The sequence below is a fragment of the Tiliqua scincoides genome, chromosome 1, assembly GCF_035046505.1.
Source record: "Tiliqua scincoides isolate rTilSci1 chromosome 1, rTilSci1.hap2, whole genome shotgun sequence".
NCBI classification, from domain to species: Eukaryota; Metazoa; Chordata; class Lepidosauria; order Squamata; family Scincidae; genus Tiliqua; species Tiliqua scincoides.
The window spans coordinates 27,755,133-27,899,311 of record NC_089821.1 but is presented as its reverse complement, the minus strand read 5'-3'; the positions used below and the strand labels follow the sequence as shown (position 1 = coordinate 27,899,311).

The 144,179-nt window shown below is 42.8% G+C and overlaps 2 protein-coding genes across 2 annotated transcripts; both read left to right on the top strand.

The window, feature by feature from the left end:
• Positions 1-28,713: 28,713 nt before the first annotated feature.
• Positions 28,714-53,357, top strand: API5 (apoptosis inhibitor 5). The gene is made up of 14 exons (XM_066628592.1): positions 28,714-28,822; positions 31,499-31,660; positions 31,888-31,981; positions 34,816-34,881; positions 38,258-38,412; positions 40,509-40,715; positions 41,662-41,766; positions 43,132-43,221; positions 44,118-44,299; positions 45,481-45,574; positions 47,587-47,643; positions 48,452-48,528; positions 48,738-48,874; positions 50,944-53,357. The coding sequence occupies exons 1-14, from the start codon at positions 28,754-28,756 to the stop codon at positions 51,021-51,023; spliced, it is 1,575 nt and encodes a 524-aa protein (XP_066484689.1). The 5' UTR covers positions 28,714-28,753; the 3' UTR covers positions 51,024-53,357.
• Positions 53,358-57,594: 4,237 nt separating this feature from the next.
• On the top strand, positions 57,595-132,170 carry TTC17 (tetratricopeptide repeat domain 17). The gene is given in 26 exon segments (XM_066635195.1): positions 57,595-57,619; positions 57,622-57,818; positions 69,842-69,931; positions 72,057-72,226; positions 74,814-74,925; positions 76,195-76,326; positions 76,666-76,775; positions 79,651-79,795; positions 80,107-80,246; positions 80,436-80,596; positions 82,939-83,051; positions 83,762-83,905; positions 85,919-86,034; positions 86,484-86,658; positions 89,589-89,666; positions 90,865-91,089; positions 93,641-93,827; positions 104,885-105,055; positions 107,871-108,130; positions 109,813-109,978; positions 115,439-115,559; positions 120,442-120,601; positions 121,569-121,652; positions 126,630-126,749; positions 127,862-128,005; positions 131,087-132,170. Coding segments are annotated over 26 exon segments (3,678 nt in total). The 3' UTR covers positions 131,219-132,170.
• The last annotated feature ends 12,009 nt before the right edge of the window (positions 132,171-144,179 follow it).

The following is a 144,179-nucleotide window of genomic DNA, read 5'->3' as shown; positions in this document are numbered from 1 at the left end:
TGGCAGGACCTTCCTCCTACTTCTCTTGGCATTGGCTGCATACCAAGCATTTGGGCACAACTGCTACTGAGGTGGTACCAAGCCAACTTCACTGGTACTTTGAAATTCAAGGACAGTCTCAGATTCCCTTTCCCACAAGGGAAACAGTGTCCTCATTGCCCTTCAGTGACATGAATGATGCTTCACAGTCACTCCACATCAGAATGCCAAGTTCTCTTTGGCATGAAGACTAATCCCTGAATGCAATTCATTTTAGGGTACAGTTGTACGGAGATTTGTCATACAGATCTACCTTTTAAATATACCAGTTCCCTCAGGCACATGTCACTCACGCACACTTCACAATCATCCCTCAGTAATTTACATAACAGATTGGGGGAATCTCAGGAGATTAATGTCAATTTTGGCGATCACTGAAATAGTGCAACACAGAGAGGGGAAAGGATACAAAACTTCTGTGCCATGTGTTGCTTCCTTTTTTTTTTTGAGGTCCTTCTTCCCGTGCTTGCAATTTTGCATCAGTGCAGACATAGCTGATGAAAGGTACATGGCAGGTAGGCTTGGAAACTCTTATTTTCCAGCAACAACTCAGTACTGTACAATAGTGTTTCTCAAGATTTGTCTTCCACTGTACCACTTCACATAGTCCACCTATCTGAAGTACCACCAGAAGTAACTGGTGATGTCATCACTGCTGGTTGCTTCTGGTTTGGGAGGCCGAAAGGGATGCAACAAACACCAGCAAGAGGGTCAGGGTGTATAGGAGAGCTTTTCTGAGCACAGAAAGCCATGCTTTGGAGCTCTGCCGCAAAGCCGAGTCTCCTACCACCGTTCCTTGCTTTGCATTCCTGGTCTCGTGCTGGACAGCAGGGGTCCAGGCAGCTCAAATACTACTGCTGGTACCTGTACCACTGGTTAAGAAACAGTGCTGTATAATAGAGAATACCATCTCTACCTACTCTATGGCTCTCATTTTGTGGGACCAGTATAGCAAGAATCACGAACCGAATGCCCTACGTATCCCATTGGGCATCTAATTATTGGGAAGATGGGGTTCAAATAAATAAATAAATTCCCAGCCATCTTGCTGTTGCATAATGTTCAACTGACAACTTCATTAGTGTCCTCATAGCCAGTGGAAAACTAAAATAGGGTTAAACTAAAACTCCAGTCTGTCCTGTGTAACACAAACGCAGTCAGTTCTCGTTATCCGCTAGGGTTAGATCTTTGGAAAACCTAGTGGGTTCCAAATCCATGGATACTGAATCATTGAGCCTATGGGGAAAATGGGGTTAGGTGCAAGGGGACTCTTTTTGCTTTATGAATTTTATGGACCTAATCTTACTTTGAAGTCTGTGGGGCTGGGTGACAGCGAACGCTCGTCAACGTCTCCAACATCTGACGCTTCCTCCTCTGTGCTGGCTCTCCCTTGACTTGTTGAAGGTTGCTGGCCCAACAACAAGGCCTCAGAGTTCAGTTGTCAGGAGGAGGTTGCTTCACCCTTCCTCCTTCTCCACCCATCTCTTGGCTCTTTCCCTGGGCTTGCCCCAGCCACAGTATTCATGGCTAATAAGAACAGAGTCATGGATAAAGAGAGGTGGCAATTCTGTCCCTTGTGGATAAGCAAATTTGCAGATAACAGATTCGTATATAAAGAGAACTGACTGCACTCAGTACTCATCCCATGACTTGTACAAAGGAATTCTGCTGGTGTTTGGCTCAGATCTGTCTCCTTCTGCACTGAGCTCTTGCTTAGCAGCAATTCAGAAGCAAAACATATTGTGGTTATAGGATCACTGCCAAATTACAGCAAGGTGAGTTCTAACAAGGGAAAAAGCCTGTTAGTTGACAAGCAGCTACAAAGAATGCAAGACTAGCCCAGTTCGTTCACATGCTGGCTCGTTCCTCCCACTTTTTACTGAACTGGCAGCTAATTGAAAATTATGTTTTTAATTCAAAGCCACTTTCAAATGCACTATTGTTTAAAAGCACTTAGGGACCCTGTTGCTTATTGAATTTCCAAAGTGCTTTGTATCCATTCTTAAGGAAGGCAGGAGAAGGCCTTGTCAACATTATATTGGCAGGCTTTCACCTACACTTGGCAGAGAACGTGAAAGGGCTGAGCCATGTGCTGAGGAATTATTTGGTACAACACTCCAGGGATTCTGCCACTTTAGAATGCAGAGAGGGGAAAGCCCATTTAAATATATTTTCAGTGCAATCCTATACATGTTTACTCAGAAGTAAGAGCAAGTGTATTTAATAGGGCTTAATATCAGATAGGTGCATATAACAGTGGGTCTCAAACTTCATCCACAGTGACCTGTCGCGGTTTGTGCAAAATATCGCACAATCGTGTGATATCTCAGGCGATTCGGTCAAGATCGTGCAATCTTGACCTGGCATGCCCGGAAGAAGTGGTCACACAGTGAGTGTGATGTGGTGCCCTTGGGAGCTGCTGGTGCAGTGTTCTTCAACCTGTGGGTCAGGACACCAGTCGGATTGTGAAGCCTCTTGTGTCCCCAAGTCTCATACTTGACTGACTAGGGTTGTGGCAAGAAGACCATTGCACTAGTGTATATGATTATAGCAATAAAAAATCCCTGTTTGGAGAAAAATATCCTGCCAAGAAGGATTCTATCCTAGTTTTCTCCCTATTGTGCTGGCTCTGAACATGCAGAAAAAGACTCGCTCTGAAACCATGAAGAGCTCCTGCCAGTACTGAGCTAGATGGTCCAGTGGCATGATTCAATCAATATAAGGCATCCTTGTGAGCTCTCAACCACATAGTAGTAGAATCCAAAAGCCGCAGCCTAGTATCTATACGTTAGTTAGCCTACATGAATTAAGTCAAACTCTTTCTGCATTTTTAGAAGACTTTTTGGGGGCATTCCTCCAATGTGCCTTGCTTCTCCACCTGCATTTCACTTAAAAACTAACTGGATAAAAAGTTATGGGGCACTCAGAAATCTGTTGTGCACAGCTATGTGTCATTTTGGTTGGCCTTAATAAAAATATAACCAGTCACTGGCTTTTGGATTTTCCTTTTTCCTAATGGATCGACATGGGTGCCTATGAATTTTAGGACTAAACTACATATTACAGGAAATGCATCTGCTGGCTGATTTGTTTTCCTCCCTTTAAAAAATTTATTATTTTTTAAATAGTGCTGGAAGGGCACCTAAAACAGGGTGAAATTACAGCAGGGGGGTAGCACTTTACCAGTCACCGTAGTTCAGATTCCCTACTGTGCAATACCCAAGCATTACTTAAATTAGAAAACATCTTTCATTGGCTTTCAATGGAAGCTTCTTTTTCCCTAATTAAAATAGCACACAAGGGGCATAATTGGGATCATCAGCAGAGGAACATCTTGCAGTTCCCATATCTCTGCTGCAGTTTTGCCCTCTTTAGGCTGTCCTACTCCAGTGCTATGCTTTGCACTCTGTGTTTGGCCCATAGAGGAGTACAAGGTAAGTTTTGAGGTACACCTCTGATATACACCATCACAGATCTATTGCATGCACTCCTAAACTTTGAAATGATCTCTAGCATGTAGAACTTAACATTTTACTTTCTACCTCATGTATCCCCCCCCAAAACAAAAGAACTTTGCATGTTCACTATCCATGAGCATTTGCCTAACACAATTTATTAGCACAGAGCTTTTCAAACTGGGGTGTCGCGACGCCCCAGCCCGTGGGCCCTTAAGGGGCGGGGGCAGTCTGGAGCCAGGGAGGAGGCAGCATCGCACCGCTCAGGGGGCTGCAGGGGCTTGGGTGCACTTACCACAGCCTCCTGCAGCCTCCCGGGGGTGCGGGGAGCCCGGTGCGACCTTTGGCAGGGCTCCCCGCAGCAGTGCAAGTGAAAGCGGAGCGATCGTGCTCCACTTCCACTTTAGTAGAGGCAGGGCATGATTGCTCCGCTTCCACTGCTGCGGAGAGCACTGCCAAAGGTCGCACCGGGCTCCCCGCACCCCCGGGAAGCTGCAGGAGGCTGTGGTAAGTACAGCCAAGCCCCTGCAGCCTCCTGAGCAGGGGATCCTGGGGATCGTGCCGCTGCCTTCCATCCACCCCCGCTGCTCCCCCCCCCCACAAGCACTCACAGTGGCTCAAACTCTCCATGAGAGTTTGAAAACCACTGTATTAGCAGTTCAGGGATTAGTGCGGGAGGAGGGTTCTGATTCTAAAAAGCAGAATCCCCAGACACAACAGCTGATCTAGGGAACAATCCTGATCCAATGCTGGACCACTGAAACTCTTTTCAGGAAGAGTCGTAAATGTGTCATAAAGCAGCATTGGCCTCCCTGTACAATGCTTGCCCTGGGCCAGGTGAGATTGTGCCAGCCGTTCCAGGCCAGTGCGGAGGTCTGAGGGCATGGGGTGGAACTATTTTGGGGAGGGGGAGGGCAGGCAGAGGGTGGGCCCATGGGCAGGCAGGTGGGGAGCAGAAGGCGGGGCCAGGATTCGGCACTTATGCTACCATTCCCAGCCAGCCCGGGCCAGCCCTGAACTGCTCAGATTTGTGTCACCTCTTGAGGTGGTGCAAATCTGAGTAGCCCCATTGGGGCTGCTGTGCCTGTCTCTGGGGTAAGTAGAATTTGTTCCCCTTGTCTTGGGCCAAGCCTCAGCCAGCCCAAAACTTGCACTGAATACAGCGTAGGCCAAGTTAGGATTGCGCTGCTGTTCAGCTACTTAAAGCATGGGTTTCTGAGCATCCGGCCATGGGAGGATTTGATCCAGCCTGCAGCTCATGGTGGGGAAGCTTGACTGTTCCAGCCCACAACTACCTGCTGATGGGCCAGGAATGCAGAGCCTTCTGTGGGGAGAGATGTTCCTTCTCACTCACACTCACTGTGGGGGAGTGTGAGCTTCATCCCCGGGGCAGGGCCCAGAGGCAGTGGCTCAAAAGTTGGAGCCCTGACCAGGTGGTGAGGAACATGCGGAGCTGATATTGCTGTTCTGTAAGCCCAGTTTAATCGAGTTAATACTTTTACATTCATGTAGGGTCCTGTTACAGCACAGGACCCCACGAATTAAGATTGTCAATAAAGTCAGTATATGGTATGGCCAAATGGCTTCCTGAGTCCTTGTTTCTCAGGCCTTGGAGTTTGTCATCAACAGGAGTGGTGCCACTGCCGGGTGGTCCTCAACCCCCATGGGGTCAGGTGTGGGGTGTCACTCCTTTTTGCCCAGCCCACTGGGTGGTTGGCCCCAGGTGTATCCCCTTTGGTTCCCGCCTCTCTGGCTGCAGTTCACAGGTCCCCCTCTGGTTGATGTCCTGGAGGTTCCCTAACATTTACCCAGTTTGGGGGGGTCCACCTGGATGTCCTCCCAGGGTCCCCCCAGGGTTGTAATGGGGTTGTTCCTGGCCCTGTTCTGCCTGCCCCAGGTGAGGTTGGGATGTCCCTCTTCCAGTCCCGAGAGGAGTAGTGGCTGGAGGGGTAGGGGTAGGCTCTGGGGGGTTCCCCTGCCTCCAGCCACGGTTAGGCTGCAGCCCTTCCCATCCCCTCTCCCTGTCTCCTGTTAGGGAGCCCAGGGAGGCGCGACCTCCTGCTTTGGCTGCTGGGCTCCTTATGAGCCCGGCGCTTGCCCCATCAAGCTTTGCCCCTTCCGCTGTGTGGTGGAGCCAGAGATCTCGCAAAATCTCAGGCTTCCCCCATATCCAGCCGTTCATTCCTGCCACATCGTGCAGCAGCTGCTCCCGCGGCTGGCTTCCTGCCCTATGGGCAATCGTGCCGCATCTGCGGCTGCGGCCGTGGCTGTAACCGGCTGCCTCTCACCTCCCCAGCCTTCCCGGCTCCCACCTTCCCCCTTCATGGGTTGCCACCGGCTCGCTCCTGAACACGGAGGCTCGGGGCTTCTCCCCCCCCCCCCCGCTGGCTGCTTCATCCTGGGCTGCTTGCCCCTCAGGGTAAGTCCCTGGGCAACAGAGAGACAGACAGAAAAGTACCATAGATACTCACCTATAGTATGTAACATTTCTGCCAAGTAATCAAGCTCCAGTTCTCACTTCACCTTATCTCCAGGTCAATCAGAGGGCAGAGCCTTTCAACTCTGAACAGTTTGGGTTCTTGCTAAAGCTAAAGGTCATTTGGTTTTGGTTTTGTTTCTTGCTAAAGGTCATTTGTTTCTATAGTAACTTTCCTGGGAAATTCCAGCCAAAGTTAACCTTTTATTCTCCTGCAACCTGGTTCCTTTCTGCAAATGCATGCATTTGGCAGAGGTCTCTTTTTTCAGCACCAGGATGGGATCCTCCTTCCATTTGAAATAAAGTCACAGGCTACAATTCAGTGCACCATTACTTAAGAATAACACCCATGGAAAGCAGTGGGTCTACTTCTGAGTAAAAAGGGTTGCAAATATATGCAGCTGCATCTCTCTGCTGTGAATTGAATTCCACACTCCCAGTTATGTGTTATGAGTTGTATGTTGTATGTAGAGCTTCTGGCTTAACACACCAGACACCTTAAAGGTGGCTTTGATTCATGGTTCTCCTGCAGTGATTCCCAGACTTTTTCACTTGCATATCCCTTGGCAGCCCATTTCCATCAAGTGTACCCTTCCTATTAGCAAAATGTTTGTAATTAATAATACAAGCCCTCATCTCCTCTATATGAAAGCCCAGACTTCATGTATTCATCATGTTTCCTCTTTTCATCTGTTTGAAGAACAGAAGACTCTGCCTTTGCACTGTTTTGCACCAGAAGTGTACTGAGAAATTCTGGGTGATTGATCACTTTCCATATTATGTTTCAGCTTTTTTACTGTGCTGGTTTTCAATCACTGGTTCATACATGAATTGATGACCAAAAACTAGCTATTGGTGGGGCTTTCACAGCCAACTAGCTACCTCCCTTCCTGCCTTGCTGGTTCTTGCAAGGCATTCCTGTCTTGCAAGGCATTCTGGAGCATGTCCTGCCTTTTTCTGCCATTATTCCATTATTTTTCAAGTACCCCTAAATTGTTGAGTGTCCTTGGGAGTACAAGAATACCAGGTTGGGAACCACTGTTTTACTGGTATGTTGTTTACAGTGCACTTACTCTGATAGTGTTTACAAAAAGGTGGTGAAGACCAGAATTTAAAAAGAATAAAAATGTATCTTATGATCTTTTACTATGTTTTTAATAAAATAGAGACTACAGGTCTTAGGTAACAATTAGTGGTAGGTTATTTTTCAGGATCTGGCCTCAGGTAAAATCAGACAAAACTATAGTCAGACACCCCCCTAACCCCTGAATTATCCGAGGGTCATAGAAAATTCCATGATTTTGGCTCAAAACCTGCCCTCAGCTTATCTGTGGGATCGACCTCAGCTTATCTGCGGTGACTTTGGCCTGATTGTCACCTCCCCAAAATTATAACACACCCTTTGGAAACCTAAGAGAAGGAGTTCCAAATACATTCAATACCCTGATCAGACTGCTGGCCAAACAGTCCCGTCTATCCAATACATACTGAAAGCATGCTTTCTCTTTACAAATTATCTGATTTCTCCCAATTTTTTTATCCCTCCAACACATTAATTCACTCCCCAATCCCTCCCAATAATTTCTCCTTCAAAAAAGTTTTCTCCCAAAAATATTGATTTTCTACTAAATTCCTCCTTTCAAAAATTCATTCTCTCAAAATTAATTGCCATTTTCAAAACCCATTTCCTCTCCATTCCCCCCTCTTCCTGTACAAATCAATTTTGCCTTCTGTTTCCCCCATTCCTTTTTCAAAGTCCATTCCCTTCTTTTCCATCTCTAATGTATTTATTATTTACTATTTAAATTTATTTTCCAGCACTTGGCACCATGTCAAATATACAATGCAGCTCTTGTGGTGAAAAATTTGGAGATCCCCAATCTATATGGAAGGGCAGAAAAAGGGCTTTCTTTGATGGCAAAACAGTGTGAGAGTGACACACTGAGTAACATGCAGGTATGGAAATACTATGCAATTAGCTCATCTGTTTTTATTTCTTTTTAAAGGAAAGTCGAACAAAAATACTCTTTGGACGATGCCACTGGAATTGAGGCCAAACGCAGAAAATAGATGAATGAGTATCATCCTTGCTGCTCTAGTTCACACCACCAGGGTTGAGTGGCAAAGGATGAGTGCCAGAAATGACTCTCCAAGGCTGCTTCTGTCAGCCACTTCCAAGCAAAGCCATTAAGTTCAAACTAGTTCCAGATCCTTAAATTCCCCTGTCAGTTTCTGCGGTTTTTCAATCACATTTTCCTACTAATTGAATTCTTTTCTCCAACTTTGCTGATTTGTGAGTTCCCATCAAACGAGGGATAGGCCGACTGTAAATGGTAAGAAGGCTAAGATGAGAATGTTATCAAGTGCACAACTGAAAGACTGAGAAATTAGTGGTGCGCATGGAAATTTCCCCATGTGATCCTTATAAGGAACATCAAGCCACTGAGAAGTAGGGTTGTGAATCTGTTCCTCCAAAACACAGAGAAAAACATCAGTCATCCTGGCAGAGAGATGAAACATGCAAGTTAATGGATAACAATCAGTTTTCAGGAAGGGGTACTAATTTAGTGTACCCCTGATTACACTAAACAATCAGTTTTCAGGAAGGGGTTTGATTTGCAGGACCCCACATGGCTCTTGTTTCCTGATAACACTACTGGAAAAAAGTGATGATGACAAGTTCATAATTACCTGGTTTGGTATGCCTTTTGTCCTGCTCATCACACTCAGCTTTATGATAAGTGCCTTTTCAACTCAGAATGTTAATTCTGCATCTGTGGACTAAGTTGTGAGCATTCACTGCTCTTAACTTAGGAGTCCTGAGGTGGTGGTGGTGGTTGTACCATACCTGAATTTGCACAAGAGAAGTTAGATCTGGAAAACAATGTAGGGGCAGTCGCTGCTCTGATGAAGCTCCCTGCAGCCGGTTTAAATAAAAATAAATGGGCCAGTTCATTCAATGTGTGACTGGCCTGTTGAATCACATGGGGAAGAATGTGTGCATGTACCTCTCCCCCTTCCCCACTGGTGTGCTCTCCCACTGATGCACAATCATGTGGAGTAGGGGTCTCCACACTCTTTAGTAAGAGGGTCACACTATATATTTTACACATATTTGCAAGCCAAAAAAATCAGTTTTATAAATGAATGAAAATTTAAATGAATGGATAAGTTTTACTTGGATCTTTTTTTGGAATCAGCATAAGATTCAGAACAAAAGAAATGTGATAGTTACAAAGACAACACCATGCTTAAACTGAGAAATGATATACAATGAGTACAAATGTCAAACATTAGCAAATGCTCTGACAAAAAATAAGTTGCTGTGGGCCACATAAAATCTTGTAATGGGCTGAATGTGGCCTCCAGGCTGCAGTTTGGAAACCCCTGATGTCAAGGAACAGAATGCCCAAAGTGGATTTGAGGGTAGCAGTTACATAACTATGAGGTTGCTAGAAGCTCATAGACACAGGCACATTGCCTTTGCACATTGCCAGCTCAAAATATTACGAGATCTGATCACAAATATCCACATAATGAGTAGTTTGGCCCCAAGTAAAAAGAAGAAAATGCAATTTCTGATCACGAAGAAGAGTCACTGAGTTCCTATAAACTCACAGCATAATATGATGTGGACCTTGGCATGCCTATTGCCACTGAAATCAATCCTAAGATCATTAACAGTTGCAATCATCAGACCGGGGTCTTACTTCCAAGTCTAAAGTCACACCAGTGTAAAAATGTAAAAGCTGTCCGCCTTTCCTTCCAATAATTAAAAAAAATCTTGCTGCAGAACATGCTGTCTGTTATGTTGCTGCCCAGAAGGGCCAAGGGGCATTTAGGGTCTCTGGGACTGCAATTTCCATAGTCCCCAACATAGATGCCTTAACCCCATCTTCTTGTAACATCGTTCACTCTGGCAAACCACCGAACATATTCCCCCTGCCTTCTTCCTGCCTGCACCTTCCCACCTCCAAAGTCCCAGTCACAGGCAGAAGGAGTTGTCAGGTGTTTTACCCAAACCTTCCAGTGATTCCCTGAGAAGCCAAATCCCTCTGGTCAGCCTATAAGCACACACTAGCAGTTAACTTAAGAAGTTCATTAAAGCCATTCCATGTCAGTAAGATGAAATCCCTCGACTCCACATGTTGGAACTCTCAAGGGTTCCAAACAGTGAGTAAAATTACATACATTTTAAGGCATCAGAAAACAACAAACTGACTGCTTACTACATGACTAAGGGTGCAAAATCCTAACCCCTTATGTCAGTGCTTTCCAGCACTGACATAAGGGCAATGCAGCTCCGAGTAAAGGGAACAAACATTCCCTTACTTTGAGGAGGCCTCTGTGAGTGCCACCAACTGCAGGATGCAGCACATGGCCCATTGGCACCGCTATGCCAGTGCTGGGAAGCACTGACATAAGGGGTTAGGATTACGCCCCAAGTCTGAAAGTCTCACTGTGCAGAACTAGTGTTCAAATGGGCAGAGCATCCTGCTGCACTCCAGTCACAAACCTTACACTCACCTCCAGGCTTACCTGTCCCAGTTATATAGCTAATCCTCTTTTGGTCCAGTCCAATCTAATCACCCTCTATTCTGCTGAATCATTATCTGCCCCTCCATTACTACAGCACTACTTCTACTACTAGCTACTAGCTTCTAACTCCAAGCTGCTTGGCAAAACTCCACGTTGACAGCACCTGATCTCTGTCCTTGCACCTCCGTGCTCATCAGGTAACAGGTCACCTGGTGGTTTACTCGGCTCCTAGGGCAATAACGCTCAATGCCTAAATTGCCAGCTTTATTTTACTGCCAGAGCAACCTTCTGATTCTCCAGCTAGCTTCAAGCAGGAAAATAATTTTACACTTCTCTGCAACTCATTTCTTACAGGAAGGGCATCTCCACTTCAAAGCATAGCATGGTCACCATCCTACTTCAAACATTTCCCACTCACCCCTAATAATAATAATAATTATTATTCTAAATTATTCTAAATCCCCGTAGGGATTTTTACAATTGAAGAAAGGTTCTATCTTTCAAGAACCACAACATTTCTGATGGATCTTTTACAGTCTGTTATCACTTTCTGGCCTCCAAATTCCTCCCACGGAGGCTGACAAGCAACTCCTTCATCTCTCCAAGAGCAGATAGAATAACTCCGCTGGGCTTGTCAGCTGCTTCAAGGTCTCCCCAATTCACGGTGCTGGTGGCCTAAAACTGGCGACCTTCAGATGTTATCTTCAGGCAAACGGAGGCTCAACCCTCTACACCAGACCTCCTGCCCTAAGAGAGGCTGTAACTGGGGGGAGGGCATGAACTCACCTTCATGGCACTGCCCAAGAACAAAATTAAAAACACAATAAACCTACAACTCCATCCCCCCAAAGGAAAGATAATAGGGAGCTAATAATGGTAATAGCAAAAAAATGTTAATATTGTTTTATCCTAATATAGTTGGAAAAATAATCTACATTGGAATTAATATAAAACTATGAAGAGAAAAAATAACATTACAAACACTATAAAATATGTGTAGTACATTGCTAGATCATCAAGGTCTACAATCCACACAGCTGCAAAAGTGTTTGAAAGTCCATCAGTGAGGAGATATTTTTTTCTGAATAAATTGACTCCTTTCAGTTATGTGAGCTTATCTTCTGTGTAAAGGACACCCTATCAAAACCAGATTTGTATGGGGTCACCTTTGGAGAATGTGAATGGCATTTTTTTGAGAATGCCATGAGAAATTTTTGCTTCTCACTAGGGCTGCAATCCTACACACACTTTTCTGGGAATATGCCCCACTGAACACAATGGAAATTACTTCTGAGTAGAGATGCAAGGTTTGTGCTGTAGGTCCCTAGGAGTTCAACTGCACGATTTTGGAATGGCACAAACAACTCCCCCCCCCCACCCCTATTCATCTCTGTGAGTAAAGATCTATTGGTGCCTTGATTGGGCACTTAATTAGAATTGCTAGAGGCAGTCACTACCTAGGAGGTTAATTGTCACAGAGGAAATTCAATCAGTGTGGTGACAGACAGGAAAAAAATAAGTTAAAGCAAGAAATCAAGAGAAAGGGAACAGATATGCTTCTAACTATAAAAGGGGTACTTTTAATCAGAAACTGCAGCAGGACTGGCAGGGAATGGGGCAGGGTAAAATGGGGAGAGAGTACATAGGCTTTTCACTGCCTTCATGTTTTGTAGTTCTTTAAAAATACATCTTTTTTCTTTTATTTTCAGATGTCCTTGTCAAATTTGGATAGAGAGCCTTACAGGACTGGAATGGATTTCTTAAAACTGTTGCCCTTGGTCAGTGGTTTCCAAACTTTTTCAACTGGCAACTCTCTTGACTTACTGGGCCATTTGTCATAGCTCACCATTAGGGCTACAATCCTATAGTGTATAGCAGGGGTGTCCAAAGTTTTTGGCAGGAGGGCCACATCATCTCTCTGACACTGTGTCGGGGGCCAGGGGAAAAAAAGAATTAATTTACATTTAAAATTTGAATAAATTTACATACGTTTACATAAATGAATATATTAAAGATGAACTTATATGAATGAATGAAGCAGAAATATATCAAAGATGGGAGAACTGATATGTCTGGTGACAAGGGAAAATATTGACATAGTGGGCATAATGGAAATCTGGTGGAATGTGGTAAATCAGTGAGATACCACAATCCCGGGCTATAAACTCTACAGGAGGGACAGGGAGGGGCATGTTGGTGGGGTGGCCATTTATGTTAAAGAAGGGATAGAATCCAGCAAAGTAGAGGCTGAAGTAGAGGACTCCACCGTAGAATCTCTGTGGGTTAAATTACCAGGCCTGAGGAGCGATGTAATACTGGGTGCGTACTATCGTCCTCCAGACCAGAAATCGGAAGGAGACCTTGAAATGAGGAAACAGATCAGGGAGGTGACAAGGAGGGACAGGGTTGTAATCATGGGGGACTTCAATTATCCTCATATTGACTGGGTCAATTTGTGTTCTGGCCACGAAAAGGAGACCGGATTCCTTGACATGCTAAATGACTGTTTCTTAGAGCAGCTAGGCACGGAGCTAGGCACCAGAGCAGCTAGGCACCAGAGGACAGGTGACTCTGGCTTTAATATTGTGTGGTACTCAGGACCAGGTTAGAGATATCAATGTTGAGCCATTAGGGAACAGTGATCATGCTGCAATCCGTTTCGACATGCACGTCGGGGGAAGAATACCGGGCAAAACTCTCACAAAAACCCTTGACTTCCAAAGGGTGGACTTCCCTCAAATGAGGAGGCTAGTTAGATGCGACTAAGTTAGAGGCTAGTTAGAGGCGAATAAGATGATTACTGGGCTGGGGCACCTTCCTTATGAGGAAAGGCTACAGCATTTGGGCCTCTTCAGCCTAGAAAAGACGCGCCTGAGGGGGGACATGATTGAGACATACAAAATTATGCAGGGGATGGACAGAGTGGATAGAAAGATGCTCTTTACACTCTCACATAACACCAGAACCAGGGGACATTCACTAAAATTGAGTGTTGGGAGAGTTAGAACAGACAAAAGAAAATATTTCTTTATTCAGCGTGTGGTTGGTCTGTGGAACTCCTTGCCACAGGATGTGGTGATGGCATCTGGCGTGGACGCCTTTAAAAGGGGATTGGACAAATTTCTGGAGGAAAAATCCATTACGGGTTACAAGCCATGATGTGTATGTGCAACCTCCTGATTTTAGAAATGGGCTATGTCAGAATGCCAGATGCAAGGGAGGGCACCAGGATGCAGGTCTCTTGTTATCTGGTGTGCTCCCTGGGGCATTTGGTGCGCCGCTGTGAGATACAGGAAGCTGGACTAGATGGGCCTATGGCCTGATCTAGTGGGGCTGTTCTTATGTTCTTATATTAAAATAAATATAGCTTATTTTTTAAATAAAGGTACACTTACCATGTACCATCAGATTGAGAATCTGAAATCAGACCAAAAAAAACCTCTTTATTCATTCCAAGCTTAAACAATCTTGTCTCATAATACTTTTAAGATTTGTGCCATCTTTGTTGGGAAAAGTAAGGCAACTATGAAAAAGCATGACCATCAGGGTACAGTGTGTTACTTGCTGGGTAATGAAGCAATAACATAGGTCAGCAAGAGACCAGTTTTAACCCTGTTCAGTTGTACAGCCTGGTCCACATACAGGCTGAAGCACTTGAATTTAAACTGATTAATGGCCATCGACTCTTCAACTGTTGATCTCACTTAGGTGGCAAGCAGGTCCCACTCAGCCTCAGCTTAGCCAGCTGCAATACTGATATAATAATACTTACACAGTTGTTGTAAGTTGGCATCCTTCAGTCTCGGAAGACTATGGTATCGCGTTCTGAATGGTGGTTCTGGAACAGAGTGTCCTCTCCAGTGCACAAAGACTGGGTAAAGTAGATATGGAGGATAGACTGTTTCCCATGCAGCAAACCCCCCCTTTCCACGTCGCTGAAATGGTCTAATGGAAAGGCAGAAGCCAATACGGTTGGTTCCAGCGGCGTCGCAGGAGTTGCCAGAACGTGACTGTGTTCAGCCATGAACTGCCTCAGGGACTCCGGCTCCGGATTTTGCCTCGAGGTTGACTCCTGAAGCCTCTTCCATAACTGGATGTAGCCACAAGGCAGTGGAGGTTTGGGATCAGAGTTTTCCTTCTCTCAGATGAGCTGCCTTCCCAGGCTAACAAGTCCCATCTACCTGGTGGCTGTTTAGTCACCTCTTACGACAAGTACAGCCAAACCGAGGGCCTATTCTTATCCCCAGCCCCCAGGGGTGAAGTACATCATGATAATTCACGTGAGGCTCTTTGCACATTCAGAAAGCACTACGTCAAAATTATGTATAATAATAATTACTACATTCAATAATATAATAGGCTGCAACACACTTAATGGGAAGGAAATCCTACTGAAATCAGTGGGGCTTACTGCCAGATAAAAATGCATAGCATCAACCATGTCTGCTTACAGGCATATGAAACAGATTCATAAATAAATAGTAGATGCCTTTTAGGGATCAAGATTTGGATATCCTTAGAGAGAATTCAGTGAAGGGATTCATGGAGTGAATAAAGCAACACAATAATTGGTTGTATTAAACAGAAAGAGAGAATAATAAGCAAAATATCACAATATTCTACTGTGAACATATGTTAGGCCCTCTCTTTGAATTATTCATGCAGTCTGGAGCATTTCATATTCAAAAGACATAATATGAATAGAAAATTTCCAGAGAAGGGTAATGGCAATTATTAGAAGCACTTGCGAAGAGAGCAACAAAACTGCTTGTTACGACTGAGGTGGGCATCTCTTCAGTTCTCCCTCTCACTCTGTGAATCTGATCACTGAATGGCACTAACACAGAATGATCTGAGTGTTCAAAAACCCTTATTGGATGTATGATTGCACAAGCCCAGTGGCGTAGCTAGAGGGGGTTTTGCAGGGTGCCTCCCCTTGGTGTGCAAGCAGCCAGTGCATCTCAGTTTTGCTCCCCCACCCAGAATGACTCCAAAGGGGAGGGGTCACTTGCACACCACAGGGAGGCACCCTGCAAAACTTAGCATTTTGCATACCCCAGCTATGCCACTGCACAAGATATTCCTTGTAAAATCCTAATATCTCCTTAGTACCTTGCACTCAACTGTGCCCACATTTATGTATGTATGTATGTATGTATGTATGTATGTATGTATGTATGTATGTATGTATGTATGTATTGTCAGGCTGACAATCAGCCTAAAGAAAACACAGGTCATGGTTCAGGATGTGGACTCACCTCCCTGCATTACAATCTCTGCACATGAACTGGAGGTTGTCCATGACTTTGTGTACCTTGGCTCAATGATCTCCGACACTCTTTCTCTCGATACCAAGCTAAACAAACACATCGGTAAAGCAGCTACCACGTTTTCCAGACTCACAAAGAGAGTCTGGTCCAACAAGAAGCTGACAGAACATACCAAGATCCAGGTCTACAGAGCTTGCGTCCTGAGTACACTTCTGTACTGCAGCGAGTCATGGACTCTTCACTCACAACAGGAGAGGAAACTGAATGCTTTCCACATGCGCTGCCTCCGACGTATTCTCGGCATCACCTGGCAGGACAAAGTTCCAAACAACACAGTCCTGGAACATGCTGGAATCCCTAGCATGTATGCACTACTGAAACAGAGACGCCTGCGTTGGCTCGGTCATGTCGTGAGAATGGATGATGGCCAGATCCCAAAGGATCTCCTCTATGGAGAACTCATGCAAGGAAAGCGCCCTACAGGTAGACCACAGCTGCGATACAAGGACATCTGCAAGAGGGATCTGAAGGCCTTAGGAGTGGACCTCAACAAGTGGGAAACCCTGGCCTCTGAGCGGCCCGCTTGGAGGCAGGCTGTGCAACATGGCCTTTCCCAGTTTGAAGAGACACTTGGCCAACAGTCTGAGGCTAAGAGGCAAAGAAGGAAGGCCCATAGCCAGGGAGACAGGCCAGGGACAGACTGCACTTGCTCCCAGTGTGGAAGGGATTGTCACTCCCGAATCGGCCTTTTCAGCCACACTAGACGCTGTTCCAGAACCACCTTTCAGAGCGCGATACCATAGTCTTTTGAGACTGAAGGTTGCCAACTACTACTACTATGTATGTATGTATGTATGTATGTATGTATGTATCAGTGCCTGGTTTAATATTTTCCAAAAATATAGTAATGTGACTTTTCAGAAAATAAGGTTAATTACTTCATCCAGGCCTTAAGAATCAATGGTTAAACCCTATGCAACAAAATCCATTGGTGTGCAACAAAGCTGATGAGATTCAGTGTTGGAGGACTAACACCACCACAACGCTACAATTGTGGCAGTCATACCGATGCTGGGACATAACCATGGAACTAGTGCCAGCATCAAACGGAGCCTGAGACATACCAAGAAGAGAGCTCTGGGGGTTGTCCTATAAAACATAAAATAAAAACAGAATGAATAATCGCACTAAGGCCACTATAAACATTGCAGAGGAAATGCATTTTGAGTGGTGTTCTGAATGGCAGGTCTAGTCATTCTGTATGTTTGAAAAACATAGACCCCATGTAGATTTAATCAATTCCTATACCAACCACCACTAGCCAGGTTAGTGCGGATAACAGCCCAATCTAACTAAAATCCCCTGCGCAGCAATGAAGCAGCATCGGTACAGACTTATGCTACATCGTGTGGGGGATTTTTGGCCTCTAGAGGTCTCCTTAGGATAAGGGTACATTTGTCTCCTTGCCCCAGAATAATCTCCAACAGCTGCAAAGGGTCAACTTGGACCTGTGTGATTTATATGGCCGGTGGAAGTCTGCAGTGATCCATGGGGGCAGATCATCTCCAAGAAGGAGCCAGGGATTTGGCATGCACTGCCACTTCCACCCTCTTCCAGGTCTCATCCACCCACCCCTCACCCTGTCATCTCCTCATTCCCCTCTCCCCACCCTGCTCTGGGCTTATCTGCTCTGGCGGGCCTCTGCTTCTCTGCTGGCGGGCACAAGAAGGCTCCAGTCTTCCCACTGGCAAACCAGCTCCCAGTGCTACTTTACTTTAAAAGGGCTTTACAGCAATTTTGTGGCAGCCAGTGCCAATGGAACATGTGTTCCACGGGCACCACTGGTAAATTGGATTGGGCTGTAAATGGTATGGGGAGGGAGGACTTCTCAAAATCCCATGTAATCCCATATACTGGCTTTAAAATTCTGCTTCCCACAATCCCTGTTTAATGCTAAATTTACACAAACAAACCGGAGCAGACAGAGAGACAGGGACCATTAAAAGAAATGCTGCTATAACCCAATTGTTGATCAGAGAATAACCATTATTTTTACTGTAGAAGTTACTAAACAGATCCATTTATTCATTTATTTAGCTTCAGTTTGCAACAGCCCAAAAAAACTGAGGCAAGATTTATCAGTTTAAAACAAAAACCAGTGTACAATAGAAAATCTTACTAAACTTACCCCTGGGGGCTGGGCATAAGAATAGGCCCTCAGTTTGGCTGTACTTGTCGTAAGAGGCGACTAAACAGCCACCGGGTAGATGGGACTCGTCAGCCTGGGAAGGCAGCTCATCTGAGAGAAGGAAAACTCTGATCCCAAACCGCCACTGCCTTGTGGCTACATCCAGTTATGGAAAAGGCTTCAGGAGTCAACCTCGAGGCAAAATCCGGAGCCGGAGTCCCTGAGGCAGTTCATGGCTGAACACAGTCACGTTCTGGCAACTCCTGCGATGTCGCTGGAACCAACCGTATTGGCCTCTGCCTTTCCATTGGACCATTTCAGCGACGTGGAGAGGGAGGATTTGCTGCATGGGTAACAGCCTATCCTCCATACCTACTTTACCCAGGCTTCGCGCACTGGAGAGGACACTCTGTTCCAGAACCACCATTCAGAGCGTGACACCATAGTCTTCCGAGACTGAAGGATGCCAACAACTAAACTTTAAACTGCAGTATGCTGAAGAGGTTTCAGAGGAAGGTAGTGTACGCCTCTGTAAAAACTTTTCTTTGAAAGCTTCTAGTCAAACACCTCAAACAAACTTTGTAAGCTTTTCACCAGTCAAAAAATTTAACGTTTTGTTCTCCACCAGTGCCAACACAATCCAAGTATGTACTTGGCTGGATGCTTACTGCCATGGATGTTTGCTGCCACCTAGTGGCAGGTATTTTTTCACCGTGTCTTATTTATTCATGTTAAAACGAATTAAAGGGCAGATATTTTTAAAAAGGTACTATCAAACAATATTATGTCAAAGCCATAGCAGAAAACATTCTGAGAACTTGCCATGGTCTTTCACATTATATTTTTTACAAGTGTAATAAAATGCTTTGCCTATTTTTTGTTTTGTTTTTCAGAGACAAATATAATTTCAGAGGTAAATATAATTGTCTTGTGTTCTAATAACCAGATAACATATGCACGTGTGCCTTCACTTTTAAATCCTCCAGCATTAAATGAACTACAGCCTTAAAATAGTGAAAGAAACCACAGTTCCAATGGGCTAATTGAAATTATTAATCCTTATTATTATTCATCATTATTATTATATTAATTATTAATATAGGCTAATGGGTTCTGAGCTATCTGTGACAGATCAGGAGAGAGATCTTGGGGTGGTGGTGGACAAGTCGATGAAAGTGTCGACCTAATGTGCGGCAGCAGTAAAGAAGGCCAATTCTATGCTTGGGATCATTGGAAAAGGTATTGAGAACAAAACAGCTAATATTATAATGCCATTGTACAAATCGATGGTAAGGCCACACCTGGAGTATTGTGTCCAGTTCTGGTCGCCACATCTCAAAAAGGACATAGTGGAAATGGAAATGGTGCAAAAGGGAGCAACTAAAGTGATTACTGGGCTGGGGCACCTTTCTTATGAGGAAAGGCTACAGTGTTTGGGCCTCTTCAGGTTAGAAAAGAGGTGCCTGAGGGGGGACATGATTGAGACATACAAAATTATGCAGGGGATGGACAGAGTGGATAGAGAGATGCTCTTTAGACTCTCTCAAAACACCAGAACCAGGGGACATCCACTAAAATTGAGTGTTGGGAGGGTTAGGACAGACAAAAGAAAATATTTCTTTACTCAGCGTGTAGTTGGTCTGGGAATTGGACAACGCTTGCCACAGCATGCAGTGATGGGATCTGGCCTAGATGCCTTTAAAAGGGGATTGGACAAGTTTCTGGAGGAAAAATCCATTACGGGTTACAAGCTATAATGAGTATTTGCAACCTCCTGATTTTAGAAATGGGCCACGTCAGAATACCAGAGGCAAGGGAGGGCACCAGGATGCAGGTCATGTCTTGTGTGCTACCTGAGACATTTGGTGGGCCACTGTGAGATACAGGAAGCTGAACTAGATAGGCCAGTGGCCTGATCCAGCAGGTTTGTTCTTATGTTCTTATATCCTAGACCCTTTTAGATTTTAAAAATAATCAGCGGTGCTGCTGGTAAGATTTTCTGCAAGATCCAGATTTCCTTCTCAAGATACCAAAGGATGGTAACTATTTTCTAGTAAATGTATCTGCTAAAAGCATTTTTCCTATTTTGCCTTTTGAAGAGATGTTGGGGTGCCTTTCAAACATATTATTTGTATCTGCTCATGCATGTACTATTTTTCAAGTTTCAGCCCCATCTCTTGGGTCTCAGAGTAGAGAGCAAAAAGTCATAAGAAGTGAGCCATAGGTGGATTATAGGAGAAAGCTTTGGGCAATAACAGATGCACCTGACCTATGTTATTCAGTACCTGAAAGGCAGAGCTGTTCATCCCACTCCCTACTACCGTGTTTCCAATCCAAGATGGCAGCCACAGTGAACCTGCCCTATCTATCTCTACAGATGAAACTGAACAGATGGTAGACACATTTTCTCAACAAAGATGACTACATTGTCCTTGAAGGGAATGAAGAAGAGGAAAATTGAATTATAAAGTTATTCAAAAAAGAGTAGAGTACAGGGTGCAAGACGGCCTCCTCCAGTTGCCATACCCAAGGGGTTGACCTGTTCAGGAGACCCTCTGGGAATACTGAGTAATATGCATGGGGGCTGGTAATAGAGGCCAAGGTGGTGAAAACTGCATCCCTCTTTTGCACAAGTGGAAGTGCTCTTCCATGTGCAAACTGCATCCACATCCAACCATAATTAGATACAAAATACCTGCATTGTATCTTCCAAAACCACCTCCCCTCCCATAACCACCTATTCAGATTGAAAATATTAATGAATCATATCTTCAGGTGTTGCCAACACTGTTCATTCAGATGCACATATGTTCGTCACATGTCATGCATGTGTTAGCATTTACTTTCAGAGCGAGAGGCCAAATTCAGCAGTGTGACAGTTTTGGGATTTTGTTGACATGGGTGAGCATGCAAACAACCTAAAAGTGCCTCAAAATTAGGCTAACCAGTAACCACAAGACTGAGCTTTTTCAAGAGATAGAGTTTATTAAAGAAACAGATATCCAATAAAAGACACATTTACTTTCAGGTACAGGCATGCCCCCGTATCCACAGGGGTTCTGTTCCAGAACCCCCCACAATTCACAATTAAACAGCAGATACAGCCGAACACCCTCTCCCAACTCCAGAGCAGAGCTTTGCTCCCCTCACCTCTGGAGGGTCTTCTGAGTCTGGCAGAGGCCACGCATACCCATCAGAGGCCTCTGCCAGGCTCAGAAGAACTCTTAGAGTCAAAAACATGCAGCTTCTGGTTTTTTGAAAAACCAGAAGTGACATTTTTAATGTCTTATAAAGCATTAGGAACCCCACCTCCAGAGGGAGTGCATGTGGGGGTGGGGACCATGGACCCAATCCGCAGATAAGTGAATCTATTAGCACAGGGCAAAGGTTTTTCTACCCAGGTTGCTTGCAAAGTAAGGCACAAAAAAATCTTAGCTCAAAGGTTAAGATTGAAAGGAAGTTTACTTACAGTTTGATATAAGCTCATACACTTACATCAAGGTTCTGAACACTGAAAGACCAGGAGCCTTAAGTAGCTGCCCCAGATGCATGCAGGTATAATAAAAATAATAACTAAAACCAGAAACTAGGAAACACACATCTGTAGTACAGTAAAAGTCAGCAAAAAGGAAATCAGCAAAGGACACACCCTTTTCAATGACAATTAAAGGGACCAAGATACACTATTACTTCAAAGAACTAGATCAGGCATGTCCAACTTTGAACAGGCCGTGATCTACTTTTTCCGGCCAAAATTGCCGGTGACCTACCACCATGAAAATTACGTTTCAAATTAAATTTTAATACAATAAAGTTGGAGGATCCCCTCCCCATTTTTAATGAATCTTCTGTTATTTACTTGGATGTGATCAGCTGTTAAGCAAATTAAGCAAAAACAAAACAGAGAGACGAAGATCCAGTAAGAACTTTGAGGGGAAAAGGAATGTACATTTTTTCCTTAAAGTCTTATTGAGTAATAACTTTCTTTAACTGTCTTAATAATTTTCTTTAACTTTTATTGAGTAATTTGTGTTAAATTTAGGTCGAGTATTGATCCAGGCTGATCTTGCACAATCTTTAATATTTCGCTCTTGCTCATTAGTGAGATGTCTGAGCCTGCATTTCATCCACCAGTTTTTTGAAGTTGGGTGAATATTGCATGAGGGCCCGTCTCAGGGAATCCTGGAGATGTTCATCTGACATGATGGAACGTTGTGTACTCTGTCGTTTTCAGATGGGAAAATGCAGATTCACAAAAATAAGTTGAACCGAAACAGAAGTGTACAGCCTCACTGCATCTTCTCAAGTTGGGAAATTTGTCTCTAGGCACTAGCTTCCAAAACGATTCTTGCTCAGCATGGGTCTTGAGAAAAATGTCATTTTTAAGGGTTAATATTTCGTTTTCAAGAGATGGCTTGTTCAATGAGTAATTTTTACTGATAGCAGCTGCAGTTTCTTTCATGTTCACATCTACTTTGAATGGGTATGACAAGTACTCCACAACTGTTCCAATTTTTTGGAAGTCACAGAATCTATTTTCGAATTCCTGGATAACAGAACAGATTTCTGTCACATACTTCTTGTTCTGAAAAACAAAATTTGGATATTGTCCCAGATGGTCCTGCGTATTGGGAAAATGATCAAAAGTGTTGTTTGCAAAATCAGTCATCATTAGCTCAAATTTGCACTTGTAGGATGAAACTGTAATCATCTCGCCAATGCATTTGTTTTTACCTCGTAGTTCAAGGTTCATATCACTTAGTTCGCCTGTAAAGTCAGCAAGAAATGCCAGATCACATAACCACTCCTCATCTTCCAACTCTGCTTGGTCATCTCCCCTCTCCTTCAAAAAACTTCTTATTTCATTCAGCAAATCATGAAATCTTTGCAGAAATGTGTGCCTACTTAGTCATCTTACACCTGTGTGCAAAATGTTTTCTGCTGCCCCTTCATCAAGAGTAAAATTGAAAAGCCGTCTTTGAAGTGATCTTCCACGAACTGAATTTACAATTTCAAAAGTGATGTCCATGACAGTCTTTGTATTGAGTCTCTTGTTTGCCAAAACTTGCTGGTGAATGATGCAGTGGTAAGAAAGGAAATCTGGGAAGTCGTCATGCTGTCTATAGAGGGCTATGAAACCGTTAACCTCACCTGTCATTGCTCTTGCTCCATCAGTAGTGATGGAAACAAGTCTATGCAATGGAAGATTACACTTTGTTACAAAATAATGGAAAGATTTTCTGACCGGTAGTTCTCCCTTTTAAAGAAATCATTCCAAGTAGTTCTTCTTTAACAGTGAAGTCTTCAAAAACCATCCGGATAAAGACTAGTAACTGGGCTATGTCTCTTATGTCTGTAGATTCATCCAGTTGGAGTGAGAAACAACAAAATTTGAAACATCCTCCAACAATTGTTCAGTTGTGTCTCCACACATCTTTTCTATTCGCCGCACGATGGTGTTTCTTGACAATTGCACATCTTGAATAGCAGCTATGATCTCTTTCTTATTTTTAAATCCTTCAAAGAGATTGTCAGCTGCTTCAAGAAAACAATCTTTTACAAATTCCCCTTCAGTGAAAGGTTTGCATTTCTTTGTGATCAGGTTGCTGACCTTGAAGGATGCATTGACCGAATGTGACCTTGGCTTCGCCATCAACTGTTGCTGTGTAGCCAATTTCAATTTAAGTTCTTTGAGCTTCAGTTTATGAATTTCACTTTTGGGTGAAAAATCAACATCAAACTTATTGCTATGCAGAGCCTTATAATGACGTTCCAGATTACCCTTTTTGGGCAAGGATACTGGGGCGTTACAAATTAGACAACAATGCTTGTCTTTCACTATGATAAAGAAGTAGTCCATTTCCCATTCATCATGAAAGTGGTACGTTTTGCTCTTCTTTGGAACACTCATACTGTGGTGGCTGGATGTTAGAAGGCCAAATCTGCTAAGTTAGTATAAGCACTGGCTGAATCTGGTCCAAAACTGTTACTATCCCAAAGTATTAAAGATCAACAGGAACTGAAGACCTCTGGATGATGTGCAATACAAGGACTGGAAATGCCAAAACCACACATGCAGTTCTAAAAGTAAAAAATAAGAATTAATCATACTGGCATCAATAATCAACTACCACCAAACAATCATAAAAAAAACTCAAACACCTGTCCAGCAAACCAGATAAAATCAAATACCACCAAACAAGTTCAAATAACACCACACGCAATTTAATAAATTCTGCACACAGTGCAGAATCAATGCAAAGCAAGGCGAAATTAAATTGCAGTGTAGAATCAACGCAAAGGCTAGGCAAAATAAAACTGCAGAGGCAAGCAAAAGTCACAGTGGTTTGAACCAATTTGAAGGCAAGGCATAGGCAAGTTAGAAAAAAATTGGAAAAGCCTGCCAAAATCACCAAATTTTTGACACTTTGTTGTGTCTGCCCGAAAACGTTTAATGAAAGCGAACTATAAAGAGACCAACGACCAGCACACGACACAACTAATACGGTAAGTGTATTCAGTTAAAGCCTGGGCGAATGGATATCGCCCGGTATACACACTTCTAAGGGGTGTTGGGGCGGGGGCAGGAATGGGTGATTCTGAGAGGCAGGAGACCAGGTATGACGCCGGGCCTATGGCGTCTCGTCGTGGGGCGCGGGCGGCGGCCCCCTGGGGTACCCACAAACTATTGGCACGAAAACAACAAGCGCTCCCAATACACCCGCAGGCAAGATTCCCGCAGGCAGGGAAAAAAGACAGGCAAAGGATCAGCAGCAGCAACAAGCTCTCGGCAGACAACCTGCTGGCACGGGTTCTCTCCTAGCGACGGGGCGATCTGTTGGAGAGATGGAGCCAAGTGGGGCTGGTGATCTACCTCTGACCCCTCCCAGCCCAAGTGGGGCTGATCGCGATCTACCTGTTGGACATGCCTGAACTAGATGATCCCTCTACTGGTGGATACTATTCAGTGTTGCTATTCCCCAACAAAATCCATGGATATGAGATCTGTGGATACAGAGCCCCCCACCCCACACTTAACTTAGGCTGCAAGCCATTGAACAAAATAGGACTTATTTCTGAGTAGACCTGGTTAGGCTTGTCCCCTTTTGCAAGATTAGTTACAGAATTTTAAATCGTAGAAACAATACTTGCATATAGCTGTATTTTGACAATAGGAGTTATCTGGAGAAGGTGACTGAATGCGTCTGAGGTGATCTAGGTTTCTTCCCTAGTCAGCCAGTAAAAGGAGACAATTTAGGGCCCAATCCTATCCAATTTTCCAAGGCTGGTGTAGCTGTGCCAATGGGGTATGCACTGCTTCCTGTGATGGGAAGGCAGTCACAGAGGCCTCCTCACGGTATAGGAACATTTGTTCCCTTACCTTGGGACTGCATTGAGGCAGCAACGGTGCTGGAAAGTTGGATAGGATTGGGCCCTTAGTAGGAAGCTTTGAAATGGCACAAAGGAGCTTACTCCCAGGAAAGCGTGCATAGCATTGCTACTTAAATAGTTTCTCTTTACATCCCCTTTGTATTATATAGTCTAGACTGCCTTCTCCAGTATGAACGTGTCCATTCACTGAGACCATCTTCCAGAACTCTGCTCATGGTGCTCTCGTCTAAAAGATGAGAAAGGTGCCTAGCGGGAAGATAACTTTTTCTGTGGTGGCACCCAGTGGTGGCAAACTCCAGCAACATTCATCATTGTTGTTTATTCTGTGCACTGCGCTTGGTCCGGAGTTTTATACTGACTTATTTAAAAGGTGTTATCTCTTGACTATCAGACACCTTTAGCAGATTCACAGCCCAATCCTATGCATGTCTACTCAGAAGTAAGTCCCATTAGAGTCAATGAGACTTACTCCCAGGAAAGTGTGGATAGGATTGGGCTGTTAGTAGGGGGGGGGGAAATGCTTTGGTAAATAAATAGATGTGTTGGAGAAGGACTTTTCTTCTCTTTTTTGTTTGTTTACATAGTGCTTTTCCAGGGAATGTGTTCTGAAGTGCCATCTCTGTTGCCAGAGACAGCGGCTGCATGTGGGAGTGGGTGGCTTGCCCCAGAGATGAATCTAGAAGCCCTGGCACCCAGGGCAGTGCTGTCATGTGACATCATGATGCCACTTCTAGGTTCTCCCCAGAGGAGAAGAAACTGGTGGCATCCCCGTTCCTTCACCTGTAGAGGCTCTTCTTTTAAGGGGCACCAATTGAAGGGGATGCCACTGAGCAGAAGGACTGGGGGAAGGCACGAAGCTGTAGCAGCTGGCAGCTCTTTCTTCTGGGAGAATCATAAGCAACGCAAGGCTGTCATGTGTCCCCCTTGGCATAGCACCAGGGGCAGGTGCCCCTCAGGCTCTGACCTTGTACACCTCTAGCTTGCCCCACTGTTGGAACTTCCCTGGGCACCCTCCTTCCCCACACTGTGCCTGTTTGGCAAGCCAGGCAGCTTGCCTAGGGCAGTGCCAGCCACCTTCGCTTTCGGCAGGGCCAGGCTGGTACAGGCCTGGCCCTGCTGAATATAATATTTATAATATTTATGCAAAATTATTCCAAAATCCAGACAAACCTGAAATTCAGGCACCTTCCAGTCCCAAGCAGTTCAGATAAGAGGTACTCAGCCTGTAGGACCATCTGGTCGCCATGACAGTGGGGCCCTCTCTGTGAAGTAAGAACATAAGAAGAGCCCTGCTGGATCAGGCCAAAGGTTCGGCTTCCTGTATCTCACAGTGGCCCACCAAGTGCTTCAGGGAGCACACAAGATCACAAGAGACCTGCACCCTGTTGCCACTCCCTTGCACCTGGCCGTCTGAGGTAGCTCACTTCTAAAATCAGGAGGTTGCACAAACCCAACAGGACTTATAACTTGTGATGGACTTTTCCTCCAGAAATCTGCCCAGTCCCCTTTTAAAGGCATCTGGGCCAGATGCCATCACCACATCCTGTGGCAAGGAGTTCCACAGACTAATTACACTAGCAATAAGTATCAGTGATAGCCCAGAGCCGAGTCCGATCCAACTTTCCAGCGCTAACACAGCTGCAATGCAGCCCTGTGGTAAGGAAACAAAAGTTCCCTTGCCTTGAGGATGCCTCCGTGACTCTCCCACTCCAGGGTGCGGTGCATGCCCCATTGGCATGACCGCTGCACTGGCACTGGAAGGGTGGATAGGATTGGGCTCCCAGGCACTATAGTGCGTGTGCATGTGCAGGTGGGCGGGCTCTCTCTCTCCCTCTCCACACACACATCTCCCACACACATGTATATACATATACATATGCATATATGTATGTGTGTGTGTGGATGTATGCACATATATGTGTGTATGTATATATATATATGTATATATGTGTGTATGCAGGTAAGTGGGTGGGCTCTCTCTACACATATACAATCTCCCACACACACATATATATGCATACACACACATATACACACACATGTGTGTATACACATATATGTATGTGTATATATGTATATATATGTATACTGCATACATGTGTATACACATATATGTGTGTGTGTACTGTATAGATGTGTGTATACACATATATGTGTGTGTGTATACTGTATACATGTGTGTGTATACATGTGTGTATACATATGTGTCAGTCTTCGCTAAGTGTCTGGTTGTGCAGCCCTTGTCCTTGGCATGCTTGCCTTGTTAGCTGAAGCTTTCCATTGCATTTCAAAGGCAGCTCCCACACTGACCGCATTCCAGTCAATCCAATGTGCGGTGGCAGTAAAGAAGGCCAATTCTATGCTTGGGATCATTAGAAAAGGTATTGAGAACAAAACGGCTAATATTATAATGCTGTTGTACAAATCGATGGTAAGGCCACACCTGGAGTATTGTGTCCAGTTCTGGTCGCCGCATCTCAAAAAAGACATAGTGGAAATGGAAAAGGTGCAAACAAGAGCGACTAAGATGATTACTGGGCTGGGGCACCTTCCTTATGAGGAAAGGCTATGGCGTTTGGGCCTCTTCAGCCTAGAAAAGAGGTGCCTGAGGGGGGACATGATTGAGACATACAAAATTATGCAGGGGATGGACAGAGTGGATAAGGAGATGCTCTTTACACTCTCACATAACACCAGAACCAGGGGACATCCACTAAAATTGAGTGTTGGGAGAGTAAGGACAGACAAAAGAAAATATTTCTTTACTCAGTGTGTGGTCAGTCTGTGGAACTCCTTGCCACAGGATGTGGTGACGGCATCTGGCCTGGATGCCTTTAAAATGGGATTGGACAAGTTTCTGGAAGAAAAACCCATTACGGGTTACAAGCCATGATGTGTATGTGCAACCTCCTGATTTTAGAAATGGGCTATGTCAGAATGCCAATGCAAGGGAGGGTACCAAGATGAGGTCTCTTGTTATCTGGTGTGCTCCCTGGGGCATTTGGTGGGCTGCTGTGAGATACGGGAAGCTGGACTAGATGGGCCTATGGCCTGATCCAGTGGGGCTGTTATTATGTGTGTGTATACTGTATACACGTGTGTGTGTGTACTGCATATATGTGTTTGTGTACACACACACACACGTATGCATACAGAGGCATGTGTAGAGACACCCCCTCGCGCTTGGTCCCCCAGCGGGTAAGAGAGCAGGAGGCCTGCGGAGCGAGGCGGGGCCGGGCCCGACGCACTGCCTGCCTGCGTGGACGCTGCTCCCTCGGCCTCCGGACGCAGGGGGCGCTGCGGCGGCGGGAGGACGCGGCGGGCGCGGGAGGCGGTTCCGGCGGGCGGGTCGGGTCGGGCCGGGAGTCGCAGGCGGAGGAGCAGCGCGGCAGCCATGCCGACGGTGGAGGAGCTGTACCGCAACTACGGCATCTTGGCCGACGCCAGGGACGGCGCCGCGCAGGTGAGGCCGCCCAGGGCTCCGGACCTCCCCGCGCAGCAGGACGGGCTGGGGCCTCCCCCGCTTCCCCGCCCGCTCCTGCTCCTCCGGCCCTCTGCGCCATGGGCCGTGGGCCGTAGCGGCTCCGGGACAGTCGGGGCGCGCCATGGGAAACGCTTCTTCACCCGTGGAACCCCCTGCTACTGGACTCGGGGTGACCTCTGAACCAGATAGACTCGCAGGACCGGGGACACCCACTCGAACTGAGTCTTGGGAGAGTCGGGGCAGACTAGAGAAAGGATTTCCTGACTCAGTGTGTGGTTGGTCCGTGGAACTCCTTGCCACAGGACGTGGTGATGGTGCCTGGCCCGGGTTGAGGGATGCTCTTTTCCCTCTCACACAGCGCCAGAACCAGGGGACGCCCGCTCCAGTTAAGTGCCGGGAGAGTCAGGCAGACAAAAGAAAGTGGGTTTTTTGCCCAGAGTGTAATTAGTCTGTGGAACTCCTTGCCACAGGATAAACTCCATCAAAGCCATGATGGGAATACACAGCCTCCTGATTTTAGAAGGAGGCTGCCTCAGAATGCCAGATGCGAGGGAAGGCACCAGGATGCAGGCGTCTTGTGGGCCAATGTGAGATACTGGAACTAGGAACTGTGGGTTTTTTTGCAAGGATTCTGCAGCTTCCTTGGCTGGTTCCTGCAACTGCCTGGGCAACTTTCACGGCTCACAGTTTGGGAACCCCTGAGCTAGATGACCTTGCAAATACTTAATGTTGATGCATCTCGGGGAACGCAGGTGCATTGTTATAGAACACGTGCGAAAAAATCATTCTGTCCCCCACATCATTGGTATTTGGGGTGTTGATGGTAAGAGATTCTTTTGACAGTTACAGCAGCAGGCTGTAGCAGACCAGCCATTAGGTGGGCCTTATATAACACAGTGGTTCTCGAACTTTTAGAATGAGGACCCACTTTTTAGAATGAGAATCTGTCAGGACCCACCAGAAGTGATGTCATGACTGGAAGTGACATCATCAAGCAGGGGCATTTTTAACAATCCTAGCTGTAATCCTTTTCACACTTACCAAGAGTAAGTCCCATTGACTATCATTTTTAAAAGCATATACATAGTAGCCTGTTAAAAGTACAGATGTGTCACATTTCCCCGAATGCAGTCACATTCCCCGAATGCAGTCATATACCATGGCAGCATCAAGTCTTTTAAAAAGAAAATATTGAAATGAATGGGGACCCATCTGAAATTGGCTCGCTACCCACCTAGTGGGCCCTGACCCACAGTTTGAGAAACACTGGACTAACATGTTGACTTGCGCTGAACAAATGTTTCAACACTGGCCTATTTAATTCTTGGAATATCTGTCAGACTGAAAGATGCTGTGGTCTGCTTCTAAACTTTCTGGCTATCATTATATACACTTCTGCACAGACCCACATTACAATAATCATATTCAATAATTTGACATGTATTTATTTGGGTGAGAAGACCATGATTGTGTCAAAGTATTAGAATCCTTGTTTAAAAAAAAAAAAAGGGCCAATGTTTTGTTCTGTTTTTTCAGAACTTCGTCAGGGAAAATGCACCCAGATAGGACTTGTTGCTGGAGAGCAAGCCAGAAACAGCAGTTAAAAAAACCAGTACCCTCCATCTGCTTAGAGTTCCATTTTACTGCTGTGTTCTTAAAGCAAATGCAGCCTAATCACAGTATCCCATGTCTGCTAAAAACCTCTTCCTTTATAAATGTCTATTCTTTAACGTCTGTTTAATGTCTATTCTTTTTAGGACTGGAAGCCAGGTATTGTTAATACGGAGGAGGGGATGAGCCTCTTTTCTGTTGATGTTTTGGGAATGTTTAATATATGTTTAAATGTATGTCAGATTGTTGGATTATTGCTGACCATGGAAACCTACGAACATATGTAGTAATCATGTTATTTTCCAAACACATTGCAAGCAGTTCACACATATCCTGGCTTTTGATAAACTAGACATAGATCTGATGTAGAAGTTTGTGGCAGAGTTGTTCCTAGTGTGATTCTGCTTTTAAGAAAACGTTCTTCACCATGTTCATGTGTGTAATTTTACACGTATCAGTTGAGGACCCAATCCTATCCAATTTTCCAAGGCCGGTGTAGCTGTGCCAATGGGGCATGAACTGCATCCTGTGGTGGGCAGGCAGTCACAGAGGCATCCTCAAGATATGGGAACATTTGTTCCCTTACCTTGGGGCTGCATTGCAGCTGCACTGGTGCTGGAAAGTTGGATAAGATTGTGCCCTGAGTTCATTATTATGCCTGTAGGGGACAGAGAATGTTGTAGACAGAGCATCATTCTAACATCTGATATTTTAGCACAATTAACGGACGTATTCTATGCATGTTTATTCAGAGATAAGTCCCACTGAGTTAGGGTTGTAATTCCAAGTGAGAATGCGCAAGAGTTTAGTTTTAGTTGCTAATGTTCAGGGGCCTACTCTATGTTGTAAGGCGGTGAGTCAGAAGTTGTTGGTTAATATCTGTTCTGCAGCAAAACATTTTACATTCTTTAAATGCTTCATTGCTAGAACTGACTATTTATGAAGCTCTTTCAACTGCATTTTTCAATAGAGAATTGAAAATGTTTTATCTTTAAAAGTTGTACCAAGTGCTCTTTACTTTATTCAGTCTATTTTCTTTTCTAGCACAAAGATGCATACCAAGTGATCTTGGATGGTGTCAAAGGAGGTCCCAAAGAGAAGAGACTGGCAGCACAGTTTATTCCTAAATTCTACAAACATTTCCCTGAGCTGGCTGATTCAGCTATCAATGCTCAGTTGGATCTTTGCGAAGATGAAGATGTTTCTGTAAGTGTTCTTTCTTCATAACAAGCTACCTCACAGATACTTTCCCACTCCACTTTTCCCTGGACATTGTAAAATTTTGATCTCACATGTAGCTGAAATTTTGGGCATTTTTCCCAAACAGAAAGTTTCCCCAACTGAGAAGTTAGTATGGGTGGAATCATCTTTATGTGAGAGGCATTCAAAGTCCTTTAGGTGATGAGTGTGTGTGTATGTGTGTTGTTTTATAGATCCGCCGACAAGCAATCAAGGAACTACCTCAGTTTGCTACAGGTGACAACCTTCCCAGAGTGGCAGACATACTTGCCCAACTTCTGCAATCAGGTAAGCAGATGCGTCCAAGGTCATGCAGTCTTTCTTCCTCCTGTTTGTTCACTTGAAGATGTGCACTGCCCTGTGTATAGGAACAGCAGCTGACACAGGAATGGTAGCATGATGGGATGTGATAGACGGTTTGGCACAATGAGAGGATGCAGGGATAAAGGAACTAATAAGAGCCCATCCTGGGGCATCCCATGTACAAATGCTTTTATGCAAATGCCTGACGTCTCCGAGCAAAGATGGGAGAACTGGAATGTCTGGTGACAAGGGAAAATATTGACATAGTGAGCGTAATGGAAACCTGGTGGAATATGGAAAATCAATGGGATACCGCAATCCCGGGCTATAAACTCTACAGGAGGGACGGGGAGGGGAGTGTTGGAGGTGGGGTGGCCGTTTATGTTAAGGTTAAGGAAGGGGTAGAATCCAGCAAAGTAGAGATTGACGGCGGGTCCGACTCCACCATAGAATCTCTGTGGGTTAAATTACCAGGCCTGAGGAGCGATGTAATTCTGGGAGCGTGCTATCGTCCTCCAGACCAGAAACTGGAAGGGGACCTTGAAATGAGGAAACAGATCAGGGAGGTGATGAGGGACAGGGTTGTAATCATGGGGCACTTCAATTATCCTCACATCAACTGGGTCAATTTGTGTTCTGCTCACAAAAAGGAGACCAGATTCCTTGACATGCTAAATGACTGTGCCTTAGAGCAGTGAGTCACGGAGCCCACCAGAGGAAGAATACCAGGCAAAACTCTTACAGAAACCCTTGACTTCTGATGAGTGAACTTCGCTCAAATGAAGAGGCTGGTTAGAAGGAGGTTGAAAGGGAGGGTAAAAAGAGTCCAATCTCTCCAGAGTGCATGGAGGCTGCTTAAAACAACAGTAATAGAGGCCCAGCGGAAGTGTATACCGCAAAGGAAGAAGGGCTCAGCTAAGTCCAGGAGGGTCCCCTCCTGGCTAATGAGCCAAGTTAGAGAGGCCGTAAAGGGCAAGGAAGCTTCCTTCTGTAAATGGAAGTCTTGCCCTAATGAGCAGAATAAAAGGGACATAAACTGTGGCAAAAGAAATGTAAGAAAGTGATACAGGAGACCAAGAGAGACTATGAGGAACGCATGGCCAGCAACATTAAGGGGAATAATAAAAGCTTCTTCAAATATGTTAGAAGCAGGAAACCCGTCAGAGAAGCGGTTGGCCCTCTGGATGGTGAGGGAGGGAAAGAGGAGATAAAAGGAGACTTAGAGATGGCAGAGAAATTAAATGAATTCTTTGCATCTGTCTTCACGGCAGAAGACCTCGGGCAGATACTGCTGCCCGAACAAATTCCTCCTGACCAAGGACAAGTCAGATAAAGGTTAAAAGAGAAGATATTTTAGACCTCATTGATAAATTGCACTTGAAAACTGCACTTGCTCCCGGTGTGGAAGGGATTGTCACTCCCGGATTGGCCTTTTCAGCCACACTAGACGCTGTGCCAGAACCACCTTTCAGAGCGCGATACCATAGTCTTTCGAGACTGAAGGTTGCCAATAATAATAATTGATAAATTAAAGATCAATAAGTCACCGGGCCCTGATGACATCCACCCAAGAGTTATTAAGGAATTGAAGAATGAAGTTGCTGATCTCTTGACTAAAATTTGCAACTTGTCCCTCAAAACGGCCACGGTGCCAGAAGATTGGAAGATAGCAAATGTCACGCTGATCTTTAAAAAGGGGGGATCCGGGAAATTATATGCCGGTCAGCCTAACATCTATACCGGTTAGGATGCCTCATCAAAGATAGAATCTCAAAACACAGACAAACAGGCCTTGCTGAGGGAGAATCAGCATGGCTTCTGTAAGGGTAAGTCTTGCCTCACGAACCTTATAGAATTCTTCGAAAAGGTCAGCAGGCATGTGGATGCAGGAGAACCCGTAGACATTATATATCTGGACTTTCAGAAGGCGTTCGACACGGTCTCTCACCAAAGGCTACTAAAAAAACTCCACAATCAGGGAATTAGAGGACAGGTCCTCTCCTGGATTGAGACCTGATTGAAGACCAGGAAACAGAGAGTGGGTGTCAATGGGCAATTTTCACAATGGAGAGAGGTGAAAAGCAGTGTGCCCCAAGGATCTGTCCTGGGACTGGTGCTTTTCAACCTCTTCATAAATGACCTGGAGACAGGGTTGAGCAGTGAGGTTGCAAAGTTTGCAGACGACACCAAACTTTTCCAAGCGGTGAAGACCAGAAGTGATTGTGAGGAGCTCCAGAAGGATCTCTCTAAACTGGCAGAATGGGCAGCAAAATGGCAGATGCGCTTCAATGTCAGAAAGTGTAAAGTCATGCACATTGGGGCAAAAAATCAAAACTTCACATATAGGCTGATGGGTTCCTAGCTGTCTGTGACAGATCAGATCTTGGGGTTATGGTGGACAGATCCGATGGAAGCTGGACTAGATGGGCCTATGGCCTGATCCAGTGGGGCTGTTCTTATGACACTGTTCTTATGGCACTTTTGTGTTGATCAGCATTATTGGATGAATGTGACTTCTGGGAAAGGCTGTTCCCAACCTCTAGGCCTGTATCCTAAGGGCTGTATAGGTTTGTTAGATATAGTGCTGTCTGAAGTGAAAACCATTGATTGCCCCAGTGGGATAGAAGTTGTTTTCACTCAATTTTATATTTGTATTGCCATGATAGCTGTCACATCTTTTGTGGCAAATATTTTGTCACCTTAGTTTGTCTAGAAAGAATATTTTTACACCTGACATTCTATTTCTTCCTAATTTATGCTGTATGACTTTATTTAATTGCTTAAGAAGACTACTGATCTTTAATTTTTCTCTTTCCCAGATGATTCTGCAGAATTCAACTTGGTTAACAATGCTTTGCTGAGCATATTTAAAATGGATGCTAAAGGTAAAGGACAGTTTTAAAATCCTGACACAGTGTATAATTTTTAAATATTTTCTGTTTCTAGAGTAAGTAGCCCTTTTAGGGCCCAGTCCTATCCAACTTTCCAGCAGTGATGCAGCCGAGCCAATGGGGCATGCACTGTATCCTGTGATGGAACGGGAATCACAGACGCCTCCTCAAGATAAGGCAATGTTCTATGCCAAATCAAAAATTATGGTCTTCAGTAGGTCCTGGAGAGCAAGTGAGTGGAGATTCAATGGTCAAATTATAGAACAGGTTAAAACATTTAAATATTTGGGCATTTTATTTTCGCATAATTTAGCATGGACGCGCCATCGCTATATGGCTCGTTCTATTGCTAAAGCCATCATTAGTTTCTTTCATAGTAAAGGAGGTTTGTATATTCCGGCGGCGCTGAAGGCTTTTAATGTGAAGTGCTCTGCCCAAGTTTTATACGGGGTGCCGATTTGGATTAATTTAATAACTCACTGGAGCAGATTCAATCAGCCTTTTTAAGAAGTATACTAGGCCTGCCCCGGTGTGTGTCTTATGAGGTGCTCTGTATCGAATCAGGCCAAATTCATCTCGAAACACTGGCATGGATTAGAGCAACCAAATTTTGGCTAAAAATTCTCTATAATACTGATCATAACACTCTCTTATATCACCTCCTTGATGACCCATATTTCTCAGATAAACCTTGGAGCACAAAAATAAAGCAACTGGGAGTTGAGCCTGACCTTCTTGGCCATTTGTCCCAAGATGAGGCATTTAGGCTCATTAAAGGGAGACTTTTGGATACCTATACTTCTAATATCCTACTTGCTGTTAATAAAACCTGTTCACCAGCATATTATCACCTACCGGTCAAAGTGGGGGAAATTCCTAATTATTTTTACATTTTGGAATGCCCAAAAATTAGAAGGGCCTTTTCTATGGCCCGTTGCAACTCTATTCCATCCGCTGTTCTTTGGGGTAGATTTCAAGGTATTCATTCCTCTTCAGGAAAGAATCTGTCCTTCCCCCCAGCGAGTTGCAGAAACGTTAGATCACCTCCTTTTTCATTGCCCGCTCCATAGTGTGGCTAGGGGAAAATGCTTAGTTCTCCAATCTTATCTTAACTCCTCTTTTGAGGTCTCTGTTATATTGCAATCTTTATTAGCCTCCACTGACCCTAACATCATTGTCCAGATAGCTACATTTATTTCACAAATAGTGGCGTCCAACTTGAAGCGTGTCCCTACTTCCTGAAGTCCGTGCTTTATAATTGTCAATTTTAGTTTGGTATGTTATGGTTTTCTAGTCAGCTTTTTAAAGTTTTGTTTGTTTGTTTTTTCTTGAATATGTAAGCGTGTATGTATTGTAACTGTATGCCAATAAAGGTACTGAAACTTGAAACCTGAAACTTGATAAGGCAATGTTGGTTCCCTTACCTCAGGCTGCATTGCAGCTGCATCACTACTGGAAAGTTGCATAGGATTGGGCTCTGCTGCAAAAGAATTTACAGAGTCTTGTAGCACCCTCAGCATAAGCTGTGTTGGATCTTGTGGAGTGAAACAAGGGCTTGAGTATCTTTTGGACAATAGGGTGGAATAGTAATGAGATATGAATACCTATGCTGTTTATGCCAACAATAGCAGAATGATAAAGATATAAAGGATACAAATTTATGTACTGCAATAATCATTCAAAAGTGCTTAATGTGTTGCAAGGCCAAACAGCCACTCAAATAAGCAACTTGGTATACGGGATGAAGGTTCACAAGCTTTTATTAAATTGTATACAATTGGTCCACAGGACTCGGGTCTGAAAGCATGGACCAAGATTGACTATTGGGTTTTAACTTTTATACTTTGCAATCCTTTGTCTGAAAATCCAGATTTTTCATTTGCTGAAGGTTTGACATCATAAATGGGGCACAATTTTAATAAGACAGAGATAAAATACATTTGCATACAAGATGGAGGATAGGTGGGCAACAAGTAAGCAAAACCATTGATTGGCTCTCATTTACGTACAGGTGGGGTTTCATTCGAAAACTTCGCCAGAATTACACAATTTCCAACAATTTCCAAAACCAGTAGGGTTCACTGTAACATCACTGACCCTTACTCACATTTATTAATCTAATTATGAACTTCTTTAAGAAAATAAGTTTTCATACCATCTTTATTAAAGAGCACATACAAACACTCAAATATGAATGTGTAGGCCCTAATTTTTGATTAAATGGTTTTGCTGAACTACCTATCTGCATCTTCTCTTCTGGGTTTAGCATATTTCCTAAGGGTTCTTTACTAACCTGTGTGAACCAATCTTTAAACTTCCTTTAACACTCTTTACTATATATTTCTATGACTTATTTTAAAGCTAAAATAAGGTTTGTGACTTTTCTACATTCTAATATTGTACTCTGCACATAAGATTCTTTTGGCAACCTCCCGCTCTGTCAATTCTTCAAACACATTCCATAAACACACCACTTTGCAACATATTTGCATTAACTTTCTCTCCTATCTCTGCTACATAACACTAAGCTGCTTCAAGACACTTCCAACTCCCTCTTCTCTGCACCTGTTTATCAAACTCTTTTGGCATTCATACAAAGGCTCTTTCTTAGAGACGGTCGGTCTTGTCTACCTAACTGGTTACTTTCTTCATGCAAGTGTCTGCTTAAAACATCCTTGACTATTTAAGATAAAGATGTCTGCAGTATTAAACTAGACCTTTCAAAATCAAGCAGTTTGATTCTGTAAGACTCTCCTTAATTACTAATATTTTATATGTGTTGATTACACCTATTAAAAACAAAGACTAAATATTTACATTGGTTTTTCTTTCTTTTGAAACTTTGAAGAATAAACAAGTGACTTCACACCTGGCATGGAAACCTATACACACCTGCCAGTGTTGCCTGTTATCTTTGTTGCTTGACTCTCTCATAAATGTATCCCTTTTTTGAGACTGACCTCTCAAACTATCTCTGCGAGACCAGCTTGTGATGTTTAAAATAACTTTCTGTGCTTTTAATAATCTGGCAGTTGGCAATTTGGTTTTTCTCCAGCTATTTATGCATTTTATTTTAGAAATCAGACATCTCTCTTTTATTGTGAATCCTCAGTACTCTTGTTCATACTCTACTGGGCTGTCCGGGTTCAAAGGTCACCTTGTCTCAAATGCATCTTTTGAAATCAACTGGGTTTCTTCTACCCATGTGGCTATAGGTATTTATAAGTGTTCAGAAAGAAACTGTCCCTGTTTCTTTGCAGCTGTGACCAGTGCTTTAATTTCCAAGATGTTGATACAACAGTTGACACAACAACATGTAACTTCTTTCAATTGTAAAAAGAATGTATATTACTTGAACTTTGTATTTTAGGAACACTGGGTGGTTTATTCAGTCAAATTCTTCAAGGAGAGGAGGACATTGTGCGTGAGCGAGCCATCAAATTCCTCTCTACAAAACTTAAAACGTTGCCTGAAGAGGTGTTAACAAAAGAGGTAGAAGAACTCATTCTAACAGAGTCCAAGAAGGTGGGTACATGAGTACATTTAGATAAACCAGGGGTGTCCAAACATTTTGGCAGAAGGGCCACATCATCTCTCTGACACTGTGTTGGGGGCCAGAAAAAAAAAAAAGAATTAATTTACATTTAAAATTTGAATAAATTTACATAAATGAATTTATTAGAGATGGAACTTATATGAATGAATGAAGGTCTTGCAGTAGCTCAAGACCTATAAAAGGCCTTGCATCAAGCAAAGCTGACCTTTCCTTTACTACTGCCACATCACAGATATGAAACAGCAAGCAGTGGAGGGAGCCCTCCCCACAGCTCATGCAAGCGGTCGAACAGTCGCCCTTATGCTGAGAGCAGCTGTGTTGGGCCAGCATGGGCAAGTCAATGGCAAGTCTCTGCTGGGCCAGAAGATCATTGGGACCAGGGGCTCCCTGCGGGCTAGATTAGAAGCCCCCAAGGGCTGGGGTTCGGGCACCCCTGAGATAAACTATGTGTCATGACAGATAATTTCAATAAGCCATTTTTGACTTAAATACTACATCTGCATGCAGTATTGGGTGCAGTAAGGAACACCATGCTATGCCTTTACTGTGCAGAATCAGTTCTACTGTGTTCTTTTGTATTATAACTTAACAGTACTTTAAGTGAAGGTTGTTCTTCATAGCTGTCAAAGACTTGGTGTGATGTAGCAAATATTTGTTTGTATAGTGCTGTCAGTACAATAGGAAAGAATACATATTTACAATAGAGAAGAAAGTCAGTTCCTATCCCGAGGGTTTGCAATCTAAAATGGAAGAAAGGGAAACCATGAAGGAAGGGGAGAGGATTGATGTTGGGGGACATGGGAAAGAATATGTGAGTATTTTAGGGTTGGTTGCAGTAAGGTAGTTGGACTGGGATAGTACCAGAGGATTCATGAAAAAGATGTGTTTTTAGAAGGGATTTGAAGGAAGAAAGAGGGAAACATCTCTCAGGTGACTAGGTGGGGAGTTTCACACATAAGAGGTAGCCAGGGAGAAGGAAACTTTTGGCCAGCTGAGTCTGGTGGAGTTGGAGGAGCCAAAGTCATGGGTATAATGTAACAGAAAGGTAAGGAGGAATGAGGCCATGAAGGACTCTGAAGGTAAGGGTCAGAAGCTTGTGCTGGATCCAAGACTGGACAGGAAGCCATTGCAGGGATTTAAGGGACATCATGTTCTCTTAATGATGAGAGTTGTGATTGGTTGGATTCGGTTGCCGCTTGGATATTAAGCCTATTGGCTGGCCTTGGACAAATCACTCCACTAGAGCTTAACCTTCATTAAATAGAAGCTCTGAGACAAACTAAGAAGAGCATTATAAAGCAACTTTGGGAAGGGGCCATTACTCAGTGATAGAGCATATACTTTGTATGAAGAAGGTCCCAGGTTCAGTCCCCAGCATCTACTCGTAGGCTACAGGGGGAAAAAATTCTTGTCTGAAAGCCTAGAGCAGTGATTCCTAAACTGGTGGGTTAAAGTGATTCCTTTAAGGGGCAGGGATAAGAGGAAGGCAACAATGCAACCTCCAGGATTGTGCTGCTGCTGGGAAATGGGAGAGGTTTTTTTTTAATCTACCTGCAACCTGCGCTGCAGACCTGGGGCATCTGGGAAGCCCTCTACAGTCTTGGTGAAGCTCCCCATGGCTGCAAAAGTGTAAAAGAATAAAGAAAAAAATGGGCACTTCCGGTTTCTTTGCAAAAACTGGAAACGCTGGCTGCAGGTCAGTAAAAATGTCCCTGGCAGCAGCACAATCCTGGGGATCACATTGCTGCTCCCCCCCCCCCCCCGCAAAATCTTACAGTGCTCCTAACTCCCTTGTAGGAGTTTGGGAAGCACTGGCCTAGCGGGTCAGTGTCAGCAATACTGAGCTAAATGACAGATAGTCTGACTTGGTATAAGGCAACTTCTTATGTAAGTTGTACACAAAAATTGCCATGGAAGTTAAAGGAAAAACTAGTGTCACGTGCCACTAAAAGGATGATGCAGGGTCATTTCTTTGTCCCCCCTCCCCCCTTCTCATTGCATTAGTATGGCTGTATATATATATATATATTTTTTTTTCTGTCATATATTCTTTGTTCCTCTTAAGGTACTCGAGGATGTGACTGGTGAAGAATTTGTCTTATTCATGAAGATACTGTCTGGCTTAAAAAGCCTGCAGACAGTGAGTGGGAGGCAGCAGCTCGTTGAACTGGTGGCTGAACAAGCTGACCTAGAACAGACCTTCAATCCATCAGACCCTGATTGTGTGGATAGGCTGTTGCAGTGTACTCGTCAAGCAGTCCCACTGTTCTCAGTAAGTATGTTCAAAAGAGGGGTATGGAGATGCTAGTTGCATCTTGTTAGCATAGCATATTGGATGTTTGAGTGAATACTCAAGAATGGCAGTTATGTGTAAAATGTCAAGGCTTGTGTTAGTTATGTGTTTGTATAGATCTCGTTTCATTACCCTTGCACACAAGGGTAATGAAATGAAGAGTTTGTATATCTTTCATTAACTCTTTTGATTTGGCCTTGTGCATATATTGGTAAATCAGTTAGTCATGATGAATAGCTTATGAAAATTAATAATGTCACCAGTAAGAAGTCAGTAATATTGCCCCATAAACTTACCATAAAAACTCCCCCTTCGTGTCTGCAGAATGTTTTTTATGCTAGACCCTTGTCTACTTTATAATATTAGTCCTGCTGAATGAACAGCCCTGGTTTCTGATTCATCTAAGTTACAAATACTAGAAATTCAAGTAATTTTAATTCCAGTAATATTTTTTTGAGAGTGGTAATGAGATAAAAAGGATTGTTCTGCTATTAGACTGGAGGCCTGGATTTTTTAAAAAGTGTCATATCTGTTCTTAGCTCTGGGTTGTTCATTGAAAAACAATGATGGTTGTGTATCTGTAAAATAAACACTATGCTTTATTCTTTCAAGAATTTGGTGAAACTCTGTAGGAAACTCGGATGTTGGGGAAGTGATAGGTGCACCATGCCATTCTCCTTTTCCACTACAGTCAAGGGACAAATAGTTATGTTTTTGTCTGTGCCTTAAATAAAATGTTATATAGCCTACAGGCTTCAATAAAATGGATAGATGCTTTTATTGCACATCAATTTGGAACCACCAGTTGGGGATTTCTTTTGACTACACCTTCTGGTTCAAGCTCATGCTAAAATTTCTTTTTAACCAGACCTAATATTGTATTAGAAATGTTGCAGTAATAATGTGCCGTTTTGCTTTTCCACAGAAAAATGTTCACTCCACACGATTTGTAACTTACTTCTGTGAGCATGTGCTGCCAAATTTGAGCTCTCTGACCACTCCAGTTGAAGGTCTTGATATACAGTTAGAGGTAAACTAATTCAATAATATCTAATATTTCTGCATGAATTGCAGTTGGCCATGAAAGCAATTTGTTGCTATTGTTGAACTTTGAGGTTTTTAAGCTTTAAATTTCTACTAAGGTATTTTTAAAACATGATCAGAACAGCAAACACTAATGTCCCCTCTTTCCATCCTGGACCTCCCATTTCCACCCTATTCTTATCTTAAACCCCACTTTCCAGCCATCTACAAAAAATTTTTAAAAATTGCGGGGGGGGACGGGACGGGACAGCAGGACAGGGAAAGGGAAAAAGAAGAGGTTGGTGCAGAAGAGTAGTGAAGACAAGTGATATTGCCAAGTTTCCTCACAGTAGACACAATCTTTCCAAAAATCAGCATCTTCAGTCACTTTGACTTGCATGTCCACTTGACATTGGGCTGGTTCAGATAATCATCTAGGGTATCGGCTTTCAAACTCTCAGGGAGAGTTTGAACCGCCGTAAGTTTTTGCAGAGACAACAACACAATTCCCAGGATCGTGTCACTAAGGGGGGGCCGCAGGGACTGGGATGCACTCATCAGTACCTGCAGCGTCCTGTTCGGGGTGCGGGGAGCCCCGCACGACCTTGTGTAGGGCTCCCCACAGCTTAAAAAGTGAAAGTAGAGCAATTGCACTCCACTTCCACAAAACTCGCACAGAGCTCCCCACACTCCTGACAGGCTGCTGCAGGGACTGGTGAATGCATCCCAGTCCCTGCAGCCCCCTTAGCGGCATGATGCTGGGGATCGTGTTGCTGCCTTCTCCTCGCCCCTTAAGGGGGAAGTGACCAGGGCACTCTGACTGGGACATCACAATGCCCCAGTTTGAAAAGCCCTGATCTAGGGCCTTCTAGGCCATTTATTTTGTGATATAAATATGCCTTTCTTCCCTGCAAGCTTACGTACTCTGCACTATTTTGAGTGCCCAAGGAGAGATTAAAGTGAAAGCAGAAACTTTATGGACTAACCACAGTTTCCTGTTATGTTCAGACTTGAGGAACAGTTGGTTGAAAATAAAGCAGGATCAAACAGTAGGTTGATGTCCTGATTTGTTAACAAATGACAGTTTACCTTAATTGAAATATAACAAGGAGCTTTGCTTTTTTGTTAAGCTTGTATTAATGCCACTACATAAATAATATGTAGTAAGAATGAAGTGGGATCTTTTCATTTCCTTGGGTGTGCAGAGGAGGATGAGAGGAAAGTGGGAGCATGAAAACCTTTGGAAAGTGCAGGAAGAAGCCACGCCTCTCTTTGTTGTCTGTATCTTTCCTTTAAAAAAAATTCTGTTCTGAAAGTGGTGATACTGTAAAGTTGCATGTCTTAATTTTCCAAGAATTGTGTGTGTTTTCAGGTACTGAAACTGCTGGCTGAGATGAGTTCCTTCTGTGGAGACATGGAAAAGCTAGAATCAAACTTAAAGAAACTTTTTGATAAATTATTGGTAAGAGGATGATTCAGATTTAGTGATCTAGTAAAAATTTGTGTTTGGTGTTTATTAGCTTTCCAACTATGCTAATACAAGTCCCTCAAGAATTGACTAGTAATGATGGAAAACTATTTTAAAACTACAGGTGAGACCTCTGTATCCACTGATTTGGTATCCACTGATTTGACTCTCCTCTTATACAAAGGTCCACCTTAAATGCCTTGTAGCAAGGAATAAAAGCACCAAAATCCAATTTCCTACCTTCATGTTGTTAAATAATTATAATTTCATTCCATTAGATTCAATTATTAACCCTATTTTGTGACTGAATGCCGTATAGTGTCTATACTATTGCAATAGAGGAGCAAGAAACCTGGATGTGGATCTTTAACGCCATTTTTTCACTGATTTGGTATCCACTGTTTTTTTTTATCCACTGGGGGTTCTGGAACACCTATGACAAGGCATGACCTGTATTCATGTATATGAGTCATGTATTAATAACTTGAGTGGAATTGTGTACCAAGAGATCACTAAGTTTATACATGGCTGGTGTTAGATGTGTTCTTGAAGATTAAGGTTAATTTAGGGGCTGCACTTTGTTATAGTTGGAATTATATATTGTAGTGTTAATATTTTATTATTGTGTGAGTCACCTTGTTTATCATTGTAAAGGGACAGAAAGGAATCAAATATTTTAAATAACAAAATCAATCTGCTGGTTAAGAGAACATGTACTGGTGGCTGGGAAGTGATATAAGGAAAGGTTTCTTAAGCTTTTATATTATGGGGAGCTTAATACAGTGGCTGGTGAAATCAAACTGAATGTAAGCAGTGTGTAATGGAGACAGTGGTAGGATGAATGGCACACGGATATAAAGTGTTCTGTGACTTTCTGGTATCTCCTTCAGGAGTACATGCCACTCCCTCCAGAAGAAGCAGAGAATGGGGAGAATGCAGGCAACGAAGAGCCCAAATTACAGTTTAGCTATGTGGAATGTTTGCTGTATAGTTTTCATCAACTGGGCCGAAAACTTCCAGATTTTCTGACTGCTAAACTGAACACCGAGAAAGTGAAAGATTTTAAGATCAGGTAGTGTTTTAGAAAATGTAATATATTTACTTTGGTACAGCTTCACCAGAATTGCAGAAATGGTTGTGCTGAAAATGTTTGTGTAGAATTCTGCTACTGTTTCTTCTTTAGACTTGGTTCTAAAATCTTTATGTTTAAGATCAATAGATAGACCCCCTAACTGCACTACTTAAAAACAAAAATTGGGAAACTAGGTTGAAAATATTGAAGGTATTGCTATTACTACATTGAGTAGCACTTGGGTAGCACAACGTTGTATTTTTCAGGGGAAAAATGGAGAGTCAAACTGGCATTTCAGGAGACCCTAGTTCTGACTTCCCAAGACTCACTGCTGACTAGTTAACCATTTAGATTGCTTTTTTCACTGCTTGATTTTTTTCTCCTCTTGCTTAAAAAAGTTAGTGAGAATCATCTGGTTCATTTATTTATGTATCTGTTGATTTCTAGTCTGCCTTTCTCTCTGAAGGATACCCAAGGCAGTTCACAGCAGCATAAAAAAATTATAAAAGGCATGAAAATATACGTATATAATACAACATTAAGCTGCTACCCTCCCTCTTGAAAAGCTAGGTGAAATAGAAATGTTTTTAAACCTTTGTTTTCTCTTATGAAAAGTTTGATGAGTTCCCCCCAAACTTGCAGCTGCTAATACTTTATAAAGTAGAAAAACAGCAAATCAGCTAGCATCAATGATTCATCTGCATTTTCACACCCAGCAGTTCCCTAGTTCCAGTTGACTTGCCATTTGGGGTGCTGTTGGAGATACTGGCTAGAATGCATAAAGGGCTTAAGGGTTTTGGCAATGCAAATTAAATGTCATTTTGATCTGCGAACAATATTAATCCAAGGCTCATAGTGGACTTTGAGATGGAAATATTTGAAATGTAACCTCAAAAGGTCTGCTAGCTGCATCTCAGTCCACTTCTGGATTTATAATAAAAGTGAAGTTTGTTGGTTTAAAGCTTTCTGCCAACCTCTGAGTAGCTTTGTCCCATTATAACCTAACTGAAAGTGCACTTAATAACACTTGTATTTTGGAAGTTCTAAATAGCAACACTTTTCTAGTGGTGCCTAGTTTGGGTGAGGTGGTACTACTTGCCTGTTTTGCTCTGAGAAGCTTAATCTTGGCTTGTATGTGTGCTACTTATGGTACTTACTTTGAACATATTCTGTTTTATTAGACTACAGTATTTTGCTAGAGGTCTGCAGGTCTACATTCGACAGCTTCGTTTGGCACTCCAAGGCAAAACAGGAGAAGCACTAAAGACAGAAGAGGTATGTAGCCCCCATAATAGCACAGTGACCCTTACATCAGTATGTGTGTGTATACCAAAATTTTTTGAAGTCTTCTACCTTTTGCTAGTCAGACTCAACTAAAAAAAGGATTACAGTGGTCAAAACACAAAGGTTGAGAAACGTAACAGCATCAAAATGATAAATCCAAAAAAAATGAGCATTTAAAATGCAGAAACAAGCAAGCAGAGCAGCAATAAAACAAAAGAAGGTATTATCATATGTGCTAAAATACACATTGGTGTTCCAATGTATACACATGTATACACTCATACATGTGCACTCCAGTTTGTGGAAAAGCACAAACAAAGGGAATCACATAGAAAGGGGCCTAGTGGAATGTGTTGCCTGATGGGTCCATAGCCTTGGGAATTGGCATGGGGTGCAGAGGCTTCACGCTGCATTTGGGATTACTTGATCACTGAGCAACCTGAATCTGGCACACTGGCAGGGTGCCAGCAGGAAGCAGGACCCCAAAAACCATGCGAGACAGTTGCATATGGGTGAAAGGGCCACTTTATTACAGCAAGATACAGAGGAGGTAAAGGTGAAAACCAGCAGCAGTTAAGGCAGGCAAAGGTGCAGAGGCAGTTGCTGAAGGAGTGTCAAACAACAGCCTGACCACAGGTGGCAAAACATCCTGACTCAAGGTCATGCCCCTTGATCAGGAGTGCAACCTCTCATGTCAACCTCCGCAGAGGCAGTGAACCCTGCAGGCCCACTCTAACTGGTTTAGCATCTGAAGCGGACCAAGGATTGAGGCTAGGGGACTCCCTGCCAATCCCGTGCACCGGAGGGGCAACTGAGGAGTGGTAGATGGGTAAAACCCTGGCTTAGCTGATCTCTAGAAGCACACCTGAAATCTAGCTTCAAGCCTTTGTGCCCACACAGCCTGCCACAAGAGGGGAGTCTGCCTAGAGCTTGACACACACCCCACCTACAAGGGCAAAGGTCCTGAAGACCATACTGGAGAGCCCTGGAACACCAGGGTTCCACAACGAAAGGGGCACAGAGTCCTGGTTCAGCCATGCGTTTGGGGCCAACTCATGAAAGCAGTCCTCCTACTGTCGGTGGTTCGCATCCTGTCAAACTCAGTGCCAAACCAACTTCACCATCAGCTGCCACTGACCCGGAAGCCGCTGTGCTGGGAGCTGTCTCCACTGCCCTGAGCATAAGTGTAGGGGCCGATGCCCCGCCCTGCACCCCAGTTACAGTCCTGTAAAGCAGAGAGAGAAGAACAGCTAGGCTGGAGTTGGGCTTGGCCTGCTCCTCCACCCCGAAAAGTCCCACCCTCTCCCCTTTGCCCTCACTTGCAAGAGGCCTCTTGCTCCTGTAGGGCCTGAAGGCCTGCAGTGGCTGAACAAATAGTCGCAAGGGGTCCATCTTTGTCTGACGACTCTCTGTGAGGCAGCATATTGACCAGGTGACACCTCCTGGAAGCCCGGCAGCAAGACTTCTGCTGCTTCTTCCCCATGCCTAAGCTAATGGAGTGAGGCAAAATGAAGTAATGCTGCTTGCTGTATCTGCTACGGGTGGTCAATGAGTGCAACAAGCTGACATCGACCAGGATCAGTGTCCTGCAGGGTCAAAGTCAGTAAGAGGAATGGGTCACTGGAGGAGGAGTGCCGCACCCTCTGCGGCCGCCAGTCAGGTTAGGCTGTTGCCTCACATGGTAGGAGGAGCCAGCCAAATACAAACCTCTTGCTAGGTGCGGAGGTTCGGGATAATAATAATATACACCACTTTCCAATCAAAAAGTTGACAAAGCAGTTTGCAGAGAAAATCAAATAACTGAGTGACTTCCTGCCCCAAAAGGATTTACAATCTAAAAAGATTTAAATGCAAGGAAACATACTACAAGGGACCCCCGTACATAATTATCCTCAGTGTGTGTAAAAACTATTTACTCCTATAGGCCTTGAAATCTTAATTGTATGCTTTAGAATGGTTTTAATATGTCAGTTGAAACAACCTGTTTTTTCTCCTTTGTGTAGAACAAAATTAAAGTGGTTGCATTGAAAATTACAAATAACATCAATGTTTTAATCAAGGTAAGCAACTTTGTTTTTGTTACTACAATATTTGTATTAAATTGATCACTTGGAGAAAACATTAGTCCTAAAACAATTGCTGAGCAGAGTTGACAAGGACAATTCACCAAGAACATCTGGAATTTAGAGTCTCTCCTTGCTCTGTTGTATTTGACCATTGCACCAAGTTTATGGAAAATGTAATGTGTGTGTGTGTCTTAACATATAAAAGAATTAGATTCCATCAGCATCTTCACAAGCAGTAGATGTGAGCAAGGTGTGAAACCTATGTGCTTCAATTATTTTTTGGATTTCAAAGCAAAATGTCCCTGAAATTAGGATAACTGTTGCTTCAACCTATACAATGGTGAAGTGGCTATTGCAGGTTGTTTTTCCTCCAGTTCTTCAGTGATAAGTCTTACTGGAAAACTACAAAGAGTAAGTAAAATCCTCCAAGAAACCTTTGTAACAAATTACTAGTGTACGCTGACAGCTGTGAAACATTTTTGTGACTGCCATAGTCGGTTAGTATGTGCAGACTAGTGTGTGTTTTTAAAAATGAAATTTTCCAGGAAATCTTTATTTTGTGCTCAAATAAAATAGTTTCATTTTTCCTTTTTCTCAAGTTTCCTGAAATCAAACAGTTCAATCCTATGTATAGCTACTCAAAAGTAAATTTCAGGAGTTCAGTGGAGCTTACTCCCAGCTAAGTGTGCATAGGGTTGCTGTTTAAACGTTATTTTGTTAGAAATATAATAAAGATTATTTCATGTTATTAATGTAGATTTAATGTAAAAAATTAAAATTTGCACTCTTTTTTTTATTTAAGGATCTCTTTCACATTCCCCCTTCATACAAGAGCACCGTTACACTATCTTGGAAACCTGTCCAGAAGTCTGACATTGCGTAAGTTACCAGTGAATGAGTTTTGACCTATTTCTAAACCCTTCTCTTCATCCACGCACCAGGAGGTCTCTTTTGGGTGTAGTGTTGTAATTTTGCTTGAGATGTATATAAATAAGTACATGCCAAAAGCATTATGGTAAAAATTTCTGAATCTGTAGCCCTCTTCAGATTCTGCAGTATCTTGATTTGGTCTGTGTCTTCTTTTGAAGGCAAAAAAGAGCAAGTGAAGATGCATCTTCAGACATGCCGGCAAAGAAAGTTCCAGCAGGACCAAAAAGAGATGCCAGACAGATATATAACCCACCCAGTGGAAAATACAGTAGTAACCTGGGAAACTTTTCTTATGGTATGTAAGTGGTGTTTATGGTTCTGTTATGTGGAGGGACAAATCTTAAATATCATTTTGTTTACTACTGCAAGATTTTACAGGTCTATGTGTTGACTCTGTTCTTAGGTTTTTTGGTTGTTTTTTAAACTGAGATCACTGCTAGTGATTTTTGTCTTGATAATTTTTTCAGAATATGTTTCTGTGAATTTTGTTTTTAAATGGTAGATGAATAATTTCTAGAAATTGTATCCATATAATACAAAAGATTCCTTCCTTTGCCACATTTTACATTTTTACATATATGAAATAATTTAGGTTTGTTAAGTGCTGTTCTCCCTAGGCAAAAGTTTAAACCTGAACTGTTCTGAACAGGTTCGGACTGTTCGTTTGTGCTACTTGGGAAGAAGAGCAGCATGATAGTAGACTAAGGGTAGTGTCAACAGGTTCCTTGCACTGGAAGGAGGAAACTGTGGGTGCTACCCTATCTGTGCACTTGGGTATATTGAAAAATATCATCAGTTAGTCCTTATTGAAGTAAAGCTTGATGAAGAGAAATAAGAACTTGGGTCACTTATAGCCCAATCCTAACAGGGTCTGCCCATGCTGCAGTTCAGCATCGCCAAAATGGCTGCCACAGTATCCCACAGTGTCAGAGAGGCAGCTGGAGGTCTCCTCATGTTGAGCCCTGGCAACCTCTGTGGGTCTGCTCTGATCTGGACCAGTTCAATGACTGGCACAGAACCAAATAGCCCTGTGTAGGACTTGCAGGCACAGGAGTGGGGGGATAGGATGCAGCAGCAGCTTCCCCACCCCTTCCTGGACCTGAACCACCCCCCTCCCCACCCATTTTGGCCTCTCCCCAAACCAGCACGCCTCTCCACTTCTTGGCAAGGAACTTACTGTCAATGGCTCCCAGGGCTCTGAAGACTGACGTGGAAGCCCAGCCCTTCCCGCCAGTGGCTCTCTCCTTTTGGCTGCCACAATGTGCCTTATGGCACATTTGTGACAGCTATCTCTTGGGAAGTGTGCAGGAAACCAGCACTGGCATGGGATAGGATCAGCCTGTAAGACAGCTTAGCAAATTTGCTTTGGACCTAGGAGCAAGTTTCAAAATTTAGGAGGGAGACAGTATTTTCAGCTTACAGCGTTTTCTGTTTTAGGCCAGTGGGGAAAAAAAGCGCCCTGATATGCCACCAGTGGATGGTATAAATTAGATTTTACACATAAACAAGCATTAAAAAGCACATTTACAAACTGTGTGTGTGTGTGTGTGAGTGTGGTGGCAATGAAACTGCAAATGGTTAAAGGGCTTTTATCCAGAAATAAAGTTACATCAATCAATGTATAGCAATGCTCTTCCACAAGCCCTGCACAATAATGTTTAGTCCTGCTTTTTCCCAACTCTTGTCCAGCAGCACTGCACGCTTAAAATATTCCTTTTTTCAACTCTCTTATAATAGGCATAAATTTCTTGAATTGAAAATAAATTAGATGTGAATTAAAATACATTAGCTTGTATTCTTTTATGGAACACTGCTCCATCATCAGTAGCTGCTTTCATTCCTAGATGGAGCATCCTGCTTATGCAAGCATCTCGTGGGCAAGCTGAATGCTCCTTCTGGGGACAGAATGAACTTCTGATGACTGCAGTACTTCACAGAACCTTAGGATACAATCCTTATTTATGTGGCTTTACTGGAAAGTGGTAATAACAAAAAATTGCGCTCAGTATTTGAGGGCAGGGTGACAATTTCTTGTTGAAAGCTTGTGGGCATTGAGAGGCAAGAGTATATTCTGATTTGAAATGTATCCATTACAGGAAAAAGTATTTAAGGGCATTCACTCTTCACATGTCAATGTTGTACTTGGGGACAAAGTGTATGTACAACTATATTCCACTTTACATTAGCTTTGCTTTACACAGTAGTGTCACCATTAACATTATTTACATGGGGGAATTTGAGAGTGTAAACCAACTCTTACTGTATTGTTTAAAACCAGTAAACTTACTGCTAAAAGAAAGAAGCATCACTGTTAGCGGTTGCTGCTTTACTGCTCATCAGTAACCATTGGATCTCTTTTTCCAGAGCAAAGAGGTGGTTTTCGTGGTGGACGAGGGAGAGGATGGGGTGGACGTGGTAACCGCAGTCGTGGAAGAATCTACTGAAATCAGTGGCACTTTCCAAAGCAATGTTGGTTTAGACATCTTTAAAGAAGGATTGCCTGGATGGCTGCATTGCTTAAAGGACTGCCTTCTGCAAGAGACTGACTTAAATGTTCTTATACCTTTGTATGTATGATCTACTTTTCTAACGGACTACAAACTTGGTGAAGCTACAACTGTATTTTTGGATGCTTAACATCTGGTATTCTGAGTTTTTGGGGGGTTTTGGAAGCAACTGGACTTATTCAGGAAAAGCATGGGTGTTCCAACTGAAGTTACTTTGATACAGATATACATTCATCTGTAAACATGGCTACTACACAGTGGACTCTGTAGTGTATACGTGTACTAGATAATGGATGAAAATGTCATAAAGCTAAAATCAGTCGTAAACTTTTTTTCAGTCAATTTTTTTTTCAATAAGTGGGCATGGGTGATATTGCAAAGTAGTAGACTGCCAGTGGTATCACTGACTGTTGATAGAAATCCTTGATTTTTAAAGTGTGCAACACGAAAGTAGAAGACTCTGTGCTCTTATTATAAGCCAGTCCATTTACTTGTGTGGAGAATGTGGTGTTAACTACAACACATCTTGCTCTTCTCCATAAATTGTAACATAAAGTGTGTTTTGCAAATGGCTTTTTTTAATGTTCTCTATAAATGTGTGTGTGCATATATATGACAAAGTTCTAGAGAAAAAGAATAAAAGTGCTAGTGAAAATACCCCAAGAATGGCAACTCTGTGATGCTATGGACATTTTCTAGAGTTCGGAGTCTGCTGTTAACCAAGAATTTGAATTGGTTGGCCTTACCAGCAGTTGTATGTGGTGTTATGGGTTTTTTTTAAAGTCAGTTAAATGTCCATGTTAATATTAAGCAGAGTAGAAAGATTCAGCTATCCCATTGCACTTTAGATCTCTTAATAACCCTATACAGTCGTGCTTCAACATCCGTGGGGGTTCCATTCCCCATGGATAATCAAATCCACAGGTCAGAGCACGCTGACCCTTCAAACCAGAGTTATGTTCTGGTTGCGTTTGGAGGCCCTTCTGAGAGTCAGGGAGGCCATGCGTGGCCTCCCCAATCCTTTGAATACCTTCTGTGGCCTCCAGAAGGTTGAAAATATGCACTTCTGGTCGAAAACTGGAAGTGTCGATTGTTGGCCATCTGGAGGCCTCAGAAGGGCCTCCGAACGCAACCAGAGCACAGCTCCGGTCACATTCGGAAGCTTACAGGTTAACCAAATCCGCCGGTTTGGGACCCATGGTGAGGTAAAACCGCATGTCCCAAATCCACGGATATGCAGGCATCACCTGTATAAGAGGATCTTATTTAACAATAGGCACCCCTGAAATTTTATTTAAGAGAATATGAACTGTCAAACTTCATTTGATTTTCAGGTTCTGCAGATTAAAAACATGTTTATGGTCTGAGTCATTTTTTTTTTTTTTTTTTTGGAAAAGTGTACATGGTGAAACATAGATACAGGGACAGTATAGAAAAAGGGGCAATACTCTGCAGAGGCACTTAGGTACTCAAGTTCAGAATGTATATAACATTGCATAAACTCTCCTGCCTACCTGCTATTTTTTTTCAGCATTTTGGTGTCCATACTGCAAACCAAATATCTGTACATAATGTGTTCCCAGCAGGTTGTGTGTGTATTTGTGAGAATTAGTTAATAATTGGGTCAAAAATGTCTTTGTATGCATTCTTGGACCTTGATCACTACAGTCTTGGTCTGTTCCCTATAGCCAGCTCAAGCTTTTCCAATTAAGAGGTGTTCTTCCAGAACAAAATGGTCCAAGTTAAAGAAGAGGCTGACTCTGTATTTCCTCATGCTTAAAGAGAAGGTGATTTTAAAGTTACCAGAGTTCAAAAAGGAGGCAAAAACAACATGCATTTGCAATTAAAAGGAAACCTCTACATGTTTCATTAAGCTATTTCCCTAGAAACTGACCAGTTTAAAAAGAGATAAAGAAATTGATAGTAAAAAGGATTTTGAATGTGATGGTTAATTCAGTATGTTGCATATTTTAGGAATTATGGCAATTTGAGGTTTTTCTAAGAATTTCAAAGCCTAATTTTTTTAGGATGTTAATCGCTGCACACAGGTAGTTTTGAATTTTGCTTTGTTTTTGATCCCTCAAGTTTGAATATCAAACTGACTTAAGGTTTTTCCACCTAGAAATAATGTGTAGATTGTCCTGGAAATACTTAGCTTTCTATTTGTGTTGCAGTTGCAGTGAATTCTTTTGGAAACACCCATAACCACTTCATTTTATGTGTAAAATTTCCTTTATGCCTTTGCAATAAATCCATTTTGTAATTTTGTTAGTGGCTTGTTGTTCTTACCTTTTTATAATGATTCTTTGGTAAAGGCATACTAAACTTGCATAAAATGATCTCTAGATTAGGAATAGTCTCCACATCAACAGTTTTAGAATATGAACATAGGGTGATGTGGTATGAAAACAGTAGTAGTAGGTATTTTATTTGGCTGCAAGAGTTTGAGTGGGTGGGGGCATTCAGTAGTCAGGAAGCTAGGGATACTGCACTCCCCGTATGGTGTGTTTTACACTAAAAAGGAAAACCGTGTTTAATAAACAAAGATGCAACGTAATGTGGAATCAGCAACGTTCCTTCTCTGGACTCTTAAGCAGGCTGTGATTTCCTTCCCACCACATTTACAGAATAGTTAATTCTGTATTAGTTCTGGTTAGTTCTATTAATTCTGGTTAACTCTGGCTCTTTTGGCACACAGGGAGCAGACATTTTACCAAATATTTGACCTGTCACTTGCCTTTGTTGGTTCTTTAGCAATATGGGTTTCTCAAATAACATTGATTCATGAGTAGATGTGGGAGAAATAGATAACAAAACAAACACATAACACTGCTTTCTGCACTTCTCATTTTAGTTTTTAAAAAGTTTCATTTAGTTTTTATTTATTATTTAATGGGGACATGGAAATCACCCACCTGCACCCAGACCAAGCCCACGACCAAGAGAAATGGCGACTGACCCAGAAGAGCGGACCCTGCACCACATGGGACAAACGCTGAAGAAGAAAAAGGAGGTTTAATGGGGGCATCGGTAAATTGTGGCTGCAGCTGGTGAAACTATACCATCTATATTACCTATTTAGTACACCTCTAAAGTGATTATAACTTATTATGTAAATTTTGAATTAAAGCACATAACACTGCTTTCTGCACGTCTAAGTTTAGAAAACAACGAAATCTGTGAAAAAACCGTTTTCTCCCATCACTATTCATGAGTTAAAGCCTGTGACTTTCAACCCACATGGATGATTGGAAATATTAATGCAGTTCCTATATTCTGTTTTCTTTTTATTGATCGATTATGTGCTCATGCTACATTCTCTAATTTCCAACTTTTCCAAGTTTTAAAATAGGTGTAAATGTGTTTGCTCACAGTTATTCCTCTCCTCCCCCCATTTTCCCCTTTCTTTGTTTTTGATAGTAAGCTCCATGGGAGTTTAACTTTGCCTGCAAAAGATGTCATGTACACTGATGACACTATGTACACTTATGCCTGAGAGTACACTGCACAAGGTAGGAACATACTAATGTTATCACTTCAAAAATTTATCTTCCGTAGGATTCAAAAACTCTTGTTCTAATTTTGTCAAATTAGAATAAATTAAAAAAAAACAACTATTAGTCATAATTCGTAGGAATGTTAAATGAAACAGTAAAAATTCAGGAAATGAAATAAACAGAACTATGTAAAGAAATGGATTCCATTTTTTAAAATCATTAAATCCATCAAGCAGTAGTTGTATCTCTTTATATTAACAGGAGGCAGTTGCAGAATTCCAAATCACTGAGCACAAATTTAAACTGAAGATGGTTAAAAGAATGCAAATACTGTAAGTTTACATGTTTTGAAATCACACCTACTCTTCACAGTAAGCACAAACGAATTCCACTTTCTGTTAACCTTTTTCTAAAACCCTGTTTATCAGTGCAGTCTCTTTGGACTTTGACTTTGCGAGATGGAGGACAAAATACTTATGCTTTTACATCATTGTCTACTAAAGCAGCATTTCTCAGTGTTTGTCCCCCACTATACCACTTTACATGGTCCACCTATTGGAAGTAACTGCCAATGATGCCATCACCAGTTATTTCTGGGTTGGGAGGCTAGATGCAACACAGGAAACACCAGTAAGAGGCTCAGGGTGGATGGAAGTGCTTTTTCAAGTGCATGAAAACTACATGTTGGAGCACTGTCTGCCACAAGCCAAGCTTCCTACTGCTGCTTGTCATGTTGCGTTGTTGGTCACGGCTGCCAGGAAGCAGTGGTTTGGGGGTCCCATGACTAACCACCAGACACTACCTCAAGTACCACTGGTGGTATGAGTAGCACTGGTTGAGAAACACTGTGCTAAAGCTTTTCAGCCTTAGCTTAGTTTAAAGCCATTTCTGCCCAATGTTGCATATACGCAACAAGGATCAAATGTGTACACGTGTGTGCCAGGCCAGAATGGGTTAAAAGGTATTTATGCACCTGCATTTTTACAGGTGCATAAATGTCTGCTAGTCGAATAAATAAACCATGACTGCATATTCCGCTGACTCAGCACCAGCAGTAGTCCCTCTTCCCTGTAAAGACTGCAGTAGCAAACCTGGGACTGGCAGCGACCTGTTACCGAAGAGAGGAGTCAGCAAAAATAAAGCCACGCCCCCTCCACTCCCTCTCTCGCCTTACACCACCATCCCTTCGTCACGTTTTCCTCCCCCCGCCTCCTCGCTGAGAGCTGCTGTAGGCGGCCTGAAAGAGGTATGAGGAGGCTAGAGTGCACACTATCTCGAATTTCAAGCTTCAAGCACACTGCCCACACTCTTAGGCTCAGAATTCATCGCTTTCCATAGACTTCAATGGAGGATTTGATGAATTGGGCAGCAGCTATCAACAACCACAATTCCTGCTTTCCTGCTTTTTTTGTAACTTGGATTTTATAGGATGTGAAACATGTTTTGCATTGGGGTTACACATTTATTAAAGGTGCAATCAGTGCTCAGATGCTTTCAAAAGTGTTGTAATGTCTATTGACAACATAAGAACTCAAGACTTGCATGCATTCTTATGTTAAGTCAATGGACATTGCAACACTTTTGAAAGCATCTGAGCACTGATTGCACCTTTAATAAATGACTTTAGAGCACAATCCTAACCAGGTCTGCTTGGAAGTAAGTCCTATTTTGTTCAATGGGGCTTACTCTCAGGAAAGTGTGGTTAGGATTGCAGCCTTATTGACTTAACAAAAGAACTTAAGACTTGCATGCATTCTTATGTTAAGTCAATAGACACTGCAAAACTTTTGAATGCACCTGAGCACTGGATTTCCACTCCAGCGGGTCTAAGGGGCCATTTAAGGAGATGAATCTTTGCTGATGGGAGATGTTTTGAATGGGGGGAGGGGGGATTTGAGGCTGGAAAGTCAAACCATTCTGCAGAATTAACTGGGGCGGACTATATTGCAGGGTTGTTGTAAGGTGCATTTTCCCAGGTCCAAACTGCAACATGAGAATACAACAACAACAACAACAGGTATTTTTAGATCAACTTTCTTGCCATTGGATTGCTCCTTTGGCTTTAATTCAAGGCACTTTATATGGGCAGGCTTTCTCTAAACCCCCAAAGGAGGTTTTACAACAAACAGAGATGTTCTGTCTTTCAAGAACTAACTACATTCCAGGTGGATCTTCTCAAAGTTTCATCACATTCTGAATGCTGTCTCCTCCCACACAAAGATCTTCAGAGCTGGCTTCTTTGGCTCTCACCCAAAAGAGCTCTGCTCAGCTTGTCAAAGTCTTGCCACTGCCAGGGCTTCCAGTGATCTTGAACAGGCAACCTTCAGATGGTATTTTTGGGCATAATGGCAGCTCTACCCTCTAGTCTAGACCAGACCTCCTGCCCTGAATAAGAACTGAACTGACTTGGCAATTTGCAGGACTGATTTTTAGAGCTTTAAAAACTCATAAACGTTACTTTTTTCCCATACACCTAAGCTGGAGCAGGAACTCCTCTTCCATGTGGTTGTCCCTTATTTGGGTTACATTCAGCGGCTGCTCAATCACAGGTATCATTGATTTCTATGGGCAGCAGCTCTGACTTCACACAGTAGAAGGAGGGGGAATTTGAAAATGACTTCTCCGAAGAAAGCCCATTTTGAAACTATCTAGTAAACGGAACGCGTCACTCCCCCCTTGTCATAGATCTATGGTGTCCCATTTCTTCGACCCACTCCCGACTTTGTCAGCACTCATAGAGGTAAGAATGAGAAAAGAGTTAGAGGTGCATGCAGTTTCAGTATTCGGGTTTTCATTTTGGTGTACCACTTTTTTTGATTCCTAAGGCAAACTATAGCAAACATTGACTTCTCTATAGGCTCAGAGTTTCAGCTGTAGATTCTAGAGTTGCAACTCTGAGCTTACAGAAGATCCAATGCTTGAGTTCAAAACTAACCTGCAGTTTGGACTCTAGCTTTTGGTAGCTCTATGAGCCTGCTTCCTCCTCCAGGAGCCCAACGTCCTCCTCCAAAATGGCGTCTCGGGCAGTTCCGCTTCCGGTGGAGCGGGCAGGCCGGGCTTGAGGAAGATGGCGGTAGGAGCAGCAGCGGCAGCGCCTGGGTGGAGAGGTCGAGGACTGGGGTGCGCCCCCCTGGGCTGGGCGCTGGGCCTTTTCTGGCTGCTGGGCTGGGCAGCGCGCCCCGGCGCCGCCACCACCCACTGGGTGGTCACCGAGGACGGCAAGATCCAGCAGCAGGTGAGGGAGGGGCTCCTCCTCTGGGGGACCGTCGCCATGGAAACAAGCCCCCCCACCCTCCTCCAGGGAGTCCCTTGCCCTGCAGTGCTCTGCTCAGGGAAGGGGCCAAGGGGAACCCCACTGCCTGGAGGGTGAGGCCCTGGAGGGATCCTGGCTCTGTCCCTGGAGCAGCTGCCCCCCTCCTGCCTTGCTGCTCCAGCCTGAGGAGGGAGCTCCAGGCCAGGCTCTCAACCAGGGGTCCTAGCACCACCAGTGGCACTTGAGGTGGTACTCATGGGACCCCCCCCCCCCCACACACGGACAAACCCCTGCCACCGAGACCAGCTACACAGTGCGACAAGCAGCAGCGAGAGGCTTAAAAACTTTAGCACAATGTTTCTCAACCAGTGGTACCTGTACAACCAGTAGTACTTGAGGTGGTGTCTGGTGGTACTTGTGGGACCCTCACACACACACACACACAACCCTGCCAGCTGGCACTGAGACCAGCAACACAATGTGACAAGTGGCAGTAAGAGGCTTAAAAGCTTTAGCACTGTGTTTCTCAACCAGTGGTCCCAGTACCACCAGTGGGACTTGAGATGGTGTATGGCAGTACTCACTGGACCCTTGTACACCTGCCACCTGGCAGCAAGATCAGGAACACAGTGCAACAAGCGGCAGTATGAGGCTTAAAAGCTTTAGCACTGGGTTTCTCAACCAGTGGTCCCAGTACCACCAGTGGGACTTGAGGTGGTCTATGGCTTTACTCACTGGACCCTTGTGGGACCCCCCAGACCCCCACTGCCTGGCAGCAACATCAGCAATGCAACATGACAGGAAGCAGTAGGAGGCTTGGCTCTGCCTGGCAGAGGTCCAGCATGCGCTTTTTGTGTGCTCAAAAAGTCCTCCCGTCCACCTGAGCCTCTTAACAGTGTTTGTGGCATTGCATCTGGCCTCCCAATCCAGAAGTAACTGGTGATAACATTACTAGTGATTTCTGGTGGTTCTTTCAACAGGTGGACCATGCAAAGTGGGTACAGCAGAGAACAAATGTTGAGAAACACTGTTCTAGGCAGAATGCTTCCCCTTTTTCCTCCGAGTCTTAAAGCGCTCATGGAATTTAACCGCTCTTGGAGTAGCTTCCCCAACACTTTCACTTTTCCTGACAGGGATGGAGTTGCAACTTATGAACCATTGGTAGCTCTTCAGCTTTTCAAACTCTGTAATATGCGTTGGGGAGTAGGTGACTGGTTTTGTACGTGATAAAATTGTGAACCTTTCAGAATGTGACTGTGCCATTGAGTTCTAAAGACATTATGGGCCCAGTCCTATCCAGTTTTCCAGTGCTGGTGCAGCCATGCCATTGGGGCGTGCACTGCTTCCTGTGGTGGGGAGGCTGTCACAGAGGCCTCCTCAAGATAAGGGAATGTTTGTTCCGTTATCTCAGGGCTGCATTGTGGTTGCACCGGTGCTGGGAAGTTGGATAGAACTGGTCCAAAGATGCTTCCGATATTTTTATTTTGTATTCCTTACTTATTATTAGTAATTCCCAAGATTACATTTGTCCTGATACTTGAAGAGTTTACAGTTTCAGTGAGCTGTCCCCCAGAACCTTAATAACTGTGTTTGGGATTGTATATAGATATAATATTTTGTCCTAGTGGGCATCACTTTATATTTTTGTCATTTTGTTGTCCTCTTTAAGGAGATCCTATTGGAGTTTGTCACAGTCTGTTTTACATTTCATTGTCCTGAATAATTTGGAATTATTCTTTCTTTGCTAATCCCTGAGTTGATATAATTTATGAATATTTGGTCGCTTGCTACTCCCTATTTTCCTGAAAAAACTTTTTCTGAATCAGTTGATTCTTGCCCTCTGTTTCTTCTTCAACTAGACTTACTTTCCCTTGACTCCTGTTAACAAACTTTTACAAAATCCTTTTGGGAGTTCAAGTGTATAGCATCTACCAAGTCTCCCCTGCCTTACATGCATGCTGAAGTGCTTAAAGAATTTGAAACAGAATGTCCCTTGGCCAAAAGCTATATTCACAGTCAGCAAGACTGGTTCTTTTGTGTGTTTAATAAGTCTAGTTTGTCAGTAATGCTTTGTACTGTATAAATACTGTTAATAATAAAGACTGTTAATAATACTGGTTTATTTAAGACGATCATTGGACTGTCAGGCCTGTAACATCATAGAATTCCTTTGGGCCCCTTGTCAATTTATTTGATTTGGTTAGGTGTCTTCAGGCCCAATCCTGTCCAGCTTTCCAGCACCAATGCAGCTGCAATGTAGCTCCAAGGTAAGAGAACAAATGTTCCTTTACCTTGAGGAAGCCTCTGTAGTTGCGCCCCTACCACAGCATTCCAGTTTGGGTGGTCAAATATATGGGCGCCCTAGCTATACATGAGTGAAACAAATTGCTCACATCAGAGAAGCTTGCCTGTTTTGAATTGTAAGAAGTTGGTTCCTTTTGCAGCAATGATGATCATCTATAGATATACCCACATTTATTTATGAGTTCAGCGTCTATATTACATTCAGTTTTTGTTTAGTCTTACAAGGAAAAATTATATATATACTGTGTTTATATCAATTTTTCTGTACTACGCTGTGTGCCTTTTTTTTTTGGCAAACCCAGAACTTTTCATGTTCTAAATATAAGGTTGCATCAGTCTGCAGGTAATATGTAAAGCACTACAGTGAACTATAAAATGTTAGTTGAAGCTATTATTGTTTTTTCTTAACTGGGGTCCATGTTTAATTAGAAAGGCTGTAACACAGTCCTATGCATGTCTACCTAGAAGTTATCAGCAGTTAAATGAAATTAACTTCAGTGGGAGCTGAAGTTACCACTTACTCTCAGGTAAGTGTGTATAGAATTGTAGCCTTAGCTGTTTGGAATAGGTCGTTGAAGGTTGAAGGCAGAAGCAAAATTTAATCTCCATGGTTGTAGCTTTTTAACTTATGGATCAGCAGTGCTTAGTAAGTTTCTCAGAGTGCAGTACTGCAGACTTGTTAACTATCCTGTAATAATGTCTGTGCCTTTTACTTATAAAAGATATTGAAGGTGACTTTAGTGTTACTTTGGACGAGCAAGGTTTCTTCTTTATTGTGTTCAAAGTCTAAGCACTGAACAAATTCATAGCTGCGTTCGTTTCTGTGATCTGTCTTCTGATTAATCAGAGGTAATGAAAATAAACTTTTAATGCAAGGAGCTGCTGTTGCACCACTGGGGCAATGCTTCTGTGCCTCTCCTTGTGACAGCAAACTCTCATTCAACTACTGAAGAGAAGCACCTCTGAATTTTCAAGCTCTTAAAGTACTACGTGCCCAAAGCATGTTCTCGCCTAGCTTTAGTTTAAAATCCAAATAAATGTCTCTTTAAAGAGGAGAAGAGATAAGTAAAGCTCCATTGTTTATCATTAATCAGAAAATTAAGACAGGATATGGATGGTGAAATGGGACATGAGTGAAACAGTGTAGATATGGAAATTAGTCACAGTCCAGAACGTTCAGGGTGGAAGCAAGACATGGAGATTGCAGCTGCGTTGTTATCGCCTTACTTTTAATCTGGTACCTGGTATTGTTGTGTGCCATAAAACAGTCACCTGGAAACATACATGCAGTTGAACAGGGAATTTCTGCAACATTTTGAAAAGGAAGCAATAGTCAGGTACTATGCAAGTCTTTCTTTATAATAAAGAACTGAAGTAAGCCTGATAGTTTGTATAAACATTACTATAGGAAGTTGACTTTTTATTTGGATGTTGGTTCCAGTTAAGAGTACATAGAGTCATATTTGAGACAGAAAATATACTTATTCAGATTGATATTAATCTCTACTATAGTAAAATTCCCATACTCCAGCGTCTGATGATTCTGCACTCCCAATAACCCAACACCAAAATACAGGTACTGTTGCACATGCCAGGCTGCAGAAGGCACTTGGGGTCAACCTGAGCAATTTGAATATAAAATACAGTAAGTACTGTAGCAACCTTGTTGCTATTGTGACAGGAACACTAAATTGAGGATAAGTGGGGAAAGGATAGTGCTTCCCAATAGTCTGGCATATCCAGTAATAGGTCCCTATAGTGCTGGATTATCAGAAGTTTACTATATATGGAAGGAAAACAGTTTTTGTTTCTTTGGGAAACAAGACATGGTATAAATTAAAATAAAACTTGGCAATCACTGCAGCTGAGTGAATTTCATTTCTCTATTGTTTTAAATCATAGAGTTCTGGACTCTTGAATTACTAGTCATGACTATCTCAAATCAGAATGTTTTATACAACATTTGTTCCAATTTAATTCATTTTCAGATAATCTGTACTGTATATCAAAAGAGACAAAGCATAAATCAGGCTAGCTAAACTTCTATTTTTGTATTTCGTTCTCATTCTGTTTTGGACTGGAAAATGTATAAAGGAATTGCAGCTCAGACCATACTGGCAGAGCAAGGATCTCAGAATATATGGATGCCAGTAGGGGCTGTTGGGGGCACTCGGTGCATGAGGAGTGCCTTGACGGAGACGTAGACCACTTGAGGAGTCTCACCTGTTTAGACATGAACCTTTATAAGCTGACCTGGGAAGAACTGCTAAGAAGTTGTGATGTTGGGTTTGAAGAGGGAGGATCGTGAGGTTCCCCCATTTGCCAGCACTTGTTTGTACAGATTTGTAAATAGCTGTTCTTGTATTGGAACTTGGTAAACACAGTGAGGATTTATTTCATAATGTTTATTAACAAGTAACATGGCAGTAAATTTTTAAAAATAAACTTTTGCTTATTCTAAAGATCAGTGGCTCTTTATTTGAGCCACTGATTAATGCAGCCCCTCACTTCTGAAATCGCTACAAAGGATATCTCTTATCTTTTTGGCAGAAATTGTGCAGATCTAGCTACACCACACATCCTCTCTGTCGACCCACCATCTCCCTTCCCTGGTTCCATTCATGTAGGTCATCCTTGGTAAGCTGCAATCCATTGGCTTAAGGAGAACCCTGCCTTCTACATCAAAGAACTGAATGTGGGAGAAAAAGCTTCCTTCTTAAAGTTAGACTGGCTGGTTGTGGTCCAGTTATGCCTATGGCTGGCACATCTGTTGTTACGTGGATTCACTAATGTGAAGTCAGGCGATAGTAATAATTATCCACCCACCAACACACTGGTTTCTGCAGAGAACATAACACATCTAGGTGTTATTCACCCAATTAGATATTTTAAGCTATTTTATTTATGTAAATGTTTGGACTAGAGCAGTAGTTCCTAAACTCCTCCGAGGGAGTTGAGAACTCTGTGAGTTGTTGCAGGGGCTAGTGGCCTGACAGGGACCCAGGGGCATTTTACTACACCTAGGGGTGTCCTGAAGCCTCCTGGAGGCTCACAGCCCCCCTCATGACCCTCCGCACAGCTGCTGCATTGAGTGCCGATCTGCAGTTGGAGCTCACTTCTGGTTTGCAATCGCACAAATTAGAAGTGAGTTCCAATTGCAGATCAGAACTCAGTGCAGTGTTGCAGATGGGGCTGTGAGTCTCCAGGAGGCTTCAGGGTGTCCCCAGGTATAGTAAAATTCTCCTGGATCCCATGGCGCCGCAGTCGCTGTGGTGCTGTCGGGGCACCCATTCCTGGGCCACTCCCCTTAAGGGAGAATGGTCCTTTTATGGTTTCCCTGGTGGGTCGCGTCCCACTAGTTTGAAACCCTCCAGTCTAGAGCATCTTGCAGCATGGTATTCCTGTATCAGGAAGTATTCTGCCCTCAGAAGAGCAGACCCTCAGGAGGACACTCCCACCACTTTTGGTGGGCAAATGCCACTAGGATAGACACAAGAAGTTTGCCAAAGGATGATTGACCGTGCCAGAGAAGAGACTACCCCACATTTTGTCATGAAGAAATACCCAGATTGGGGTGAACACGTGGTTGCCAGTCCCACATGCATTTTCCCACAGACTATTGCAAGAGAAGAAGGTTGCCATATTTGAGGTGGAAACTGACCAAAGCTTTTCCTCAGGCCATGGAGTGGTCTGAGTGGACTAATTGGCCATTGCAGTTGTTGCCAAAAAAAAACACGGACGTATACGAAGTGTGAACTGTAGATTATGTTCATGTACAAAGACAATTGCCTAAGTAGACAGAACTTCACTTTCTGTTGTGGCTACATCAGCAAGCTGGTAAAAAGGAGCAGCTATTTGCCTCTTCAGCAATGGGAAATACTGCTGTAAAAACAGAAAGCAAAGCCCTGACAGCATGTCTGCTTTGCTCACATGCATGTTTGGTCCTTTTTTGGATACTTTCCAGAATTGGGAAATGCTGCTTTTGCCTTGTTAAGAAGATTCCTGCTTTAGAGAAAATTAACTTGCTTAATGTTTTTTTTTTCAACACATGTCAGTAATTTGACGAGCTTCCTTGAAACGCTTAATATATATTACTCCTGTGTCTGATTGCTTACCAAAACTGTCTTGATGCAAGGGCATCTGTCTTGTTCAGTGAATAGTGTTTCCTTTTACTTGTTTTATTTATGCAGGGATGGGAACTGTAGTCAAGTGACTCAGACTCATGCAGACTCTAGTCACATGTGTCAAGGACTCAGGCAGACATTTGAGTCTGGGGCTACTGACTCAGAAAGCGCCATGGATTTGGACAACTCAAGTCACCCAGACCTGACTTGGGGGTGCTGTTTGATCCGGAAGTCAGGCATTGCGCGAGCAGCAACAGCCAGCAGCAGGGTACTTTATGTTCAGTTAGGACACAGAGCCGGGTGGCGGGGGGTTATGTGTTGAGGAAAATGGTTAATTTTTTTTGTTTTGTTTGGGTTTTAAAACATTAAGGGTATCCGGTTGCAGAAGTAACAACTAGCTGGGTAGGTGCTGCACATGACTGGTTGTTGCATATGTCTAGAACGCAGGGGAGAGAGGTGCGTCTTCTTGTCACCTGGACCACCCATTAGACGGAGGATGTGCCCCAATTTTGTGTCTCTGGGAGAGGAAGGGGGAAAGGAGGAGCCTCATGGATGGGGAAAGGGGGCTTTTTCCTTGGGGTCAAGTGAATTTTGTAAGCAGGTAGGGGCAGGAGGAGGTGGAGGGAAGCCAGAGGAGGCAATTCCTGGAGCAATAAAGTCACCCATAGCTCATGTGCTTAATTCTCTGCTCATTCGTGCTGCCCCATCCTCTCCTGCCTTACCGAACCGGGATGCGTCTTCCCTCCCTCCCTGTAGGTCCTCCCTGTCCATGTTGTGAAGGGGGGGTGGTCGTCATGGCTGGGGATCGTCATGGCTGGGGAAAGAACCGATCGGCACATTCTGCATTGCTGCCTCTTGAAGAACAGCAGTGGCTTATGCTTACTTATGGGATGAGCAGGGACTTCAGGGGAATGTTTAAAAAGAACTCTGACACGCACATACACCCTGGCAGCAGCTCCATTTTTTCCGCAGAGCCGTGGCTGACTTTTTTACTGAAGGGACTCGGGACTCGTCTTTTCTAGTCCCCAAAACACTCTGGGTGACTCAGAAAGTCCTCCCTTTAGGGCTCGCTTTCGAGTTGAGTCATGGGGCGTAGACTCGGGACTCAACTTGAGTCAAGTCATGCTGGACTCAGTCATCCCTGTTTTTATTTTGCTGATTACATTGTGATTTGCATTGTACTTGCTTCTTAGCTTGTCCCAAGTCATATAGGTACTTCCTCTCTCCACTTAACTCTCTCATTTCACCTTATGGAACTTAACTTGGAATATTCCAACTGCAACTATTACAGAACATGGCTGCCCATGTGGTTGCTGGAGCTGAGTCTGTTCAACTCAGTCAGGCCGCTGCTTTGGCGGCTACACTGGCTGCTGGTTCGTTTCCGGGCTGAATTCAAAGTGCTAGTTTTGTCTTTTAAAGCCCGGTATGGTTCAGGCCCAGGCTATTTGAGGGACCGCCTTTGTCCATATAATATTACCAATCCTACCCATGAGTCATCTGAGGGGGCCCTGCTGACTGTGTTGCCACCAAGAGAGGTAAAGGGGAGGGGTGGCTAGGAGTAGGGCCTTCTTGGTGGTGGCTCCCCATTCATGGAATTCCCTTTCCCTAGAATTAAGAACAGCTCCCTCTCTGGAGAACTTTTGGTGGGGCCTCAAGATCTTATTTATGATGGCTTTTAACTGACACTGGGGGCTGGTGCTTTTTTAAAAAAATGATATTTTAATTGTGGTGATTCTGAGTGTTTTAATTGTTTTAATGTTTTGTTTTTAATATATATTGTTTTATTTTATATTGATATTGTTAGCTGCTTTAAGTCCCCTTTGGTGCAGGAGAAAGGTGGGATAAAAAATCCTATAAATGAATAGATAAATAAATATTCCCACAGAAAGAGGTGACCTGAACATGGCTTGAATGCTTTTTTGCTGCCTCATCCCAAATATTTTGTAACTCATCTGAACTACAGTTAAGAGCACCTAGCTAATTTAGTGATTACAGCATAAATCAGTATTTCCAATGTTTGTCCCCCACTGTACCACTTCTCATGGTCCATTTATTGGAAGTACCTGGTGATGATGTCATTGCCAGTTACTTCCAGACTGGGAAGCCAGACACAATGTGACAAATGCTGGTAAGAGGACCTGGGCGGGCTTTCTTGAGCATGTGAAAAGCACATGTTGGAGCTCTGCCCACCAAACCAAGCCTCCTATTGCTTCTTGTTGCAATGTATTGCTGATCTCACTGCCAGGCAGTAGGGGTTTGGGGGGGTCCCATAAGTACCACCACCTCAAGTACCATGGGTGGTATGCCACTGTTTGAGAAACACTGATATAGATCATGTGCCACCCCAAGACTCTTAACTTTGGCATGCAGTGAATGACTCACTTTGTGACTCAGTTGTGTATCCCGCCACTATATGCAACAGAATTGTCCACTTCTCTTTCTTGCATTATGTAAAGAGCAACAGGAAGTCAGTGGAACATATGGTGTGAGTGAATAGATACTTAAAGCACTTCTGTACAGTGTGTTCCAAGGTTGTTGATTTCTACTTTGTTCTCCAATTCTTTTGGTGAAAACGTTATGCCAAGATATCTGATAATCTGTGTTGTATTGGAAGAGCTAGACAGTTGGTTTCAAACTGTGCTCAAAATACATATAAGAGAGGCTAGAAACATGAAAGATGTGCTTTAACGTGTGAATCTTTACAAAAAGCTGATCTGTTAAGTGCACCAGTGAAGCCTGTAAGACCATCTTTAATGATTCTGTTCTGACTTTTGTAGCATGTTCTCCCTGTTCCTGCTCCAAGAAGTTTGGAGCCTAGTATATAGGTGATCTCTTATGTTTAGTCATCCATTCAAAACTAAAATGGCATAAAAATTTGACTGGCTTTTGAAAAAGATCCTCAAAGCAGTTTGCAACAAGAAACTAGTTTCAAGATAAAACTCCAGCATTCAGTAAAATAGTCAGTGGAATGAAAGCAAGCTGTATCTCCCAGCAGGTTGTAGTGTAAAGTCAGACTGAATACGAACATTTTTACAGCTCATTTGGCCAATTAACGCGATATTTTTTATTCTATTGGTTCAACTTCCAGGGTAGTAAGGAGGCAAACTTACAGAAAAAAATCACTTGCATCTATCACAGCCTAAACTCTAGTTTGGTTGCCAATGCAACTGTTTGTAACACTGTTTGAGATTCTTTTCAGATTGTGAGTATATAGATAAGATACTTAGAAGTGTGCAATATCCTTGTGCTCCTTTGACCCTTGTGCAACTTGATGTGTAGAAGCATGGGGGTGGTGCTGAATGAGCAGGAAGGGTGATTAATTCTTTGATTGAGGGAACTACACCCTTTGCCTTATTGTCAGTAGTCAATCTGCTTTGAAGAAACAGTTCCTACACCCTTCTTTGTGAGGCCACAATCAGCCAGTCTCCAACATGCCACTCTTGAGTGGAGCAACCTAACTCTAGGAATTTCTAGGGAAGAAACTGATTACAGGTCGTGCCTTGTTATTCACTGGGATTCCATTCTGGAACACCTAGTGGATTAAAAAAAAAAAATCAGTGGATACTGATGGAGAGTTGGATGGGGGAGTTCATCCCTGTTGGTTCTCCTGTACCTGTCTGTAGCTTTTAATATCTTTGATCACATCATTGTTCTGAACTGCCTTGTCAAGATGGGACTAGAGAGTACAGATTCCTGTCCTTTCTGTAGCATAGGCTCCAGAAGATAATGCTGGAGGAACTCCTCTCTGGTACCTTGAAGTGGTATTCCTCAGAGTTCCATTCGGCCTCAGCATGCGTTGTATCATCTAGGTCATGGGTCAAACTCATTTCAAACAGTGGACCAAATAGCATTCATGGTGCCTGCTAAGGACCAGAAGCTATGTCATTAAGCACAAAGCGATGTCATTAAGGAGGTCATGATTAGAAATAAGCACTTTTCTCACTTAGGAACTTCCAATGACAGAAGATAAAATACACAAATCTGATCATATTTTCAAGATATGGAGAGCCCAATTATCAGCACAGCTCAGCAGCTGACAGCTGTTGGTGGTGCAGGGAGAACTCGAGGGCCTAATAAAGATCTTCTGCGGGCCTCTTCTGGCCTGCGGGCCTTATGTTTGACACCCCGGTTCTAGGTGAAACCACTGAGGGAGATCATCTGGGTATTCACCATTAGATGTTCTCAATATGCAGATGATGCCCAGCTGTATCTCTCATTTTTCATCAACCAAGAAAACAGTGGAAGTCCTGAATAACTGTCTGGAGTCAGTGATGGGATGAATGGGGCTAACAAGCTGAAATTAAATCTGAACCAGAAAGAAGAGCTATTTAGTGAAGAGATTTGTGACCCAGGAACTGTAATGTCAACTTGTTCTGGATGGGGGTTGCACTTCCTTTGAAAGATCAAGTGCACAGTTTGGCATGCTCCAGGACCCAGTCTTGAAATTGGATGTCCGGGTGACAGTTTGTGGCCTGGAGTGCCCTTAGTGAACTTAGGCTAGTGCACCAACTATGCAGGGCCAGATTATTGTAGTAGCATATGCTGAGGTCTTCCCAGCCACACTCAGCCATGCTGAGGGCTTCCCAGCCACACTGAAGGCCCATCAGGGCAAGAAGATAGAGGCACGCAGCTGCCGCCCAACCACCCACTCTTTGCTTTCCCATTGCTGCCCAGTTCTTTCCCTGACCTTTTTTCTTGCTTCGAACATTATGTGACGCTGCTCCAATGGCTCCAACTCTCAGTGCTCTGTTGAGTCAGTGGCTTCTTCATTGGGCTCGCCGTTCAGAGTTCTGCAGCAAATAGAAGTTCAGAGCAACGAGAATGAGCAGCGAGCTGGAAGTTGAGGAGCAACCTCATTATTGTGAAGAGACACAGTCTGAAGAAGAGCAAAACAAAGTCTTTATCTGGTGTTTGCTTGCACACCAAGAGAATGTTTTATCTGCCATTTGCTGGGAGGGGATCTTTTACTGCTGCTGACACTCCATCGCCAGGTCCCTTTAGAACACATGCTTCAGGCCTCGAACTAGCTTAACCCGGCCCTGCAACTATGGTCTTTCTTGAATCAGGCCATGATTTCCCATGTGCTGGCGATATGTAGGTTCCACTACTGTAACACTGTATGTTAGGTAAGCCGCCAAGCTTTTGACTGCAGCAAGGGTTGTGACCTCATGTGACCCTGTTAATTCATCTGTATCGGGGCTTAAAAACTTACATGTTTTGCTTGACTTTTGAGGAGGAACAACCTAGTAGGCCATTTAAGTCAGCATTTACTTTGCAACAGGGCTTCTGAGGAGGAAATAGTGTAAAATTTCAGTGTATTATAAATACCAAGTTAATTTAGCTAACAGATAAATTGCAAATAATTTTACATGATAGCACAGTAGTACAGTATTTCTTTGGACTCTTTATGTACTTTAAAATAAAAAAATATGAGGAATACTTGATCCAAACAATGTAAATAAGAGCCTCTGCTTCTTATTTTATCAGTTGTATGAGACCAGTGTATGAGAACAATAATAAATTTGATCAAGTTTTGAAGAGAACTTATAATAGTAGCTATTTTGAACTCTCTTCCAGGTCGATTCGCCGATGAACTTGAAACATCCACATGATTTAGTGATGCTAATGAGACAGGAAACAACTGTGAACTACCTCAAAGAGCTGGAGGTGAGGCTATGGTAGTGTTTTACAGTAGTCAGAAAGACCTCAATTGTAAGCAGCGTTTGTTGTTTGATCAAGTATCTGTATTGGAGGAATTGAACATATTTTTGCTGGATGCTTAGGTGCCAGTAACATATGTAGTAGTTTTATTGTCTACATTCATTGTCTACATAGATCCATTTTTGGCTTTTTTTGTGCTGTAAATCTTGGCCAGGGTCTAATGATCAATTTAATTAGTTTCATGGGCCCAACGGAGCTTTAGGTTTGTTTATCTTGAACAGCAACCCCCATGGTCTCACAGCAAATGTCTTTTGAAAATGGGGAGAGTAAAGAAATTTGCGATATAGCCCAAAAGGCAGTTGTTCAACAAAAAAATGCCACCGGACTCATGCAAAGTCTTGAGCATGAACCTAAGTAGCTTTTTGAATCCCAGCTGATATCTGAAGAAGAGTTTTTTAGTGGCCACTTGAAATGGTGTAGTTATGCAAAATGTGTTCAACAAAACATTACTTCATGGGGAAAAGCAGTTTTATTTTTTGTCTCCCAGAACAAGCGTGGGCCCATGTAACTTCACTATTTGCCAGAGTAGCCATGGCCTTACACAAAGTCCATGTCTTATTAAAAAGAGGGGGAGGGGGAGAAAACAGTCTGTGTTTTTAAAATATTGATGAACTGCACAAGTAGTTCTGAGCAAGATGCACAAGCTTTCCTTGGTTAAACCTGAAAGGACTTGGATGTGTGCACAGATCCCTTAAGTTTTGTGCGTGATCACAACAATCTATCCCAAAGTATCCAAGTCTTGCCTCCACCACTGCTGCCTCTATTCCCCCCATCCTCAGGCACCCAGAAGTTTGCTTTGGGGAGACTGCAGTGGAAGCAGTGGTGGTTGGCTGCCGCCACCATCCTCTCTACCCCAGCAGTACAATACTGAGCATACAGGGGCCCCGTATCCGCGAATTCAGTTATCTACGTATCAGGGCCGGCCGCAGTACAAGCCTCCTCCAGAGGCAAGCCACTCCTTTCACCTCCAGAGTGGAGTCTGAGCTCAGCAGAGGTCAAAGATGTCCAAAGACACCTTATAAGGCATTGAAAATGTCACTTCCGGTTTCTCCGTGAAACCAGAAGTCATGTTTTGAACTCTAAAGCTCATTCTGAGCCCAGCAGACGCCTGGGACAGATGTCCTCAACTTCTGCTGAGCACAGAGTTCCCCTCACCACCAAGAGGGTACCTCCAAACCGCAGGGATGGGTGTTACCTGTATCCACGGTTTCAGCTATCCATGGGGGGGGGGGGTTGCAGAATAGATCCCCTGCGGATAAGGGGGCAGGCGTGTGTTTGGTCAGGGCTTATATTATCAAGCCCTGGGTTTGGTCACGCCCTGGGTTTGGTCAGGCATGTATTATCACCTTGGGTCAAGAAAGGCACTAGTGTAGAGGTGGTGTGGAGCAAAGCCAAGCTTCTGACTGGAAAAATTGTGCAGAGTATCATTTCCCTTCCCAGGCTGCTAGGGTCTGTAGTCTCAATGTAAACCATCAAGTGTTTGTGTATCAGCCTTTGTGTCTCCTCATTTCCTAAGCTAAGATACTGGGTGACCTGGGACAAGGAAGGTGGCAGCAGAGGTGCTTGGAGGATCAGAGCAAGCATAGCCCAGATTGCTTGAGCTCCTATGCTCATGGTCAGGGCTCCCAATCCTGCTCATAAGAAACCAGTCTTGGAGGTCAAAATCCAAGCTCACCTGATCAGTTTCTTACAGCATCTGTACCTCTTAGTTCTCAGAAGGGTTCCTTCAGCTGGCAAATTTGACATGTGGTGTGTGTGTGTTTCACTTAAGTGGAAATGGGAGGGAAGTATTTCGCACAAGTGGCAGCAATTCCCACACACACAAAGACCCTTTTGGTGGGTTATGGTTATGATCAACTACATGCTAGGAATTGATCTACACTTTCATGTTGGATAAGAATCTAGATATCTTCAGCATCCTTATTGGCCAATGTTTTCAAGAACAAAACATATAAACAAAATTCTCAGGGCATGCCATTCTTAATATATGAGTTTTTATAAGCAAGTTGATATTTCAGTTTAGCATTTTTTTAATATCTTGAAGAATTTGGCTTACTTCTTTCTCTTGTAGAAACAATTAGTTGCTCAAAAGATCCATATAGAGGAGAATGAAGACCGAGACACAGGATTGGAACAACGGCATAATAAAGAAGACCCAGACTGTATTAAAGCAAAGGTGCCCTTGGGGGACTTGGATCTCTATGATGGCACATACATCACCTTAGAGAGCAAAGATATCAGGTGTGGGATGACTAATTGTACAAGAATTTACAATAGCTGTAAGTTCAGGTGTTGGGAGGGGGACTCATTGCAGTTTTTAGTATTAATGAAGTTTTGGGAACTGTTGGATAACCTTTAAATTGCAGCTGGTTTTGGTGAATGCAAAGAAAGATTTGCAGCACAATCCTATGCATATCTACTCAGAAGTAAATTCTGTTGTGATCAATGGAGCTTACTCCCAAGAAAGTGTGGATAAGATTGCAACCTTAATCTTGTTACCATTGGACAACTGATGGTCTCTTTTGAGAAATGCTTGCCATAGACTCTGTATATCAGTTGTTGGTACAGAGCAGAATCTTTTACACATATCCCCTCACCCCTAAGGTCTCTGAACTTTTATTAGAATCTCAAGAACTTGCATGATTAAAATGATGCATTTATAGGCGTGTATCCAAAGATGTGCTTATTCATGTATTCGGTATCCCCGGCATAAACTTTAAATTCTTCTTTTTGAGTGACTGATCCCTGTCCTTTACCGCAAACTGCTGTTCAGACTTTCCTCACAAGATTCACGCACACATTTGGATCCAAACCAAGTTCTGGATTCAATCCAGTCGATTGCCTTTTAATTTGAAAAAATACTGTGAAGAGATATGGGCAGTATTGTTGAGAGATTGGTAAAGGGAATAAAACCGTCAAAGCTTTAACAATTTTTAATATCTGAACTAAAATATTTCTAACCTTCTAGCAGTCTTGAAGATTTACCCAGAACACTGAATACAGTAGTGACTAGGAACCACGGGGAGGAGAATATGCCAGCTAGTTCATGGGTTTCACTTGGTAGCCATGGATAAGTTGATTATTCTGAGCTCTGTTTCTCCATTGGTTATAATAGGAATTACTTAGCTAACAGGTTTGTTGACAATAATTGAAAACCGCAGCCTGCGGCAGAGATATTATATCAATAGTGAAAAGGAACAACTGCTCTAAAGCAATAAGGAATAAAACTGAATTTAACCACAACCAAGGGCCTGGTATGTACAATAATCATGCAGATTTTATGCAGGTTGCCAGTCAACTCAAGTGGTGTTTATACCTCAGTGCCAAAAATGTAATCTGTTCCTGTAGCATGCATTCTCCTCTCTTATGGAAGTGAGTGGTGGTTATACTGACTAGCACTAATGTAATGCTCCGGGAGTCTACTTAATAACTAGTTAGTATTGAGTTATCAGAACATTTTGTTTGACTTACATTAACATTTGCAACTCACTTTTATTTATTGGGCACTATCCTCTCAAAACTTGTGTAGTCTGCCACAACAGTATTTGCTTGTCTGTTCTTTGTAGGCATTCTTAAACCATTTCTGCTCAATGCTGCATATATGCAACAGGAACCTAATGTGTACACCTGTGGGCCAGGCAAAAATGGGTTAAGCTTTCTAAAATGTAATGAAAGAGGCTTCTGTCAACAGAATTAGGGACCTATTTGTAGGGCTTTGCTCACTGTCAGTAGGTCAGATGATGATTTCCTTGATTCAGACTATTGTTCATGTTAATTTTGCATTGAGAAAGAAACGCCCTTAAAATGATACCACTAGAGAACCCTAAGCATGAATCTAGTTGTTTGTTTTCTGAGAGAAAATTAAAACTGGTTTCCAGCCTAGTAACTCAGCAAAGATGCTATTAATGCAGATTGATTTGTTGAGAGAAATCTTGGTGTATGAAAATGAATGCTCAGTGTTACAGGAAACAGTTAAGGTTTAGCACCATCTCACTAATCATAAGAACATAAGAACAACCCCACTGGATCAGGCCATAGGCCCATCTAGTCCAGCTTCCTGTATATCACAGCCGCCCACCAAATGCCCCAGGGAGCACACCTGATACCTCATTCTGGTGCCCTCCCTTGCATCTGGCATTCTGACATAGCCCATTTCTAAAATCAGGAGGTTGCACATACACATCATGTCTTGTAACCCATAGTGGATTTTTCCTCCAGAAACTTGTCCAATCCCCTTTTAAAGGCGTCCAGGCCAGACGCCATCACCACATCCTGTGGCAAGGAGTTCCACAGAGTTCCACAACCACACGCTGAGTAAATATTTTCTTTTGTCTGTTCTAACTCTCCCAACACTCAATTTTAGCGGATGTCCCCTGGTTCTGGTGTTATGTGAGAGTGTAAAGAGTATCTCTCTATCCACTCTGTCCATCCCCTGCATAATTTTGTATGTCTCAATCATGTCCCCCCTCAGGCGCCTCTTTTCTAGGCTGAAGAGGCTCAAACGCCGTAGCCTTTCCTCATAAGGAAGGTGCCCCAGCCCAGTAATCATTTTGGTTGATTACAGTAATCATTTTGGTTGATCACCTTTTCCATTTCCACTATGTCTTTTTTGAGATGCAGCGACCAGAACTGGACACAATACTCCAGGTGTGGCCTTACCATAGATGTGTACAGTGGTATTATAATATTAGCCGTTTTGTTCTCAATACCTTTTCTAATGATCGTTAATAATAATTTCTAATAATCATTAGCTCCAGTTGTTGTACCTACTTATTGTGATATTATCCACTGCAAATAAATGTTCTAATACATTGCTTTTTGGCTTTAGTCCTGAAGACTATGTCGACACAAAATCCCCTTTATCTCCAGACCTAGAACAGCCAGACTGTACAAAAATTCTAGATCTTCCATACAGCATTCATGCATTCCAGCACTTACGGGTAAGTAATCAGTTGTGTTGGTTTCTACGACTTACCTCTGATCTGCCCCTCATACTGAGCTGGCTAAGTGCATTCTGGAGTCAGAGTTATTTTTTTTTTATAGTCACCACATGTGGAAAATATGTTATCTGAAGCAAATTTGTCATCTTAAGACACAGTTTTGTTTCTTCCTTAATGGAAGCTCACCAACTTTGTAGCACCACAATATGTGTGACATTAAGGGAAAGCTCAGAAAATGGGCAGAGCTTCTGGTGTTCTCAGGTAGTTCTTTAATTCCTGTTGAACTTTGCATGGTAAAATATCTTACGGCATGGTTGGAACACCACTTTTCCATTGAACTAGTGTTTTTATGTGGATACTAGAGCAGTGAACCTTCTAGTGAAGTGTTTTTCTGCTCTGTTCATGCATGCTGTAATCGGCTATCATATCTGTGCTTTTGCTGTATTTTAACTTATTTTAGAGTTTATCTTTTGCATACCACAATGAGGATTTTCAATAAATAGTGTTTTTTTCTGAGCTGGTGACATGCTTAAAAATCATTATATGAAATCTGACAACTTAAAAGAGAACCTTAGATATCTTTTGCAGATGTATGCCATTATATTATTATTAACAGTATTTATGTACCGCTTTTCAACTAAAAGTTCACAAAGCGGTTTACAGAGAAAAATTAAATAACTAATGGCTCCCTGTCCCAAAAGGGCTCACAATCTAAAAAGATGCAAAAAGAACACCAGCAGACAGCCACTAGAACAGACACTCCTGGGCAGTCTTTGCAGCTTGGTACATAATATCTTTTGTTTCAGCAATCAGGCTTAATGTTACTAATGTCTCTTGAGACTGTTGAGTAGTGTATGATAATGGGGAGGTAAAAAAGAAAGGAGGTGAACTACTGGCCAATTTTTGGTATACCTCTTAGTGCCTGTCAGGATTCTTAAAAGAATGCAAAACTAGTTAGAGCTTGAATCTGTGCAGCAAAGGCACTTGGGCTATTATCCAAAGCATAGTCCTGACTGAAGCTATGCTCATCAAAACATCTTCTACTACCTCCTGAGATCCCGAGCTGTCCCAAAAGCTGTTGTTGAGGACTGAATATGAGCTGCAGAGTGCTGGGAAGAAATATCTTATTAAAGTTCTTAAGCAAAATTGTATACATGTTAGTGAACCATGGAAGTGAAAGCAGACTTCAGAAGAGTGAAGTCAGTCCACTTTGCTGCTATAGGATACTATTGCATATGTCCAATCATTGACTTTTTTCTCCAAATCTAGGGTATTCAAGAAAGAGTTAATCTTTCTGCACCTCTATTACCTAAAGAAGATCCTATATTTACTTACTTATCCAGACGGTTAGGAAAAAGCGTAGAGGAGATTGGCCATCGCATCTATGAAGGTCTCATGAAGGTATGGCTAATAATAGTGCTTTGATTGTACTCCCACAAAGTACATTGATACAGCAGGATTATAGTTTAATATCTGAAGAACACTTTTATGTTTAGATGCTGTCTGTGTACTAGTTTGGAAAAATCATTCCAGCAATTAGAGGTATTTTAGTGGGATGCATGTTGCCATGCTTTCATTTTTGTTGTAGTCAAGAGTTCACATTTCTAGCCCTTATGACTGTCATTTATTATGAAGGCTAGACAAAGAAGAGTGGGTTCATAATCTGGTTTTAGCCTTCTCTAGCTGAAAGCTCTATTAGTGTTTGTTTTTCACATTGGTTGTATGTTTTTATCTTTACAGAATTCTTCTTCTTGGGTATTGTATAATATGGCTTCCTTCTATTGGCGAATAAAGAATGAACCATTTCAGGTGGTGGAGTGTGCCATGCGGGCCCTCCATTTTTCTTCAAGGTGAGGTCTTCGCCATGAAGCAGATGAATAACTTTTAATAGCAGCCTGGTACAATGCATTGTACCTTTAGAAATTAAATGGAACAGGAGTGTAAGTTGTATCCCACCTAGACAAATATGGTTCTGCAATGAAGTTGCTTCCTTATTCCATATCGTCGTCTGCAGACCCAACCATCTCTCGAGTTTATATGCATTAGCCACTTTTAGCACATGCTGCTTGGTACGTACTGCCAGCTAACTTAAACACTTAACTGTTTGTTTAGAGAGTGTTCACAGAGTGAACACTAAACTACATACCGGAGGCCCCGTATCCGCAGGTCCTGTATCCATGGATTCACTTATTCGCAGATGTGGGAGGGCTCCCCATGCCCACCTTCCAAGGGGAGCTGTTCTTCCCTTGCCACTGGAGGGTCTTCTGAGCCAGGCAGAGGCCGCTGGTGTCCACCTGCGACCTCTGCCAGGCTCAGAATTCCTGAAAATAGTGAAAAACACTACTTCTGATTTCTCTATGAAAACCAGAAGTGAGGTTTTTAATGCCTTATAAAGCTCCCCTCACCTCCAGATGGTTGGGGCATTCCGTTTATCTGGGATATAGAGGCATGCTTGTATAATTAACTAGAATGTTTTACAACGGCATTGCTTTATGCTAGCCTTAGAGTGTGCTCTGTTAGTTAGCTGTAATTCACTTTCTCACAGTAGTACGTTGAATGTGACTTCCTCCTAGCTCAATTATTTGTTGGTTAAAGATCCATTAGAAGTAGCTAAAACTGCTGAGAAATTACAGAGTGAGGACTAAAAGTCGGATTCCTATATGACAAACCCAAGCTATGCTTCTTCAGAAAAACTGGAAGTGTGTTTGCCTTTATGGCTATTAAAAATGCTGGTTGATTGCAACACCATAGTTTAAAAGTGCCAGTTTTCTTTCATATAAATATTTACTCAGGATACTGAAGTGGGTAAACTACCAGTTTGCAGAGTATATAAGACTCTATTTCACAAAATTATTTTGTAAACTTATATTTTATTTGCAAATCTGTGGAAAAAAAACAATCTGCAATGGTAATATCAATCAACAAATCATCCGATATTGAAAAACAGGGCATCAGAGACAGCATTAATTTGAAACATTTATTTCTTGCTTTGTCTCAAAGTGGCCAACAGGAATGATTTTTTAAAAGTGTTTCAGATACACTAAAACAGCTAGCACCAGTAGAATGTTAAAATTATTAGCTACAAAAACAGTTGTCAGTTACAAAGAGCCACAGCAACAATCCAGCAACAAGTCTGGGATTCATGAATCAACTCAGCTAGGTCCGAAGATTTTATGAAAAAGTCACATCTTGACTAATTCCTGAGGGAAAATAAGGAAGGAGCATAATCAACTGTACTAAGCAGATGCCACTACTAAAAATGCCCATTTTCTAGCATACCCTTACATGTCTCATTTGACAGATGCCCCTAGAGCAGGGTGTCCTGGGTAGAATTGAAGCACATGACAAAAAGCTTATGAGTGATGTTTCTTAAGATGACTTAGCCCCAAACCCTTCAGAACTTTAAAAATGGTACTGATTGGATTGGATTTGTGTGGATTCATTGGAACTGCTGTAAAGTAGGAGTGAGCCAAAGATAGTTCATGATCCGCTAGTGGACAACTGGCTAATCTCTGCTAGAGTACTTTTTGCCTGTTTGTTGCTGGTAAAGAACTCTAGTAAAGAACTCTGGACAAGGTGAATCTTGATCCAGTTCTACCAAGGCTCTTCTTACGTTCTTAGTGTTAAGGGTGCACTTTTAGGGTTACTTCACACAGATTAGTTATGCATTAGCTATTAAGAGATCCTGAAAATGCAGTCTTGTAAATTTTTTTAAAATTCTGATGGAAAAGAATACAGTGTGTATATACAACAAAACTATGTATGTATACAATGACTGTATTCATGCCAGGTCTTGAGTTATAGCAAAACTTATTCTTAGTAAAGTCCACTGTGATTATGGTATGCCCACTATTACCTGTTAAGAAAGAATTGGTGCAAGGCTTTCATTTAAGACTTGGGAAGCAGCATTTCATTATCTGTTTTATTTAAATAAAATATGTTTCTTTAACGATATTAATAAGCAAATACTTGGTGGAATTATATATATTAAAATTTGCTTATGTAACTACAATTTCAGATAGATATCTGAAATCCTAGTTCTGGTGCCAAAGAAGAGAAAAAGATTGTCTGTGTGTTATTTATATAGCACTTTCTAGATATGTGTATAATATTTTCCCAATTAGCGAAACTGTTGAGTATTTTAAAATTACCTGATCTAGCTACCATTAAAAAAATTAATCCAATGACCTTATCCATAGTACTTGTGTTCTAAGAGGCCATGCGCCTGTAGATTATTGGGTAGATGTTTTCACGGTACAGATGCATGCTGTGTTGATGCAAAGAACCAGTTCTTACAGAGCATGAATACCCTGGAGGGTACCTCAGTACTGTTGTCATGATTGTCAGCTTGCCTGAAATGTATCTTTCCCTATACTCTGACCAATGGCTTTCCACCACTACCTCCTTTAATTGCTTAACCAGAAATGCCAAATATACCTGTGGTTTAGAACAGGGCTGTTCAAACCACAGCCTGGGGGCATCTGTCCAGACATCCTGTCGCACAGCCTTCTGGGATGCCAGGCAGACAGCACAACTGCCCAGAGTGTCCCTGTTCCCTGATAGAGGGGAACTTCACAGCGCATGGGCAGAGTGATTGGATGAAGTCCAGATGGTGACCGCAGTCCGAGCGCACAGTCCGAGCGCACAGTGGTCACTATTTTGAGTGTCACTGGTTTAGAAAAACACCACAGCAGCACCTTACTGACTGTTTCTATTCTTTTTCAGGCACAATAAAGATATTGCACTGATAAACCTGGCCAATGTGTTGCACAGGGCTCACTTCTCTGCTGATGCAGCCATCGTGGTCCACGCAGCTCTGGATTACAGTGATGTCTTCACCAGCTATTATACTTTAGGAAACATATATGCAGTAAATAAGACCTTCCTTTTCAGTCATGTAGAGTGGTTGCATTGTATTGATTAACTGTAACAAATGGAGCCGTAAGACAGATGCATCTTCAGGACTGGAATGATTGAATCCACTGGACTTTGCAGAGGAATTGATCTCTAAGCTGACACTTAAAAGTGTCTTATTCTTTTTTTGAAAGCCTAATTAAAGTAGCTAGTATATTAAACATAATTTGCTTTCGGAGCAGTCTCTTGACAAAATTAGTAGTCGCTGTAAATAAGCTCAAAAGCAGTGAATGCTGCTAACATGCCTCCTTCTCAATCCCTTTTCAGATGCTTGGGGAATACAACCACTCAGTACTGTGTTATGATCATGCTTTACAGGCCAAACCAGGGTTTGAGCAAGCAATAAAAAGGAAACATGCTGTCCTATGTCAGCAAAAGCTTGAACAGAAGTTGGAGGCTCAACACAGGTGATTAAGATAGTCTCTTGAAATTTAAGCAGAATTTCAGCAGTAGGCTTATTGGTGTGATAGCATGCAGTTGCATAACCATATTTAGCGTGTGTGCTTTTTAAAGCTTGAAAATAGTGCTAAAGTCTGCAGGAAAGGGCATTTAAAGCAACTTAAACTTACTCTTTCTTGGTGTTTAAATGTTTCAAGATCACTTCAGCGGACATTAAATGAACTGAAGGAATATCAGAAGCAGCATGATCATTATTTGAGGCAACAGGAGATCTTAGAAAAGCACAAGTTGATTCAGGAAGAGCAGATCTTGAGGAACATCATCCATGAAACGCAGATGGCAAAAGAGGCGCAACTGGGTACTTATCACAAAATGGCTATTAACAAATGTGAAAAACAAAATGTATTAATGAGTTTTTTTGAGGAATTATGTTTGCTAGAAAACGGTTGATCAAAAGCTTACATTTTTGTAAGTTTTTCATTATCCAATTCTAAACAAAGGCAGTGATGCTGCTTAGTTCTGTTTTTATGACTGGGATCCAAATACCACTTCCTTTCAATATCAGCCCTCTATTTCTGCCCCCAAAAGCTGCTTTGGAAGATGCAAAGGGGAAAAGGAAGAGCAAAATTGGCACAGTGCCTGGCAGAGTTGAAACTATCACTAACTTCCTACTGCTTAGGCTGTATTTATTGGGAAAAACAACAGCATTCATTGCCATCAGCAAGGCGAGGAGCCCAGACAGAAGGAGGTCACTTGGAGACCCTTCTCCCTAGTGAACCGAAAGCCCCCAGATTTGGGCTTTCTTCCAGAAATAATTGGAGCAGTCTGGGAAGCATGGCAACCTACCCCCTCCTGAATGATCTTGAACCAGGCAGTAAAACAGTCAAAAATAGAAAGGAGTTTTTTTAAAGGACTGAAAGAACAAAGCAATAAGAAGGGGAAGGAGGAAGGGCTGCAAAAGGAAGGCATTTATTTTTTAAAAAAGAACAGGTATAACAAAAAGGTGTGATGATTGGCAAAGAGTAAAATGCAAGTGGCAAAATAAAACAATGTCCTTTGATTTGTTTAACTGAACAGTGTCCCTGTTCCAGGTTCATACATCTGTGATATTGCCAAATGGGTGGGTGTGCCCCTTTCCTTAAAACAGCTGCTGTTTTCCAGTGATGGAGTGGGCAACATTCTTGGCATCTATGTACATAAAACCTATTTATAGGTTTTCTGTCATAGATTCAGTCAGTCAGATGGCTTACAACTGCCTGAGCCTTTACTTGTCCCATGTCTTGGTCAGGTGAGGCTTGAATATCCAATCAGCTGTTGCTTGCCAGTTCCAACAGGAGGGCTGGCCAGAATCCAGTGTTTTGTAAAGGGGAAGATAGGCAACCATAACATGTCTGCCTTGCCATGTGCCTCTCCTGTAATGGTGCCAAATTAAAAGACATTCTTGCAGCAAGATATCTCAGCAGCCTGGTTTAGGGGGCTAAACACAGAAGCCTATTGGGGAGAGATTAGAAAGGTTTAAAAACAAAATAGAGAGGAATCAAGGATTTTGACTGCAGAAGGTCACAGGACCATTCAGAGTAACATTTTGTTAGAGACAAGGAATTGTCACCTCGAGAAAAAAGTCAGCAACACTTCCTCTGTATGCAGGGAAGTGTTTTATGAGCATGCATTGACTTCTCTGGATTCTGACCTAAAATCCAGAACATGATGTCCTCTAAAATACTAACAATGCATGAACTTGAAGTGTTGCTTTTGTGTTGAGTTGCATGCTCACTGGGCAAAGAGGAACTTTTGAATATGACACTCTTCTTACATTTAACAGTGGGGAGAGCAGCTGTTCCTCTTCACTTCCAGCAGAGCGTCTTTTGTATTGTCTGCTTGCTGGTATTTCTTTTGCTTCTTTTTAGAATATGAGCCTGTTTGGAACAGAGAACATTTTATCTTGCTATGTAAATTGCTATGGGAACTTATTTAAAAGTCATATATAAAATTTTATGTATAAAATAATTATTGCTAATATTTAGTAATGGTGTCTGTTACCTAGGTTTTTCAGATTGACAAATACATCTCCTGGGAAATTCTTATGTACTGGCTATGTTGTATCTTTTAAAGAATTTGCTTATATAGCATGGTGAAATGATATATAGTTGCGAGTAGAACAAAGGCAGGAGAGGAATAAGTTGAAGTGGGAGTGGTTTTTAGTCTAACATAGGGAAGTAAATTGGAAGGGTGTTCTTTTTTTGAGACCTGCTTTTTCAGTTCAGTTATTTGATTGATTGATTGATTGATTGATTGAGTGATTGGATTTGTAAACCGCCTTTCTCCCCAAAGAGCACCCAAAGCAGAAATGGCAGAGCAATGTACAAATGTTTAATTCAGTTTATTAATAAAACAGGTCTTTAGTTATTGCTTTAGAGAAGCCTTGCTGCTGAGACCCGAGGTTGCCTCAACAAGGAGGTAGCCAAATCTCTGCATTAGCACAAGTGGAGCACTAATAATTGGTATCTACAATTTTCTTATTGTAGTGTAGTGTAGTGTAGTGTAGTGTGCAAATTTTCCAAGAAGTAATGCAGAAGGATCATTCTGAAAGATTAAAGATCTTTTCTGTTAGGGATGCTGAGTTATATATTGTGCCTATCAAATATTGTCAACCAACATTTTATTAGCTCTTGATATTGGTTTTGTGGTTATATCCTGCAGGGAACCATCAGATTTGTCGCCTGGGCAACCAGCAGCACAGTTTACATTGTCAGTGGGACCGACCTGTTCGGTATCACCGTGGTGACATGTTTGAAAATGTTGAATATGTAGAGGTTTGTTTGCAGTTTACTTTCTGCTCCATAATCCTATAACTACATAGATGTATCTTGATAAAACATTTGGTTTAAAATATTAATTTCTAGCACATATACCCTTAGCTTATGCTTTTAAAACAAAATGTGTGTGTGTGTGTGTGAGGTGCTGGTTTAGCAACTAGGCACATGTGTCTCAGGTTCTGTGTTGATTATTAAACTCCATCTTGGAAAGCAACTTTGGCAACCTAAAGGTCGCAGCAATGAAATATGCTTGAGCATGTAGCATTGTAAAAGAAAATACTTCAATCTCTGTTAAGCAAAATGGAACCTTTCAAGAAATTCAGCTCTGAAATATCAGCATCTAAGGAACTTGGGTGTTAAAATTAATGTTGCACATTAATTACCTTGTGAAACATTATATTACTCCTCACATTTTCCTCATTATTCCAGAGGTCGTCTGGCTTCTGAGAACTATCAAGTGGTCTAGAAACTTGTAGCAACAAAATATTTATTAAATTGTTTATATCCCACTCTTGTATCTCATTATGAGCACTTCAGGCAGTGCATAGATGATCAGCATAACAAATAATAAAACTTTAAAATAAACCAAATTGTACCAATCCCATAAAGTGCTAGTATTTGAATGTAATGATGATGCAAATAAATAATTTTACTTTAAAAAATCTTGAGATGTCAGTTCCAGATGCAATTCTTTTCTCTTTTCCTAGTTCGGTGATTCTTCAACTTCAAGTATGATTTCGATGAATTCTGAACTTTATGCCAACCACAGTAACCTCAGCTACTCCTTGAAGTCTTCCCCCTTGGCCCATTCAGTCTTCTCATTATGGGGCATGGAGTCTGATGCTTATAGGGTAAGGTGAATAGGGTAGCTCTGGATTTTTCATTCTAAAAGAGCATCATGGTAAGCTTATTTTTCTGTAATGATCTCTCTTAAAGCAGAAGTTTGAGACTAGCAATACAGGTCCAGCCTATTTATACACGGATTTTTTATATACGGATTTGACTCAACACGAATGGCCCCTGCAAATGAGAAGGAATGTGCTGATCCCTGGAGAAGGGGAAAATGCATCCCTTTAAAATCAGTTTAAAAAACTGAAAAGTCCTTTACCAATAGCCTCCTTAATGAGAGAGAGAGAGAGAGGGCAGCTGGCTGACAATCCATCAATCCTCTATCCAGCGGACCCCTCCCTTCCCCTTGAGCACTTGAAAGAAAGGTGATCATTTTGATTTGGTGAAGGGAGGGGCTGAGAGAAGTGCCTTTGTAAGCTCTTGGAGAAGGATTGCCTTCTTAATGTCTCTTACCTTACATCACAAAGGTCAACAAGGCTGTTTTTAAATCACTGGAGGAAAGAAACTTTATTTTTTTAAATTAATTTGCTATAGTGCATTTAGTCTCAACCTGTATATACTTTTTAGATCTAATACATCTTGTTGGCTTCATGATACTTCACAATGTCCAGGGATGGAGACACATTTTGGCAGGAGGACCACATCTATGTGACACTATGTCAAGGGCCGGGGAAAAAAATTAATTTATATTTCAAATTTGAATAAATTTACATAACAGTAGAGATGGAACTTCTCATTATATGAATGAATGAATTTTACTGAGCTTATTTATAATACACATGAGAAGTGCAATACAAGCATGTAGAACCACATGAGAACTATGAACCGTTTGCCACACACCTCTTGCACAGTGAAATCATGCAGACCAAGCCAGAAACACATGGAGAGATAAGTTGTTCAGAGTCAATGGGGAGGGGGGCCTAAAATAATGCCTAGGCAAAAGCAGAAAACACATGGAGACTATAAAAAGCCTTACTTTAACTCAGCCCTCAGTTTGCGTCTGGGTGTCATGACCAGCAATCATGAGCCAGCGTGGGCTTCAGCAGTCTCTGTCGGGCCAGAGGCTCAAAGGAGACTAGGGGCTCCCTGCCGGCTGGTTTGAGGATCCCCGAGGGCTGCAAATGCCCACCCCTGATCTAGATTAAGGTTGTTTACGAGGCAGGAATGAACCTTCTCACCCTTCCAGCTGAACCTTCTGAATATTTCACTTTCATAACTTACTATACCGTGCAGATCACAATGTGTTATGATTGCAAAATTGATGCAAAGTTCAGAACTACATAACAATCACTTGACATTTGTCACACATTTGCTGCTATGAAAAGCATGTTTAGCATCATTTACATTGGCATCCTTCAGTCTTAGAAGACTATGGTATCGCGCGCTGAAAAGTGGTTCTGGAACAGAGTGTCCTCTCCAGTGCACGAAGCCTGGGTAAAGTAGATATGGAGGATAGACTGTTACCCATGCAGCAAATCCCCCCTCTCCACATCGCTGAAATGGTCCAATGGAAAGGCAGAAGCCAATACGGTTGGTTCCAGCGGCGTCGCAGGAGTTGCCAGAACGTGACTGTGTTCAGCCATGAACTACCTCAGGGACTCTGGCTCTGGATTTTGCCTCGAGGTTGACTCCTGAAGCCTTTTCCATAACTGGATGTAGCCTCAAGGCAGTGGAGGTTTGGGATCAGAGTTTTCCTTCTCTCAGATGAGCTGCCTTCCCAGGCTGACAAGCCTCAAATACCCGGTGGCTGTTTAGTTGCCTCTTACAACAAGATAATTTTAGCATAAAAAGTTTAGCATAAACTTAAGCATAGCATAAAGTTAAAGTTAAGCATAGCATAAAGTTAAGCAAGTTTAGCATAATAAATTGAGAATAATTGAAAAACAAAATCAGAGAAATTTTAGGAGCTATGATTTTCTATGATCTCTAAAATGTGTTACAGTAGCTAACAAATCATCATGTAATTCAATTAACAAACTTCTTGATAATTTAAGGTATATTCTCTCTTTAATCAGGGCAAGCAGAATATTCTGTGGCCTAAAAGATTAGATTGTATACAATCGTATCCAACTATCCCGTCCCCAGAGGAACTTCCAACCTATTTCTTGCAACCAGAAAACAGGGGGCAAAGGTAAGTGTGGATCAACTCGAAAAGTGAAATTTAGACTGCAGTCCTGTTCACTCTTACTTAGGGTAACTAACATGTTCACTGGAACTTATTTGTAATAAACATACAGATTATTGCACTGCTTAAGATTTCTTTTTCAGTGTTTCTGTAGTGATGTTGCACAATGGAGAATGACTGTGTTCAGGCTCAAGTGCTTCCTTCTCCCTTTGTGCATAAGCCTTAGTATATTGCTTCAGAATCTAAACAAATCATAGTTTTCCATTATGTCCAAACCAGCAAACCATGGTTTGAGCAAGCTCTTCAAACCAGGATTGTCAATGTTGTGCTGTTCTACAGATAGTAAAGAACATATATTCTGCAAGGAGTTATTTAGCTGTGGTTGGTCTGGCTACTTCAAGTTCATATTACTGCAGTCTAGATCACATGTTTATACTTGATTATTTTGATTGTAGAATTGAGTCAATATTCAGCAGACCTGAGGAGGACCATGCACAGACAGAGGTCTATGAACCAGATTGTTCTTCTGTTACTGATGCCCATAACAGTGATCCCTTGTACTTGTGGATTGAAGAGCTTGACGGTCATCTGGATCTGAAAGAAAAGATGCCAGATGATCATGCAAAGCAAGTAAGTGACTGTGTGCCCATTACTGGATTGTTAACTTTCTTGTTGCCTTTCATCAGTAGTAAGTGTTAACTTTCGTCTTGTTGCCTTTCTGTAAGTAGTTGCTTTCAGACTTGACAAGTTCTTGGAACCAAAAGGTTTTTCCACTGAAAACCAAATTGTGGAGATGGTTGAACCTTTGAGAGAGGGGAGCTGTTAATTTTTCCCCCCAATCTGTAGCCTGTTTACCCGCAAAGCACTCAAAGCAGCATCCTTTTTTCCACATGGGGAGCCCAATCCTGAGCGGCCCAGAGCATGAGGCTTGCACAGCAGTGAAAACAGCTGCTGTGGCATCCCACACACCCCGGGGAGCTGCTGCTGCCGCCGCCTCCTCGGGAGAAGGAAGCATTCGTCCCATTCCCCCAAGTAAAGGAAGTAGCCACACAGTGGGGCTACTTGATTCTGGCAGCTCTGGAGCTGCCTCAGAATTGGAGAGGTTCATGTCGGTCCATGGGGCTGAACATGGAACTCAGGATCCAGTGGAGCTAATCTGCACCAGTCCCACTCTCCTCCTGCCTCACTCCCTCCCCTGGCATGCCTCTACCCTGTCCTGTCCCTGCCCTACCCCAGCTCCTCTCACCCCAGAACACCTCCTCAGTGGTGTCACTAGGATTCACATCACCCACTGCGGGAGGCCTGCACATCACCCCATGCAGTGGGTGGGGCAACACCCCAGGTAGGCATGGTGATGTACCATCGCCCCACCCCCACTGGTTTTTTGGCTGCATCTTTTGTTAGAACACAAATATTTCAATGTGGATTGTTTCTTTGCATTCTGCATGAAATTACACATTGATTGATATATAACATGATGGTCTTGTTCCTCCAAATTCTGATTTTAGTGATTTTGAAAACTTGTAGTCTCTCTCTCACACACATACCCCGTGTCAACTTACTAACAATTTATTGCAGCAGTTCTCAAACTTTTAGCACTGGGACCCACTTTTTAGAATGACAATCTGTCCAGGACCCAGCAATTAAAATAAATAATTATAAATAATTAAATTAAAATAAAATAATTAAATAAGGGGGAGCCAGTCCTGTTCCACCAAGTGAATCTACTCTGAAGTAAGTCCCATAGTGGTCAATGGGGCTTACTCTCAGGAAAGTGTGGGTAGGATTGCAGCCTGTGAGCACAATCCTATGCATGTCTCCTCTGGAGTAAGTCCCATAGTGGTCAATGGGGCTTACTCTGTAGTCTGCCTGCAATAACAATCCCCAAAAAGAATCAGTGAGGTTTCCAGCCCTCCCCAGTGCCCAGTTTAAAGTTCTTCTATTTCAGGCATATCAGAATAAAGACCCACCTGACTTTGCAAGTGCAAAACAGAAAACTTTCCCCTTACCATTCAAGCCTCTTTTTAGGGGGGGAGAGGCCTTCTGTTGCACTCCAGCTCCATCAGATCAGGACCCTTCTGGTTTCCTCACATTCCCCTTTGCCTGGCCTGACCACCAGCCAAGGCACATCTGCCTGCTCACGAGTAAACGCGACTGTGAGGCTGCTTTGCTTTCCATAGGGCTCCATAGACTGGGAGGGAGGCAGCTGGGAGGTAGGAACCTCCTTCTCCGGTGTTTTTGGGGTCCGCATTCATTGGATCAGGACTATTCCGAGGTCCTTGAAGCCTCTCAGCCTGCCTTGACTAAGGGAAGTCCGCCTACTCGCCAGTGAACGCGGCCACATGGCTTCGTTTTGGGCTCAGACTCGCAGCTGGGAGGGGGGAGCCTCTCAGGTGTTTTTTGGATTCCTCTCAGCCTGCCCTTTCTGATGGACTATGGCAAGTATGCCTACTCACAAGTAAATGCGCGATAATGCTCACTTTCACTTTCAATAGTCTCCATGCATTTTTTCCTTCCAGTTTTGTAGCCATAACTTCTGAACAAAAGGAGCTATTGCAATTCTGTTTTTTGCACTGCCGTCCGCTGGCCATTCCGCATCCAACAGTGTATGGCATGATGCGGTAACTCCTAACCCCGCGATGTTAGCGTGTCCTCCCCCCAGGTCGTGTCACCTGGTGCGGCCCACACACCCCTAGTGACACCAATGCACCTCCTTTCTGTCTCCCCCCATGCCCCCACCTACCTCTCTACCGCCCAGCAGTTTGGGTCACACCAAGTGGTGGAGCACTGGCTTTCCACCAGCGCTCGCCCATTGCTGGACCACTGCTTAGAGCTTGCAAACATGCTTTATGGCACATGAACGTGCACATGAACCCTGCTAGGTGACCTTAGGCAAGCTGTTATCTCTCAGCCTTCTTGCTGTACACACAGTAAATCTGTAATACTGTCAAGATTGCAACAAGAAAATGTACATGAAGTACTTCAAACTCGCTAAAGTGCTATGTAAATGCTTTTTGCCAACTTCCCCTTTCCAAGCAAGCAGTCATAACTTTTGTGGAAGCAAGTCATTTTGGGGTATATTTTTTGTCTGTTTTGAATTGGATGTTGACTTGATACTCACTCACTCCAACAACCTTTATTGGCATCATCACTTGATACTTTTTTATCATCTGTGCTGTTGGCCTTGATGCAACTAAGACAGGTCTGATTTTTGACCCAACTTTCAGTTCTAAGTCTGTTAAGGATGCATTAAACCCCATGGCTGCCAGCATAACACATCATCTGTTTGTATTCATTAATTCCTTGGGCCCAAACTGAATCTTTACTAAGCTTATGAAATTAACATGGCAGTCTTAGTTTGTACAATTGACTTTAGCCCTGCCAATTTACTGTGACTCATCATAATATGAAAATAGGCTCCATTGGCTTCTCGTTTTGTTCTCAAAGACTTAGCAATTCCTTACAGCAGTTAAATTTGAATAACTGAACTTGGCCTTCTGCAGTAAATACTGTTTGTACTTCCAGATGACTGTTTTTAAATGCCTTTCTATTTTGTCCAGGTCTTATATTCCCGTGTCGATAATGAGTCAGTTACACAGGAGCAAATAGGCTCATTCATCCAGCTTGCCATTGTAAAGGTGAGTCCACCTCCAGTGGTTGCATTGGGGTTTTTTGCCTGCCTGAAGAGTATTTATGAATATGACTTTTTTGTTAGAATCCATCAGTACCATCGTATGTTTAATAATTCAGGGTGTTCTACTTGAGTGTGTTGGTTTAAAAAAAAAAATAGAATGGTCTTAGGGTGATTAGTATGGGCAAAGAAAGAATATAAAGAGTTCAAAGGGGCTAGTGCTGTTTGAAATTTATATTTCAAATTTCAAGCTAATCATCGTCTGATTGAAAATGTACAGGCCTCTTTTATCAAAATGTTAGGATTATATTGATGGTTGTGCAACCTTGGGTTGACAAATGCTTAAGGCAACAGGAAAGGGTTTTTTTTTAAGATCAGTATTGTTGTACAGTAGACCTAATATTTGTATGACTGGGCCTGCAATTTCAATAAATGCATCTGTCAAGGAAAGTTTTTATAATGTGTTGCAATAGTATTAACATGCCATGATTTAAGGAAATACACAGCTCTCTCAGATAAAAATTGAAACTGTAATACTGAGGGTACTGATTTTCTGTATTTTGCACAGAAGAGCTATGCAAGAAGACAGAAATGATCTGTTCAGTATATTTAAAGAACTAGCAAATGATATATTTATATCTACCTAACGTAGTACTTTCAAACAATTTTAATAAATTTTATTTTCCATGTTTAAATACTATCTAGTGCTATTCCATTCTAAGCAGACTGCAGTTTAATGGTGCACAGTCTAATAGACATGATACAAAAGGAATGAGAAGGGAAGAAGAATTTGGGTGCCATTTCTTACGTAATGGCATGTAATTATTATAATAGTCAGGCAGAATGGTCACTGGAAAAGACCAATTGTGTACAAAAGCAACTTGGGATATTGATCAGTAATTTGTTAGCTCCAGCCATTAACAATTAAACTTGCTTCTATCTGCAGCACCATATATTGTGTTCTGTGTATTGGTCATGCTAGAATGACCAATATTGGTCTGAATATTGGGACAGAATGACAGAATATTGGGAACTGGCTTTTACAAAGTCAGATTCTTTGGTGTTCAGTTGCTTTATGCGTATATGGCCCTCTGCTAGTAACTACTGAAAACATTCCAGATCTGTGGAGCAGGAGCATCTAGGTAAGCAATAAGAAACTAGTGGCCTTAACTGTGGGTAACCTTTCTTTGTGTATTTAATTTCAGGCAAGGGATCCCTTGTGGCTAGTGCTCAATGAAGCTGGCCTTTACTGGCGTGCGTTTGGAAATGGCACCTTTGCTTTCACTTGCTTACGAAAAGCATTGAACATGACCCCACGTGAATTTCAGGATATCCCTTTAGTCAATCTAGCAAACCTTCTGATACATTATGGCCTTCATCTAGATGCCAGCAAGCTCCTTCGAAAAGCTTTAGCCATCAATGGTTCTGAGGTGAGGTGTTTGCTGTTTGAGAAGCACTAAACAAAAATGCACTGCCGTGCTCTTTCTTTACAAGTAAAACAAAAGTGAATGCTAGTTTCCAGAGCAAAAATGCAAACCCAAAAGCAAAAGTTATCAGTAGTACCAAACAATAGGTTTGAACTATTTAGACAATTTCATGTCACACAGTTTGCTTTCTAAAGCATGGATAGCTATTTTTTTTCCACCTATTTTTCTTGGCTAAATCAAATTTTTCTTGGCTTTATTTTATTTAATTTGCCATGCCACTTCGTGGCTCTGTTTTAATCCACTCATTTTTAGTAATACAATGCAGAAAAACCTTGAAACTGTAGATCTGATTTTTCAAACAATATAAGAATCACTCAATTTTCCATTGACGACTCAGTCTGGGAGAGAAATCCAGATTCTCTTTGAATGAACTGATTCTTGCTTGTTAACCTTCTCTTCTGGAAGACTAATTACAGTTGGTTTAGAACAGGGGTGCCCAAACCCCGGCCCCGGGGCCACTTGCGGCCTTCGAGGACACCCAATTCAGCCCTCAGGGAGCCCCCAGTCTTCAATGAGCCTCTGGCCCTCCGGAAACTTGCTGAAACCCGCGGTGGCCTGATGCAACTGTTCGCAGCGTGATGGCCAACTGTTTAACCTCTTGTGTGAGCTGTGGGACGAGGGCTTCCTCCACTACTTGCTGTTTACCTCTGAGATGCAGCAGCAGCAGCAAAGACTGGCCTTGCTTTGTGCAAGGCTTTTTATAGCCATGAGCTATTGCAAGACCTTCATTCATTCATATAAGTTCCATCTCTAATATATTCATTTATGTAAACTTATTCAATTTTGAAAAGTAAATTTTTTCCCTGGCCCCCGACACAATGTCAAGGAGATGATGTGGCCCTCCTGCCAAAAAGTTTGGACACCCCGGTTTAGAATAATCACTTATACAGTTCTTTTGAGTGTTTGCAGCAAATTGCATTATCTCAGTAATTTTCAGTCATCTTGTCTCTATTAGTACCCCTATATTGCACTTGTGAGACTGAAGCTGAAAGAATAGTGGCTCGCTTAAAGCCACATGGTGAGTTTTGTGGCTGATAGTTGATAAATTCTTCCCTCAGTTTTGTGGTCATCACTACACCAAATCTTGAATATCTTCCTGGCCTTCTCTCACCTTCTAACTTGAACAAAAGTCACAGTATAATTGTGTGATCATAGTATGTTAAGCATGCTGCTAATGAAGAAATAGATGGCTTCAGCAGCTTTGAAAGAAGATATTTCATATAAATTGAGATCAAAAATGATTTATATATTTCTTTCATACACGCATTCTCTCTGTCCCCCTCCAAATAAAAAATTTGCAATGATTGCAAACTAGAAGAGCTGAATAACCAAGCTGATTAGATGCAAGATTTGGTCATCAGATTAATACTGATTAGATTAAGATTTATCCTTGTGAATATCATTTAATTCCACCTGGCAGTTGTACTGGTGACCTGTTGTTTAGGTAGCTCTTTGAGATATACAGGATGCAAAACCTTTTAGGAAAACTGCATCTCAGTTTAAATATCCGAACAGACTGCTGAGTTATAATAGAGTGCCCCTGATTTTGGAAGTGCCGTACATTGGCCCACAGGATTTATGTGAACAATTTAATTTTTAATAGAGTCTTTAGCTTATATGCTCAGTTCTTATTCCACAAACAAGACACTTTCTTTAGGTTGGTGGGTAGAGAACTTTCATTGATGTCCCCTGAATTTTGCTGCACTTATGCCCCATACATTTCTTTTCCCAGAAGTAGAGGAACAACCTTCCAGAAAGGAATTTAACAAGCACGGGGGATTGCTGTGCTGAGAGGAGGTGGGGAAGTTTGCCTCCATGGGCATCATTTCACATGTGATCCTTAGTATACAACACTTTATAGTAATTGAACCATAATTATGCTGTTATATTATTCCACTGAACAATACATATGTGAAAGGGAGAAAGTACTGGAATCAACTATGTAAGAATAATTGCCTTGTTTTGAATATCCTGTACAAAGATTTCTGATTAGCCAGGAGCAGTGGCTAGCAGTCAGTGAATAGTCTATAAAATAAAAATGGGTTGAAATTAACGTATGTGTGTGAAATTAGTGAACTTGGTAAGAGACGCATGTGTTTAAGGCCAAGATGATTATCACTGAATAAAAATGTGATTGATATGTTCAAAGGGGACAAATTGGCCACCTAAATGGATCTATCTAACTACAGCAAGGTCTCACTGTGTTGGAAATGTTTTATACCATATTTGTAGTCTAGGTTTAAAGAAAGAACTGTATGACTGCAGCTGTGTAGAAGGTTTATGTTTTTTAAAAAATCAAACTTTCCAAGAACATGAAAATGCCTGTTGCAGAATCCCCTGTTCCTTTGACCAGGGAATTACACTATGGGCTTTATATGTCTAATATTTTCCATTTGAGATATTGTCTTCAAATGATAAATGGCTGAAAATGTGGCAAGTTGCACAGGTGAAATTTTGGCTTGTGCCTGACACAAGTTTGCTTTTCTCCCTTTAGCCTCTGACTTCCTTGAGCTTAGGAAATGCCTACTTGGCTCTGAAGAATGTCAGCGGGGCACTGCAGGCCTTCAGGCTTGCCCTGGATATTACTACAAAATGCCTGGAGTGTGAGAGGAGCCTGAAGCTGGTCCGCTGTTTGCAGTTCTATCCATTTCTGTATAACATCACATCTTTGACCTGCAGTGGTAAGCAGCTGCTGAACAAGTCCCCAAAATAATAACCTATCTCTGTGAGGCTACCTGCAGAAATTGGACTATGCTCCTTCCCCCCTTCTCTCTCTCACCCATTGATGACCTGATCTTTCTCTGCTGTATTTGTTTGTTCACCCGGGAAAGGAAACTATGTTTTCTGATTAAATCAGAACAATTCTCAAGAATCCAAAGCAAAACTCTCTTCCCGTTATTCCTTGGCTAAGTTTTGCTACAATGTCTGTGTACTGTCTTTTCTAACTAGAGAACACTTTTGTTAATACTCTAACTAGAGAATAAAATACTAATTTTTAGGCCTTCTATCTGGAACATTGCCTGCAGGGTTGTGTAAATGTTCTCATGCTAATATCCCGACTATTTATTCAGAAAATATCAAGACTGAAACCCAAGCTTAAGGGTAAAAAAAAAAAATCTATTTCAGAGATAATGTCACTTTAAACCCAGCTCTCTTCTGGAGGAATATAAGATGTATATCTGTGCTTTGTTTTAGAAACATGAAATTAATTCGTAAACCAAGTCTCTGTTTCTTCAGAACCTGCAATAAATGTGTGTACCATTTTTTAAACTAGATCAGTGAAAAGCTTGAACGAATGTCTTCAGAATTAACTTCTCAAACTGTGATGCATTCTTACTACTTCATAGCATTTATAGTTTCTTAGATATATAGGGTTTGAGATGCTCATATGGATTTTGAAGGCCAAGTCATTCTTCGGAACTATTACTACTTCTGATTCACATGGCTCTTCATGGGACGGAGGTCTAACACCTACCCCAGAGTCTTCAATGCTAATCCTCATGTATCATTTGCTGGGTGATATTGATTATACATTTCAGAAGTATTCAAGAGCTATCAGAGGGAAAATATAGATTCAGCATTGGAAGCTTCCATTTTTTACATTGTTCCCTCTGTGTTGCTCTTTGCATGCTTTGTTCCTTTCTTTTATAAACTACAAAAGTGGCAGTACTGTCCATCCCCTGCTAATGTGAGAACATTAGAACTTTGAACATGAGAAATGTTTTCTTTAGAATGCAAAATAAACATATTAGTAACTCCAACTTCTGATATTGATGATTTTCTTCTGGGGCTTAAAAATAAAAGCACACTTCCAGGGAGAGGGGCAAACACCAGCTAGCAGCCAATATTTTTAATGAACATTCTGTTTGATCTTCTAAGTGGGCTCAAAAGAAAGATTTATAGGAATTAAAAGTCAAACCTCCAAATATATCTGAGCATAATTGAAGTATAAATCTTCTCAGAGTATATAAACACATTAGAACTTGTGCTCTCTGATGCTTTTTCACTTTTGCGCAAGTGCCTTGTGACTTCTATACAGAGACATGTCAGTAGTTGGAAGAATATTTACACAAGATAATTTTACCTGCAATGAAACATTAGATGCAGACAGCTGTATTGTGCTTTTTGTCGGTCTTGAAATGCAGCAAAATTTGGCTACTGCCTGGTTTTCAGTAACCTTTGAACAGCAGTGAAGAGCTATCTGCTATTCTGCTCCTTGTGGTCACCTTGTTCATGTAATTTCTAACTACACATGACAACGTCTTTAAATATATTCCTCCAGTGTTTAAGACTGCTGAACACTTCCTACAAGTGAATTAAAGTGAAGATTGATTCATATAGGACACATGCCTTTGGTCACACACACCATTGCATGATTAGTGGACTGTACTCAGATACAATCATCAATAGTAGACAACAATAGCTCAGTGTCACTAAGTGTAAGGTCATGCACATTGGGGCAAAAAATCAAAACTTTACATATAGGCTGATGGGTTCTGAGCTGTCTGTGACAAATCAGGAGAGAGATCTTGGGGTGGTGGTGGACAGATCGATGAAAGTGTCGACCCAGTGTGCGGCAGCAGTGAAGAAGACCAATTCTATGCTTGGGATCATTAGAAAAGGTATTGAGAACAAAACCGCTAATATTATAATGCCGTTGTACAAATCGATGGTAAGGCCACACCTGGAGTATTGTGTACAGTTCTGGTCGCCGCATCTCAAAAAAGACATAGTGGAAATGGAAAAGGTGCAAAAGAGAGCGACTAAGATGATTACTGGGCTGGGGCACCTTCCTTATGAGGAAAGGCTACGGCGTTTGGGCCTCTTCAGCCTAGAAAAGAGACGCTTGAGGGGGGACATGATTGAGACATACAAAATTATGCAGCGAATGGAGAGAGTGCATAGAGAGATGCTCTTTACACTCTCACATAACACCAGAACCAGGGGACATCCACTAAAATTGAGTGTTGGGTGAGTTAGAACAGACAAAAGAAAATATTTCTTTACTTAGCGTGTGGTCGGTCTGTGGAACTCCTTGCCACAGAATGTGGTGATGGCATCTGGCCTGGACGCCTTTAAAACGGGATTGGACAAGTTTCTGGAGGAAAAATCCATTACGGGGTACAAGCCATGATGTGTATGTGCCTCCTCCTGATTTTAGAAATGGGCTATGTCAGAAGGCCAGATGCAAGGGAGGGCACCAGGATGAGGTCTCTTGTTATCTGGTGTGCTTCCTGGGGCATTTGGTGGGCGGCTGTGAGATACAGGAAGCTGGACTAGATGGGCCTATGGCCTGATCCAGTGGGGCTGTTCTTTTGTTCTTATGTTCTAATGATGTTCTCTTATTTCCCACCTTCACAAGTCATTGGAATTCCTGCTGGCTGTGTCTGCATATAGCTGTGTTTCTCAGTTAGGGTGTGACCCAGGGATGGTTTAGGTGGTTCACACATTTGAGAAGAAACCTGTGTGAACTGACTTAGGAGAATTTTCCAGACACAGTGACACAGAAATGCAAGATTTTGCAACATTTTTACATGGTGTCACAAGCTACATATAACCAAATGATAATTATCTGTTTGGATAACTCTTCATTTAGCATGGTTACACATCTTTGTACTCCAGTGCTCATTGTGCAAGTGTCCATATACTGGTATTTGAAAAATCGCTGCATTTTTCTACCCTTTGTATATTTACTGAATGAGAATGGCACAAAAGTGCAATCGTTTGGGTAGATTTTAGTGATGGGAAACTATATTTAGCAGTCTGGTAAAGTGAAGATTGTAACTGTTAAAATACGGTAGTGAAAGTAAATATTCCTGTAGTGTTTACAGTTATACTAGTGCTATACAGAAATAAAATTGGTATAGTATACACTTGCTAGTTAAGGGCTCAGAGTACTTGACAATGTTCCAGATGTTAGAAAAATGCACTATTCAGCAAGAATGCAGTACCATACAATTATGCTTATAGAACAGGGGTCTCCAAACCTTTTGGCCAGAGCACCGCATCAAATATCTGGCATGGTGTTGAGGGCCGGAAATAAATATTTAAATATAAAATTTAAATAAATAGAGATGGAACTTGAATGAGTGAATGGGCTCATTCGTTCAACCTCTCTGGTCCTCAGAACACCCTCCAGACACAACCAGAGCATAGCTCTGGTCTTGTTCAGTTGAGTAGGCCAGAGGTTTCAGGGGACAAGAGCCTGGCTACGGGTCGGATAGAGGCTTGCTGCAGGCTGCATCTGGCCCCCGGGCTGGGCTTTGGAGACCCCTGCTATAGAACCTCAAGCTGAAAAGAACTACTTTTAATACAGAAGGTTGGCAACAGCAAAAGCCCTGATCACCTTAAAGTGATCACGCTTAAAGTATGTTTGTGGAATTCTCATGCAGCAGTTGCTATCCAAGCACGTGTAACCACTAGGGAGATGGTCCAAGATAGAGCAAGATAAGATTCTAAATATGAAGTGCATCTAGTAATCCTAAATCCTGACACAGCATCTGTGATTGCAATCATACTGACAGCAAGGAATAAACTAAATTGGATTCAGTAACTTATTTCTGAATAAATTTGCATAGGATTGGGCCTTGGTTTTAGGATGGGGGAAGACATCATAGTAGATCTTGTAGCTATTTAGATGAATTTTAAGATAGGACCACAAGAGAGAAAAAAGACAAGTTAAAGGAAGTCCAGATGCTCTTCATGGGGCACTTGCTGCTGACCAAGTTGTTGACCTTGGATCTCTGTTGGGTGTTAATGCAGCTGCCAAAAAAATTGACATAACCTAATGTTACCTTTATTGACCATCTCTCTGGGATGAAGTGGCAGCCAAATAAAGTTTTCTGGTTCTCACTCCATAGCTGAATCAAAGGTTTTTCATCCTTGTGTGTTAAATAAGAAACAAATACTACACAATCATTTTAGGGGAATTAAGAAATATTAGATCGGATTCTAACCTTTTGCCTTGTGAATGGAAGTTCCTTCTGTTCATGGAAGAATTATGCTCCTGAAAGGAATCTCTCTCTGAGTGCAACTGTCCTGCAAACAGAAGGAACTTATTCATGAAGCACAAGGTTAGGATAATAATAATAATAACAGATATTTATATACCGCCTTTCTTGGTCTTTATTCAAGACTTTATTCAAGGCGGTTTACATAGGCAGGCTTTATTTAAATCCCTTATTAAATAGGGATTTTTACAATTTGAAAGAAGGTTCTTTCTTTCAAGAACCACTACATTCAGGTGTTTCATTCCGATCTGGCTTCACATTCTGGCCTCCATCCTCCCATTCCCAGAGCAGATGGAATAGCTCGGCTTCAGCTTGTCAGCTGCTTCAAGGTCGCACGGTGCCGGTGGCCTCGAACTGGCGACCTTGTGGATGTTATTTTCAGGCAGACGGAGGCTCTACCCTCTAGACCAGACCTCCTGCCCATCCAATCAATGATATAAAGGATCCAATATAAAGGATCCAATCAATGATATAAAGCAGTATCTGTTCACAGTGGTAGAGCTACCATTTTAATGTGAACAGTTGCTTTGACCAGAAGATGCAATTGATTTATGTAAAGAGGCCAAAATCAAGGCATTATTTAGGAAGTTGATGCCTGACAACAGTGGTTCATCAAACAAGATGGTTTGCAGATTTAGGAAAATTATTTAACTTACTATGGGAAGAAAAAGAAAAGGAAGGTTGAAATACAAATCAGAAGTCACAATACACCCCATGGAAGTTTGCAGAGAACAAGCCATCACTGCTCTGAATGTCTGCACCTTTCTCCCTGTCTTCTAAAGGACGTCAAGATTTTTTGAGGCACTAATTGAAATTCAGGCCACAGCACTGCTTAGCCTCCTGCTCTATACGTAGCATCAGAGTACCCTGAGAGAGGCATTGCAAATAGCATTTTCTAGTCTTTCTTATCTGCTGACGATGTTGGAGAGTTAAATTTAGAAATCATCTTCCATGTTGGGCCTCATTCCAGGCAGTGCTCAGAACACACTGTGGCTTCTGTATCCACGTCACAAAGAAAAACCCTGTTGTATCCAGTGATGAGAGACAGAGGACAAGAGGCAGGGTGTGGTGGTTTTTAATGCAGCCGACCCTGCCACTACCCTATCCCATTATTAATGGCTCAATGGTGTATTTTTAGGGGCTTATGGTATTGTCAGCCTCCCCACTGCATTCTCTAGGAAGCTGGTCTTTGTGTATTTGTTTGTACCTTTTGTGTCACATAATGTTCAAATCTAGCAGACAGGCATTCTTTCTGATTTTTTTCCATGGCTTCTTTAGTAGTTATTCATATTTCATAAGGGTAACTTTTAGCACTGTGTTCACGGGGAGCAGAACCTATTATGTAATAGACAGGAGCTGGTTGACGTATTTTGCTTTATGCTTGTACAAAAGAAGATAACCCACAACTCAGTATGTTTTAAAAATGCATCATACTGGACAACCAACATAGTTTATGCAGCTTTTAGCCACGCAAAACCATATAGTAAAAATAAGTCTGCAGCTGGAAGCACTCTTATGTTCTCAAGCTCATTCTGAGGTTATTCTCTAGTTGAGATTCATACAGATAATTTTTAAAAATGAACTACAGACTGGAAAATAAAACTATAATAAATTAATTTTGTTCACTTTACATTAGAACCTGTTCTTCAGAGCAGCCTGGTTACATGAATGAAACTGTGGCGTCAGCCCAACTTTCCATTCTTGTGTGCCATTGTGTTACAGACAGAACCAGTTTCAAATAAACCAGGAAATGGAGATTACTAAATCTATTTCTCACAAATGTGCCAAGTTTTAGGTTACTGACATCTTTATAGGGTCTACAGGAGTAGAGTAAAATTAGAGACAGCAGGACAGTAGGAGGAATTGGTACAGATTTTAATTGTGGGAAATTGACATGACATTGGCAAGTACACTAAAGTTCTACTTTGGCTTTAAATCCTGTTGACACCCCAATGTCTGTCTGAGTCTACACAGTCTGAGATTTCTGAAGATACCTTGCTGTGTTTTCCTTTATTTATTTTAAATTCAAAATAGTTTGGGAAACTGTATCTAGAGTGAAAGACTGGAAGAGGGGGTCCTTAACTCTTTTTCCCATGGACCATTTTTCCCACACATTAGGAAAAGAAATGGGTAATTCTTGTGAAAAGTTTTTGTTTTTTTTTGTATCCTGGCTTAGAAAAAAAATGTTAAAAGACAGCTTTAGTAAACCTCTTGGGCTCTTCTGGCACAAGGGTATTAGTATCTATATACCCCCTGTCAATGGAAAGTTCACAAAGCGGTTTACAGAGAAAATCAAATAACTAACGGCTCCCTGTCCCCAAAGGGCTCACAGTCTAAAAAGATGCAAAAGAACGACCACTAGAAAAGACACTGCTGGGGTGAGGAGGGCCTTTTACTCTCTCCCTGCTAAATAAAAGAGGAGCACCCACTTGAAAAAGTGCCTCTTGCCCAGTTATTATTATTATTAACAGTATTTGTATACCGCTTTTCAACTAAAAGTTCACAAAGCGGTTTACAGAGAAAAATCAAATAACTAAATGTTAGCAGGGTTAGCCCTTGGTACAATATGAACGGAGACATGCTACCCTTCGCTGCTAAGCAGTTTCTTAGCTGATTTGTATGTGACATTGTCCAGTGTTATAGATCCAGTTCCAACCCATTTAGAAGAACTAAATCGTTGAGCAGGAAAGGGCCTGAAGGGAATGCCAAGTAAGACTTTTAACCTAGAGCAATCATGAATTGATGTTTCTCCAACTTCTTTAAATGAATGAAAACCAATGAAAACTCTCTACTTCTTTCTCTGGTAGGTTATTGTGCCATAGGCATTTTTCTTAACAGTGTATGCTGGTTTGCACATGCATGTTTGTCATTTAATACAGGGCCTGCCTTAGGGCAATTTGGCCAAATTGGACCCCACACTGGGGCGACAAACCCAGCCAGCATCTCTGTAGCTGATGCTCCAGCATGGAATCTTCCATGCCAAGGCATCACAAGGAGAGCGTGGCGAGTGGAGCATTGCTGTAGGCAGCCCTCCTGCCCACACCTGGGTCCAACTGGCTTGAAATTGGTCCCTCCAGAAGCAGTTGGCAATAACTTCACAGCTAAGTGCTTCACGCTTCTGCTCGTCCTTGTGAGTAGAGGCCTTGCAGGGTGGGGGATCTCCGCAAAAATGTTTTGCATTAATCACCACAACTCCTAAGGCTGGCCCTGATTTGATGAGCGAGCATAAAATGATGGCTTGTGTTGTATGAACAACTCATAGATCGAATGTAGTGGTCACCAACCTGTGGTCCACAAGACCCTGACAAGTGTTCCTCAAGGTCTCTGAAAAAAAGATGGTCACCTTCTATCACTTCCAGCATCTTGCTAAGGGAGTGCTCCCCCTTGGACGACCAGAGAGGGTGGAGAACAGACCACCTGCAGCCATCGCTGGCGCTTCCAGTGTGTCACTGAGTGCTTCTCCACGCACTACCAAATTTAATTGCATTTTTTGTGTGCAGTGGGTTGCATGTGGTCCACAATGATTCAGATTTTTGACTCAGTAGTCTGCAGGCTCCTAACGGTTGGGAACCACTGATTTAATGCCACAAATGCATCATTCCTGCTGCCTAACGTTGCCTCAAGTGCAATGCTTTTCAAAAGTCAATTCACACATTCAGCTGTGAGTCAAGGGCAAAATAACCAGATAATGTTTGGATCATCCTGTATTTAATTCTGATCAACCATCTCTTGTCCTAATCATGTTCACAACAAAGAACATTTTTAAAAAAAAACTTTGCAACAACTTTCCAGTACAGTATTTATTAATACCCAATCCAGTATGATTTTATTTAAACTAAAAGTATTATCATTATTATCATTATTATTAACAGTATTTATATACCGCTTTTCAACTAAAAGTTCACAAAGCGGTTTACAGAGAAAAATCAACTGATGGTTCCCTGTCAAATCCAGGACAATCTAAAAAGATGCAAAAAGAATACCAGCAGACAGCCACTAGAACAGACACTGCTGGGGTGAGATGGGCCAGTTACTCTCCCCCTGCTAAAAAAAAAAAGGAGCACCCACTTGAAAAAGTGCCTCTTTACTCAGCTTCATCAAAAAATTTTGCTTATCACCCATGTTTTACATGATATGTCTGCTACTACTAACAAATATTGTATTTGCCTTGATTGCAAAAGTATGTAGGGTTGACTAACATTCCACTTTTTAATCTTTTAATAGGTGTTCTCCATAGGAGTATTATTTTCTACTTTTATTTCCTAACTTGGTCTATTTGGTTTGGTGCACAGCAATAACAGGCCGTAGAATTCCAATGGTGGTTGAGATAGTTTTGAGTTACAGGTCGAGCACCCCTTATCCACAATTCCAAAACATGACGTATTCTGAAATACAAAATTTTTTGAGCACCAGTATGACTTTTTTTTTTACTTTTTTGCCTCAAGAAATAAAATCACAAACTGTGTTTCATGCACAAACCTTGTTTTTAGGCACAAGATTATTACAAATATTGTGTAAAATTATCTTCAGGCTATAAGTGTTATTTGAAACATATATGAATTTTGTATTTAGACTTGGGCCCCATCCCCAAGATCTCTCATTATGCATATGCAAGTATTCAAAAATATGGAAAATTCTGATATCCAAAATGCTTCTGGTTCCAAACACTTCAGATAAGGGATGCCCAACCTATACTACTTAAGGTGTACATCAGAGTTAAAAGCAGCTCTGAATGCTGAGCCTGGTTTTGCTGCCATTTTGCGTGTGAGACCTGGCAAACTTAAAGCAACATAGACTGTTTGATTTTATAAGTACTGTATAGTAGAACTGCAGGTCCTAAAACGTCCAGTGCAATCATCCAGGCAGTTTTAAATTAATAATAAAGGTGATGTTCACTTTTCTATTTTCTGTTAGAATTTTGTCTTTCTTTTTGCACCTCATCCACCTTCTTTGCAGTGTTATTTTTAATACTCTAGGTTTTTTCCCATAACATCTATTTGGGCCCTGCCTTTCCTCTACTGAAGGGCATCAGGTTCTTAGAATGTATCAGACCTGTGTTAAAGTCAATCTGACTCTGATGTCAGCCAGAAGGACTCATTTCAGCACTGGGGTTCTGTGCTCACCACCTCTTATAAATTACACCTGAAGTTCTGTGCGTATTGCAGAGCTTTAAAGAGATGAAACCAATTAAATTTTAATGGGAGGTAGAAGGATATTTAAAAAAAAATAATGAAGAAGGGACTCAAACATAATGATGGGAGTGAAAAGAGATAACCAAAACAAGCTTAATTGTATGGCAAGTGGTGGTGGTGATATTTGGTGTTTAACAATTTGCTGATTATCTTGTTCCTTTGCTAATGAATTTTGCAAAACACTTTGAGCTAGCATCTTGATTCTGTTGTACTCTAATGTACTTACAGAGTAATCCATATTGTTATGGATTTTTTAGATCTTTATACTGTGTTGGTCCCTCCCCAGTTTGGTGTATAGCTAAATTTATCAAAGATTTAATGGAACCCCCTACTGGCAGCATGGTGTGCCTTACCAATTGTCAAAAAACTTTAGCACTTCATCAGTGTCCTGTGAGATGAAAAGGGTTGAAAAGTCATATTTCTAGGCTCCACAACCCCCAAGAGTAGATTTCTGGAGGGCTCAGGAACCTTCTGTACAGAGGAGACTGAAGGTAACATCTGCATGAGTACCTTAGGCTGCTACCAAAAGTATCCCTACAAAATAGAAATCTCCTCTTTGTTTTCCATTTATTTCAATAAGTACACCACACCAAAGTGCATCTGAAGATCAGCGAGATCCAGACAACTGGGGCATGAGAACCAAGCTTCCTACTAAAGGGGAAGTAAAGGGCAGGAAAAGGGTCATACTAGCCAGTTGAATCAGGTTGGTGAACTTCTTTCCCAACCCCCAAATATCCCAGTTAGAGATTTTGCTCATGATGAAGACTAACATTTTGCAGTCTTTCTAATGGAGAGTTGAGAAGAGTGCAAGTAACATCAGCAAGTATCCTATTCCTAGTGGGGTAATTCTCTAATCCCCAAAAGAAATTAGAAAACCATGCTGTAATCTTCAGCAAAGAGAAGTTTTTACTGTAGCATTAATTCAGTGGGCTTGATATTCCTCTGCAACCCTAAATTAAATCCAAAATGGAAAAACCAGTACATTATTATTAACATTTCAGAGTTGGTATCCATGATTGAATTATTCTCAGAGTTCATGTCTGGTGGTATATGTGCAACAAAATCCTCTGAACAAGACTTTGAAACTTCTTCTTTATCTCTTGATTGATGCACCAGCACATGGTGGCCGCTCTGATTTTAAGCGTGCATGAAGTGGTCTCTGTGAACATAATTGGAGACACAACATGTATCATAACATGAGGAACTAACCTGGACTGTGTGATCCATGCACTTGAATCCTTTGCTGAGTAGAAGTAGTCAATCCCTGCCTTTTCTCCCAGGCTTTTAGTTGTGCAATGCAATACAATGTTAGGGAATTGGAAAGCTCTTATCTGGACATGTACTAATTAAGATGAAGACTCTCTGTCTCTCAGGCATCTGTTCATCAAGTACTGTTTTTGTTTAACATCCAGTAATCTCAGTTGCTATGAGCACAGTTTACCTTTAGGCCTTTGGCTTGTATGCATCAATAATTCAAGCTATGTAGTAACTGTTTGTTCTGAGGGAGCCATGACTGTATCTGTGTCTCTCTTGCAGGCCACTGTCATGAGAAGAGCCAAGATGAAAACCATAGCAAGCAAAAGTACATTGATGAACAGGACTCTGAAATTTTACCTGTAGAAGAAAACCTTGACGCAGTTCCCAAAGATGACTCAACAGATCTTGTTCATAGCTCAGCAAGGGATTCATCCTCTTTGACTTTAGGAAGTAAGTGAATGCTGGACAAACTGAGCACAGTAAAGGAGGTTTTAAAAAAAAAAAAGAGCACTTGTTATTTTGCACCCATCTACATCTTCAATGGCCAACCATTTCACAGTTAGGATTCCTAATCTTCTGTCATTGCACATGAAAAGAAGTTGCTTGATATGACCTGGGTCTGCAACTGCTTGAGAAGTTGCTCTTGCCAAAATACCCACTTTTATGCAATTATTAAAGTTATGGGATATATACATCACCACCCAGTGCATATTCATAAGAAAGCCCCACTGACTTGAGTGGGGCTTACTCCCAAGCAGTTTACACATTAAGAAAATGAGGATAAATCACTTTCCTGATGATATGGGACCAACCTTCCAAACTGCTTTTTTCAAACGTGGTTAGGGTCTCAGCAGGCGGAATTGTTCATAGAAAAATCTTGGAATTCAACATATGCTTCATATGTATGCCTCTGTCTTCAGAAGTCAGAAATTGTCTCCCAATTCATTTTCGCAGCATAAAGCTTTGCAATATGAAATCAACACACCTTGATAATGCCTGAGTCAGCATCTAATGAGATCAAGGCATGAAAACACTAACTTACATTACTTTGCAGTCACTGAAGTATGAGCCACAAACAGCTGCCTTTCTTCACTCAGAGAAAGAATGAGCAACTTGCAGCTCCTGCTGTTGCCAGCTCACATTGCAACAATGCCCATCGTCAATATCCTCTCCTATCTCACTCAGGAAGGAAGGTCCACGCAATCTGCGCTAGCCCAAGTTCAACTATGAACAATCCCTATGTGTAATCCCCTTTACTTACATGACTCAGTGAAATGTTCTAGTTTCCAGAACTACAGCTTCCTTCCAAGAATGGAAACTTGTTACGGCTTCAAAAGAAAAGCACGCAGCTGCTTTTGATGTATTTTGCCTCTTAAATAATGGTTTTCCTGGAAGCATCTTTTTAGAAGAACATGGAGTCCCTTGCACAGTAGCCCCAGAGCTTGAATACCAGGTGAATACATTTTAAATAGAAAACATTAGATGAGGAGTCCTTCACGCAGTGAGCCTGACAACCAGAAGTGTACCTTGGGCAGAGCCTGGAGGACGTACCCCAGGCACCATGTCGGGGAGGGCTGGTAGCCTCGGGCAGTACGTCAGTACATGTTCCCCCTGAGGGCGGCGTTTGGCTGGCTTTGCTGCACCCTGTCCTGGTTCCTGTGAAGGAGGCCTTCACAGTAGCTGGGAGAATGTGTGTGAAGTCCCACCATCTGGCAAAATGTCAGTTAACATTCTCCTGGCTTCTGTGCAGGCTGCCAACCTTCACAGAAGTTGGGATGGACATGGCAAAGCCAGCCAGCCAGCCACCCCCCCCCACCCACCCCCCCAGGGAGAACTGGGGCAGTTGCACAACATCATGATTTCACTGCCCTGGTCGCTGGGGCAAGGCATTACAACTCTGCTGACAAGCTTACATTTTTGTCATGAACTGTCATATTTAGGTGTGGAGATGTCATATTTAGGCAGGAGGTGTTGGTCCAAAGGTTGAGCTGTTGCCTGAAAAGCTAAGCAGGATTGGTTGCTTGGATGGGAGACAGAGAGAGACTGAGAAGCATACCTCTGTGGAGAAGTGGAGTATGGAGGAGTCAACTGGCAATAAAAAAAGATAACTTTGAGTAACTGGTCTGAAACTTGGTGCAGTTGCCTGAGCAACCAGGGTGATGGCAGCCACCAAGAAAGGAAACATCTGGAGAAATGGAGGTTCTGTGAGATTTTTCTCATGGAATAATACTTGTGAAAACCCTACTGAGAAACAGGGTTTATGTTCAGCCTGCCTTTGTAAACTGCCTTGAGTCTATGAGAAAAGTAGTGTATAAATACTGTAATACAGTATTAATAATACATAAATATTTATATTCTACTCTTCCAGCAAAGAGCTCAGAGCATCATCAAACAGGAAAAGAACTTCAGAATCTTGTCCTGTATTTTTCAAAGTAGTACTTGAATAATTACCATAGATACCTGCCTACAGGGTGAGAAATTTTTGCCAATAAATCAAGCTTAGATAATCACCTTATCTCCAAGGTCACTCAGGGCAGAATTTTCAAGGGGCACTTGCTCCTACCCCTCCCTCAGAATTTCACAGCTGTACTTTGCTCTCTCTGATGAGCTCAATCTTGGCAGCTGATCAAGCCATATTGTTATCTCTAACTGGTTCTCTTGGCCCCTTAAAAGTAGATAGCAGACAACTTTTTTCAACCTTCTATTTAGCTAAATTTCCACCAGCTGCAGAGAGGTTGCTGCAAGTTCCCAAGATGAATACTGGCTTGGGCCTAGATCTTACCTGTTCATAACACCCATGAAAATTAAATGTGCTTGCATGCATAAGAATTGGAACCTTTGGCACATTAGAATTCTACATCTGTCCTCATAATGTCATTTTACAAGGCAAAGGGTGCAATCCTAACCCCTTATGTCAGTGCTCTCCAACACTGACATAAGGGCAATGCAGCTCTGAGGTAAGGGAACAAACCTTCCTTTACTTTGAGGATGCTTTCGTGAGTGACACCCAACTGCAGGATGCAGCACACATCCCATTGGCACTGCTATGCCAGTGCTGGAAAGTACTGACATAAGGGGTTAGGATTGCGCCCAAAGCTGCTGATAGGAACTGCTCAGATTAAGGGGTTTACATGTAAAAAGCAATGAAAGGATTCCAGACTGAATGAAATTGGTCTTCGGGTGGTATATATGCTTTCTTGCATGGCATCTGAGAGTGTTTATAATGTAGCTTTTGTGCTGATTTCTTTGTGATTCTCTTTTGTAGGCACTGTTATTGCAGAAAGCAATGGTTCAGAAGGAGTGGAGAGCTTAGGGGATGCACAGATGTCTGAAGAGATGTTGGCATTAGTGGATGAGTTTGAAAACTCTTGGCCCCTTGAAGCCTTTGAGGGAGCACTTGAAGTGAAAGGTCATCGGATGGACTTGCAAGGGATTCGTGTCCTGAAGAAAGGTTCTCAGGATGGACTTGCCAGCTCCTGTTTTGGAGATTGTGGAGATGATGGTGATGATGATGAAACTGAATGGGTAAGAATTCTTATCAGCAAGATTCAGAGGAGTCTCTCATACATTCTGTCCTGGTCCTCTGTGACATTAGTCACCTAATGTGACATTCAGAGGATTTTTCTCTATATCATCATCTTGTCTGATCTGCAAGTTGCCCGGGCTTGTGCTTTCAGTCAGTAAAATGCAAAGCACAGTGTCTGCAGCAAGGATGCAAGCTTCAAAACGCAGTTAGGGCTATCAGTGTATTTTCACAGTTTACATGAGACCACCATTAAAGACAGCTCAGAAGCTTCCACTAGTGCAAAATGCAACTGCCTTGTGAGCTGGGACAGCTCACTAGGGGCAGGAACACCTGTTCTGTTGGATTGCACTGACTTCCAGTATGCTTCTGGGCTCCATTCAAGGTGCTGATTCTTACCTTTACAAGTCCATCACAGCTTGAGACCAGGGTATTTGAAGGACAGTCTTCTGCTGTACCCTAATTTATGCCTAGATTGTCATTCAAAGTCCTGCTTCAGATGCCTATGTAGCAGAAATCTGATGGGCATCCAAAGGAATTAGGGCCTCAGTGGCAGCACCATCCCTTTGGAATGCCCCGCATAGGCCAGGTGAGCACTTGAATTATGCACCTTTATGCGTCCAGCCAAGATATGGCTCGACGAGAAGGCTTTGGACACTGGCTGGTGCCATTCTATTTAAACTCGCTTTATGTCACTCAGTCCTGATTTTTCTTTCTTTTTTTAATTTAGTAGATATTGTCTTATTGTGTTAGACAATAAGACAACAATTTCTGATAAATGTTGTAAACTGCTCTGGATCATACAGGAGAGGGGAAAGAAAGCAATCATAGGGAAAAATAAGTTCCACACTTATTCTGCTTTTGAATGTCATTGCTTGAAATGGTTTGATCTTTGTCTTTATTTTTGAACACTTGAGACAAGAAATAGCAGTTTATTGCACTGTAGTGGCTAGAAGGCTTAGAAGACTTACAGCCCAGTCCTAAGCCTCTGGGACCCACAGCTCCAGCAGCACCAAAATGGCAATCATTGGATCCAGTGGGCGCCAGGCTAGCGCCAGGAGTTTCCTTGGGGTAAGGGAACATTTGCTCCCTTATGCCGAGTAAAGCAGCAGCGGCACCAGTGGGTTTCCTTGGATCAGCCCGTCTTCTCCATGCCCTGAGAAGACTTACTGCTGCCCGATGCTGATGGAACGCTAGCCAGCCACCCACATGGTGCTGAGGCCCAGTGCTGGCGGCCCCTCCTTTCCAGGTGCTGCAGACATGCCTTACAGCATGTTTGCAACACCCAACACTGGCACGAGGGCTGAATAGGTTTGGGCCCTTAGTGAGACAGTCACTTCACCAGTCACTTGGCATACCCATTTTCATCCCAGTTGTGTTAATTGCAAATAGACTACGCTGATTGCTTGCAAACTGTGAGGTTACAGACCTTTTCACGGTGACCCTCACTGTGGAAATGTTGCCTACATTGTGTATTTCTGTATGCTTATAGAGTGCAATTAGACGTGTTGGGTTGAAAACAGAATGGGGAGTGACTAGAGATACAGAGAAAAAGGAAAACTGTCTGGAAATTGCCCTTGAAATCAACTCAGACTGCATGCTGAAATTCAGCTAGTCCATTCATAAATGAATGCCTGAAACCTTTGGTTCTCTTAGTGTATTTCATAATGTATTTCTTTGACAGATCACATTCCAAGTAAAGCGTGTAAAGAAACCCAAAACAGAAAGTCTGGATCCTCAAGTGCCCTTGGAAAGAAATGGAGAGGAAGGAGTCAGTGGAGAAAATGAAAAATTTTACCAAATGGCACTAGAGATCAGTGGGCCAAAAATACTCTCTCCTGGGCCACCAGGTAAATTTTTAAAATAGAAAATGTGAAACTTTTTCAGAACTTCAGGTGCATTTCAATCATACATCCAGTGATGTATATGGGTGAAGAGCTCCAAAAGGATCTCTCCAAACTGGGAGAATGAGCAGCAAAATGGCAGATGCGTTTCAATGTAAGTAAATGTAAAGTCATGCACATTGGGACAAAGAATCAAAACTTTACATATAGGTTAATGGGTTCTGAGCTTTTTCTGACAGATTAGGAGAGAGAACTTGGGGTGCTGGTGGGCAGCTCGGTGAAAGTGTCGACCCAATGTGTGGCGGCAGTGAAGAAGGCTAATTCCATGATTAGGATCATTAGAAAAGGTATTGAGTAAAAATCGGCTAATATAATCCCATTGTACAAATCGATGGTAAGGCCACACCTAGAGTATTGTGTCCAGTTCTGGTCACCACATCTCGCAAAGGATATAGTGGAAATGGGAAAGGTGCAGAAGAGAGCAACCAAAATGATTACTGGGCTGAGATTATTGGGGGGGCACAAGGAAAGGCTACAGCATTTGGGGCTCTTCAGTCTAGAAAAGAGGAACCTGAGGGGGGGGACATGATTGAGACATATAAAATTATGCATGGGATGGATAGAGTAGATGGAGAGATACTGTTCTACCTCTCACACAACACCAGAACCAGGGGACATCCACTAAAATTGACTGTTGGGAGAGTTAGGATAGACAAAAGAAAATATTTCTTTACCCGGTGTGTAATTAGCCTGTGGAACTCCTTGCCAAAGAAAGTAGTGATGGCATCATGCCTAGATGCCTTTAAGAGGGGATTGGACAAATTGCTGGAGGAAAAGTCCATCATGGGTTACAAGCTATGATGTGTATGTGCAAGCTCCTGGTTTTAGAGGTAGGCTACATCAGAGTGCCAGATGCAGGGGAGGGCACCAAGACACATGTTGTCTTGTGTGCTTCCTGAAGCATTTGGTGGGCCACTGTGAGATACAGGAAACTGGACTAGATGGGCCTTTGGCCTGATCCAGCTGGGCTGCTCTTATGTTCTTATGGGTGTATATTGTGCAGTACGATCCTATACATGCTTACCCAGAAGTGTGTCACATTGTACTCTTTAGGACTTGCACCCAGGGAAGTATGCACAGAGTTGCAGTCTTAGCCTGTTTGAGATGCCAAGCTCTCTCTTGGGAGAAAATAATTTATTTTCATTGTAGTCAGTGAAGTTGAGTAGTTAGTGTACAGCAGCCTAGTCCAAGAGCCAAAATTATAACATAAGAAAAATAAGCATGACAAGAACTTGTAATTCAGGTTAAAGGATTCTACGGTAATATTCAGGATAACAAAGACAGTCTGCATTGGAGCCAGACAAACATTCGAATTATGGGTTTCTGTGGGTATAAAGGTGAATGGAGGAAATACATTCAGGGCTGGATTAACCATTATGCTATACTTTACTGTAAAGCCTGCAGGCAAATGTGGGGCTCCTGCTGTAATGTAATTATTTTATGGAAGTATCTCTGTGTAGATAAGTACCGTTTTGTCTGGTTTTTAAATTTCCTACAGTCTAAATCGTAATGGTTGCTCCTTTATCACATGAAAAGGAGCAGAAACCTGCTGGTGAGAAAATTTAAAATACTTGTAGTTTACCGTCATCTCAACTGCTATTTTTGTATGTTTATTCCATTCTTCTTTGGAGAGCACACTATTGGAGATGCTTAGGTAAAGTGGCGTGCCAGACACCAGCTGAGTTTCTGAGAAGATGTGACTCTTTAGACAGAGGTTCCCAAACTGGGTCATCGCAATGTCCCAACCAGGGAAACCTTGTGTCTGCCCTTTAAGAGGGCTTCACTCTTCCTTTGGAAGACCGGTGCTGCCAGGGATAAATGGGAAAAACCCTTTTGTCCCTGGCAGGAGCACGATCTTGTCACTTCCCTTACCCCTCCCCTGCAAGCACTTACAGCGATTCCCAAACTCCCAGAGAGTCCCAGAGAGTTTGGGAACTGCTGCTCTAAGGAAATAACAATGGCTGTATGAAATACCATAGCTATCCCATTTTTCCTTCAGTAGTCTGACTTTGTGGAACAAGCATTTGCTATATCACCCTGGGGGTAGAAGAGGCCAGGACATTCCTGCTTCATGTAACATAGCTTACCAGCAACCAAAAAAACCCATGTCAAATGTGACTGGGAACAAAGTACCACCCAATCCAACATATCAAATGTAAATTGTCAAAAGGACCAGAAAGTGTGTCCAAAAGCACCAGAGGGTGAAGTGTAGCGCACTATGGCCAAGTAGGGATGGGTGTGTGTTGCTCACTTGTGTTCTTTGGGCTGCTCCAGCTTCATCCAACTGTTTTGTCCACTGGTTACCTCTTCGCTGTATTCATCAGCTACAACTCCTGGGACCCTTAATCTGAGGCATTCTTGTACTGAGTCTTGAAAAAAGAACATCTTTTATAGGTACCATCTTGCAAGTCACACTACTGCAAGTTGACCAGAACAGTGAAGATCCCAGTACATTCCCAATTTCAGAATGGGCATGCCCACAAGATGTTTACTTGAGATTGTTTATCTAGTATTTATATCCTACTACTTAGCTTCTCAGTGGTGCCCCGAGACAGCCAATACATTTAATAAAACAATTTGAAAAAGAGGCCTGTCACCAACATGCCCAGTATATGAGTGTTCATATATGCACGGGTACAGGTAGGACCTTGGTACCCACTGATTTGGCATCCACTGATTTGACTTACCACTGATACCAAGGTCTACCTTTAAATACGTTGTAACAAGGAAAAAAGCACCAAAATCCGATTTCCTACCTTCACACTGTTAAACAATAATAATTTCATTGTATTAGATTCCATTATTCACCCCATTTAGTGGCTGAATATGGTATAGTGTCTATACCAATGCATTCTGGGGTGACAACAGAGGAGCAAGAAACCTGGAAGTGGATCTTTAGAGCTGTTTTTCCACTGAATTTGTATCCGCTGATTTTTTTTTTTTTTATCCACTGGGGGTTCTGGAATGGAACCCCCATGGATAAGACATTTTTAGCTATTGCTCTGACACACTAAGGCAAGTTGGAACCTACATTTAAAAGACAAAACTGAAATCAGGAGACAGTGTACTGAAATAATTTATTATAAAGAAGAAAACAGCAAAAAAATTAAGAATAAAACAAAGTAAAATATACATTCAAAGGCAAACAGTAACAGCTGGGTAATTTCAACGCCATAAAACCAAAATCCTAAAGTTGAAATTATTTCTAGCATTGTGTATATAGCTCACATGTTTCTCTGTTCAAGCTGACAGTCTTGTGAGTATAGGAGAAGAAGGGTCAGAAACCAAATGGGATGTTGGCAAAACTAGTTGTGAGGCAGATGTGAATCACAGGGAAAACCTCACTTCATCATGCAAACATTATCCTCCTTCTCTAGAAAGAAAACTAAGGTTATGAAGAATGGGGAATGAGCATACTAGATAAACTAGTGTAATTCCAGAATAAGATAAAGTGTTTTATCAAACAAATCAAGGAAAACAAGCAACTTGAATCTCTGCATTTCACAAAAGTTTGTCCCTAAGCCAGCACTTGGACTCTTTGTGATGTCAGATAGGTTTTCAGCCCAATCCTGACTTGCACTGGAACAGGCAGGCCGGTGGGTCTGTACTGCATCCAGCACAAGTTTGGGGCCAAAAGGGGTGCAACCCAAGGCAAAGGGAAAACTTTCCCCTTACCCCGTGTTGCACTGCAACAGGCCCAATGGGTCTACTTGGATCTGCGCCACATGATAAAGTGACGCAGCTCCAAGCAGAATGGTGCGGCCAGGGGCCACGCCGTGCTGCCCGAGAATGGGGTCAGGATCTGGCATAACCACCGGATCCTGGCCCAATCTCCTGCTCCCTGCCCGCCCCAGGAATGCCTGCTGCCCGCCCTCATCCCACCCCAGAACGCCTCCTCCCCGCCCTCCCCACACACCCCCCAACCCCTGCCGATGCAAACTTGCCCCACCGGGGATGGATCTGGTACGGGGAGGCCAGTGCAACTCCTTGGGCTGGCCTCTCCGACTCCTAAGTCCGCGCAAACATGCCTTACAGCACATTTGCAACACCCCCAGGTCAGTGCAAGTGACTTGTGCCAGCCTAACCCAGGTGTGAGACATACACAATTATGCAGGGGATGGACAGAGTGGATAGGGAGATGCTCTTTACACTCTCACATAATACCAGAACCAGGGGACATCCACTAAAATTGAGTGTTGAGCGGGTTAGGACAGACAAAAGAAAATATTTCTTTACTCAGCGTGTGGTCAGTCTGTGGAACTCCTTGCCACAGGATGTGGTGCTGGCGTCTGGCCTAGACGCCTTTAAAAGGGGATTGGACAAGTTTCTGGAGGAAAAATCCATTATGGGGTACAAGCCATGATGTGTATGCGCAACCTCCTCATTTTAGAAATAGGTTATGTCAGAATGCCAGATGCAAGGGAGGGCACCAGGATGAGGTCTCTTGTTATCTGGTGTGCTCCCTGGGGCATTTGGTGGGCCGCTGTGAGATACAGGAAGCTGGACTAGATGGGCCTATGGCCTGATCCAGTGGGGCTGTTCTTATGTTCTTATGTTAGGATTGCGCCCTTTGTTGACTTGACTGGCTTCAGGGCCAAGCAAACCATTCACTTTTGTAAAGCTGTCTGCAGAGTAGTGTTACCAACACTGCTCGCTCTCAGGTTCAGCTTTGCCTGGCTTAGAAATAGAACCAGATAGGGGTGATATACGTATAAAAAGAGAGGCCAGAATGCAATGGATGGGTGTTGGGGGGGGGGGATATTGACTGGATAGCAGAGCAAACAACCTCAACATGCCACTAACTAGGCTTGCAGTAACAATGGGATGGAGATTGGCAAAAGAATATAGTTTTTATTAAAAGGTATAGAAAAACAAGAAAAGGCAACATTTACTTGTAAGATCGGTTGCATCAGGGCTTTTGTGGTTGTAGATAACAGGACATTTGTAAATAATTCCATTTGGGTTAAATGGGGAAAAAGAGAGAGAGTCAGGCTGTCAGTGAGTCAGAGTTTTCTCTGGCAAGGGAGCATGGCCCTTCAAAATAGAACTAATTGAGCTTCAAACCAGACAAACATAAAATAGAAAAATAAAACTAATTATACTTGTATATATTGTGTCTCACAATAACACAAGCCCTAAACTCATTCACATTTCAAGGCACTCCACATTAGTAGGAGAAAGGAAGGGGAGCACATAAACAACCATATTGCCTCTTCTTTGTCTGCTAAGATGAGATCCAGGCAGTATAATTTTATGAACGTAAGGAAAAAAGGAAGTGAAAGGAAAGAAAGGAATACATAACAATTATGTAAAGATGTGGCATACTATAGCTAAAAAATACCAAAAAAGCATAATCTTATGACAACTCTGTTTGGTTTTGATTTGTTTGTTTTTACTTCTTTCCAGGACAAAGGCGAGACTATCGCAGTCTGGGCTGGCCAAGTCTTGATGAGTGTGTAAAACTCCGCAGAGTTGAACTAACTACCGTTGCCAGCACATGGCTAGCTGTTTCTGCTAAAAATATTGAGTGAGTATTTTTGCTACAAATGAAGCTAGATCAGATGTACACAGACTATGATAGTTGTGTAGGCCTCAAATATTCATCTTAGAGGGTTGATACAGTGAACTATGACTAAGCATAATATAGGTAAACTGTAGCCCAGCATTTCTCAGACTGTGGATCGGGACCCAATTTCTGGTGGGTCCCACAGAACCTCCAATGAAAACATGGGGGATGGAAAGATCAGGTGACTAATTGCCTCAAGCCCTGAGGCTAGTCAAAAATCAGATAGCTGCTAACTGCCCTTCAAAGAGCTGAGCTCCTACAGTTTGCAATCTTGCGTAGAGAGATAAATGTCTAATCTTCTTTTATCTGGTGTGTTTTTTCCAAGTCCATCAATGACAGCTAGTGAAGGCTGGGTCACTTAACAAAACCCCTCAAGTCTTGAGGCTGTTTATTAGGGTTGCCTCATTATAAGAAATGGATCGAGTTCTTTGCAAATAAATAAATAAATATTTCTTTCTAGATCACCTGATATTTAAGCCTCCTAAAGCTAGGTGGGTCCTGCTAGAATGTCATTTTAAAAAGTGGCCCTTCAAAATAGAACATAAATATGTGTGTACACCCAATGCTAAAAAGTCTGAGAACGACTACTGTAGCCTTTTGCCTACTGTTACTGAATGTAGCAGTGTCATCCATAGTATCCTGGACATATACACCTACATGTCCTCTAATATCAGATATGTAATCACCTGCCATCCGTTTATCCTGCCCAAACAGAACATATCCTGCAGATTGAATAGTCTTCTTATTTTGCTGATTCTTAAGTGATACGGAGTCAGAAAGAAATGGTAAAATGACCAGGTTTGCAGATGATATCACATTTTTCAGGGCGGTGAAACCTAGAACAGGCTTCAAAGAGCCTCAGAAAGATCTCTGCAAGAAAATACTAAATGCTGTTCCATGTGAATAAGTGCAAAGTGCTGCATTTTAGGGCAAAAAATCCTAATTTCACTTCTACATTGATAAGAAGAGCCCTGCTGGATCAAGTCAAAGGCCCATCTAGTTCAGCCTCCTGTATTTCACAGTGACCCACCAAATACCTTGGGGAGCATGCAAGACAACAAGATACCTACATCCCGTTGCCACTCCCTTTCAGTTAGCATTCGGAGGTAGTCTACTTCTAAAACCAGGAGGTTGTACATACCCATCGTGGTTTGTGACTGTGAGGCCAAACTGATTGTAACAACCTATGAAAAGGGAGCACATTGTCCAATCCTATGCATGTTAATTCAGAAGTAAATCCTAGTTATTTCAATTGGATTGACTCCAATATAAGTGCATTTACAATTGGAGCTTTAGGGTTGTATTGAATATATCAATTAGAATATCCATTCAGTGTCCGACCACAGTGAAAACAGTAAACTCAGTCTTGGGAATGATTAGGAAAGACACAGACAGTCAAACGCCTATATTATACATCTTTCTGTATAAATTGATAGTGTTGCCATATTTGGAATACAATGTACAGTTCGGGTCTCTCTCAAAAAGCACCACCAAAATTCTCAGAGGTTGGAGTTCCTTTGCTATTAAGAAAGGCTAAAGTGTCTGGGACTTCTTAATTTAGGGAAAAAAAAGTTGGAGGGCAAGAAGAAACATGATAGAGCAGTATTTCTCAAATAGTGGGTCAGACCCCACTAGGTGGGTTGCGAGCCACTTTTAGGTGGCTCCCCATTCATTTCAATGTGTATTTTATTTTTAATATCTTAAATGTGATGCTACTATGATATGTTGACCATGTTTGGGGAAATGTTTCAGATCTGTACTTTATTTTTTTAACAGTGATAGTCAATGGGGTTTACTTCTGGGTAAGTATGGATAGGATTGCAGCCTTTGGGATGTTTGGGGAGTTTTTTTAAAGCCATTTCTGCCCAACGTTGCATATACACAACAGGGATCAAGTATGTACACCTTTGGGCTAGGCAAAAATGGGTTAAACGGATCAGTCACTGCTTAGGAGGCTTCTTTATTTTAAATACATTTTTAAACTTACTGTAAATCTTACTTAGAGCCCAATCCTGAGCTCGGTGCTCCGGCTTTTTGCCGGAGCGCACTGTTGCAAACATGCCGTAAGGCACATCTGCGAGGCTTACTGCTGGATGGGCGCCTGTGCTAGCTGGCACGAGGCTAGCACCAGGCGGGCGCCCATCCTCTGTTGCTCAGTGGTCTCATGCGCCATGGCACGGTAAGCAGGGGCAGGAAGGGGGGCAGGGAGGAGGCGTTCTGGGGAGGGGGAGGCAGGCGGAGGGTGGAGAGAGGACGGGGTTGAGGCGTGACGGGGAGGGGGAGGCAGGCGGAGGGCGGAGAGAGGACGGGGATGAGGCGTTCTGGGGAGGGGGAGGCAGGCGGAGGGCGGAGAGAGGACGGGGATGAGGCGGGAGGGGGAGGCAGGCGGAGGGCGGAGAGAGGACGGGGATGAGGCGGGAGGGGGAGGCAGGCGGAGGGCAGAGAGAGGATGGGGATGAGGCATGATGGGGAGGGGTGAGGGGGAGAAAGGGCGAGTGGGAGGCATGCCAGGGGGAGGGAGGAAGGCGGGTCCCGTGGAGCTCCGCTCCACCAGATCCAAGGCGTTCGTGTGGGGCTCGTCGCCCTACAAGAACGGCTTTACCTTACCGCCGACCTTTTGGTGGGCGGTAAAGTGAGTAGTCCCATTGCGGAGCTGCTTCCCTTACCTGGGAGAAGGGAACAAAAGTCCCCTTCTTCCGAGGCACCACCCGCGGCAGGCTGAGAAGTGCAGGATGCAGCAGAAGCCGTTCTCAGTGCCACTGCAGCAGCGCACCGCAGGCAGCTCAGGATTGGGCTACCCCTTACTTGATTTGATTTGATTTGGTCATATGGGGTGTGTGTAAAATTTTCTGTTTGATGATGTAACTTCTAGCCATGACATCACTTCCAGGTTAATTACTGTACATTACTTCAAGTGGGTCCTGACAGATCGTCATTCTAAAAAGTGGGTCCTGGTGCTAAAAAGTTTGAGAACCACTGTGATAGAGGATTACATTGGGAGAGGATTGCCACACACTGCCTAATGAACTTACGAAATTTACTGCTGCAGGACGTGGTTGCATACCATAAGAATGCTGGACTCGATGGATAGGGCAGTTATGAGAATATGGAACTGCCTTATCCTGACTCATACTGATTCATTCACCTACCTCAATACCGAGACTGGCATCAGGTTTCCAAGGCCTTGGGCAGAGTGACATTTCTCAGCCCTGCTCCTTGAGCTCTTTTTCATTCAGGATAAAAGGGCTAAGCCTTCTGCCAGTGAAGTCATCTTTGGGACCTTGATGTGAGAACAGATAAGCTGAAAGGCTATATGAGCTGGTGCTCTATGAGGAATGCCATGTTTAAATCATACATTTCTACGTACCCTGTGGCTCTTTGCTGTTGTAGCGTAGGCACCTGTAGCCTGTTTGCTGTAATACAACTCTGAGTAACAACTATGTCATTCCCCGTCAGCATCTGTGGGCTATGGAACTGGCTGTCTACCCCTTTGTTCAGTTTGCCTGGAAGCGTCAGGATTTATACCTTCCTACGGTGGGAAGGTGAAACCTGATTATAATCATATGTTGGCATATTAGATTTAGAAACTCCATACATTGGGAAGCTGCCAGTAGCTTTCTTTTTTCACTAACTAACTTCTGGATGTTGCAAGGAAAGATGGTGTTTGGTATTAATTACTTCCCTTGAACTGTCCCATAAAGGGATGCTGCACAAGCCAGTAGATAAGTATCTTTCATTGAAAGTACCTTAAGAAAAATGAGGATCAATTCTGTGCCATTTCTAAAATGTTTACTACAGTCATCGAAACACTCACTGACAAAAAGCTCAATCCTATACCTATGGCACATCCTAGGGATTTGCTTCTCATGATGCATACAGGTTAGAGTTCTGTAGTGCATTCTGCATGGAGCTACCTTTGAAACTGCTCAGAATACTTCAGCTGTATTACTGACTAGGACCAGCCAGTCGAAAGTATTTATTTAAAAGATGGATATTCCCACTTTTACAGGAGCTCCAAGCAGTGCATGAATGCTAGTGAATGCCTTCTGCAAAATTTAACTGTTGATTCAAACCTCTAAAGCAGTATATGACTTGGGAGATGGGCATCTGAAGAATTGCAAACCTTCACTTGAACCTGCCAATCTATTAAGGCTCTTCTCCAGGTGCCCAGCCATCTAAAGTGACATTAGAGGGCATCAGGGCCTTCTCAGCAGTAATGCCTGTATTTTGGAATGCTTTCTGCCATGATGTTTCCTGGCTTTCAAAAAAAAACACACACACACACACACAACTTAAAGTGGGGTTGAAAAGTTCAGAATAAATAAATAGCTTGAGACCAGCCTCAGGCTGCAGACACATCATGCCCAGTACAGTGATTCTCACACAGTCAACACCAGGACCCACTTTTAAGAATAAGAATCTGTGTGAATCTGACATCACCACCAGAAGTGATGTCATGACCAGAAGTGACATCATCAAGCAGGAATTGTTTTAACAATCCTAGGCTACAATCCTACCCACACTTACCCAGGAGTAAGTCCCATTTACTGTCATTGTTAAAAGAATATACGTAGTAGCTTGTTAAAGGTACAGGTCTGCAACATTTCTCCAATTACAGTCACATACCATGGTAGCATCAAGTCTAAAGTATTAAAAATAAAATATTGAAATGAATGGGGACACACCTGAAATTGACTTGCGACCCACCTAGTGGGTCCCGACCCACAGTTTGAGAAACACTGGCCTAGTGGATCAGCTTTGTGACTTTTGATCTTCTCTCCTTCATTCTCCTTGTCTAAAGTCTCCATTTATTATTTAGATGTGGTCTTCCTTTCCTTTCTAGTATTACAGAACACATAGATTTTGCCACTCAGCTACAAGAGCCAGCCATGGAACCCCTCTGCAATGCCAATCTTCCTGCCAGCATGCACACATTGGATCACCTCCTGGGTGTGGCAAATCGGGCTAGTCTTCATTACATGGGAGAGAGTCAGCTGAAAGAGGTAGGTCTCTGCTGTGGTCACAGACACACTGGTGGGAAGCTACAGGTCCTTTTCTCTGAGCAACATGGCTTGTGGACAGCAATGAGTGATCACTGTCACTAGTTGACCAGCAGTCTGTATGAAATGGATGTTGCTTCCTATATTGTACAAATGTGTTCGCTTAATTTTCCTAATAGATTTCAGTACCAAAATCTAAGCTTTTACAGAATTGTTAATTTTCAGGGAACAAAGTGACAAAAGAATGAGAGTGCACTGGGCAGAAGAAGAAGGGTGGAGAATGCGTATGTATCACTAGAAGTTAGGTGGAGGAGTAGAGATCTCAGGACACTGGATCTCAAGACCTGGACACACTACTGAGTTTGAGCTAGAGACTGATGGTGATAGCACAATATTATTCAATATAGCAGTGACTAATTACTGCCATTTTCTTTCTCTATTTGACTGTCACAGAAATACATTTCAAGGACATGGGAAAGCCAATTTATAGCCTGAGCAAAGTGTTTATATATCTAACACAGGGGTCTCCAAACCCCAGCCCAGGGGCCAGATGTGGCCCGCAGCAAGCCTCTATCCAGCCCACAGCCAGGCTCTTGTCCCCTGAAAGCCTCTGGCCCACTCAACTGAACACGACTGAACACGACCAGAGCTGTGCTCTGGTTGTGTCTGGAGGATGTTCTGAGGGCCAGAGAGGTTGAATGAATGAGCTCATTCATTCATTCATTTATTCACTCATCTAAGTTCCATCCCTAATTTATTTATTTAAATTTTATATTTAAATTTTTTTCCAGTCCTCAACACCATGCCAGATATTTGATGTAGCCCTCTGGCCAAAATGTTTGGAGACCCCTGATCTAACAGAAGGGAATACAATCATATTTTTCAAAAGACAGGATCTAGATTTTAAGGAACTATTGGATTGATTTGGTTGTAATTTACTGTGAGCAAATGCCTTTTATCTTTTCCTTAGGTGTTGCAGAATCTTGGAAAAGACCGTTATCCACCACAATCATTAGAACAAGTTGGTACTCGGATAGCCAAAGTTTTAGAAAAAGTAGGTGCACTCAGCTGATGCAGAACAAGAATATGTTTTGGTTTAGTTGGATAATGACTAGCTCTTTGAAACGTAGCACTGTCTCAAAACCTGCTACAGAGAGCAGCTTAATGTTGAGAGACCTCATCTCTGTTTACCATCTAGAAAAATGAGCAGGGTATCTTCTGGAGCGTACTCTGTGAGACATTATAAATAGATTGCTGTGAGTGATTGCTGACTCCCAGTCCCAGCTCTACCACAGATATGTAGTACTGGTGGCTCCTTACCTGGGACACCTTGACTCCAGCTTGGGCACAGTCATGGTGTTGTGGATCATCTCCATGTGATCAGGTAGTAGAGACTGATAATACCATTTCTGCCATAATTGGGGTAAGTCATCTCCTGGGGGATGTTTGCAGCTCCCATATTTCAAATGTAACCTATAGACAAGGTTTCAATGTAAGAGGACAATCCACCAGATCTCTTGAGTACCTAGAGTTGTTAATACAGTCGCTCCTTGTCTTGCATGCAGTTGACTTAGGGCACAATCCTAACCTGCGCTGGAGCAGGCAAACCAGGAGGCTACATCCGACGTGGGATTACAGCGAGCAGTGGCTCAACCATGGGCAAGGGGAGGCTCTTCCCCTTACCCCTGGGTAAGGGCTGCGTGCCCCTATGGGTCTCCTCGGACCTGCGTCACCTCCGGAGGTGGCGCAAGTCTGAGGAGAGCAGAGTGGCTTGAAGCCACTCCACTCACCCCGGGAACGGGGGTTGGGATCCGGCATAACCGCCGGGTACCAGCCCCGCCCCCACGCACCCGCCCCTGGGCCCACCTTCCCCCCGCCCTCCTCCCACCCAGTAATGCCCCTCCCACCCCTCCCAACACCTACCTTTGCCGCTTATGTCAGCACACTCACGCCAACACAAGCGGCGTCACGGGAGCCGCGGCGGAGGCTTCTGCCTCCATCCGCGCATCGGCGTATCTGAATGTGCCGACGCGGCCCCCGCCTAAGGAGGCGCAAACATGCTTTATGGCACGTTTGCAACCCTCCAGGGCCACCTATGCCGGCATAACTGTCGGTTAGGATTGCACCCTTACATGAATTAGAGCATATAAACTGAGGAAAAACAACAGTTTAAATAGTGAAGGAGATTCCACTTACTAAATATATGCCTGAGAATGAGCCTCAGATTGGAGAATGAAGCTGCTGTTCCCTCCGTCGATCTCAGTTCCCACCTGCCCCTCATAATTTTTAAATAACATTTAAAAAGTTCTTTAAAATGAATGTAAACAGTACCTATTTTTCTGATGCAAGGGAAAAATTTTCAAGGTAATTTTGAGTATACACAATTTTAGCTTTACACGCTGACTCTGAAACGTAACCATCATGTAAGATGAAGGACGACTGCATATTAACACTTGTGATATTGCAGGAGTCCAGTTGCATCACACCTCATTAAGCCTCAGGCTAAATAACACTTTTTAAATGTACTCCACAAGCAGAAAAATAATTTGTTACCCTGATCTTAATGTTGAGAGAATGATCCCTGTTCATTCCACTGCTATGTTTGATCTAGTCCAGGGGTGCCCAAACCCCAGCCCTGGGGCCACATGCGGCCCTCAAGGACTCCCAATGTGGCCCCCAGGGAGCCCCCAGTCTCCAGTGAGCCTCTGACCTTCTGGAGATTTGTCGGAGCCCGCACTGGCCCAACGCAACTGCTTTCAGCGTGAGGGTGACTGTTTGACCTCTTGCATGAGCTGTGGGATGAGGGCTCCCTTCACTGCTTGCTGTTTCACGTCTGTGATGCAGCAGTGGCAGCAAAGGAAAGGCTGGCCTTGCTTTGTGCCCAGCCTTTTATAGGCCTTGAGCTATTGCAAGACCATTCATTCATTCATACAAGTTCCATCTCCAATATATTTGTTTATGTAAATTTATTCAAATTTTAAATGTAAATTAATTCTTCTTTTCCCTGGCCCCCGACACAGTGTCAGAGAGATGATGTGGCCCTCCTGCCCAAAACTTTGGACACCCTGATCTAGTCCAATGGTTGTCACACGTTTAGTGCCAGGACCCACTTTTTAGAATGAGAATCTGTCAGGACCCACCAGAAGTGATGTCATGACCAGAAGTGGCACCATCAAGCAGGAAGAGTTTTAACAATCCTAGGTTGCAATCCTACCCACACATACCCAGGAGTAAGTCCCATTGACTATCATTGTTAAAAGAATATACATAGTAGCTTGTTAAAAGTACAGGTCTGCAACATTTCCCAAAATGCAGTCACATACCATGGTAGCATCAAGTCTAATGTATTAAAAATAAAATATTGAAATGAATGGGGACCCACCTGAAATTGGCTCACGACCCATCTAGTGGGTCCCAACCCACAGTTTGAGAAACACTTATCTAGTTTAAACTGTATCCTCATCTTGTATGGAATAGATAATTCATGTGAAAGTGGCGTTTGTTTAACTCTGTCATCATGTGACTTTTCCTCTCTGCCACAGTAATCCACAACTCCCCTTTGAGTTGTTCCCATGTTAAAATAATTATGTGGCATTTGTATCATTTCACGTAAGTCTTATTTCTATGGAAATCAACACTTAACTTCCAAGTAGTGCCTTTAGGCTGAGATAGTACTTTAAAGCACTTACTCCCAAAGAATGAGCGACTGAGTGCCACTGAGTATATGGATGTTAGCACAGGGCTTTAGTGATATTAAATATATCATTGACTCCTGCACATGTATGCTTTTTCCTTTAAAATGGAAGCAGGGGCATAGAGAAAGGAATCCATACCGTGACTGCGAAACAGGTGGAATGAGCCTTTAATATTTGGTGTCCCTACCTAATTCCCACCAAAAATCTTTCTCCAAAACTCCAGTTTATCCCTGAAAGTACCATTTGCTGCAATGGTACCTTTGAGGTGAAAAAAAATCCCTTAGGGGAGTTATTTTCAAACTGGAAAACAATTTGTTGCTCCTTTTAAGGAAAAAACACAGGAGATAAGAACATAAGAATGTGCAGAATGCAGCAGCCCGTGTGGTCACTGGAGCTAGGTGGTTTGACTCTGTCGGCCCGCTTCTCCGGGAGCTGCATTGGCTGCCCATTCGTTTCCGGGCCCAATTCAAGGTGCTGGTTTTGACCTTTAAAGCCCTATACTGCTCTGGGCCAGGGTATCTCAGAGATTGCCTACTTCCGTACAATCTGGCTCGTCCTCTTAGGTCATCAGAGAAGGCCTTTTTACAAGTGCCACTGCCTAAGAAGGTACATGGGGCGGCAGCAAGAAATAGGGCCTTCTCAGTAGTGGCACCAATGTTATGGAACTCCCTTCCCCTTGATTTGAGAATGGCTCCCTCTCTTGAGACTTTTCGGCGAGGCCTGAAGACCTTTTTGTTTAAACAAGCCTTCTGAGTTCATGGCCTTTTTTAACTTCTATATCTTTTAGTATTTTTACAGGCCTGATTCCTCGATGATTTGCTGCGTTTTGCTCTTTTTATCTGACTTTTTATCTGACTACTGTTTTTATGGTATCTGTTAATGTGTTTTAATATGTTTTTATTTGCAGTTAAATTATGTTTTTAATCTGTTTTTAATATGTTGTAAGCTGCCCTGGGTCCCTTTTGGGGAGAAGGGCAGGATATAAATAAAGTTTATTATTATTTATAATTATTATAAGAAGAGTCCCTCTCAATCAGATCAAAAGCTCATCTAGTCCAGCTTCCTGTATCTCACAGAGGCCCACCAGATGCCTCAGGGAGCACACAAGACAACAAGAGACCTGGTTGTTGTCTTGCCTCTGGCATTCTGAGGTAGCCTACTTCTGAAATCAGGAGGTTGCACATACCAATCATGGCTTAATGCTATGTCTCAAATAGACAATAAGTTTAGCTTTATCAGTGATTTCAGTGGTGTGTTGTCAGACGGTTCCCATTTGATATCTTAGCCATGAACAGATTCCATACAAGTTGCTTCAGTGCTATCTTTTGATTCAAGTATCATTCCAAAGCCTGTGCAGCCTGTGATCATGAAGAATCCCATGGCCAAATCTTCCTCTCTTTAAACTATTCAAACACTATTCAGCCACTCTTTTCTAACTCTACTAATCTGAAAAGGTGGGTCTTACAGCCCTCCTGAATGCCAGCCACTGCTTGCTCTAGAATCTAGAAGACTTGTTCTTGGTGGCTATACCGTGAGCCTAGGCACAGATTGAGAATGCCTCTACAGTGATGAGGCATTACCTCCTACAATGATGGCATATGAAGTAGGACACTCAATCAGGTTGATGTATGTAGGGCTTGGAAGGTTGAATTGCTCCCACAAGCAGCCAAGTATCTTTCCAGAGGCCATTCGGCCTTGGTGTTTTTAAGATAGAGAAGGAGTTGTTAAGAATATTTATGTACTGCTTTTTTAACAAAAAAAAAATGATTTACATAACAAATGGTTCCCTGCCCCCAGAGGAGGCAGAGATGCAGAAGACACACCAATAGCTGCCACAGGAAAAGACACCATGCTGGGGTGAAGAGGGACAGTCACTACATATGAGAGAACAGCACTTTAAAAAGTGCAGCTTTGCTTGGTTAGGAAGAGTATAATATTGGTTGTCATCCCAGCCTGATTCATGCCCTGTGCCTTGAGCCATTCTGCTTCTTCAGATATCTCAGGGGGAATGGATCTTATAACAGATTGTTAAACAGTTGCTCTAAATCTCCACAGAGTGGCAGCATTTCTCTGCTGAGCAAAGTGCTACTTTCCTATCTGATCAGAATGCATTTAGCTGTTGTGTAAAAGTAGGCACCTATGTGCGTCTTCTAATATGATATTCTATGGATAAAATCATTACCCAGTCAAAGATAAGTGTTAAGTTCCATATTTAGTTTTGAATAAGCTTATGATGGAGGACAAAAATAAGGGCTTGTGATATATAGTAATATATCACAATTATATAGTAATATATAGTGATATATATTGTTCTTGGGTTTTTTATGCTACACTAGAATCAAACTTCTTGGGTCCTCTCCAGCATGGCAGCCCTCTACTGGAGAGTGAAAGGTCAAGGGAAGAAAGCAATTGACTGTCTCCGTCAAGCCTTGCATCATACACCCTATCACATGAAGGTATGTGTAATATTGCCCATCTTCAACATAATATATGTATTTGTTATGATTTCCAGCTTTCAGGTGTGTGTAGCGGATGACATGTGATCCCTCGTTTCCATCCTTCTAAAATAACTCTAGTTTGAATGTATTACTGAATATAAAAGTTTTTATAAAGTTTCATAAAGTGTATCTATATACAGGGCATCTCAAGAAAATATGCACCTTCTTTATGGTGTGAAATTTATTATGCTATAATTCATACTATAATATTATAGTTCACACATCCTGCACATATATTGTGTGCTCAGAAGCAGTTGCTTGACCCAATAGGTTAGTTAATTAGTTAATTAGAATTAGGTGTGCTAGAAATGTTCACCATTGGTGTGTATTCACTACTTATATTGATGACTAGGGAATCTGACATTTGGAATGTATTTCATCATATCTTGCATGATTTTGACAGTTCATTATTAGCGGTGGTTTTGGGTTGAAATGTTCGCAGTATGTTTTGAAATGAAATGTTTCAAATGTTTTGAAATAAAAGTACAGGGCCTCCTGTGTTATCCCCAGGGTTCTGTTCCAGGAACCTCTGCAGATAAGGAAACATGTGGATAATGAAATCCTCTGCTTTTGGGACCTTGTAATCCTCCTGTTAAGGGAAGGGCTTCCCTGGCTCTCCGAAGGCCTTATAACGTCACTTTCGGTTTTTCTGTAAAGGCGGAAGTGACCTTCCAAGGCATACCAGAGGAGTTAGAAGGCATTCTGAGTACAGTTCCCCTCAGCTCCAGAGGGTCCATGTGGGTCCAACGCATGGGTTTGAAATCTGTGGGTTCCAAATCTGCTGATACAGATTGTAGTAGCATGTTGTTGAAATGAAAGTGAAGTTGTTGAAATGTGTGTTTAATGTTGAAATATTGTGTTTTAAATCCTCACGGATGTTTTGGATGTTTGATGTGTTGCTGCTATTGTATATTCTGATCACTGTGAATACAATTTCTTTGGAGGAAAGTTGCATACAAATTAAAATATAATCCTAACAATTGGCAATAGACACCAATGAAAATGACTTGATTCTGACGAAAGAGGCAAATTTTTCCCACTGGACTTTTTTCACTTTTCCTCTGTTTCAGGATGTCCCACTCATAAGCCTAGCAAACATCTTCCACAATGCAAAGCTTTGGAATGATGCCATCATTGTGGCTACCATGGCAGTTGAAATTGCCCCACACTTTGTCGTCAATCATTTCACATTGGCTAATGTCTATGTTGCAATGGTGAGTGGATAATAATGAGATGCTATTCCAATACCTTAATATTGCGTTCTTAATACCTTAACCTTATTAAGCGTTCTGAGGCGCCATTGTTACACACGTGCAGTTTAGGAACAAGGACAGATTCTACAGCTGTACGTAGAGACAACAAATAGTAGTACACTTGGTAAAGAGAAAGTTCCAATAGTTCCATCAGCCAACCAGTCAAAGTGACTATGGGGTGTCACCAGCCCAGGGAAGGCGTCTCTGATTCACCCAGGCCAGTCAGATGGGCCCTTTTCATTCAGCCAGCCAATCTGCTTCCCTGCTAGTTCAGAAAGGCTTGTTTGGAGTGCTTTTCCCCATAAATTGGCTATTGTTTTTTTATCTTGGACTCCCTTTTCGTGAATTTGTATCCACACCATTTTTAGGTAAATGGACTTTCAGATGCCACATTTTCTTGGTTGTAGGAAGATCCTGATAACCCATTTTACATTTCCCTGCAACTAATACTCCTGAGATGTTCTTTGTCTTTGCATTAGCCAGCAACAAATAACCTTCATTTAAAAGAGATGAGGATAAGGGACGAAATAGTCAGTGACTCTACATATCTTTCTGGTCATCTAATGCTTGATAAAAGTCTGGAGCTTTTGGATCATTAGGAAGTGCACAAACCTTGTGAATTAGTTTGCTAGACAGGAGGAACATCTTGACATGAGAGTGTTAGCAGGTTAGAAGTACTCTCTTTTGGTATAAGAACAATAGAAAGCAGCAAAGGTAGGGGCAGTTTCCCTTTGATGGTGCCATGAAATTTGAGGTCTTCTCAGTTATGTAGTTTCTCTCTCTTCTGACAAGATGCTCACCTGGTGCATCTTGTCATGCAAAACTCCACGTGACACATCACTTCCTATCAAGATCCATTGTTGTAAACTGTATAATCTGGTTCTTCTTTGTTGTCTCTGCAGTCACATGTAGTGGAATTCACCACATGTGCAGAGCCATCCTCAGAAGCTTCCAGATTATCTTGATAATAACTGATTCCAGACCACCATTCTTCTCCTGAGCTCATGTGGGAGACAACCCAGTGCATGATTTCATGCCTCAACCATGGGTAGAACTGCTCCTTTTTGACTGTCTCCAAATGCTTTCCTTTGTCCTTCGCGGAAACAGACCTTACTTCAGTTTTTTACTCTATTGTACATTATAGTATCAGTAGTCATCAGTTTTAAAAATTGTTTATATCCACACATTCAGTCAATGCAAGGATTAGGTTGTGAAGTCAGCACATAGGGCAAAAATCATGTATAATCAAAATTACCCTTAAATTTTTTAAAAAAAGTATTGTCTCTTTAAAAACTAAAATTGCACAAAACAAGACATATGGGAACTGAGATGACTGAGAGCCCATTCCTGAGCTTGACGCTCCGGCTTTTCGCCGGAGCGCATGTCGCAAACATGCCATAAGGCATGTCTGTGAGGCTTACCGCCAAGCGGGTGCCCATGCTAGCCCGGCGCTGGGCTAGTGCTGGGCAGGCGCCCGTCCTCTGCTGGTCGGGAGTCTCACGGACTGCCAAGCCGCGACACGGTAAGCGGGGACGGGGAGGAGGCATTCTGGGGAGGGCGGAGAACGGCCAGAGAGAGGGTGGGGAGGAGGCATGACAGGGAGGCAGGAGGTAGAGAAAGGGCGGGCGGGAGGCGTGCCAGGGGAAGGGAGGGAGGCGGGTCCCGTGGAGCTGTGCTCCACCGGATCCAAGGCATTCATGTGGGGCTCGGTGCCCCACACAAATGCCTTTACCTTACTGCCGACCTTTTGGTGGGCAGTAAAGTGAGTAGCCCCATTGTGGGGCTGCTTCCCTTACCTGGGAGAAGGGGACGAAAGGTGCCGCCCAAGGCGCCGCCCGCAGCAGGCTGAGGCGCACAAGGATGTGGCGGGAGCCGTTCTCGGTGCCGCTGCAGCTGCGCACCCCGGGCAGCTCAGGATTGGGCTGCCCAAGAACAGTAGGTTCATTCTCCCATCTCAGGCTCACTCTGGGTCATATACTTGGGCAGTGGGGTAGCAAGTGGAATCTTCCCGGTTATTTAAACTGTTGCTTTTCTTTCTGTCTCTTTTTGCTGAGCTTTTATACTTGAGTTAGTGCAGATAAAATGCACATAAGATGCAGGATGACTGTATATATAAATATCTTAGGTTGGTTAATCCTGCTACGTTGTATGGTGTGTAAGGTCACTTTTCTAGTGTTGCTGCTGTAGGAGAAAGTCCCTCCACTGATGGGCATGGCACCTGTCATTTTCCATGGAAGCGAGTCATCCTGTGGATACTGAGTTCACTGTAAAAAGACAGGCAGTGCTAAGTCCTGATTAATGTGAAACCTTGAGGCAAAGAGGACATGTCTATGCTCCACACCACTTTGTCCAAAATCTGAGGAGTGGAGGGTCAGAACTTAAACCTCACAGTTCTATACCAGTCTGTGCTGAGGTAATAGTTATCAGAAAGAGAGGCTTGGGGCTGAGCAGGCAAATTAATGTGTGTTAATTTTGTATTATTTTGTAATAAATTTAATTTATGTCTTTATTTTCTATATGTTTTTTAAAAAGTAAGCTGAAAGTTGAGTCTATTGTTGTTTTCATTGGGCTGCGCTCCTCAGCATCACAGTCCTTGAGTAAATGAGAGGTTTTAGCCTGAGCTGCAACACCATTGTTCAGTAGTTTAGAACAGTGGTTCCCTATGTCCTCCGTGGGAGAAGGGAGCCACTTGAGTCTTTGTGGAAGCGAAATCGGAAGTGGTTTCCGTTCGTGATTTTTAGTGAATTGGATGCTTCACTACAGAGGGCTCCGTGGGGCTCCCTGCACCCCCAGGAAGCTGGCGCTGCCTGCTGATAAAGAAGAACCCCCCCCCTTCTGTCTGACAGCTGCACGATCCTGGGGATCACATCTCTGCCTTTCCCCCTCCCAACTCCTTAAAGGGACATAGGCCAGTGCTTTCCAGGCCAGTGGGTCACGACCCACTGGAAAGCACTGGTTTAGAACATAATACCTATTTGTAGGCAGCATGGGGACCTGTGTTACTTTGACCAGTGATTGTTTTGTCTGTGTAATTTCCCGCAGGAAGAGTTTGAGAAGGCCATGAGATGGTACGAATCAACGCTGAAACTCCAGCCTGAATTTGCACCAGCAAAGAATCGAATCCATGCCATTCAATGTCATTTACTCATGAAGAAAGAAAGACGTTCTCCATAAAAATCACAATCTCCTTCCTTTTTTTCTTTTCTGTTTTTTTTTTTAAGACAACAAAATCATTGTTCATTATTTGCTTGTAATAAGGTGTGCTAATTGGGAGGCCCCAGATTTCTGCCAAGAATGGTGTGGTGTTTTCATTCAGAAACAGAAGCCTCTTTTGAGGGAACTACAATTAAAAATATTGTACTGAACATCTGTATAATTAAATACTGAACTAAGAAACTGTCCACATGTCTGTCACCCAGACACCAGTAGATTTTCCATAATACTCAAATTGGTGCCAGCATAGAATGTAATTAGCTTCTTGTCTTTAACATATCTATGAAAATGCAAAGCACATCATTGCAACAGACACTGTATGTCGCAAGAAGCCATAATTAGCTCTTCATTCATCAGGGACTCATGTTTTTCCTGCCTCACCCAATCCATATTGCAGCATTACCAGCTCAAAGGTAGACAGAGAGATAAGAGTGTGTGCAGGTGGTTGCAGGCCATTTGTGAAGTGTGTTAAGAACATACCAGCCTTTATATCTACTGTTGTTTTTTGTTGGGGGGAGGGAAGGAAGAGCAAGGGTGATAACTGCATCTAGTGTAAAACCATTTGTGTTTTGGTTACAAGAAGAAAAGGGAAATGAATAAGGCAAAATGCTGTTTAAGAGGTTTTTATATTCATTTCTATATGAAGCCCTCTTCATCCCTTAATCCGTTGTTACTAATTATTTGTCAACGGGATGTTTTACTCATCTGAGAGTATGATGCCAGCATTGAAGCATGTGTACGCATGCTTTCTCCTAAGTCAGAGAAAAGGAGAGCATTTTAGCAAATAAGACAAATGGTCTGTTTCCAAATCAGCATCAACCTTGGTCAGTGAACGACCTGAAGCTCCAGATCCCATTCTTGAATCAGCAAGGGCACATCACTTGGATTAAAAATAAACAATTATGTTAATGAACAGATTGTTGACCTCTTCTTTCAATGTTACTCTTTATAAGAAATAATTTGATAGTTGGAATAATTTGATGCTTTTTGGCCCAGCGCACACCAAGGGATGTACATTTCTACTCTCCTTGCAAAATGGGTAGGAAGGTCTATTGCCTTCCACACTTTGCACAACTGCATATAAATATCCAGACTTTGCTAGAAACTAGTATATGGAAGCCTACTTTTACATGTCATCTCTCACTGAACCAAAAAGCATACTATAAAAACAAGGACTGAGCTAATCATATTTGCAACCAATTATGTACATTGTTTTCTCTGGGTTAAGTGGCCAACATTGCTTAGAGCTTGGCAGAACCCAAGATTACTACACCTTCATCCTTCTGTTAGAAAAAGGATTCTTCTGTTTGCAAATGGGAAAAGTATATATCAGACAACACTACTTGAAATAATGAGAGCTTTGTTTACCAAAGAGCATGATTAGAGAACTGAAAGGCTGATTTTTGCAACGACTCCTAATTTGGCTTTGAATTCTTTTCTTCTGGAAAGATGAGAACAAATGGGTAAATTAAGTGTTGCCCATTTTGTTGCATGTGCAATATTGGAAAAACCATTATATAAAATACATATTTGTCTCACTTTTCAATCTGAGAAAACATTCAAGGTGGCTTACATTTTTTTAAAGTACTAACAATGAAACAAAAACAAAATAAGGAACAGTTTCATTTCAACCTGCAGCTGAGTCTTCAAGAGCCACTGAAAATACTTAGACCTCTTTAAAACCATTACATACTCAGGAAAACAAAACAGTCTTCCCTTAGCGCCTAGATTTTGCTCGGGGAGAATGTGTTCAGTTACCCAAGAACAGCAGAACCAGAGCATTTACTTCCAAAGATGATTTATCAGAGAGGGCCTCTAAGCCATCTTGCTATTTGGAGATACAGGAAGTGCATGATAAAACTTCCTGGAAAACATTTGCTAAGAATATTTATATACTGCTGTTCAACAACAACAAAAGCAAATAGTTCTCAAAGCAGTTTACATAGCAAAATGACTCAATAAATGGTTCCCTGTCCCCAATGGATTCATGGTCTTAAAAAAGATGCAGAAGAGACGCCAGCAACAGTAAAAGCTGGCTTGAAAAGGGAAGGTTTCTATTAACGGTTTCACTGTTAAATGTAAGAGGACATCACTTTAAAAGGTGCCTCTTTGCCCAGTTAGCAAGGATTATACATCAATTTATTGTTTATTACAGGATTTATATATCACCTTACTTGTAGACTTGGGTCTCATAGACTCAAAGTGGTTTACATAGACAAATGGGTTTAGACCAGGGGTGTCCAAAGTTTTTGGCAGGAGGGCCACATCGTCTCTCTGACACGGTGTTGGGGGCCAGGGGGGGGTGGAAATAATTAATTTACAGTTAAAATTTGAATAAATTTACATAAGTTTACATAAATGAATATATTAAAGATGAACTTATATGAATGAATGAAAGTCTTGCAATAGCTCAAGGCCTATAAAAGGCCTTGCACAAAGCAAGGCTGGCCTTTCCTTTGCTGTCACTACTGCATCACAGATGTGAAACAACAAGCAGTGGAGGGAGCCCTCATCCCACACCTCACGCAAGTGGTCACGTGAGTCGCCCTCACACTGACAGCAGTTGCGTTGGGCCAGTGCGGGTTCCAACAAATCTCTGGCGGGCCAGAGGCTCATTTGAGACTGGGGGCTCCCTGAGGGCCGCACTGAGAGACCTCAACATGCCTCAGGCTGGTTCTCAGGATGTTATCCATTTCTTGCCAATTGATGTTCCTTCTTCTCTAGCCAGCGGCTTCTGGCCACCCATCCAAGGCAAGACCTGAGCTGATCCTGCTTAGCTTTTCCAGGCAAGGCGACAGCTCAGCCACAGATAATGAAATGTGGGATTGTCTCCTGACTTGACATGCCTTGTAATAAGTGTGCAAGGCTTGACAAATGTGTGGTCTCTCTTCTGACTGGTTTGCCATGGGCTATAGTGCATTTGAAACTATGCACTAGTTTCACAGTCATGGCATATGCAGGACTCGCTGGGAAACGAGCAGTTCTCAAAATGTGAAGTGCTGATGGATTAAAATCAAATTAGGAGGCACTGGAAATTGCTAGGCTGGTAATTGCCAAGATCCTCCTTGACTGTCAAGCCCGGTTCTGCCATATAATGCCACTTGAACAAATCAGTGGACTGGACATGGAAAGTTCCTTCCACTGAGTCAGTCAGTCGGTTCATCTTAGTGCAGCATTGACTGGAAGCAGCTCTCCAGGGTCACAGACAGGAAGCAGCCTTTCTTCCCTCCCACTGGAAGTGCCAAGATCACGCAAGGCATGAATTCTGCCTCATCACTACAGCCCTTCCCCTGGTTTGTATCAATGAAAAGCAGCCTCTAGAGGTTAAGAGTAAAGGAGCAGCAGAAGAAGATGCTGTGCCCAATCCCTGCCAATCATTTCCCACCATACTGATCTGTTCAAAATTTAAGTCTTGAAAAGCTGGTTTGAATTTCCTTTTAGAAATTGTGGGGCTTACTTCATGCAACATCTTATCTGCCCTAAGCCTTGCATGCACGCAACAGGGTTTTTCACTCCCTACAACCTTCAGCGGTGTCCTCAACCTTCATTGGAGCATGTTTCTGAAGTTCTGCCAAATCTGGGGGGCGGGGGGTGAGAGGAACAACAAGCTTATCACACACCATGGGCTGCTGCTGTTAGAACAGCATTGCCTGACGTGAATTCCCATCCACTTACAAGAATTGAGGGTCTCTGCACAAGATGGGTAACCATGTGTCCTCCTGTACAAAGGTGAGCCTGCAGGTTTGGACAATACAACTAATTTGGGCAGAAGTTCCATCAGGTCTGTTGCATGAGCGAACATGAGTGCGGAGAAGGAAACTGCTATAGGGCTGCTGCTAATTTGCTCCTCCTTAAGGTTGAACAGAAGCTACAGAGCATACAGATGCTGAAATTAATTTTGTACACAATGCTTCTTTTCCAGGCATCGAAGACGAACTATGTCAACTCTAAGGTCTTGAACATCATGAATCATGCAATGGCATTGTCTTCTCAAATTCTGACATCTTAAAAGACAGTGGATGGATATAAAAGAAGTGGAAACTGGCTGTTTGGCAAGGGCAGGAAATCTATATGATTTCCACCACTACTAAATAACAAAAGGAGTGGGTCCTTTTCTAAATAACTACTACTATATGATATGATCTATGATCATCTATAACTATATGATCTATGTGATCTATATGAACTATATGATCATCTATAACTATATGATTTTTACCCAATGGGCACCCAACGGGCACACGGGTATATGATTTCCACCACTACTAAATAACAAAAGGAGTTGGTCCCAATCATATTGGGCTCCCTCTGGAGGGGATCCTTCTAGGTGCTCACCAAATTCCACTTTTTCAAATGCACCTGCACAGCAGTGGCAGTTTCAAAGAGGAAGAAGCACCTTCTTCATTGCATACCATGGGGGTTTGAGGACCACAGTAACCATGGTTGCTGAAACAGCCCTGCAATGGCCTCTCTTTGCCTTAGAACCTTGGGAGAGGGAATTCCTAGTAATACCTCTCCCTTCTTTCCCAGAAATGGGAAATTGCAGTTATCACAAAATCTGGTTGTTCACCCTGAGATTGTCCCTGGGAACCCCTGAGATGGAAGCTAAAAATCTGGAGCTCTGCTCTGCTGTATCCTGAACCCAAGGCCTGACACGGAGTCTCTCAAGTTTGCACCAGCAAAATAGCTGTTGCAGACTTAAACCTCAGTGCAGGGCCTGAGGAAACCTCCAGCTGCTTTCTGGAGCTTGCTGGATACAGGAGTAGCCACTTTGGCACCGGAAAACTCAGAATTGGGCTATTAGCTTCGGATTCCAAAACTGACAGGATGATGCAGGTGTGCTTACCTTCCGGGTGTCGAGACGCACTTTACGGTGCTTTAGTGAAACCCAGGGCAGCACAGTTGCTGCTGCCCCAGTGCTGTGAATGAATAGGATTGCACCATAAAAAGGATAAAAAATGATCTACAGTCCACAACGTCCCAATATCAGTTGTATGATCTAAGCATTCTCTGCATAAAAAAAGATAAACTGCAACATAACTTATTTTAATGCTATAATTAATACGTTTGCATCCAAAAAGCACAAAAGAAATTGTTCTAACTTTCTATTTAGTGTAATGCTGCAACATAGCTATGATTTCCCTACGAATGTTCTGTGTGAACATCATCTTCAACTCCATACTTTTGTAAACTTATTAAAGCTTATTAATTTATAAACATTCTTTTATCAGTGCTAAAATCTCTGCTTTCATTGAGATAGAAATGAAAAGATCAAGAAGGGAATGAGGTTTTGGGCACAAACCTAACCAGATCTACTCAGAAGTAAGTCCTATTTTGCTCAGTGGGGTTTATTCTCAGGAAAGTGTGGTTAGGATTGCAGCCTTTGTTTCTCATAATCAGGTACTATTAAGTTTGGGCCTCCCAAGATGTCCTAGCTCAGGTCCTCCAGTGGGTTTAATCCAGGACTGCCTGCAACTCTAGGCATACTCTAAACCAGTGTTTCTGCAAGCAACTCTGCGCAACTCTAATCCAATGCAACTCTAACTGCATATCTTGCTTTGATCTCCCTCCTGCCTCCACATGAGACATCACAACCACTGTGTGTTTGCTTGCCACAGTCATCATGTAGAAATGTGTGGCATGGTGCTAAACTGACCCAGATATTTACCTTCTTTAATCTTGGGTGTTCTTACTCATGCTTTCCATGGTACATCAGAGAATAAATCAGGAACACATTGTAGGAGTTGGTTCTCTCTGTGATCCTTTTGGGGTGTGGTCCTAACCCTTTATCCTTCCCTTCTCCTCTGACCACCGACCTGTTAAGATGGCGCACACCAGGGCACTGATGCCCAGGCCATCTTGAGCACAAGGCATTCAGGGCGAGGCAGCTCCAGGGCCTTGCTATCTCTAAGTGTTAGCTGAACCTCTGATCCTAATCAGATGCTGTAAATATACACTCAGTGGAACTGTAAGTAAATAACTTCTTTTTGCAACTTTAGCAAGCCATTGCTTCTTTGTCTTTTTTATTGATTAGCAGTCAGCCGGGTGAGGGAGGTTCCCTGGGGTGATACCCAAAAGGGGGGAGGTCTGCTGCTTAAGCTACTCTGCTCCCCCCCCCAAAGAAGAAACTATTTTTAATTTCCTCCAACACACATGGTACTGCATGGATGTTTCCAAATCTTCTTTGTAAAATCTTTTTGCCCTTAAGAAGGGAACCAAGTTTTGCAGTCTTCTAGTAGTCTGAATCACCCTTTCTCTCCAAGGTAGTTTCCACTCTCAGGTTGCCAGGCAGAAAGACAAGAGTAAAAAAAAAAAAAGTGGCCTACACTTCTTGAATCCTCCAGGTGGCAGCTGGATCCCAGTTAAAGTGAAGCTGATATAAGCACTATTGTAAGTTGTAAATCTAGATAGCCTCACAAAACCATCACCCTCACCCCACAACAGGTAAGTGTGAGAAGAACAATGACAGCAACAAAAAGCCAGGCAAAAAGGCCATTGGTGTTGCACCTTTTCTTAGCTTTCTTGTCCTTTGCTTTCTGTATACACATTAAACTGAGATGCAGATGCTATGATGGTTGTTTTTGTAAGAGTGGAAAGCATCTTGAAAAATAGATTGTTGCTTGTGGCATGTATACTGTATTCATCCCTTCTTCACCACCGGTAAATAGGCTTTGCAGGTTTTCTTTTTGTTTTAAAAACTTGCAAATGCTATTTGACCAGCACTGATGGCAGAAAGCAAAGTGTCTTTCAAACAGCTTTTGGCATCGTTAAAAACTATTGCCAATATCCAGCTTCATCTAGGCAGACTCTTTGTCTACTCATGTGACAGCTTTTCCTATAGACCAGGGCCTCTTCCCCAAAACACAATTGGCTTGAAATTTCAAATCAAAGCAAGATATGGACACAGATAGCCATTTAACTATATGATGGCTGGCTGTAATTCACCATGGTGTGAAAGCAGCTTTTGGGGGGACTGGGGGACAACAGCATGATGGTTGTAAAATTTCACCACATAGTGAACCAGCCTGTCCATGAGGCTGACTGAAGTGGCCTCAGGCAGATTGATTGAGGACCACCACTCACCTCCACTCACTTGGCCACCTGTCTCTGGTGCCCCTCCGCATCCCTCTCACTGGATTCCAAAACAAAGAGGAGAACAGAGTAAATGAGGAAGTGTGGCTCAGAAAAGAGAGGCGGATTAAAGAATTTCCTTCACACTTCCTCCTCTTCATCCTTTTGAATCACTAACAACCCCAATACAGTTTGAGAAGAAGATCCAGATGTACAACAACTGAACAAAGGGAATTAACATGTGGCCATAACTGTGGTGGTCCTATTTCTCTGACTTGTAAACTTGTCCATAGGTGGCCTTTCTAAAAGACATGGTTACTGAAAATGTTACTCTTTCTTTCTGTTCAGGATAGGATCTTGCCACTGGGCATTTTTTCCTTCTCTCTCTCTGGACAGAGGACTCTAATGAACCCACCAATTCTGATCACCCTGAAAGTCTCGTATTTTTTTATATGATACCAGGAGATTCTGTTCTAGAGGACTCTAGGGTCGTCCATAGCATACATTATTCCCAAACATCTCCCAAGACTCTCCAGCATTACAAAAGCAGGAGCATCTATTTCTGCTCTGCCTGAGATGTTGTGACTATAAAACCTCACGTAATACTGCCCAAAAAATATTCAGAGTCCATTTATACAGGGGATCACTAGAGTGGATAAAGAGACGCTCTTTTCCCTCTCACATAACACCAGAACCAGGGGACAGCCACTAAAGTTGAGTGTTGGGAGAGATAGGACAGATGAAAGGAAATATTTCTTTACACGCTGGTAAATATTTCTTTACCCAGTGTGTAATTAGTCTGTGGAACTCCTTGCCACAGGAAGTGATGGCATCTTTTCTAGATTCCTTTAAGAAGGGATTGGACAAATTTCTGAAGGAAAAGTTCATCATGGGTTACAAGTCATGGTAGGTATGTGCAGGCTCTTGGTTTTAGAGATAGACTGCCTCTGATTGCCAGATGCAGGGGAGGGCACCAGGACACAGGTTGTGTCTGTTGTCTTGTGTGCTTACTGAAGCATTTGGTGGGCCACTGCGAGATACAGGAAGCTGAACTAAATGGGCCTTTGTCCTGATCCATTATATATCTGGACTTTCAGAAGGCGTTCGACACGGTCCCTCACCAAAGGCTACTAAAAAACTCCACAGTCAGGGAATTAGAGGACAGGTCTTCTCATGGATTGAGAACTGGTTGAAGGCCAGGAAAAAGTGAGTGGTTGTCAATGGGCAATTTTCACAATGGAGAGAAGTGAAACGCGGTGTGCCCCAAGGATCTGTCCTGGGACCGGTGCTTTTCAACCTCTTCATAAATGACCTGGAGACAGGGGTGAGCAGTAATGTGGCAAAGTTTGCAAACAACACCAAACCTTTCCGAGTGGTGAAGACCAGAAGTGATTGTGAGGAGCTCCAGAAGAATCTCTCCAGACTGGCAGAATGGGCAGCAAAATGGCAGATGTGTTTCAATGTCCGTAAGTGTAAAGTCATGCACATTGGGGCAAAAAATCAAAACTTTAGATACAGGCTGATGGGTTCTGAGCTGTCTGTGACAGATCAGGAGAGAGATCTTGGGGTGGTGGTGCACAGGTCGATGAAAGTGTCAACTCAATGTGCGGCAGCAGTAAAGAAGGCCAATTCTATGCTTGGGATCATTAGAAAAGGTATTGAGAACAAAACGGCTAATATTATAATGCCATTGTACAAATCTATGGTAAGGCCACATCTGGAGTATTGTGTCCAATTCTGGTCGCCGCATCTCAAAAAAGGCATAGTGGAAATGGAAAAGGTGCAAAAGAGAGCGACTAAGATGATTACTGGGCTGGGGTACCTTCCTCACGAGGAAAGGCTACGGCGTTTGGGCCTCTTCAGCCTAGAAAAGAGGTGCCTCAGGGGGGACATGATTGAGACATACAAAATTATGCAGGGGATGGACAGAGTGGATAGAGAAATGTTCTTTACACTCTCACATAACACCAGAACCAGGGGACATCCGCTAAAATTGAGTGTTGGGAGAGTTAGAACAGACAAAAGAAAATATTTCTTTACTCAGCGTGTGGTCGGTCTGCGGAACTCCTTGTCATAGGATGTGGTGATGGTGTCTGGCCTGGACACCTTTAAAAGGGTATTGGACAAGTTTTTGGAGGAAAAATCCATTACGGGTTACAAGCCATGATGTGCATGTACAACCTCCTGATTTTAGAAATGGGCTATGTCAGAATGCCAGATGCAAGCGAGGGCACCAGAATGAGGTCTCTTGTTATCTGGTGTGCTCCCTGGGGCATTTGGTGGGCCGCTGTGAGATACAGGAAGCTGGACTAGATGGGCCTATGGCCTGATCCATTGGGGCTGTTCTTATGTTCTTATCCAGCGAGGCTCTTCTTATGTTCAATCCTATCCTACTTTTCCGGCACGGATGCAGCCATGCCAACTGGGTGTGCACTACATCCTGAGGTGTGAGGGCAGTCATAGAGGGCTCCTCAAAGTAAGGGAATGTTTGTTCACTTACCTCAGGGCTGCATTGCGGCTGCATTGGCATCGGAAAGTTAGATAGGATTGGACTCTAAGACACAATATATCTAAGAAAATCTGTGGTGAAAGCCATTTTACCATGTGTGCCAAGACAATATTGGTGGGGGTTTCCCTTCTTCTGTAGCTTTTCCTATCTGTCCCACTTCCTAGTGCGAAGCCATCTAACACTCACTCCCAGCAGCTCTTCTCCCTCAACTTATTGAGAGAATAGTTTTATGGTTGCTTCTGCCTCTGCTGTTTTCTTTCGGGCCTCCTGTTGCTCGTTCTGTTCCAGAACAACATGGTGACATCCAGCCCAGTTTTGAGACCTTCAGTCAGTGGTGGGTTCGTGGTCACTGCCAGATGTCCGTTGATCCTTACTGTGACAACAGGCCTTATTTCAATCACCAGGAAACTTGGTGACAGTGATCAGATAGCAAAATACTTACATTTCAAAAAGCACAAATATCAAGTGTTACACAAAGGAAAGAAGCAACAAATGCAGAGGTATCAGATGACGGGGATTGGAAGGGGCTGGCAGGGCAACAGCCCACAGATTTACACATCAAGTTGCTGAATGGGATCAGATGTGGGGGGTGTATCTGTGAGCCACACCAGCATCGACTGCATGGTGTGGAAAGGGATGACCTCAGCTTTCCCACTTGCCTTGTAATGAGGAAGGCCATGCCCATTTCCAGCAGCTACCCAGAGCAACAGCATGTAGGTAAACTCCTGTGAGGTATTGAGGCTGCTGGCAAAAACTTATCTACTCCATCAGGACTTTGCAGCATTTAATTTGTTGTGCTCTCAATCGTTCCAGAAATCATTACACTGTTCTGCAACTGTTGACCATACAGGGCGCAATCCAAAACTGCGCTGGAGCAGGCAAGCCAGGAGGCTTGTGCTGCATCCAGCGCAGGTTCGTTGGCTGCAGCGGCTCAGCCAGGGGCAAGGGGAAGCTCTTCCCCTTACCCCTGGGTAAGGGCTGCTCACCCCAATGGGTCTCCTCGGACTTGCGCCACCTCTGCAGGTGGCGCAAGTCCAAGGGGCGCGGAGCGGCTTGAAGCCGCTCCGTTCTCCATGGGGACGGGGGTTGGGATCCGGCGTAACTGCTGGGTCCCAGCCCCATCCCTAGCTCCCCATGCACCTGCTGCCGGGGCCGCCCATCGCCAACCCTCCCCCCACTTCCTCCATGCCCCCCCACGCCTACCATTGCCGCTTGTGTTGGCGCAGGTGGGCCGACACAAGTGGCGGCGAGGAAGCCACTGCAGAGGCTTCTGCTGGATTCTGTGCATTGGCACATCTACATGCGCCGACGTGCCTTACTCCCACGGAGGCGCAAATGTGCTTTACGGCATGTTTGCGACCCTCCCTGGGGACTTATGCCAGCCTAAGTGCCGGTTAGGATTGCGCCCTCCTTCATACATTTTTAACATATGCTTTTATCATGTTAGGGCTATATTTTAATTGGTCTGGGGCTAATTTAAGCTTTCTTGATCACGTAGTCAGTGCACTGAATGCCACATCCTGTTATCCAGTACTGTACAGGCTGCACCTCCTCCTCCTCACACTCCCAACTCTCCAGCTCACTACTCTCTGCTCTTTGACATGCCACATGCTACACAGAGTAGAATGAAGTGGGAATGAGGCAGCAGAGCTTTGAGGTGGTAGAATGCTCCACTTCCGACTGCAGTTGGGAACTCACATTGCTCCTACACCCAACCCACAGTGCATGTGACAACCTGTGGCATATGTGACACTAGTGGCATGTGGTTGCTTTCCAAATGACACACCGATCCCCCCCTCAGCAACCTGGGCAAAGCCTCTATGCAGTCTGGCTCACCACGAAGGCTGCTACCGAGCCAGGACTGGCACAGGCTGGTCGGCTAGCAGTCACCTGTGCACAAGTCATGCCGGGATGCTATCTCCTCAGCCCAGCATTTGGTGTAGGTGACTGGTAGTAGAACAGTCTGCTCTACCTCCTTAGGGTTTTTCCATCTTCTTCATCAGCATTTGTAGACTAGGTTTCCCTATAGCATTTGTAAACCAGGTTTGTACAGAGGGATTAGTCGCAGTGGCGTAGCTAGTGAGGGGTGGGGGGCGGGCCGCCCTGGGTACCACCCTTGGGGGGGTGACACCACAAATGACCCAACATTACTAAGATGGTGAGGGTTAGGAGTAACCCCATCATGCCATATACCATTGGATGCGAACTTTCCAGCGGAATGCAATGCAAAAAACCAGAGTGAAATATCTACTTTCCATAAAAAGTTATGGACAAAAACCCAGAAACACAAAAATGCATGGAGCACTATGGAACGTGAAACCGAGCCATATTGCACGTTTACTCCTGAGTAGGTGTACTTGCCTTAGTCCATCGGAAAGGGCAGGCTGGGAGGAATCCAACGACACCAGAATGGTTCCTGTTCAACGAAAGCAGCCCCCAAAAAACACCCAAGAAGGAAGTCACTCCCTCCAAGCAGACAAATGTATTGAACCCTAAGGAAAGCGAAAGGAAGTCACATGGTCACGTTTACTCCCGAGCAGGCCAAAGTGCCTTGGTTCCTAGTCAAGTTGGGCAGAGAAGAGTGTAAGGCTAGCTGCATGGTCCCAATCTGATGAAAGTGGAGTTCAACAAATGCTCCAGAAGGCAGCCTCCCCCTTCCCCCAAAGAATAAAACAGAGGCTTCAGCTGTAAGGTGATTTTTTAATTGTTTTTAGACTTGCAAAGCTGGGTGAGTCCTGATAGTGATATGCTTACTCTCCCTCCTCCAAGCCTGGATCCCCCACAATCTCCCTTTCTCCCCCCCTCCAAGCATGAATCCCCCACAATCTTTCCCCCCTCCAAGCCTGAATCCCCCCAAACTCCCTTTCTCCCCCCTCCTAGCCTTAATCCCCCACAATCTCTCCCCCCTCCAAGCCTGGATTGCCCCCAATCTCCTTCTCCCCCCTCCAAGCCTGGATCCCCCCAATCTCCCTCTCCCCCCTCCAAGCCGGGATTCCCCCATCTCATTCTCCCCCCTCCAAGCCTGGATCCCCCACAATCTCCCTTTCTCCCCCCTCCAAGCATGAATCCCCCACAATCTTTCCCCCCTCCAAGCCTGAATCCCCCCAAACTCCCTTTCTCCCCCCTCCAAGCCCACAATCTCCCCCCCTCCAAGCCTGGATCCCCCCAATCTCCTTCTCCCCCCTCCAAGCCTGGATCCCCCAATCTCCCTTTCTCCCCCTCCAAGCATGAATCCTCCACAATCTTTCCCCCCCCTCCAAGCCTGAATTCCCCCAAACTCCCTTTCTCCCCCTCCAAGCCTTAATCCTCCACAATCTCTCCTCCCCTCCAAGCCTGGATCCC

What these genes read in the sequence shown, in the direction of transcription:
- API5 (XM_066628592.1), top strand. Translation starts at nt 28,754, where the DNA reads ATGCCGACGGTGGAGGAGCTGTACCGCAACTACGGCATCTTGGCCGAC. An exon ending in GTCTTGATATACAGTTAGAG is followed by an intron (nt 41,767 to 43,131) that starts GTAAACTAATTC and finishes GTGTGTTTTCAG; the next exon opens with GTACTGAAACTGCTGGCTGA. An exon ending in AACTTTTTGATAAATTATTG is followed by an intron (nt 43,222 to 44,117) that starts GTAAGAGGATGA and finishes TATCTCCTTCAG; the next exon opens with GAGTACATGCCACTCCCTCC.